A 144179-nucleotide genomic window follows, 5' to 3' on the forward strand; every position below is an offset into this window, starting at 1 on the left:
TCAGTTCACAGAGGTGGTAAAACAGCTACAGGCAAAAAAGAGAAACAAGTTTGTTATGACTGAACTACTTGTAATTCTTTGATCAAGATTCTCAATGATACTATGTGCCCTTATAAAAAAGACAGAACAACCTGCAAGCAAAGACTTTCCTTAATGGATAAGTATCAATTCACTTGAAACCATGATTTTCGTGTGTAACAAGCAGTAATAATGTGGATATGTTTTATTTAACAATTTGTAAAATTTTTGTTCATAGAGTGTTACATCAGTAACAAATTTATTGTTTACTCATAGACCATGGTTATGGTTGGGGATTTCTTCAGCACTATGATTAGAGGTGACTGAATTAGTAATATGTTTCTCATACAGTTTATGAGACCATGCAATTCTGTGCACTTTGCATACTTAATGTTTGAGCTGAAATCTTGAAGGGCAAGTAATTTGAAAAATTTCAGCACTACTGTAGGAAGTTTTTCTGTATATTCTTGTGTCTGTATCCATTTACATGGCGGAATGTATAACTACAAAAAGTCTGATAATCTTGGAACGCTGCTTCATATTTCTGGGTGTCTTGATTTAAATATTTATGATTTTGCGTGTGTGGCTTGTATTTTTGGTTTGGTTTTTTTCCCCTTGGATGTCAGAATTTCTGAGTAAGAGGTTGGAAACCAAAAGTATTGCTGCTTTTCTTTATTCCCCTAGAGACTGTAGCTTGCCTATACAGTACCTTTAATAGAAACTGCATGTTCTGGGGTAGGGCAGGTAATGACACAGAATTGCTCTGTGGAAATGGTAAATAATATTGACCAGTTAGTAGCTGGTACTTCCAGTTGTTCTTTTCCTAGTTTGCTTGGTTGATTTCTTCTTTAAACAATGGACTTCAGTGTTTAGTTTTTGCATTTATTATATTACAAACTGTGGGGAACAGCTTGTTAAGTCAGGTTAGAAAGGCAGAGGTTGTCTGGATTCTAGGCTTCTGAAGAAACTGGGGTTTTTTATGTCTGCCCAGTCTCTGTTGAGGATTTGATAGTTGCTGTAACCATGCAGTCAGGAAGATTTGTATGATAATGTCTCCTAAACAGCGCAGCTGATGGAGTATGTTGCTGCAGTACTGAAATGTGATAGTACAGCTTTTATTCCTCTTTTTACCTTTCATTTTCATTGGCATAATGCACTGTGAAATCTAACGTGAAACTTGGAAACATACCAGGAATGGATACTAGGTGCAGAAGGAATAAATGCTGTCAGATATGTGAAACTCTTCTGAGGAGGAGAAAAGAAGCAGATTCATTCCGATGAATTAGTTAAATTAGGCTTTTTACATTTTTCAGCCAGTGCTGGTGGCTGCAACTGAGCCCTTCAGGCTCTGCTGGCTATGAACAATGGAGTTGCAGATTTATTTTTCCTTTTAATCCATCTTTAAAAAAATGTTGAACCGATGCCTGGCATTTGTGATAATGTTAGCCCCTCCTACTGTGCCAGTTGAAACCACTCCCTACATAACCAAAACAAATCAAATCATTCCCTGTGATTCTGAGAATATTTTACATTTCAATACAAGCTTTTGTGCACTGAACTACATTTCATACAGACAGTACATTTGAAAAAAAGGAAAGTAATTTTTAGGAGAGATAAGAATGACTCAAACAGCACCTCATTTTCAGAGCTCAGAAACACAGCAAAATCAATCTGGAAGCACTAGCCTGCTTTAGGTTTAAATACTGAAATATATAATCTCTTAATTGTCCTAGTATTGATTTGTTTTCCATTAGAAAATCCAATAGGTAGAACATTTAAATTGTTGTTCAAACTATTTCAGATATATATTTCTGAATTTAAAGCTTATTAATCTCAAATCATACCACAGACTTCAGATCTGGTCTTTGAGTAGCTTGTCGTAGTGTTGAATAAATTTTAGCAGAGGAGTCATTGTACTTATATGTGTTCTGGTTCTTTATTTTTTATTTCAACTCTGCCTTCTGTCATGGCTTGGATGACTTATATTTCACACTGGTTTGATGAAGATGATTGGTATGGAGGACAACAAAGAGTAAGAATTGCTTAAATTAATATTTTCTCTTTTACTACTTTTTTATTTTTCTTCTTTAAGCTGCTGTTTATTATATTGATAGTATCAAAAGTCCTATTTCTATAGTGGTACTAGGAAAGGATTTTTAGTAGTTTTAATGAGGTCTTGAATCATAGATAAAGCACATTTAAAATGAGGTTTTTTGAAGATTGATGTTGCTAGCTGGATAAAAGGTGCTGGAAGTGTGATGACCACCTACTTGCATTTTTTAGGTTGCATAATTTAACAAGTAGTAATTCTTTAATATGGAATGAGATGGAAAGCAAACATTTAATTTTATAGTATTAGGAGGAATGGAGTAAAATAAAATAGTTATAAGTAGTAATAGAGTAAAAAAAAATATTTGGGAGACATTAAATTCACATAGAGTCATTTCCAAGTTGTATCTTGGATAGCTTTATATTTTTATTAACATTTTTCTGAGGAGGAGTTGTTACTATAGCAACATTTTCAGGATATCTTGGATTTTTTTTAGCATTTATTAGCTGCATGCCTTGAGCAAGCTTGGTCAACAGCTGCTTTCATAGATTTATGGTGGGAAATGAATATAAGTTACATTTCTTTCACTGTATTAAGCTCTTTTATGGTACGGTATATTTCTGTAATTTCTTTTTCTTTTTTTCGAAGTATATGGTCAGCTAATTAGAATGAGGGAGATGCTACTGAAAGCAGCTGCTTGCATTGTATTATTGTGTATTACTTGATAATGCCAGTTATATGCTCATAAGTATAAAAAACTGGCAGGTATTTATACTGTTCCACTGTTCTCATTTTACATGTCACTCATGACATAGCTGTTGTCAGGGATTCAGATGTGAGAAATGTCAAGAGGTAAATTTATCTGAAATCAGACCAGTCTTGGCAATTTACCAGCAGAAAAGCAATCTTCTGGTGATTGCTGTAACTCTGGATTGGAAGATGAGAACAAAATTTTATGCAGACTCTTAGATGCTTCATACTGTGATCAGATGTGGTTGTATATATATCTCTGTGTGTTACACACATTATCTGCAAACTATGATTAAGCAATACTCCATAAATGATGACTTTGTTATCACTGCTAGATGGCTTTGTATTGATTAGGTGTGTATTCCAACATTGCTGGTGATGTATTGTTAGAAATGTCAGCATTTCTCCATGCTTGGTTTCAAACCTAGTATGGCTCTTTAGATTATCTTGTTAAAGTTGCACAATCAAGGGTATTCTAGTTAAATGTACAAGTAGTGTACTCAAGACAGTCAAAACCACTACTTTGTAAGACTTACTATGTTATAATTTTTTTAATGTTATTACCTTTGCTTTATAAGCAGGGTATATATCTCGGATTAATATATTTGGGTTTTATTTCAAGTGTTTCTTTCTGTAAAATAGTCTCAGGCTGTGATTTCAAGTTTCAAACTTTAGTGAAAAGTCTACAACTTCTTCGCTTGTGAAGCCAGAGATCCTGTGGTTAAATCAGTTCTGGTAGTGATTTGGGTCCAAATTTATTGTGGAGGTTTAAAATGGCTGTGAACAGTAGCAGAACACTTGTTCATTTCAAATAACCTTTTAAATCAGAGTATTCTTTTCCTAGTCAGTGTCTGGATAACTGAATGCACATTTTGAACCCTTGATGGGTTGCCATAGATTAGGAAATGTCATCTGCAAATTCTGGTTGCAAGAGTCTAGCCAAAGCTTCTGGTGTTTTTGAGGAATCTTGTTGAAATTCAAGGCCTTGTCCAAGGCACCCTGTTCCTGACTATGGTTTGTGTTCGGATTATCTGGGAGCTATACATGGCCTGTGTGCCATGAATTGTATACAAAATTAGAAAACACTTTTCCAATTTTTGCAAACTACCTATACTCCTTAGTGGTAAAATAGCAACCAGCCTGGCACTTTAATACGCAGTAGACTACCTTGGTAGAATTCTCCTGGGAAGTATGAAGGGCTCCACGTGTGTGGAGAAGTACATGTATAAACCTACATAATTATTCTACATTGTTCTACATTGTGACTGTCGCTACTAATATAGTCAGATTTGGTTCATCTTTTGCCCAGAAGCAGTTGCTTCTGTAGTAGTGTGTATGTTCTCAGACTATTCTGAGACCTGCATTGGTAACTGCAGTTTAATAAGCCACCTCAAGACTGAAAATTCGTTAGCATTTTGCAGTACTCCAAAGCGGGAAGAACTTTTGTTTGTTTTGTCAAAGTTTTCATACTGTAAGTTGTCTATTGGCTTTTAAGTTGTATATATACCAGAGTATTTCCAATTACCCTTTACTTCATGGGTCTGGAAAATTAACGAGAATTTAATTTCTTAACATGGCTATAATGTGCTTGGTTTTTCCCAGCACCAGTGGAAGAATGCCAGTGCTAATAATGTTTGTGTGTTTTTGCATGAGTCTCAGTGCCATTGAGGCAGACATTGTCAGGCAGAAGTCTGTCTTGCGGACATGCCAAGATTTCTTTGTAGGTTTGAAGACCTTCATGCTTTTAGCAAGATAAAATGATTGTCCGTTATCTGGTGCTTCTAACTGGTCCCACTGGATAGGGTGATGAATTTGAAACTCTATGGTTCATGGATGACACATTCATCTCCAATGGATTTCCCCCCAAAGATGGGTAAATATACCCAATGTCTTTAAGGAGATATAATGTGATATAATGTCTTTATATCACTAAAGATCTTATTAATTTTTAATTATTACATTATCATTGATGTGCTGACAAAAATATTGGTACCTGGGGACAATAGTCTGGATGAGATATAACAGTTTTATATGTCAAACATACAGGAGTGACAGCAAGCTTTCCACATAAGAAAAGATACAAACCTGATGGGAAGATAATGGCAACAGAGTGAACAGAAGCAGAGGACACTAGCACTTTATGCTTATAGCTGTTAAGAAACTACACTTTGTATACACAGAAGCATATTGATTAACATAAGGCTACTGTTTATCCACTTTTGTATGCATGCCATATTGCATATGGACTCTTTGTACAGATCATACACCACATGGACTACAGACAAAGCACATGTGAGCATCTGTCAGAGACTGAAATATTATATTTTATTACTTAAACATTTTCTTAAAAGACTTTTAAAACTGTATTCCAAAAGCTGCAGAGAGGACTACCGAACCCTGAATGGGGCCCTGACTGAGGCCTTACACTGCTCGCTGATGAAGATAAAGTAACAATCAGGGCTGGGGACATTCACTGAGCACAGGCTTAACGCCTCCAAGATGAGCACCACAGCCCCAGGGCTATCAGCTGCCAGGCTCGAGCAGACCCTCGCACCAAGGGGTGGAGGAGGAGAGGCTTTGGGTATCTTGGAAAAGGCTCTGGTCAGAGGCGCAGTGACTGCCCATCCTCCACTGTGCAGAGGAGCCCAGCTGAGGGGTCCTCACCCGGGGGGGGGGGGGGGAGAAGCTTATCCACAGCAGGAGGGGTGACATGGCCCATCACAGGGGCTGCCCTCAAAGGGGTCCCCAGACCCTGCACCAGAGCACCAGAGATGATGCAACAGACCCTCAGTGTTGCAAGGAACAGTGTGTCAAGCTGGCCCCTGCAAGAGAGGCAAGTGGGCATTCCCACCTGGCCCAAAGTGTATATTAATCCACGGGATTCTGCACTCTTTGGCGTGTGGCGGCGTGTGGTGTGGCAGTGTGGCATGGCATGTGGCGGCATGGCATGGCGTGTGGCGGCGTGGCATGGTGTGTGGCGGCGTGGCATGGCGTGTGGCAGTGTGGCATGGCGTGTGGCGGCGTGGCATGGCGTGTGGCGGCGTGGCATGGCGTGTGGCGGCGTGGCATGGCGTGTGGCAGCGTGGCATGGCATGTGGCAGTGTGGCATGGCGTGTGGCGGTGTGGCATGGTGTGTGGCGGCGTGGCATGGCATGTGGCGGCGTGGCATGGCGTGTGGCAGCGTGGCATGGCGTGTGGCAGTGTGGCATGGCATGTGGCGGCATGGCATGGTGTGTGGCAGTGTGGCATGGCATGTGGCGGCGTGGCATGGCATGTGGCGGCGTGGCATGGCGTGTGGCGGCGTGGCATGGCGTGTGGCAGTGTGGCATGGCATGTGGCGGCGTGGCATGGCGCGTGGCGGCGTGGCATGGCGTGTGGCAGCGTGGCATGGCGTGTGGCAGTGTGGCATGGCGTGTGGCGGCATGGCATGGTGTGTGGCAGCGTGGCATGGCGTGTGGCAGTGTGGCATGGCATGTGGCGGCGTGGCATGGTGTGTGGCGGCGTGGCATGGCATGTGGCAGTGTGGCATGGCGTGTGGCAGCGTGGCATGGCGTGTCGCAGTGTGGCATGGCATGTGGCAGTGTGGCATGGTGTGTGGCGGCATGGCATGGTGTGTGGCGGCGTGGCATGGCGTGTGGCGGCGTGGCATGGCGTGTGGCGGCGTGGCATGGCGTGTGGCAGCATGCGCTACACGCGTGGCCACAGTGGCGATGGGGGACCCTCAGCATCAGCAGACCGGATGGAGGGGAGCAATGAGAGGTCGTTGGGACCCTTGGATGGGTGATTGCTTCCCTGTCACCTCTCCCTGTTCCCCCACCCCCCACGCACACTTCTTTTAGTATTTCTTTCTCTCTTTCTTTTCTCTTCCCTTCTCTTTGCCTCTCTACTATTAAATAAAATACATCAATTTTTTTGGCAACAACATCTAGCCTCGTTTGGTTTTAATCTTGTTTCCGGGGATATTTTGAACCTTCTAAGTTCTTTCCAGTTTATGCTCAGAGACTTAGCTTGCTTTGCTTTTCTGGGCCTAAACTGGATCGTAACAGCATCTGTTGTTGGTTTTGCTTGATGGTTGTACATTTACGGATACTGATAACATGCAAGCATGCATATTGATAATGAAAGTGTTGAGTGAAGGGTTTAGAGGGCTATTATTATTCTACAAGTGTCATTGTAGTGCAATTGGTAGATACAGTGAACAATGAAATACAGTGAGTAGCTGGAGCAGAGAAAAAGGAGTTAGATTAAAATTAAAATGGTCCCTGTTAAAGAGCTGCAGTTGCCAGGCTACTGACACTGCAGTTTTCTGTGTGGTGTGACACAATGCTCAGTCTTTTCTCCTGCATCCTGTAGTACCTGTATTCTGTGAACATCAAGGTTTAGTTCCTTTATCTGTCAAGTAAAGTGATTTCATTCTACAATCAGAACAATATTTTCCATTTTTGGGACCAGCAAGGTATTGGAATGAACATGGAAATTCTAAAATGGTTTGCAAAAACTGATACGTATGCTAAGGTAGGGATTATTAGGCATTTATCTTTCAGTTATTGATGTAAAGCCATGGTATGTATCTAGTCAATTCAGTTGTTATTTTTAAATATTTATGATATACCAAATTTCAGTTTTATGTGGTTGGTTGTTGGGGCTTTTTTCTATATTTAGCAACAAGGAAGGGCCTAGAATGTTGCTGCTTCTGCCAACTGAAAAGAAAGGGTTTTGTTGTCCTCCCTCTTTCCTTCATCTCCTTGGAAACTGTGGGCAAGCTGCTAGTTTTCCCAATGTGGTATATATGTTTTACATGCACCAGGTGTTTTTCATTGTATGCTTAAGAGTCCAATATAATAACTTATACATCCCTTATTTCAAAATAAAATGCTTTTTTACAAAGTATAAAAATGCACCATGTGTGAAATCATACACATTTTCAATTATGCTTCCTTTCTATGTTTTTGTCATTTTACTCAGGCTGTTCTGATGAATACTTCTTTCTCTTTTATACTCTGCTTACTCTAAGTATGCTTTACAGATATCTGTAATGTTTGAAAAGACCTACAGGAAGCTGCTTTAATGATACCTACGAGAGAGGAAGTCAGTATGCCACACAACTGCCATTTCTTCTTCTAGATACTGTCATACTGAATTTCAAATGTTTCGTCTCGTAAAATGGTACATCATTACAAAGAGCAGGAAATAATAGCAAGTTTAAAATAATAAATGTTAGTAAATGAAATGCAAATTCCTTTCTGTAATAAAGCTCAGAATATTTTATATATGTAGCTTTTTTACATATACTTAAATTGGGAAAATCTAGTCAAAGTTTAAGAATACTTATTAAGCATGAATTCTTAACTCAGTAAAATAATGATATGTTACAGAGCAACATTTTTCATGTAAAATTCAAAAATTTCATCTATTAACAGCATTTTTATAGAGATTACTGCAGAACCCTACAAGACAAATCTGTTGTTACTCTGAAAGAAAAATCTGTGGAATTCTGTTTTAGCATCTGTAAGAGATCTTAGCTTTACGATTAATTTTACCTGTAATCAAACTGCAAATTAAACAAGACTTAAGTTATATTTTCTGACAGATTAAAACTTCATCAAATCAGGAATTCTTAGCTCCCATATGAGAAGGTAAAAAAGAGTAGCTGTACAAAGTGACAAATCTTTTATTATTATGAAGTAAATACTTGTGTACTAAATAGTACTAGTTCTAGAACTAGTAAATAGTTCTAAATAGTTTTTGACTTTTTATCAATCTTACATTGATGGTTTTCACGTGGTAAACCTGCAAACTAAACCTATGATAATCTAATATTTTACATCTAATTCTCTTCTACTTCACCATGGCTTTTTTTAACATTCCTTTTCAATTTGCTGACACACCTAGAATTTTAAGCATTGTTTTCCTTGGAATCAAGAACAGAACCCAAAATTTCTAGTTCCAGGTATTCTGTGTTTTCATAAAATAGTTATCTAATCAGCTGGGGGACTTTAATTTCAGGAAAAGTGATTGTTAATGATGCCAGTTATTTTTTCATGGGAACTAGAAGAAGTCTGCTCTGAATGCCCCAAATCCAATTATTTCTCTGCATATGTGATTTATACTTTAATTGTACAGAAGGGACCTCTGGAATTTGTAATTTTACTGAACAGTAAAACAACACTAACTGGCAAAATTAGAAATTTGGAGGCTATTTTTGCCACTTATGATGTTGATTCTCTAAATAATTAGATAAACTTCTCTCTGTGGGGCTCATATCATTTCGAACATGAGATGGATTGCAAAGGAGCTGCAAGATGATGCAATTTATAGAAGTGTTCTCTCTGGAATCTCTAATTTGCTGCAGAAGTTGGAAGAATTAATATTATTGACAGACAGAAAGGAAGTCTAATAGCCAAAGCACTTGTCTGCCACAAAGCTGTATCTTGTGACTTGTTTTTCTGTATATTTCTGTTCTGCTATTGCAGTCTCTTTTACCAAAATTTTCAAAGGTTACATGTAAGCATTTCATTTCCTTCAGTCATTTAGTACTCACTCAGATGTTTAAGCACTTTTACTAGGGTCAGTGATATCTTTGAGATGATCAGTCTCAAACATTCAACTGATCCCGATCTTCTGCTAAAGACACACCCAAAATAAATTGCTCTCAATTTTTTTTTTTTTTTTGCACTTTCCAAAGAGAGAGAAACATGATGTCATGGAATTTTCTGCCTATAATTATTCATTACTGTTTGCCTACCAAGCAGATATACCAAGCAGAGGAGAAAAAAATAATCATTCAACTTTATTTTTATTCCTTGTATATATGCATTAAAATGAAATTTTAATAATATTTAGGCAGCCATTTTCTAGTCATTAGTTACCAGTAGGTTCCTTTGGGTACTGTAGATCACTACTGCAACACCCATATAAATTTTGCTCTGTATGTGCCTTAATACTAACGTTGTTCAGAAAAATATTTCCCCCTCTATACATTTGACATCAAGTAGCTCAAGAGTGATCAACAGCAACATATCTGTGCTCCACTGTTACACAGCCATGCATTGTGTAACCAACCCTTGTGCTTCATCAACAGTTGCTCCCTCAAAATACTTGATTGCTTTTGAAGTCTCATTTCTTGTTAATTTCCTTTCCTTTGTGGAGCTTGAAATGCTACCTAACACTTGGTAAATTTAACATAGCTGTCCTTGTTTTTCAGGATTATATTCTTAGCTCTTTGACCTAAAGATGTCATCCTCCATATTCCATGTAATGTGTTTCCACCTAATGCCCATCAGTCCATTAATCTATCCACAGCATAAATGGACCCTGAGATATTCTGTTACTAAGTAACAGGTTGACATTATCCAGAATGAAATGTGGGCTAGGTAAATAATTGGTCTGGTCCAGCAAAAAATTTCTTGCATTTTTATGTTGAAGTCAGTTTTCTCACTCTGAGAACAGCTGGTACTGTGAGACTTGTTTTGGATGTAGAAAGCATAGTTTGCTATTCAGTAATGTTGCCCTAAGCTTTGATTTCGATTCTTTACAGCTCACTTCAACTTTTTTGTTAAATGGTAATTATTAAGAAAATTTAGAAAGCTTCTTCAGAAAGGATGATAATAAGGAGGATAATATGATAAATAGCTATTCTATGCAAATGGTTTGAAGACCTTGTTACATGTTGGTTTTACTTAAAACTATTAGTATATGGTTTATTTTATGTGGCTGTCAGTGGGAGATGAATGGGAGAGCAGAGAAGGCATTAAACTGTAATGGAGAAAGTATTGAACCAGACTGCAGAAGAAAATGAACATGATAAACAGTTTCAGCTAGTACAAATCAAGAATTATTAAAGTTTTTATGGGCTGCCCACCCCTCCTTTTTCTTCCAAATGGATTCTTGTGAATGGTATTAGGCACCCTTTCTTGTGTGGCACTGAAACCTCTGAACATCCTGCTTGGCTTTATTTCAGACATATTCATTTGTACCTCAGGCAAGTTATATTTTTAAAGTAGACATGTATAAATTATTTATGGGAACAAAAATGTATTATTCTATTCTTTAATATTCTGTCATCTTGTAGTCTAATGAATTTCTGTTTTAAAGGCAAAAATGTCACATGTTAAACAAGTGGGACTTTTAGCTGCTGGATGTCAGCCATGGAACAAGGATATATGTGCTGCTAGTGGGGACAGATTTGCCTACTGTGCTACCCTTGCTGTTTATATTTATCAGGTAAGATAATTCTTGTTTATCAGACTAGTTACATTTTTATGTTGCTGTTGATCTCACTTTGAACCCTTTCGATAAATGTTTCTGCAATGCTTTTGAAAGTATGGTTGTTGCTGAGAAAATGTCTATGTAAAACTCAGTATTCCATTCAAGATACCCCTGAAGTTGTATGTGTCAAGAATTATTTTTAGAAGACAGGCTCACAGTGCAGCAAACACTTGAGATGAATGAAGTTCAGTGATAGAAGACTGGGTTCTGAAGGAGAAATGAAACGATTCCACAATTCCATTTGAAGCTGTACTATAAACTAGTCTTTTGCACAGTGGATTATATTGGTTCAAAGTTGTGGATTCAGTGGCCCACCTTTATTTGATTTGGAGCCTGACCTCCTCAGTACTGTGGTCTTCTGAAGTTTGCAGTTGCTGTACATCAACACCTAACTAAAAAATAGAAATGCTGTGACATAGAATTTTCAGATTGAGAAATATGTGAGGAAATATAGGATGCACTTACTATAATTTTAAGAGTTATACCGGTAGTAGGGTTAAAATAAACAAAATTTACTGTGTCACATTTGGGCATGTTTTTTTTAATACATTTTAAACTCTATTAAGTAATTAAAAATAATGAGAAGGATTTCAAACTCTTTTTTATGTTCTATCCTGTTTAACCCCTTGGAGATTAGTAAATGGTTGTTACCGTGACTATAAATAAAGCATTTTAGGATTGTTTGAGTACACTTCTCAATGAAATATAATAATTTATAAGTGACAAGAGGATAGAAGTAAAACTGGTTTTTGGATATTTGGATATTTGACAACCTTTCTGTCGAAGTCAAATGTATGAGAATTTATTTTATTGAGATATGAGGTATTGGCAATTGTTAATGCACTATAAATTCATCTGTAAGTCTAATACTGTTATATGTAATTAACCCAAAGATACTTTTAAGTAAGTTTACAAAAAATGTATCTCTAAAATGAATTTTACTATTTGTTTAGCTGGATCACCGATACAATGAATTCAAGCTCCATGCGATTATGTCTGAGCATAAGAAGACAATCACAGCCATATCTTGGTGTCCCCACAACCCTGATGTGTTTGCAAGTGCCAGTGCAGATAGTTTAGTGATCATTTGGAATGTGAATGAACAGAAAGTTGTGGCCAAGCTGGACAATACAAAAGGTATTTTAGACATGGAGAATTATTTGATCCATATAGCTTGGTCCATGGGTATGAGAAATACTTGATCTAGTACAAACTCTATAGTTGATTGACCAGAGTTTTAACAAGTGCCTAACACAATATTCTTGTCAGATTTGTTGCAGTTCATTCTAGAAAATATAGTGTGTTTGAGTAAATTGCTGTGAACTGTCTTGTATTTGGTAAAGAAAGATGTTATTCTTTTTTCTCTAAAGAAACTGACCAGTTCAAGAATTAACTTTGCTAGTGTTATTGAGCAGGGGAAAAAAAGTCCAACATTATTTTCATCACTGTACAAAAGGATAAATAATTAAATTTTAAACTAATAAATTTCATTATTACTTTAGCTAAGTGAAAATAAATAAAAGGTAGCCTTAACAGATTCAAGTACAAATCATCAGTGAATTTGAACAGCAGCTTTTGTTAAAATACCCTAATGCTTGTCTACCTGAATCTTGTCTCAGGCCTTGAAACTGCTGGAGATTGTATTAAAAGTCTAGAGGGTTAAGCATCCATGTTACAGTTATAGTTCCCTGCCCGGTTCTGATTTATTCCATTTAGTCAAAACAAGTGCCTGTATTTCTGTTCTTACAGTCAGTCTTGTCAGGTGTCCTTGACTCCAACATTTGCATTCCTGGAAAGTGGATGTAACCCAAGAACAGTCCGAGTCTCAGGATCTAAGCCATTTTGGGTCTCCCTACTCTGTTCTCTCCAGAGCATTTAGGGATACCTCTGGAAATCTTGTACATCTTGGATGTCATGCAAAAGAAAACTCCACAGTGATTTAATCTATTCTAAAAGAAATATTGTATCAATTTATGCATGAATATAAATACTGGTACTTATTTTTCAATACCTTTCTTGTTTAAAAGTCTACTTCAGCCAATGACTACACATGGACGAAGTGTTGTTATTACTGTTTTAATATTTTTAGAAACTAATTTAAGATAATGTTTAAACCTTCTATTGGTTTCTCTTTTAGTCCCTTTTACATTGCCATGTAAAAGTATCTAAATACAGTTTTAAGTTTTCAGTTTGAGGAATTTGTCTTACTGTCATTTTTTCCTTTAGGCACATATTATTAAATTATGAGGATGATGAGGATTCAAAATTCTTAAATAGGACTGCCTACAGTTTGATGTTAGGCACCTGAATTAAAACTGTCATGTATCCCAAAAGAAGCTATCAAAAGTTCCCTTTTATTACAGAGCTAGCTTTCAAATTTTGTCGCAAATATCTGCTTCTGTTATATTTATCTCTAAATTTCTTTGTATTTTGCTAAAATAGGCATTTTGAAATTCTCAGTATTTTGCTAGCTTAGTAGCAATTAACTTACAGTAAAACATAGTGGTGAATGAAATTCTGAATGAATGAAAGTATTTTTCACATCTCTTTGCAGGATCAGGTTTATTCTCTTTCAGATGTGTGATTGTCTTTGGCACCGATGAAGTATAGATATCATTAAATACAGCCCATCAAAGTAGTATAAAAGTAATTTGGGAAGTAATTTTACTTCCTGCCTGTGGAAATCTGTAGTTTACTTTCACACTGTAAGATGTTCATGCAGTTCTCTATATTTCAGTCTAGTAATTTTTGTGTAGAACAATTATTTCTACTGGTTTTCAAGACAATTGCTGATAGTAGCTCAAGGAATACTACACTGAATTTTGTATCCTGGTTCTTATGAGGTTTACCTGTATGTTTCAGGAATTCCTGCGTCACTTAGCTGGTGCTGGAATGCAGGTGATGCAGTTGCATTTGTGTCCCACAGAGGTCCACTGTATATTTGGACTATTTCAGGACCGGACAGTGGGGTAACTGTACATAGAGAAGCACACAGTTTCTTGTCAGATATCAGTCTGTTTAGATGGCATCCAAAGCAAAAAGGAAAGGTGGTATTTGGACATACTGATGGAAGCCTATCTATTTTTCAACCAGGTAAAAACTCATATGGTAAAATATTTATATTTTTATATGTATCTCTTGTTTTTCTGTATGCATGGAATTCTGCACTTTTAAAAATTAGATTCTATAATGTAGATGCATATATAAACTTGTTCTTGGTTCATAATATTCCTATTTCCTACCATATCACAAAAATATGATTTCATAGATAAAGAGTGCAGAGCAGTTCTCCTCCCTTTTGTGACCAAGATAAGACTGCAGTTTTTCACTACTACAATATACACTTTTTTTTGGAGAGTGGTAATAGCCATGATCTTCTTCTGAGCTATATTTCCCTGCAAGTTTATTTTTCTGAATGGAAAGACTTGAATCTTTTGTTTACTTTCTTACTTCTGTATTTATTGTGGAGTCCTCTGTTTCATATTCTAGAGTCCTCTGCAGTTTTATAGGTAGCTCCTCATGTCACACTTAATATGGTTCTGTTCTCTCAAAGGATAGATGGGAAAATATTTATGTCTTTTTGTCTTAAATCCACCATGCACATTTGTGCATACTTTATAAGTAGTTTAGTTGTCTGCTAAGAAGGTGTCATGATTATAAGCTCATTTGAAGGTAAAATTTCACTTGTTTTCATAATTTTCTTTAAAGACAGATGTCTGTATTAGGTTGAATATTTCAATTTTTTTCCCTGACTACTTCTTTTTCCTCAAGTAAAAACTGATTTCCAACTTAGTGAGAAAAACTGTTAAGTAATGTGTTAATTTTACATAAAGCTGTTCTCCAACAGCCATGCAAAATTAATTTTCCTTCAGTTCACTAAACTAAGTTGTCACACAGGATGTCACACAGAATAGATTCCCTTGCTTCTGTAGTGCTGACTGAATTACCACTGGCATTGGGAAAAGGATATCTATTTTATTACTACATCATCTAAGTATTTATCAGACTGAGACTTTTCATGAAGTCTGTCTAGAATTCTTTGAATGTGAGAACAGAAATAATAAGAAAAATATTTAAAATATCAAAATTGTGTTCTGCAACTGAAAATATGATACAGGCTGAAAAAATTTAGGCAGTGGCAGTTTTGTATGTACCGCAATTCAAGTTGCTGTAAAAAAATTGTTTAAGGAAAATTATCCATTACTGCTGGGGATAAAACTATTTGCATCAACGTGAAATTTAGATTAGATTATCACAGGAATTCTGCCTTTCTCTGTATTTAGGATAGTTTTCCTTATTATTGTGATATTACATATCTTTATTAAAATAATTTTAGAGTTTAAAAAAAAACCAAACATACAAGTTATTTCCTGTTCTCAACGTACATAAGAGTCTTCATTTCCAATAGAGAAATAAAATTTGAAAGTTTGTTTGCAGCTGGGTGAAAATTTTCTGCATAAATAGCAGACTGTGCAATGTTTTTTTCCACTGTTGTTACCTACTTAGTTTTCTCTCCTATGGCTGTATTTTCGACTATCCATTAATATATCGGAACATTTAGTGTTAAGAAAAAAATATGGACGAACTTAAGATTAGTACCCAATTTTTAGGGAGATTCAATGCAGTCATATAGAGCCAAATGTTTTGTACTATTTTCCCTTTCATTTGTTATCAAAATAAGCACAGCTTACTTAAAAGACCTATGACTCAGTTGCATGATTCATACTGTTCATGTCTTCTTTTAATGGAAAACAAAATTTAACAATTAGGGTTTTCATGAGGTTTGCTTTTAGACTCTTTTTTTTGAAACACAGGTAAAACTGAATAGCTCCTAGATACATACTCTCTCATACTCTCCCACCAGCTGATTGTGCTTTCTTGGGGCTGAAGTGTTTGAGTATGGCTGGTTTCAATCACTCGAGGACTTACTGCTTTTAGTTCTTGTATAGCTAACTGGAAAATGACAATTCAGCTTTGTTGTCAGTTCTTGTTTTTCATTTCAATGTTGACTTGCAGTAAAACAAAAATTTGAGCTGAAATGTAAACAGAGGACGTTTAAAAAAGTGAGAATCCTCAAGTTTTTGGCAAATTAAAGCAGTTATCATACTTTTGATGTTATTCTCAATGCTTCAGAAGAGTGAAAAAAAATGGAATGGAGAAACTGGTTTGTGCTGTTAATTGTTGTGCAGTCTTAAATTATTTTTCCCATTTCTGGTACCTGATTTTACAAAGTTGGCCTAGATGTAATGTGTATGAACCAGTACCAGCACTGAAAATTAGTACCAGCTGAATAATGGAAGATGTCAATTTGTTATTTCTAGAAAACACTATTTTTTTTTTCTAGTATAAGATCACCACTTCAAAAATACATTTATTCTATTATATACTATTTCATTTGGACTGTACACTGTCTTATAAAACTAAGATTCATCTCGCTGTAAAAATAAAAGTGCGAAATAAATAATGATGTTAAAAAAATGTGAGTTTTGATAATATGGATCATCAAGTGAAATACGTCATCTTTTTGTAGGTGTCAGAATAGATATTTAATGGTCTGTTTAATTTAATGGCTACAGAATCTATAAAGACTTTATAGTTGTACACATAGTTTTAAAGAAGAAAAAAAGGTGTTCAGAAAAACCTTTACTGCCACAGTGGTTTTCTCGTTCATACTGCCTTAATTTTGCCTGTATTTGCTGTGGTGTGCAGATTTGCTTACACTCAAATGGATTCTATTTTATGCTGTGCTGCAGCCTTTACTCATAGAAATTATTAGAACAAGGTATATGATTTACCATAATTTCCTTTCCTATAAAATTATGTTAATAAACCTGACAGCTGTTTCTGTTTTCTGCTGTATTGAACATAAAATCAAATCTGATGGAAAAAGAAATACTCTAAGTCAAGTACTGCAAAGGCAGCTTCATTAATTTCACTGGTGCAGACAAGAGAGCAGGCTAGTGAAAATTTCAATGAGAGAGAAAAAATTATGTTTGTCAATTAACTTGTAACTATTGAAAGGATATACTTGATTTAATTTTTAAATAATCTGTTTTCTCATGCACTTTAAAGGTTCAAAAAATCAGAAACATGTCTTAAGACCAGAATCTCTTGAAGGAACAGATGAAGAGGATCCGGTTACAGCTCTGGAGTGGGACCCTTTGTCAACTGATTACCTTCTTGTTGCTAATTTACATAATGGTATTCGACTAGTTGATTCTGAATCTCTGTCCTGCATCACAACTTTTAGTTTTCCCAGTGCAGCAGCATCTGTTCAGTGTTTAGCCTGGGTTTCTAGTGCACCCGGAATGTTTATAACTGGAGGTAAGGCTTTTATTTCCTGATTTATACAAAGAAAATAAATACAGAACTGAGTCTTCAAAACTGATATTCCAAGTTTGATTTTTCTGTTTTGTAACATTTTTACAAGTAGAAGCATACATGAATTTTATAAAAAAAGACCATAATACAAAACCAGAAAATAATAAAACTACACTGAGCACTTTTTACATGTTTTAAAAATTTTAGCTACCTAAATATGTGACTTTCTGCTATTTTTAATGCTAAATAATATTTTTCTCATGCACACTTTAGCAACACATATATGAATTCCTTTGGGAATAGGAATAAAAATGCATTGTACTAATTGATGTCACATCAAAGATTTAGAAAATTAAAAGAGGAAAAGAATCTATTTTCTTTTTTTCTATGCCATAGACATTATGGCTCAGGTTGAGCTAATGAATAAGGAAACTAAGACTGGCAGAATATTTTATAATGAGAGAGGTTCCATAGAATTTATCAATGTTTAAATAGCTAGTTTTAATAATGATTGTTAATAGTGATATGGTCATGGTGGTAAATGGAGGATAAATAGGATGCCATGCATGTTGCACTAGATGATCTCCAGAGGTTCTCTCCAGCACTAACTATTCTGTGATTCTATGGAGTTATCAGTACCTGCTTATAAAATTCTTCTTAAGACTTGAAGTTTAATTCATTGTTGGATTTTTGCATAAATCAGTCCTCAAACTCATACCTCTGTGTTTTGTTTTGTTTTTTTAAACCTCAGATTCTCAGGTTGGTGTGTTACGTGTTTGGAATGTTTCACGTACAACACCTATAGATAATTTTAAATTGAAGCAAACTGGTTTCCATGGCTTGCATGTGCTAAGTTCTCCTCCAAGGAAAAAGTGTAAGTGTAATTTTGATTGCTATTCATTGTACTGGCTGTAACTTAAGAAAATCTTATTTATGAGTCTTGTTATGTCCAGATCAGTCTCTGTAAGGTTGGTCAGCTCTTTAGTTCTTAATTAAAGTACCTTCTGCTGCTAGTGGACTAAACAAATGCATAAAGGATCAAGCACCTTATAAGGTCCTTCTATAGTAGGCCAGGCTTCATCCAGGAATTCTCAATTTCTTTTATTTTAAATCTTATAGGAATACAAGCATTTTACTCTTTAAAATTTTACTTATTATTGAAATAAGAAATAATATTTTCTTGCTGTCTTTTGCTTTGTATTGTTAAGCATGTTCATCAGAGTATTCTACTAAAAATCACCATACATCTTCAACAAGTGAGGCTGTTCCTCCTCCAACTTTAACCCAAAACCAAGCATTTTCTCTTCCTCCTGGTCATACCGTCTGTTGCTTCATGGATGGTGGAGTGGGGCTTTATGACATGGGAGCCAAAAAGTGGGATTTCCTTAGAGATTTGGTATGATTCATCTCTGTCTTTGAAATGAAAGTTTATTTGTCTTATGCACTTCTAACAGCAAAAAAACTGGAGAATGAAGTCTTTGCAGTACTGTAAAGCAGTTTCTGTTGTTAAAAAGAGCCTAAATTTCTAGGAAACAAAATGACAGTTCTGAAGTTTAAAGTAATCTTTTATTGCGGATGACTGAATTCTGTTGGAAGTATTCTGACAGGTTTTTTTTAAACCACAGATAAAGATTTAAGGACTTGGGTTTTGTTTGTTTATTTTTTTAACTGAAATTTTAGTTTGATGGTGTGCTCAGAAATTTTCTCTAGAGGGTTGTCTATAACTCAGAATGAAAGTTTGAGTCAAGTCAGAGAGATATATGGTGAAGGCATTCAGTTTAACATTACAAACACTGAATTATTAAATTTTCTTTGAAGCTGAAATTCAAAAATGGATTTAACACATATTAGATGACCCTCTTCTTCACCAGGTTTTTGGTGATTGAGGTTCTTGAGGATTTTTCTCTTTTCCTTTTTCATTGAAAAAATACTCCAAACAAACAACACCCAAATAATTTTCAGCTGTGCTCCCATATGTGTTTGAATAGAGGGTGCTGGTTGGTTTTCTCTTTCCATTTTTATTGGGTTTGGTTCTATAAAGCAACTGAGGCTTAAAATAAATTCTTACATAATACCTGTGTTTCATATATTTGTAGATTTTAATTCTACAAATGCATGTCTTGGAAAACACCCAATTGATACATGAAATCTCTAATGGATTGAAGTTTAAGCTGCAATAGAGCATAGACTGTATCTAGGAACACAGAATATTCAGTGGGGTACTAGACAACTTGTGGAACATGTTCAACATATAGAGCTTTATTTTTTCAGTCAGGTGCTTTTTACCAAAAGGGAAAAACTATTCCTCTTTTTAAAAATTAATATTTTTTTCTTAGTTTTTCTAATTAAATTTTTTAGCAACTTAGTTTCAACAGAAAATGCTAACATGTTCCTGGCACTGTGTAACCTGTTGTTTCAGGAAGGAATTTTTCTGGTTTTCATAATAATCTCTGAAAGAGCATGTTATAGTCCAAGTTATTTTATGCTATTTAATTTTGACTGATAAGGCATAATATAGAGGGGTTTTGGAACTCTTAATTGACCTGACAGGTAAATTAAGTACAATGTATTTTAGAGCTTGATCTAGAGTTGGACTTACGAAAAACATCAAATGTAATAAAAATGGATTAAATATTTGTTTCATTTAAGGGACATGTTGAGACCATCTTTGATTGCAAATTCAAACCTGATAACCCTGATCTTCTTGCTACAGCTTCATTTGATGGCACAATAAAAGTTTGGGACATAAATACTTTATCAGCGGTTTATACATCTCCTGGTAATGAGGGGGTTATTTATTCCATTTCTTGGGCTCCAGGTAAGAATATTTTGCTGTATGTCTAAATGTTCTTTGAATTAGCATTGACTGCAGAATTTCTCATATAAAAGTATTAGTTTTATATAGAAGGACATCATATAAGGTTTAAATAAAACTTAATTGTCTGTGAAACCAGAAGAATTCAATGCTTCAGACCTTGCTGAAGCTTACCCTTCTGAGTAATGCTCCGAGTATTTCATACTCAGAATGGAGGGAGGGAAATCTCCAGAAAATTGCTAACATGTCATTATGCAAATGACAAAATGACTTGCGTTGCATGAGAAGCAGTTACTTAAAGGAATTCAGTTTATATTTTGGGCTGAAATAGTGGAACATATGTATTTAGTTTTTCTTTCTTTTTTGGGTAGGAGTCTACTCACTGAAGAACTCTGATTTTACCCTATTAGAATAGGAAGTGTCTTTTCTGCAAAGCGTGTGCTTTTTCTTAGAGAAATCACTGGAGTCAGTAGGAAATTTTGTTTTCAAAACTGTTCTGCAACCCTCTTTGGTGTACCTGAAAAAACACTTCTGATAGTTGTCAAGAGTTGACAAGAGGTTGACTTCCTTGTTGTGTTTTAGTTCTTTGGACAGCAGATGCATTTCTTTAACATCTAAGTAATTCATCTCTCTGTTCTCACCTGCACTTTTAAACTCTTAAGAAATAGAATCACAGAATCACCAGCTGGAAGAGACCTCAATAATAACTGACAGGAGAAAAATATTGTGATGGGAAGCTTAATGTAGTCTGCATACGTGAAATAAATTTGCACTTTTTCATTTCAGAGAGTCTCTTGGACCTTGTTCCTCTTCAGAAATAATTTACCTTGCTGTATGGCAATTATGGCAATATGAAATATGGTGCTTATGTTTGGTTATTTAGCTTTGAAGTTTAAATTCAATTTGTAGTTGTATCTCACATAGAATGAATGGTTTGTCTGCTGGAGGAGGGGTGTGGGGTTGTTGCTTTTTGGTTTTGCTTTTTTAAAAAAAAACGTAAATTGGAAGCACGTGCTTCAGCTTTGTTCCTTACCATCCTGTCCAAAAGCTTCTGTCCCTCCCAGCCAGAACTTTTGCTGCTTCTTTCACCTTACTCCCAGACAGTTCCTATCTGCCTTGTACTTTGTTCCTAATATATAATCTAATGCATGCCACCATTTGTTTGGTCTCAGAAGACCTTTGAAAAAAGTGGTTACTCCTTTTTCTTTCTTCTCCCCCATCATTCTCCTACCTGAGTCTATTCCCATTTTATATATTTACCTTGTTAGACTCCTCCTGCATAGATTGTCTTTTCTGCCTCTGAAGCTTGGAATAAAATAACAGTCAAAACTTTCCTATAAATCTGCTATTTATGAAAAGCATAGCTATATTAGGATAGAGAGTCACTTTGGTGAGGAGAATTTGGTGACTTTTGGATTAGACCTGAACTGAATTTTCAGGTTCTCACTGTGGAGTTTTGTACTCAGATTTTCCACCCTGTAGAGTGTGGTTACAGATTCAGGTACATTCTTGACGGTCTTAGATGCAGTAATGGTGAAAGATTAAGAAAACAAAATGCTGTTAGATGTTCTGTCTCATTTTTATGATTTGTCTTAATACATAGGGAACTTTAAAGGAAAATGGTCTAGTTGCTACAATTTTAAGCTTGAAACATTGAGATTATCTCTCAGTTTGAGTCATATGCATCATGATCATTAATTTCTTACATGCAAGACTTTCAGCAGGCATTAAGATACTTTTACAGCAATACAGTTTTTATTTGACTATTCCTCAAATCAGGAATGTAGAAAAACAGGTCAGACTTTCATTGAAATTGGTGTTTGTGACTTAGTAGCAAATGCTGGCCTTAAACTATGGAAAACTCATGTCTATGTGCCATTGATGTCTTCTGTTCATATTACATTTCTTTAATTTAAAGTAGAACCACCATCAGACAATATTGTGATTATATAATTCTTGTAATATTTTACAAACATCTCTCTTTAAAGGAGATCTGAACTGCATAGCAGGTGGAACATCCAGAAATGGTGGCTTTATCTGGGATGTACGAAAAGGCAAAATTATAACCAGATTCAGCGAGGTAAGATGAGATTACTTCTTTTTTTGTCTATATGAAATGTAAGGTAGTCATTCCCTCTAGTGTCCATAATTAGAGATGGCCAAAGTTCATATGTTTTTAAAAGGTGCTGTAGTATAAAAAACTATAGAATTATGTGTGTGCCAGTTTACATGTGTGGCAGAAGTATTTTTACTCCCTCAGGCTGGATTTGTGATATGAGAGTGGTGAAGCACCAGATGGACTCCGTTATCTTAAAATTGGTCCTGTAGGGATGCATGGCAAAAGCATAGCTGATTCCTTCTTAACTGTGTGAACATATATGGACATACAGACTCAGCTTCAAAAGAAAAACTGTGTTCTGTATTTTCAAACATAAGGGCCAGAAGAAACTTTCAGTCCCTAAAGTCTAGATCAATAAAGCTCCATTTTTCAGCACACTAAGCAGTATGACTCATTTAGCAGCTTGCCTTGTATTAGCTGAAATCTATCCAGGCATTTTTAAGTCCTGATATAATAGCATAATTTTTATTGGCAGAAGGAGCTGTGTAATGCTATGCTGTAGTATTTTACACTATTTTGTGTATTCCTAGTATATAGCTGTGATTGTCAGATTATACAGGCATAATTATTTAACTGTAGGATCTGTATCAATGTACAAGGGATGCTCTTTAAGAAGAGAGGTGAAGGAGTGAGGAGAGGTACAAGCAGAAACCTTCAGGAGTTCTGGGATTCTGACACTGATATTTGTATTTGTGCTACTAAATATCTGATACAGGTCCCACTTAAATTTTCTCATACCACAATTTTTCATGCCCACTAACTTCATTATTCCAACAAGTAACTAACCTTTATTCAGAATCACTGAATGAATAAGGTTGGAAGGGACCACAGGGGGTCATCTGGTCCAACCTCCCTGCTCAAGCAGGGGACATCCTGGAATGCATGGCACAGGATTGTGTCCAGATGGCTCTGGAGTATCTCCAGAGAGGGAGACTCCACAACCTCTCAGAACAATCTGTTCCAGTGCTCGGCCACATACACAATAGAGTTCTTCTTCATGTTCACTTGGAACTTCCCATGCATCAGTTTCTGCCCATTGCCTCTTATTGTTCAGCACCACTGAGCAGAGCCTGGATCCGTCCTCTTGACACCCTCCCTTCAGATAATGACAGATATTGATGATCACTTCTCAGCTGTGAATTCTAAAGACTGAATAGGCCCAGCTCTCTCAGCCTTTTCTTGTAAGAGAAATCATTTTTCTTGCCCCCCATTGGACACTCTCCAGGAGCTCCATGTCTCTCTTGTACTGGGGAGCTCAGAACTGGACACAGCGGTCCAGGTGAGGCCTCACCAGGGCTGAGTAGAGGGGCAGGATCACATTCCTTGACCTGCTGGAATTCTCTTCCTAATGCACGCCAGGTCACAGTCGGCTTTCTTGGTCACAAGGTCACACTGCTGGCTCATGGACAGCTTGGTGTCCACCAGGACCCCCAGGTCCTTCTCCACAGAGCTGCTGCCCTGCAGGTTGTCCCCAGCCTGTGCTGATGTCTGGGGTTATTCCTCCCCAGGACCCTGCATTTGCCTTTGTTGAATTTCAGCTGGTTCCTCTCTACCCATCTCTCCAACCTGCCAAGGTGCCTCTGAAGGGCTGCAGAGCCCTCTGGGATATTGGACACTCCTCCTAGCTTTTGTATCATCACTGAACTTGCTGAGGAGGCATCTGCCCCTTCATCAAGTCACTGATGAACAAACTAAACAATTCTGGGCCAAGTGTGGAACCTTGGGGGCCACCACTAGTGACAGGCATCCAACTAGATCCTGTGCCACTGATTGCAACCCTCTGGGATCTGCTGTTCAGCCAGTTCTCAACCCACCTCACTGTCCACTCATCCGGTCCACACTTCCAGTGTGCGAAGATCTCTTGCCCCCTTTACCCAATTTCTTGCTCATCAGGATGCATTGCTCTTGAGCCTGGAGGAAGTGATCTGGGAATATCACTGGTTCTCTTGGACCCTTCTTCCCTGCAAGGCATGTTCCCATGGAACTGTTCAAAGAAAATCCCTGAAGAGACTAAAGATAGCTCTGCCGAAGTCCGTGATTGTATCTTACCTGCTGCCCTGCTTCCACCTTGCCTGATACTGAACTCCAGTCTCATGGTCACTACAGCCAAGGTTGCCCCCAGCCTTCACATCTCTCACAAGGCTTTCCCTGTTTGTTAGTATGAGGTTCAAGCAGCACAAGATCCTTGTGGGATCTTCCACTACCTGTGATGTCATTCACACTTTCCAGGAATCTCTTGGACTGTTTGTGCTTCTCTGTTTTGCTTTTCCAGCAGATGTCAGAGTAATTAAAGTGCCTCACAAGAAGCAGTGCCTGTGACTTTGGAGCTGCTTCTACCTGGCTATAGAAGGCTTCATCCACTTCTTTTTCCCTATCAGGCAGCCTATAGCAAACACCCACAACAGTGTCTACTATCCAAAACATAAGCTTTTGACTTGCCCATCATCCACCCCAAGACAGAGCTTGATACATCCTAAGTATTGCCTCACAGATGGGGCAATTCCACCAATGTCACTTCCTGATCTGTCTTTCCTAAACAGTGTGTAGCCTTTGTGGCAGCATTCCAGTCATGCGAGCTATCCCGCTGTGTCTCTATATTCACAGTGTGGTCAAAGGCCTGTGACTGCACATAGATCTCTAATTCATCCTGTTTGCTCCCCATACTGTGTGTGTTGGGGTACGGGCACTTTATAGAAGTATTTGACTGTTTCCACATCCCAGTGGAGGTGCAAAGGGATGTCCCATAGTCCTGTCTAGTGATTATGTCTTTGGCTGCTTGTGCTTGCTCCAGGTATTGTCTCTTAAGCCTCCTTATGCTACTAGAGTGGTTTCTGTTGTTCTCTTCTTCCCTACACCTTCTCTCTGGCAAGCCTGGCCCTGGCCTCTTTCCAATCTAGTTTAAAGGTCTCTCAGTGAGCCCTATGAACTCATGAACTAAGGTCCTTTTTCTCCTTTGAGACAGGTGGACCCCATTTCTTGCCAGCAGGCTTGGTGTTGTCTAAACTGACCCATGATCAAAACGCCCAAAACTGTGCTGGTAACACCAGTATCAAATCCGGATGTTCATCTGCATGATCTTCCTGTTTCTTGCCCCATCATTCCCTGCAACTGGCAGGACAGAAGACAACACAACTTGTGCTTCACATCGCTTTACCAGTTGTCCCAAGGCCCAAAAGTCCCCCTTGGTTGTCCACTGTGTTCTTTATTTAAGCTTTAGGTTTATATAGTTAGGGATTGCACATTCTTCAGCTTGACCCAGTTTTATCTCTTGGATCCTGGAGGTTACAGCAGTTTTACAACTGTCCCAGTTTGAGATAAATTCGGAGGAATGTCCGAAATGAACGTCCTCTCATAGAAAGTAGGTTACTGCCTCCCTCCCCCACCAGGTTCAGAAAGAATTCTCCTCAGAGGAAAGTGAAAAAAAGTTATTTATTTAACAAGCAAAAGAGCATGCATGCAGGCATGGAAAAAATAATAATGCTAAATAATAAAACCTCTTGCGATGGAGAGAACCCCTGGGTAGGTTTCAGAGTCCTTTGTGGGAGGGGCTCTCTCCTCTCCAGAGCTGGGGTTCAGCATGGGCCCCTCTGGGCCGGTGTGTAGGGCCTCCTGGATGATGTTCTGGTGTTGTTGAACAGTCCAGAAGAGAAGAAGAAGCCAAAGTCCCAGGGCTCCGTACTTTAGCTAACAAACAAGAAACTAGCTAAAAGGCAAAAGGCAAAAGGAATGTAACCCTTCCCTGCTGCAGAAGTGGAGCAGCCAGGCAGGAGAAGCCAGCAAGCTCATCTGTGTTTTGAACACAAACTGCTGAAAGAATTCCAGCAGCTCTCCCCCCTCTCCCATAATAGTTTTAAAGGCACAGAACTCATGTCTGGCATAGGGCAGATGATAGGGAATACAGTGTCTTACACTCACCCCAGGACAACTACCTATCTCCATATTCCTGATATTTTGGACTTGGATTCTCAAACATCCAATTGTATTGGGTACTCATTATAATGTGGTTTTGTACAGTATACTGTACTGGGAGAAAAGGTCTGCAGCCCATAGGGGAATAAAGTAAAAAAGATGAGTCAATAGATGAGAGAAAAAGGGGTGAATTATTTCTTATTGATAGGTATTTTGCATTTTTTGAAGCATGGAAAGAATGGAATCTTCTGCATTGCCTGGAGTCATAAAGATTCCAAAAGAATAGCAACCTGCAGCAGTGATGGATTTTGGTGAGTGTTATTGGAAGAAAAAAAAATTGCTAAATGCACTTCTCCAGTCCATAAATTTTGACAGTATTCTCAGTAATTAATTATAAAACTTTTCTCACTGGACAAGACTTGAATTATATTAGTCTTCTGTACTTGTTAGGGTATGTTTTTCATGATTTTAAGAAAAAAAAAAGCAAATGTTTTCAAAGGAATAGTGTCTAAGACACTCTAATAGTAAAACTAAGTACTGATTTTTATTTGGACCAGAATATCTTCCTATGTTTCTTATCTATAGAGGACACTTTTCAAAAGCCATCCAATTTGCTTGTCTTAATTTTTTTTTTTTTTTAGTTTTTTAGTTTTTTGTTTCAAGGACTAAAAAGTGCTATTTTAGAATGAAGTAATTACCAGTGTACTATCACAGGAGTATAATAACTCATTTCTAAAAACACATGAATATCTATTGAGACCAATTTTGCATATATTGTGTTTCAGTACATTTAAAAAACCCTTCTTCATTAGTTTCCTCTGCTACCTGTGTCATTCCAGCTCAAACATAATGAGCAGAAATTTTAGAAAACAATCAACTTCTTTTTTTTTTTTTTAATTCATAAAGATCTATTTGTACCTTAAAGCCATGACTAAAACTTTGATTTTGGGCTATGGGGATCCTTTCACAATAGAGGTACTACGGTGAATGTCTTTAAAGCCCCTCTGAAGAAACATAGATAATGAAGTATAATTAGATGTTGTCCAATCAACATCCAGTTAGATGTTGTAATTGAGGGGCTGATATTATTTGTGGCTATTTCTCCTATTCTTTTTGTATATCTTTTTGCTATCTGGCTTATTTGCACAGAATAAAACTTTATTTTGGATAGCCTACTCAGAATGTATTTTTGCTTATAATAATACATTGTAATTGGTTTCAGTATTATTCGAACCATTGATGGCAATGTTCTTCATAAGTACAAACACCCAGCTGCAGTGTTTGGCTGTGACTGGAGTCAAAACAACAAGTAAGTAAAAATTAACCCAAGGAATTGACAATATTTACTATTTAAATTGATTACCAGCAAAGTACCACAAAGTTATCTAGAATGTGATATTCACTGTGATAGTAAAACTCTGAAGTTATCTGTTCCACAGTAAGATACGCCTATAGCAGCTCTTTATTCCCAGTAGTATATTTCATTGACCACCATGAACTTCCTTAACTTTCAAAGGAAGATCATTTAATATTGATGAGAGAAAAAAAATTATCTAGCTGAATATATAATGGGTGGGAGAAAAAAACAGACATTCAAAACCAGGAACGAGGGTTTTAGATTGGTGTCCTTGGAATAGCTGCTAAGGTGAAGATGTAGCAGACAAGTAAATACATTATGATTATATGTAAATTTTGTAGATAATTCCTAAAAATGACATGAGAACTTTGTGTCAAAAAAAAAAGTTATATAGTAATTCAATCTATTAATAGTTGTGTATTTGGTGCATGGTCATACTGTAGTGCAAATACTATTCCCCATTGCAACTAATGGATCTTTATCAGGTTTTTTTCTGATTTAGTTTATTTAATTGGATTATCAATAGCTACATCTTGAAGAGATGAAGGAGAAGCAAAAATATGCTATTTTTTAAAAACATAGTTGCAAATCACACTTTTTTTTTTTTTTTTAATTTAAAAAGGCATTGGCCATCTGTGATTTTGCTGTTTTTATTTTGCAGAGATATGATAGCTACTGGTTGTGAGGATAAAAACGTTCGTGTTTACTACTTGGCAACCAGCTCTGATCAACCACTGAAGGTTTTCACTGGGCATACTGCAAAGGTGTTTCATGTACGGTGGTCTCCTCTCAGAGAAGGAATCCTCTGCAGTGGCTCTGATGACGGGTTAGTATTTCTGAGCAATTAGAAAACTTAAACCTCAAGCAGGAATATTGGAGAAACTTAAGATCTTTACTTGTAATGGTGTTGTGAATACTTAATAATCTAAATCTCTGCCTTGTTCAGATTCAGGCTTTAGCTTTACTCTTAGCTTTATGTAGTATTTGGGCAGCAGGATCATTATCTAAAATTGTCACAACTGCTGTAGTTGTGCAAGTTTCCAAATCCTTTCCCAAGAGTAGGGTCAATGCCTGATACTATTACTGCAATGAATAACACAAGAGGGATACCACATGTTTACATTACGTCTAAAGAAACAGGTGCAAGACCTGCTCTTATTTGATTTGATATTTTTCAAAAGTATACTTAAGTAGAATCTGCAGAGAATTTTAATGAGTATTAGATACTTCTATGTTGTTGGTTTGATGACGTTGCTTTTGAGGGAGAGCCCATCAGGCCATGGTAAGCAGGAGGAAGCATTTTTCTATGATTCAAAGCCACTTCCCTGCACAGTATAGAAGATATTTTTGTAAAGGATATTTTGTAAAGTTTGGAGTATTGGCTTCTATTGCTTTCCACATTAGCATTCATTAGAGGTTTATATTTGAAGCAAAATCTATTAGTTCATAGTGTAGTGATTCATGACAGGAAACAACTTGATAGCAAACTTCTTGTCAATAAAATACATTGAATGGGACTTGCCCTAGGATTGAACACTGAGGAGCATTCTGGTGACTGGTCACCAGCTAGATTTAGCTCCTTTCACTGCAATCTTTGAGCCCTGATGTGAAGCAAATAAATATTCTGATAAATTTGAAACTTAAAATATTGCTGAAGTAGAGAGATAATTATATTTCAATAGGTGATCTGATGGAGATTGATCTCTTATCATGTTTCAGTACTGTTCGAATATGGGATTATACACAAGATGCTTGTATAAATGTTCTTGGTGGACATACAGCTCCAGTACGGGGACTTATGTGGAATCCTGAAATTCCTTACCTTCTAATATCTGGCAGCTGGGACTATACAATTCGAGTCTGGGATACAAGAGATGGAACATGTTTGGACACAGTTTATGATCATGGTGCAGATGTATATGGTAATATTTTTTAAATTTTGTTTTATTTCTGTATTGAAATGCATTCTGTTTTAAAATTTATACAGTAATTTAATCAAACAGGTTATTAGATAAACTTACTTGACTACATTTTTAAATGTCCTTTCTACTAGGATTAACATGTCATCCTAGTCGTCCATTTACTATGGCATCCTGCTCTCGCGATTCCACTGTGAGACTCTGGTCATTGACGCCTCTTATAAACCCTCTACAAATAAATATTATAACAGATAGATGTTGGGATGATATCATTGGTAATCCAGGTAAGCAAACTGTATAAACCATTATTTTCATTTTCTTTATGTTACTGCTCTTATTCCTTTGGTTGTTTTTTATTTTAATTTCATGTATAACTCTTTGTGTGTGTTAGATCGTGCCGTGGAGCCTGGCGCTCCTCCTTTGCTATGTGGTAAAGTTTCCAGGGATATGAAACAAGAATTGGAAAAATTGTCAGGAAATCCTCGAGGAAAAAAACTACGGTGGTTTTCAGAATATTTTTCAGTAAGTATTCTGCAAACTTAGGGATGTTGTCAGTGTGCATTACTTTCTCTTCTGAAGTCAATCTCCAAAATTGAGATTTCTTTCTTCTCCACCATTTTTTTCTGTTTTTTGAAGGGATCTTAGAAAATAGGCAGAAGTCAGTTCTATTTCTTATAGAACTTAAGGTCTATAGGTCTGCATATAAAAATGACCATGATTTAATTGTTTGTCAGTTGTGAAAAACAAATCTCACTAATTTAACTTTGCAAAAAACAAACCATTTTTTTGCAAAGTTAAATTAGTGAAATAATATCATTTTCTATAGGAAAGGTTAATTTGACAGCAATTTGCTATTGAAGAAAATGAAAATATGTGTTTAATCAAAGTGCATTAGAGCTTTTTAATTTTTAATTAATCAAAAGAACACCGTCATTACTGATAAGATTTGAACTGCCCAAGTGTCTGCGCCCAAATTGCTCTTTATGTTCTAGGAACTGTAGATCCGGATCTGGCGTACCTCGGGATCCATCTATTGCCTTTTCTCCATTGCACAGTAATATTTTCTATAAATTGCTGCCTCTCAGTGCAAATGAGTTAAAAATATGGGTTCCTGTGAGGGCTTACCTGCATAGGAGCTGCATTTGAGGTAGAACAAGGACAAAATTACCTGGAACTACAGGTTCTACTACTACTGGAGCTCATGTCAAACGCTGTTGTAATTTAAGTCAAAACACTGATCTAAAAAGACCTAGTTCATCTAAAGTATTTATTTTGAGTTCTAGCTAAATTGAAGTATATGACTTAGAAATGCTGAAACAATCTTTCTTGATTTCAAACTTAGACATTTTCTCTTTTGTTAAAAATATATTTATGGAATTCCTTATCTTACAGAAGTTATAAATTTTGATTTCCCATGTTGATTTGAGAGTAAAACTGTTATAAGAATATTAGAATTTTCCAAGAACAAAAGCTTTTTTGATCAGGTATGCTCAGTGCTTTTTGAGTCCAGAAAATGAGGTATTGTGCTAAACTATGAGGAGTCTAATAATAATTTTAATGGGCAAAAAAAAGAGAGAGTAGTCTTTTTTTTGGGGGGGGAGGGCGGGAGTGGCCAGGGGGGCAGGGGGAGGGGGTGGGGAAAGATTTCCCTAGTAGGATTTTATACTTTTTACCAGCTCAGAAATAATTGGACTTCTAAACTTGTGAACCTGTTTTTCTTAGAAAAGCTTCTTTAGGTCAAAGGTTTAATGATTTTTTTTAAGCTTTTAAATACTCACTCTCTTCTAGACCTCATTCAGTGTTAAACTGTTGTCCTGCTTCTACAGAAGGATTGATTCAAAGGCTTGACCAATAGAAATGCTTAAAATTTATTTTTAAAAATTATTACAGTTCTACTATATGTGTCTGTTTTAAGATTTAATATTAAGATAGTAAACCAGGTTGTGGCAGTCAAGCCTTGAGGCTCTTTTCTACCTGGCCCATATCTTTGCTTTACAGAAAGTGGTAAACAAGTGCTGGGTCAGCTCCTGCTGTGTAGACACAAGATAGCTTGTATTTCTTTTGAAAGCAAAAGGGAAAACTCTAATGGCAAGCCCTCAGCTATGTCCAACCATAACCAAATAGGTTCATGGATCTCACTGTATCTTTACGGCCTGCAAGAAGACTGAAGAACTTGTAGTATCTTGAACTGATTCATGTTTTCATAATAAAAGTTCTAATATTGAAATGATCTGAAATTGTATTTCTTGGAGTTGACTGACAAATGTTTTCTAATGTCTTTGTAAGTTCAAGTTTCTCTCTTGAACATTACTGTAATAAAGTTCTTCTTCCCTAACAATTTTAGCCTCCAGGAGGCAGCAAAAATTTGTGGGATTTGGTTGCTGTAATAAAAGGACAGGATGACAGTTTGCTTCCACAAAACTACTGCAAAGGAATTATGCATATGAAACACCTCATTAGATTTAGAATGGTAAGTGAAGCACAAACAATATGTGAAAATGGTTGTTAGGCCATGTAGTATTTCACTATTTAAAAATAACATTCAATGCTTTACAAAAGGTCGCAATTTCATGTCCAAAGATATTTGTGCAATACTAGTTCTTCACTGCAATACTACTCTGTTACAATAGTATGTAGCTAAGTCTGTGTGATTTCACGCATACTCAGTGTTAAAATGCAAGGTTACAGTTATTAACTAGAAAAGCATTTTTCAAAACAATTACAAGAAATTGCAAAGCAATCATCACTACCGTTTCAGCTATGAAGCAAGTTTGTCTTGCCTGTTATATACACTGTACTTTTATGTTTGGTAAACTCAGATTATTTGATTGTATAAACATCAAGTGTGTAGCTATGTTCAGATGTACAGACAGGGGAATTCATGTCTGAAAATGAAGGAAAGTCAGCAGAAATATGTTCTGCAGGTCTCTGGAAGAAGGAATGGGTAAACAAGAACCTGTAATTTATATGAATATGCAGCTTAAGAGTGACTTGGATGAGAAGAGGAAATTTAAGTACTAGGCCATAAATTTATTAGTAGCTGCATTTATGAATATGCAACCAGATACACAGTTTGTGTAGAATATGCAGATTCATCATTCTGTCAGGAAGTTCTTAGGAATACTAAAGAATCCCGTACTTTAATGACTGGACTGTAAATAGAGGAAAGATTATCTTCTGGTATGGATCAGGGAATGCTCTTGCCAGCCCCCGGGCTAATACTTGCCAGGTATCACATGTTGTTTACTGTTAAATGCTATTTTGCAAAATCACAGGCTCTTTAAGAGTGTCCTACATTCCTTATGACTCTCAAGTGATTAAAGATGATTAGTATTGTTAACTGTAATAATAGCAGCTGTTCTGCTAATCCTATGGAGTTCTGTTTGTGTGTCCATGTGTCAAAAACAACAGTTTTCTCAGCCAGTTTGCCTGAGAAGACATTAAATTTTGACTTGTGCAGTGCAAGAAGTCTGTTTATCCCTGCAACATGATTTCATGCATTTATAACCCCATTGATCTAGAGTAACTACAGTAATTGCTGATCATTCTGTGGACCTAGATTAAGTGTTCACATTAATTAAAAGCATTTCCCCCCCCTTCTTACTGACTCAGAGTCTTGTTTGAGACCTTTAAGAGAAAGTAGGGGGTAGGGTAATGCTGATTACTTGTTAAGGACTGCTAATACTCTCTTTTCCATAGGAAACTGAATAATGGCACTGCAGCACCTAGACATTTCAGGATGATCTAAGGATGTAGACCAACTGTCTTTTTTCTGTTTTTAGGAAACAGTGAGGATGTATTGGAGCCTTCAGCAGGAAAATAATAAAAAATATAGAAGTGCTGAGGAAAAAAATTTATGTAGTTTGTTTAAAAAAACCCAGATCCTTGTGAGCTGCCATTGGTCTACATGGCAGTTTACTTTGGTGAAGAATGTTCAAAATTCATTTTCCATCTTCAATATAGGGTACTGCAAAATCATGAATAACCAAATGCCACCATTGTGCATTGATGATAGAATCCAACTGAGAATTCTTGAAAAGCTTCCTTTGCTTTTTTTTTTCTGTTAAATATAATTCTGTTGCAGCTTGTTTCTCAAACTCTGACAGATGAATAAATTTAGTCTTATCTCCCCAACTAATATAAAAATTGCAGTAGTTGGGAATATAAGTAATTTCTTGGCCATATGGTTAATGGGACATGACAGATCAGACCACAGAGCCTATTGTCTACCAGTTAAGCCTACTGTCTTTGTTATTTCTTTATGTGGACATCATTGTAATGGTAATATGTACAATTTCCAGCTCTGTATGGGTTATGTTCATAAATATTTTTTTTTCAGTTTCAAAATATCAAGACTTTTATGAGGCACATCTGGGTGAATTACTATTATATATGAGAATTGAAAAAAAAAAACCCTAAGTTAATAAAGGAAGAGAATCAAGGAAAATGTATGTGTATAAAAAACCTCAAACACAGTTACTTTAACATCAATAACATAGTTCAGTGTAATCTCATTGAAATCTCTTTCAATTCGCCTTTTCTCTAAAGAATTTTTTTCTTAAACTATAATCTTTATATTCCACTGTAATATCTGGCAATATTCCATTCTTAGGAAAACTTGTTTTCATCACAGAAAACTTCTTAATCTTTTTTTTTTTTTTTCTCAGTCCAAGGCCCAAGAACTGACAACAGTAAAGATGTCTAAGTTTGGAGGTGGTATTGGTGCACCAAGCAAAGAAGAAAGACTCAAAGAAGCTGCAGAAATACATTTAAGATTAGGACAAATTCAGCGATATTGTGAGCTAATGGTAGAACTTGGAGAGGTAAAATATCAGAACACTATTGAAGAATAATAAAATATGAAGGTTTCTGAAAACCTTCATATTTGCATATTTGCAGCTACCCTAGCAAAGATGGGGAGGCAATAAATGGGTCACTGGTCCCCAAACCAGTAATCTTGTTCCAGTTTTTTTTAACATATGCAGTCTAAAGCATAGCTCATTCCTTATTTAACTTTTGAGAAATCTATTTTTAATGGAAGAAAAATTACACTAGTTCAAAATATGGCTGTTTCTCAAATTAAAATTATCAGGTTAAATGCATTGCTTCTTTCTTCTAGTGGGACAAAGCTCTCTCAGTTGCACCTGGTGTATCAATGAAATATTGGAGGAAGTTAATGCAAAGGTAAGTTAATAAAAATATTATGGCAAATTGTAGCTTCAGTCCATAAAAGGACATAGACAAGTGGGAAGGATGGATAGTAATATCAGTTATAGTTGTCTTTTGTTACAGCGTTCTAGTGATGTTACCTTTTGTTCAGTAAGCTTTGGGATGGAGCTGGGGAGGATTTCAACAATAACTTTCTGTACAAGAAGCAAAGGGTTGAACATAAATTGCAACTTCATAAACTCTTTAGTGCAGTATTTACGTTTTGCAAGTCTGGAAAGGCAGATGGTTTTCAGTGAACTTTATACAGCTTCATCTAACACCTAAACCATATAGATAAGTTTGGTGATTGTTCATATATGTAGATATTTCTTGTTTATTTATTCATTTGTTTAATTAGGAGAGCTGATCAGTTAATTCAGGAAGAAAATGATGATGTCATCCCATACTGTATAGCTATCGGCGATGTGAAGAAACTGGTTTCTTTCTTTACTTCAAGAGGTCAGCTTAAAGAGGCTCTACTTGTTGCACAGGTATTGCTACAGATATATCAGTGTGGGAGATGTATTTAGCTCTTAGCTTGTAACTCAGAATATGACATGCATATATAAAAGGCTAGCTCTTTTCACTTTAGCAAAATAGCTGAATAATGATGCCCAAATCTTTACTTCCATGTGGTGTTGAACAATTTTTATGCAGAAATCATAAGGAGGTACCTCATGTTTACAGATTTAAAGCCTTATTCTTCTAAACTGCAAATGACCATACTGAAAACTGATGTGTTCAATTTCAATTGAAATGGAACCTGATTTTCAACAGTCAGTATTCCCCTTAACATCAAAGTCGTGTAGGATTTCATTTCTCTTGAATTTCTGCTGAGAAATCATCTGTCTGTATGTTTTAGCTAAATAGCTGAATAATGTACAGAATGTAACTTTGACACATACTTAGATTTAACAAGCTATAATGTTTGAACTTCAAAGCAAGTTAAAGCTTCAGAAGGATCTTAATTTTTCATGTAAGAGAGGTATTGCAGAGAGATACTACAATTCATAGAATAATCTTTGTCTCAAAGGTTTAATAAGATAATAATAAGCAACAAAATACCAGGACTTACTTTCCCTTTTAACTGAGCCCTGAGATTTAATGGTATTATCCTAGCTACATCTTAAAACATGTGAAAGAATTTCCAAAATTCATAGAATCAATTAGGTTGGAAAATACCCCTGAGATCATTGAGTCCAACCCTTGACCAAACACCGCCTTGTCAACTGATTTCATTTTAACCCACACTGACCTCTTTGTATTTAATGTTAGAAATAAATTATTACCAGATACGAAGGAAAGTTCACATTAAGCCACTATATGCCAAACCTTTCCAGATTTTCTGGTATACCTGCTGAGAAGTATGGAAGTCTATGGACTTCATCCTTCCCTCAGAGCTGTTTGCTCATTGGAGTGTAAAAATCAAGGTTGTAGCCTTCACCATCCATTATATACAAATGCTGAAAAATCCTGCACAGATGTGTAGGAAGGAAGAAGTCTCTTGCTTCGGTAGAATTCTTGTATGTCTGGATAAAACTAGGCTAAGATTTAGCTATGAATGAGTTCATTGGTTTAAACATTCAAACATTTTCTTTGTTATAACTGGGCTTTAGAAAGATTTTTATAAATCTTAGATTATTTTTGTTGTTACTGAAAAATTTCATTTCATCTTCAGTTTGAATTGTGCATTAATTTATCTATATTTTATTCACTTCCAGGCAGCTTGTGAAGGAAATATACAGATGTTACCACTCTCCACAACAAGCAGAACTTCAAATTCTGGTGGAAACAGCACAGATGATTATAATGAGTAAGTTGTTCTAGTTTGTATGTAAAACCTCATCTTAGTGCAGAGTGTAAAGTCATTAAGGGAGATAAAGAAAAATGGTTTAATTTGGCATCAGCAATTTAGAGTTCAACAAAATATTGCATCTTCTAGTACTTAGTTAATAGAGTTACTAACTACTTGTTGCTACATTAATTTCCCTATTCTGTCTCCTGGCACAAAATGGATTTTTCATATGTATGTATTATAATTATAAATGTCCTTTTCACTTGCTTGATATTTAAGATGCATTCCTGTGCACTTAAATATATAGCATATTACCTTAGAACCTTTGGTAAGTAGAGTAAGCTTTAGCATTAACAAGTATCTGTGATCCCCTGTTATTACACATAATCTCTTCCTGAAGCTTTGCTGTTTGTCATCAGTGAAGGTTCTGATAATGTTAAATAAAAAATCAAACTGAGAGAGTAGGTTTAGATTGGATATTAGGAAAAAATTCTTTACTGTGAGAGTGGTGAGGCACTGGCACAGGTTGCCCAGAGAAGCTGAGGATGCTCCAAACCTGGAAGTGTGCAAGGCCAGGTTAGATGGGGCTCTGTGCAACCTGGTCTAGGGGAAGGTGTCCCTGCCCATGGCAGGGGGCTTGGAACAGAATGACCTTTAAGGTCCCTTCCAACACAAGCCATTTTGTGATTCTATGACTCTCATTGTCCATGCCCATAAAAAAAACCCAAATATGCACCTCTCCTTGTCTAGAACAGCACTCCAAAACCTGAATTACATTATCAAGTTATAGGTGTAGTAAAAAAAAGGAGTTTAGAGGCAGTGTAGTTACTTCATTTACCTGAGCAGTTTTTGAGGAGTTAGAGAAATAATGGTTCAGAGTTTACAGGTACAGATTGGATATCCAAATATTTGATTTTTCTTCTGTCAGTCTGAAGAGACATTTCTGTACTGATGTAGACTTTGGGAAACTGACCCACCTCAGTATGCACCAACAAAAGTAGTGGATGAAGCTGAAACAGATTGCATTTTTCAAGCTAGTAGTGCCATCATCTGTGAGTCAAATATAGCAACTTTTAGGGTACAGAAGCAAGTGTGGTGAATTTCACAAAAATTAAGACCCAAGGCAAGACTCCAACATTAAAATGACCTTGCAGAATTAATTTTTTGTTCTTGCAGTCTCCTGCAGAGGGTCAGTAAAGAACTGGCAGATTGGTATTTCCAGGATGGCCGTGCAGTGCTTGCAGCATGTTGTCATCTGGCTGTTGAAAATATAGAGGTATTTTTTTATAAATTTAACAATGAAAAAGCCAACATTGACTTCCTTTTTAAATCTTCACACGTGTTTTAAAATTTATGTGTCACATTCTAAAATGGTATTTGGTATTTGATTTATTTATGCAGAGTTAGATCCTTATAGTATTAAAGTTAGTAGCAAAACTTGCTTGATTCTATTAAATTCAAGGTTTCTTTCATGCACAGAAGGTAGCATGGTCTTGAATTGTATTTACAGTATCTTGTTATATTAGATAATATAAGATATTTAAGTACCTTACATCTAAGTGTTACTGTTTATGGTGACTCAAAATACCCATTCCAAACTGGAAGTTATTTTGCTAAAGAAGATGCAATCTCTGCCTTAAAGAACTTACAGTCTAAATGAAGAAGTAAGTAGGAAAAAAACCCCCAACCCTCAGTACAAAAATAGAACTGACATGTAGGAAACATTTGATTACATTTTTTAAATTGTTTGTAGTTTTACAAATTGTGTCTTTTCCTCATTCTCTCTGGATTTTGTTGCTGACTTAACAAGTTTTTCCTCCTCTATCCCCCAAATAAGTATAATTCCATCTCAATGAGCTGTTCTGAGAGAAATTGAGAATCATTTAATGCCTGTATTTCTAAATAAGCATATTTCAAGTTGTTATGTAGTTCTTAGGGTCTGACATTCTGCTATGCCTGTCAGTAACTCTGGTTGCTGAGAGAGAGTAAGAACAGGACAATTCTTCTCATTTTCTTGGCATTCTGAGTCTCATTTCATTGAAAGAGAGGGGAAATATACACTCTGAATTCTAGTGTCCTTAAGATTAGATGGAATTCCTATCATGCATTTTAGGCATCGTATTTATGTGATCTCTTCAGCTGAAGAAAGGAAGATTCTGCTAAAGGAAGTCTATTTAGTTATTTAAAAAATTATTAACACGTGGTGCACAATTATTTACTCATTCAAGAGACCCTGAGTATATATAATTGAGTTTAATTATTGCATATTTTGTCCTTCTATAAAAAGTCTCATAAGTGAATGTGATATGCTTAACATGGTGAGTGCCCCAAAATGCTTATGCCCCTTAATGATATTTTTTCATTGAGCAAGCTTGCGATGGCAAATCTGATTCGTGGAAATGAACTGGAGTTGGCAATCAGTGTGGGTACTGTCTTAGGAGAAAGTGCAGCACAAGCAACACATTATGCCCTAGAACTACTAGCAAGAAAATATATGGCAGTAATGACATGGTAAGAATTTCTTAACCCAAAGATTTATTTTTTTCTCCGTGATAAAACAATCAAAATATGTTATTGTGAAACTTTTGTAGAGATCCAACCACCACGGGTAGGGAGAATAAAAATTGCTCCTTGAACAAGGATTGCTGTATTAGACCTTTGAAGTACAGGGCATGCAAATGTTCTACTTTAATCTCAAAATACATTCCATATGCATTGTAAATGAGAGAGGAGTCATTGTCAGAGTATGAAACCCACTGAAAAAAATCCTAGCTACTTGGGCAATAGGTAGCATATGAAGTCCTAGTTTATATTGAGTAACAAGAATTGCTTCAGAAAAAGTAAGGCTGGAATTGAGTTAAAATGTCAAAAGGAGCAGTAGCTTAAGTAGGATATGTGAAGTGATTTTTAAGTACTTGGTTGAAAAATATAAAACTAAGAGTCTGAGGAATTATCTTCTGTTGGTATTAGGAACACAAGACTGCTGAAAAGATTTAAGGATGAAACAGGATTACTATTTAATTCTGCAGAAGTAACTTCTCTCTTGCATATGACAGCTTTCTGTCATAAATTTTCTTTTCCTCATTGTAGTGGTTTTGCTTTGAAGAATACAACTTCTCATTTTTTATCTAACAATGAAAAAGCAGAAAACCTTCCTAATGTGTACTTGGCAGCTGTATAACTGTTTCGTAATTAACATTTCATAGAAAATGTGCACTTAAACAGTTAAGGATCCGTTTTTCTTCTACAGTTAATATTTGCTGATGTATCTAGAGGTAGCCTGAGAGAAACATAGTGGAACTCCTCTCTACAGAACATTTAGCTTGCTGTAGACAATGAAGCATTGTAGAAAATGCTAAGATAAGAAATGGTGACTTTCATTTTGCCATGGTTTAGCATGTCTGCTTTCCTACAGTCTTAATAGGGTCATTTTGGTAACTCCGTCGGCAGATTTAAAGTGTCTGAAGCTCCTTGTTTGATCTCCCTGCATTCATTGTAAAGGGTGATTTTTATGTAGCCTCCAATAGGAAGCACTGGATGTGGATTTAAGAAAAATAGTGTATATTTTTTTCAGTTCCTTAAGAAAAGCTTGTTGTGATCTCAGGGCTGTAATAAGTGCTTGTGATAGTATGGCATTTATGTTTAGGTACATAAAGCTTCTGCAAACTTATGGCATGTGTACACTGAAGTCTACATGGGTATAGATGAGAAAATGTTACAGCGGTGTAGCACATATAGCCCAGGTATACATCTGAAATTGTCAGTGGGTTTCACATGCTGTACTGAACACCCTGCAATCCTGGATTCTGATTGCCAGCCATTACAGCATATTTTTTCTATTCTGTAGGAAAAGATCAAAGATTCATGGATCTCTTTGTTTTGTAATAAAGAGATTCGCACACAGCATAATCCCCTTGGTTCACTGCATTCGTAAGATCATGTATGGGGAAGCTGGAGTTCAAGGGTCTCTGATAGTTGAAGGGCTCCCTTTTTGTTTTACTGGTGGTTATGCTTAGAGATATCCATCAGTTGGAAACATTTCACTGTAGTGAAGCACTTAATTGTAGACACCAAAAGGAATACAAGAAGGATAGATTAATATACCCTGATAGATTAATACAGAAATCAGTTACTGGTGGAATGTTTCTTGGGTTTTGGTTGGCTGTCTTTAGAAGTGCTCTAAAATATAAAATCAAGCCAAAAAATAAGTCAAAACTAAACATTCATGCACTTTCCTAAATCTACAGCCTTGAGGAAATGTGTGAGTGTTTAAGGACACATTTTTATTTGTATTTAACACCTAAATACTGACAAAAGCAGCTTTCTACTATTCAAAAGGCTAGTCATATGAGATACTGAATTCTGCATATGCAAACTCAGACACCTCATTTTGATCTTTATACTCAACAGTGTTTTCAGTTTGATTTTTAAAAATCATTCCAGGTAGCACAATTTCTATGCCATTATATGAGGGCTTCTTTGAATTACTTTTTTTTCAAATGAATGTTGGATTTCAGTTTTATGACAATTTCTAATCACTTAAAAAAATGTTTAAATTGTTTATGAAGATTAATACATATGAGTAAGTGATCTTGAAAATAGCTTAAGAACTTGTGAAATATCCTAGATTCTGAAAGAGTGCTTCTGTAACTTGGAAAAGTGGCTGTTGTACAGTAATAGTATCACAGATTTTCTAAAGACATTTTGGCATTAGTTTCTTTAGGTTGTCAAAAGGCATAAAATAGAAAGCTGGTTTTTTGTTGTTGTTGTTAAAGCCAGTTGCCCTGACCCTTAGATTTGCTGTTGTAGTTTAATTATTTTCTATCAGATATTTTCTCTGTAAAGTAATACACAATTTTGTTCAATACTGTTTCAATGTCTTCCTTTTAGCTTCCCATCACTTGGATACAGGTATTTTGCTTTTTTTAGAGAAAGTTTAAGCTTATTTTCTCCCTTAATAGAGTCACACGCTTTTCAAATCTAAGTTTCCTAATTTTTAATTGTGATTAGTACTTGAAAGTGGGATAGAAAGCAGTTGCAAGTACTGGATAATAGCTTACTTGAACATTTTTAAGCTAAGAACCACATTTTGAAAATTCAGAGGAAATCAGTAGGATTTTTTGCCTTACACAGGGGCAAGTCAGTCTTGAGGTTCACAGGAGACATGACATCTGCATGAATAGAAGAGTCACAGAATAAACAGTTCTTAAAGTTTGAATAGAACAATTTCCAAATAATTTCCTAATATTACATATGTTCTCTTCAGCTGTTTGTTGCATGAAGGATAGGGTAACAAATGGTAAAAAGTTTAGGAAAATGTCAGAAATGTCAGTTTGCTAAACCAGTTTTCCTTTGAGAAGGATGAAAATAGGTATCGCATTCTTTTCTCATATAATCTGTTTCAATATCACATGAGCACCAAGCTGTTCTGGATGACTGAGAGATGTCCTATGTTGATGTCATGAAGCTTTAGAAGCCTGGAATTTTGAGGATGGTTTCATGACACAGAACCACATTATCATCTTCTTCTCTCTCAAATTTGATGGTTCCTACTCTCCCATCCCTGCTCACATATTCTTCCATTTCACTTTGAGATGGTTCTGATGCTTAAAAATTGCACAGCTGTTTAATTCAACCAAATAAAGCAACAGAAAATAAATTAATTGCTTTCCCAAAAAGATGAAAAATCTGTTGCCTCATTTTTTGAACAAAAATATTCTTAGAGACTGAGGTTGCTTCTGCACTTCTCTGGAATTAGTATTTTTTCAGTAACTCTTCTTTATAAAAGGAATGTAAAAGAGAAAATAGTTTCCTTCTATTTCAAACCATCAAGAGTAACTACATGTCATCTTTTGTTTGTGCAGGGATTTAGCAGTTGATCTTCTTATGATGATTCCTGATAATAAACTGCAGTTAGTAAAACTATGTGCTTTTTATCCTGGATGCATAGCAGAAATAAATGACCTGCATGAAAAGGTACAATGAAAAAGAATTTACCTGAATGGTAATAAGGTTTTGTATTGATTTATTTACTAATTTCAAAAAGTATAAGGACAAATAATGGATGAATTTTTCTCTACAGTCTTATATGTAACATACCCTTTTGACTCTATTAGTCTTTGTTGACTTTATTTTCAGTATTGTACAATAAATTTAGTTCTTTATTTCTATCCTTTGTGTACTCTTTCCCTGACACGTTACTTTCTGAAGTAGCTTATGATCTCCAGAATTACCTGTCAGTATGATTTATAACCTACTAGATGTGCAGCCTAATCATGTTTTGGCAGATCGACTTTCTATACAAGTCTAAATTGTTTTGTATCTTATGCCTGTAATGTCCTTAAATGCCCCCTTTCCTCTTCAGCAGCAGAAGGGTCTGCTTTGATAACTCCCTTAGGGTGCAACTCAGACTGCACACTTATTAAACAGTAGTAAAAACTTCACAAAAACATTAGCAATAAAAACTGGTACTGCTTAAATTAAAGTTACAGAACCTTTTCCTCCAGTGCTGTTCTCTGGTCTAGATGGCTTTCTTAATGCACATTATATGCAGGTATGTCTTTCAATGACTCCTTCAGAGAGAGTTTTTTCTTATTGTTATGTGCAAACATCAGTATTTCTCTGCATCTTAGAGATGTTTTTTCTTATTGTTATGTGCAAACATCAGTATTTCTCTGCATCTTAGAGAAGTGTTTGAACATTCCAGTAATTTTCTGGCAAAATGTTTGTTTTCCAGTGTAACCTTCCTGATGTGGAAGAATGCATGCGACTGGCAGAGACAATTCACGCAGATGGGGATATATTTGAAACAATAAAATACTATCTGTTGAGCACAGAACCTGAAAAGGCTCTCCCTATTGGCATTCAATATGTGAAAGGTAGGTATTTGGATGAACAATTTTAAAGCATAAGTCATTTGTATAACTTGCCTCATGAGATATTTGTCTTTTTATTTTTCAACAGAACAACTTTGTGGCTCAGATTGGACTTTAGATTCAGTCTTTCTGTATCTTGATCTTCTAAGTTACATGCCGACTGAACAGTTAATGTTGCCTAAGTGTAGTGAGTGAGTATATTTTCCTGACTTAGAAAAGTGGAACTTTCCTTAAGGGAATCTTTTGGAATGTATTTACAGGTGCACATTGTTAGTATCATTTGTTTTTGTTACCAGAAGAGGGACACAAAAAAAAATTCAGCAAGCATGCTCGTTCCCAGTCTGGAGAATAGAAGGTGGAACTTTCCCAAATTTTGAAGGTTTAGCAAGAAAACAAAAAAGATATTTTACTGCTTCTTTCTCTGTGGAGCATTTACAATGTGTGCATCAATGTTGGTTTCACGTGAAGAGCTTCACTTTGATCAGCTTTGGTTTCAGTTCCCTGAAGTGGACTTTTATGTCAAAGTCTTAAGGAAAGTTGGGCTGCCACTCTCAGAATTAACTCTAAAATAGTTGGATAGCTCTGGTTCACCTTTATGATGGATGGTTGAAGCTAGGCCTAGATGCCTGCACAAGTATATGTGTGAAGAACGAAAAAGAAAAAAAAGTTGTGGAAACTTGGTAAAACTGAAATTCACCTAATATCTGGGGCAATTTTATTTACATTTAGAGTTCTATCACATTAAAATGTCTGAGTGATGCTGTTTTTATAACTTTACATGATTGTGCTTAAAAATTGTGTTGCACATGCCATTTAAGATTTAATGATGGAGATCAATATGAAGCAGATGGAGTCTGTTTTAACAGTTCCATGACACAGAAAGTAAGCATAATCAGCAAACATATATTCTTCACAAAAGGTGGATGGATAAATTAGGTTTTAAAATTATAATGTGAATATGAGTTTGTTTAATGTTTTTGCAAATGCTTTTTGTTTTTCATGATTGACATGTTCATTTCTAGATTTCGGAATGAGTTGCTGATTTTGTGTGGCTACGTTGGTGCTTTACTTGCTATCAGAAGACAGTACAATAGCATTGTACCTGCACTGTATGAGTACACAAGGTAATACAGTGTTTTCATTAACACTGAGTAATCTCAGTCCTTATTATGGCATATACCATACACTGACCCCACTTCTTCACAGCCCCTCACAAAACAACCGAGTTCCCAGCTCTGTTACAAAGTTGTAAGGGTATACCTATCCCTGCATGTACAAGCTTCTTCACTTTCTTTATGCATTATACATGTACGAGTTTCTGAGGTAACTCAACAAGTTGTGAAACCAGGGTGTCAGTCAAACTCTTAGTTCTGTAAGAAAAACTATTTTTAGAAGTAGCTGAGTATTCAGCATCACTGCCACGTGTGACTATATGTTGCCAGTAACACTTAATTTGTATCTACCTGTAGAACATTTGCCAAGACTTCCTCAGTACGGAAAAGGAGTAGCTTTGAGTTTGGAGCCCATGACTAGGCACTAGCTTGATTCTCACCAAGAAATCCACTTTGACCTCCTGTTATTCAGTGACCTGATATTTCCAGACACTAATGACTTATAAGCTAATATTCCCAGACACCAATGACTCCCAGCTCACTTGATGTGACCTGGCCTGGTGCTCCCTGCTTGGTCCAGCTCAACCCCAACCAGCCACCTGGCTAGACTTGACCTGACTAGGCCCACCAGACCAAACTTGACTGACTTCAATCAGCTCAGCTTGACCCAATTTACCTGACCTAACCTGACCTCAACCACTTCCCGTGACCCAACTTTCTCCACTTGGCTTGACCCAGCCCAATGAAGCTTGGCCCAACTCACTTGGCCCTACTCAACCTGGCTCACTTCATTTCTTTTGGTACGCTCAACTTCATCTGACCCCACTTGAACTTGAACCAACCAACTTGGACTAGGAAGGAGAAAGACTAAGATCAATAATCTTTATATGGTAAATAAAATAGGCTGACATAGAATACTTTAGTGTTCCTTCCTCAGAGTATAACCACAATTGTTTAGTCTTCCTGTCTGGTTTGGTAATGATATCCAGCTGACTAACTTCCACTTCTCCTTCACATTTTGGGGCTGCCAATTCCTCTTTCTGTCCCCTAACTTGCTGGATAGTAAGGCCATTTCCAGTATGTCCCTGATTTTATAGTGCAAGCTATGCTGGCATTATTCTAGCTGTTACTGCTCCACTAACTGCTCTAACCAAATACTGTAGCTTTGCTTATCATCTCAGTTTATTTATCTCCTCATCAAGAATAAATGTTATGTGTATGTCGTTCAGTCCTTTCACACCTTACTAGAATTGCAAGCTTTCCAACGCCTGCTGATATTTTATCAGAATTGCCTACCAAAGGTAATTCAACAACTTAACATGTCTTTCTTCTTAGCTATCCTCATGTCTGAAACTTGGTAAGAGGATTGGGAAAAGGATCATTTGGTTGTTGTTGGTTTGTTTTTTTTCTTTTCTGAAGCTAAAGAAATAACAAGATGAAATACAAGCTTTTACAGAAGGGCTATTCTGATATGGATATTAATAGACTAGTAACAAGCAGTTTTGTAGTTTCCAGCCCATCTTAAACTGCACACTTACCTGCTTAAGGTGGACAACTTACATGCTTAAGCAGGACATTTTTAAGGTATCCAAACACAAATGAAAGATGGCTGAATTAGGTCAGGTAATAACTGCCCCTTATATTATATTTTGATAAATAAAAAATGCATCCACTGCAAGGGCTTTGAAACTGTTTTCTCTAAGTGAAAAAAGGCTGTCTCAAAGCATGCGTTGAATCATGTTTCTCTAACTGCATTTTTACCATATGTAGTATATGTAGGCAAAATGGATCCTTAATTTTAGTAAAGTTGACAATATTAAGAAGTAAAAACACATAGGGTCTTAAAATATAGAATGGCCTCAAATTAAAAAAATAGAACAAATTAAATAAAATGTAAATAGGGATAAATAAAATAAAATTTAAATCAAAATCTATACTTTTATATCTAGTATGAATATTACTAAGTTTGAATATAGTGTATATTGTGAAGGATCAATTTATTTCCATAGTTATTCCATATCCAATCAGAAATAGTTTTACTTTACTACTGTCTATCATGTTTTGCTTCTAAGAAAACAGTCATTATTGGGATTAATTTAGACTTTTAATTACTTGCATTCCTTTTCAGTCAGCTTTTAAAAAGACGGGAAGTATCTGTACCTTTGAAAATTGAACAGCTTTCTGAGGAATTAGATGCATGGAGAGCTTGCACACAATCAAACAAGTAGGTGGAAAAACATAAAATTTCCATGAGTGAGAGAAGTAGTATTTAACTGTTTAGTTGTACCTTTATTCCCTTTGCAAAGTCTGAAGGTCCCTGCTTTGAGGGTCTTACTTTCTAACACAAATTAAGAAGCAAAACTGAAAACCAAATTTCTTTTATGTTCCTAGGCCTACGGATGAGTTGCCATGCACCCCACCGTCTGAATCGCAGAGAGCACTGTACTCAGTACTCGTGTCGCGAATTCAGGAGGAGCCTCTGAAGGGGATGGTTGGGCCAGACTGTGTCACTGGATCAAACCTTCCTAGTCATTCAGATGTTCATATCTCTTGTTTGACAGGGCTAAAGATCCAGGTATGGTTTCAGAGAGCTGAAGTGTTCTTTTTTCCTGATAGCACTGACTACTTGTGAGGTTGCCATAAATCAAAGGTCCCTCCCATCATTTGCCTGGAAAAATGTTTACCCTGTTATCACAGGAGTAGAGTTAAAGGTGACAGGTGGTGACATCTATAAGATTCTATATAAGAAAGGCTATATAAAGAATTGCTCAATCAAGTAGTTGTCATTTCCCAAATCCAAAACCTTTTAATTTCCATGTGAAAGATTTCCTTTGCTAAATGTTGTGTCTAAAGTGCATGTATCTTATTGGCTACTCCCTCACCACAGCTTGAATAAAAGCTAGGAAATTATTTGTCTTCAACCACATACTTACATTTTTCTGGTTTTGGTTTTTATCACTATAGAAATGCATACTGTAAAACTTGGAATTCATGACTAATCAAATCCAGATATTAGAAGACTAAATATTCAAATATATTCATTCATCACTCACATAGAGTTTAAAGATTAAAATGCATTAGTCCTTATAATACCTCTTTAGCATATGTTATTTTAATAAAGAGAAAATTGAAAGATCCTGAAAACACTACTCCTAACTCCAGATAATGCCTGCGTGAATTTACTTTTCTAAGTGATGCCAAGTCTGTTTCCTCTGTCCAGAGTAAGATGTCAGCCCAAAGAGTAACAGGGTGGTTTAGAGACTAAGAGGGATGGATAGTTTTGTGACAAAAATTGGAGATTACAAAATGCTAGTGGGATTTTTGAGGTAAACAAAATTCTCAACTGTTCACCATCAGTCTAAAAAAACTTGTTCTCAACACTTCCACATTAGATCAGTGGTCTCTGTCTATGGCTGTACTCTCAACATTTCCTAACAGCCATGTAAAGCTGCCACTGTTATAATCCATTCAACAAGAACAGCAAATATGGTGTCACCAGCTTGTCATCTACAGGATACTTATTTCTGGATTAGCATACGTTAGGAGTCATGGCTTTAAACATGCAGATCAGCTCAAAAATCAAAATTAGTTAATACTAAAGTAGAGCAGCCTACTTGTATGGGTTTACAAGTTTTATGTAGCAAGTTTGAGAGCATAACTCTTTCAGAAAGCACTGAAATGGAACTGCAGCTTTGAGAGCAGATTTTGTCAAATTAATAAATTAGCAAATAGCTCTTTTTCTATCAGATGAATGAGTATTTTGTCCTTTTCATAGTGAATATTTCAAATTATTCTGTAGACTCCCTGTAGACTGTTTTCAAACAATTCATGGAGGCATTATATCGGGGGGTTTTTTGTGGATAGGAAAAAGCACAGATCAGCAGAGACAATGACAGACATGATGAAATATGGACATTATTCAGAAGAAAAATGCTTTTTACTTCAGTTTCTAATTCAGGCTAAATTTAACTCTGGAATAATTGACAAGCATATATAAAATAACAATAAAATATATCAAACTAAAAATTAAAATATTTTGAAATGCTGTATTGACAGATTTGGGAACATAAGTGCCCTCAATTCATAATGTGTAGCTGTTATCAGAGTTTTAAGTCAGGAGGTAAAATTTTTGCATGAACTTAGATGATAGGTCTAAACAAGGTTTTTATGTTCTCCTCAGATGAAATGCGCTTTCTGTTGTGGTGGCCTTTATACAATACATGTGTAATTTCTTTTTCTTTCTCTTCCCAAACATTTTTGCTTTACAGGGTCCTGTGTTCTTCCTCGAAGATGGAAAATCGGCTATTTCACTGAATGATGCTTTGATGTGGGCCAAAGTGAATCCTTTTTCACCATTAGGAACAGGAATACGACTTAACCCATTTTGATGAGGTGTTTCCTCTGTACTTTATCGTGCTTAAAGTAACACTCTGGGAGTTAATGCTGATTTAACCTTGATTGTCAAAGGACAGAAAGGTGGTAGTTGATTCCTCGTGAAGGTCAATTACTTGAACTTTGAAAATTGTAACATGAGAACAAAAGGATTTCTATACAAATGTTTGTTGAGAATCCAAAGAAAAAAGTTATTTGATAATCCAAAGAAAAAGTCCTAATTTCATATATAGCCATGTCATTTTTTTAATGAGAATATTGTCGTCAGACAATTATTTTTGTCAACTCTGTGTGAATAGATGCTTTTTAAAGTAAGCAACTATCTACACATTACCAAAATATTGATAACAAACTGTGAAACCCATAAACACACTTCCAAATACATAATAATATAATTACTTTATTGATAGCAACTATAACCTGGTTTTAGAATGAGTGAAATATTGTGGCTGTTTCACACTATCCCCCTTTTTAATTTGAACTAATTTTACACACAGGGTTCTACAGCAAAAGTAAAATTTAAAGAGTAGATTTTTTTTCATCCACTTGCTATTGTGCTTTAACAGCAGTAGAAATAGAAGTTCACTTTTGTTTAGATTATCTATTTATTATCTATTTATTTAAATTATCTACATTACAAAATTATATTTTCTAATAGGATCATCTTTGGCAACATCCCCCCTTATACTTTCAGTGGAGGCTAAAACTCTTTATAAACTTTTTTTTTTTTTTTAACAAAGGCTTTGTAAGGAACAAATAGAAAATTTATTGAAATCATTTAACTATGCTGTGTACATTTAAAATGCTTGTTTTCTTTTTACATTTTGTATTAGTTATAAACATGCATATAGTATGACAGACCAGCAGTAAATACTTGTGCATATATATTTTTATTTCCTAAATCTACGCTCAAATGGAAAAATTGTTATGGCAATAGAATACTAAAAATATTTAAACTTTAAAGCTTTGTATAGTACAGAATTTAATTATTAGGCAAATATTATACTTATTATTCTTATTAATAATTCTTAGAATTGCTCACCTGTGGAAAAGATGCCTTGGTTACAATACTCTTTATTAGCTTAATTGATGGCACATAAGCAGAAATCTGCTTTATCTGTTCTTACATTTCTTGCTGCTGCTTTAAAATAAATTTTAAAATTTATTTAAATTCCTGATAGTTAACATGAAATAAGGCTGCAATTAAAAATTGGCAGAATTATTTCTATAGCAACTGTTATAAAACTGGAAATAGTAGCAGGTCTCTATTTAGCAGATCTTATCAAACAATCCTCAATATGGAGGTAAGCTATGCCCTCATTTAACTATAGAAATAACAATGCCACCATGCTGGAAAGGTGGGATGGAGATTAGAAATTAAAAATCCTGCTTGTTGTTTTTTTCCTCCCTCTTCAAAATGGTAAAATTTCATTCTGGCAATGTTCTGGAGTATTATTGCAGGGTTTCTGGTGTAAGACTATATTGGGCAGAGGGAACGCTCAGCTGTTTTGTAACCTAAAAACCCCATTTTTGTACGTACGTGGGTGCTGGAACCTAATGTTTTACTTTCTGCAGATCTTCTTTGAAAATGTTTTTCCTTTGTTTACTCCATGGACCTTGCAGAAGAAGAATTCAGTTTCAGAAGTTAAAATTCATAGTTTTTGATCAGTCAGTATCTGATCTTGCTTTTGTCAAATGAAAGACTCTCTGTCTTTTAGCACAGAAATCTTACAACCTGGTATATAAAAGTTGTTGATGCAGAGGTGGAGAGCAAAGGTAAGAAATGAACATGCAGCCCCATGACTGATGATTGGGATCTAAAGCATTGACTCAACTGCCATTCTACTATATTTAAAATCTTTTGTTGTATTGTAAGGATTTTTACTAATATTTCACAGTTAAAATATTTTACAATGTGTAGTATAACTGCATCAATGTGTTGCACATAAATTGTGCCTTAACATGAAATCTTGGGCAAATGTACTCCCTCTTTAAATTATAGAGTGAGGTTAAAGAATTCTTTCATTACAAAAATACAAAAACAAAGTCAAAGGGTGTTTTTTATATTGGGGATCCATCAGATAACAATCATTGTGAATAACATGAGGTTGCATTTTCCTTAAAGTTGTTTGTACAGTGGTGAGTGAGGGGAATATGCAGAAAAGGTTGTAATTGTATCTGCTGTTACAGCTGTGGTTGCAACTGTCAACGGGTTCAAAAATTATTTTCAAAAGTAATTTCAGATTGTTTGCTAATATGTAGCTTCATTGTCTAGTACAGCAAGTCAAATATAGATATCTCCCCCTTAATATTAAAGAATACTTTGTCTTCAAAAGACTGTTTGACTCCTCTGTAAAAGTCATATTTCCATTTGAATGAAGAAACATATCAAGCTACACAGCTAGTGCTTTCCAGTTAAATTATTAAATTAAATCCAGTTAAAAGCTTTCCAGCTTTCACTATTAAATCTCAATTAAGTTTAACATCACTTTATCCCTGCGAAACCAAATCAATTTTTCTGTGGAAATAATCTGTCCAACAGTATTGATGTGTTTATAAGCTTCAGATACAGCTTCACTGGCAGCTGCAGTCTGAGATAGGAGATCTGGCACTTTAAATCCATGTTGCTGGACTGTAATGATGCCCTGTTTGTTCCACCCTGCGCAGGGCTCCCACCAGGCTGGGCCAGTGATGCTGTGCTGCCTGTGGCCGGAGCCGAGTGGCCCCACAGCCCCAGGAGAAACACAAGGAGAACCTTGTATTCCACGTGCTTTCTCAGCCCTGTACCTCCTGTGGGTCTCTGGAACACTTCCAGCAAGCCTACAGGATTCCACTGCTGGATTTCTTTCCAGAATTGACATATTACACTACTTTTTTTTTTTTTTCCTGAAAATGCCTTAGAAGACTTTTTAACAGGTATAAAAATTCATTTAATAAGAGCTTTATTGTAACAGTCTTTAAAATTGCTCTGACCTGGGTCAATGTTTGCTTCAGATCCTGTTCCTAATATTTTAATATATTACTTAACATTTATTTCATACTAAGAATTCAACCCACCAGAGCCACATTGGAACAGGGCCCTCACAGCATGAGAACAGTAACAAACCTGTTTCCTTTCATTTCTGGATAAAAAAGGGATCCTTTTTGGAAGGGATTTTGTCAAGCACTAGCATCAGGTATTTCATTGCTCTGTGTTTTGGTATGGGGCAGTAGCGTGCTCTGACCTGCCAGAGACCTGTTCCAGTGTGTAGTCCTGCCAGGCCAGCCACATCCATTCCCTATTTTGTTTGTCCCTGTTACATAGTAACAGAAGCAATGCCCCATCCAACTTGGCTCAGCTTGCCAAAATTAACTCAATTTTCACATAATTATCTGTTAGGAAAAGACGGGAGTTTATTTTGAAGAGTGCCTCTTGCCTGAGATCAAAGTAATGGTATTACCACAACCCAGTTTCTTCTGACTAGTCTCCTATTCTGTATAATTACAGAAAAAGTAGTACCAAATACCTATAAACAAAGACAGTCTTGTTTGCTCTTTGGATTGTGGCAGGAATCAGGGGGAACGGTGGAAATAGATATTGCAAATGCCACAAGAGCATGAACACACCTATTTGCAATGAGATGGGTTGGACTCTGATGTGACTCTCAGCAAAACTTTTAGCATTATCTAGTTGTGTTCCAAACAGGTGTTTTGCAGAACCTTTGCTTCAATCTGATATAGGTGTATGTAATGTGAGAGCTTTTTTGCCACTTTGTCTGAATCAAGCTTGAAAAGCAATGTGTACATCTGAAGGTGAGGATCTAAATGAGCTCATTCTACATGGAAAAGTTCAATAGTGCCGTGGTTGGCTTGGCAGTTCAAAGTTGGCTTGTCTGTCAAAGTAATACACAGTAATGGTGTTGTACCTAAAAATACAAATTGCTACTTGCTGGATGAAAACCAAAACCAACAGACTCACTCCAGTACAGACTCAGGATATGGTGGACTCCTAAGCCTCTCCTCATATTTGCATTTGAATTTCCTTTACCAGGACTCCAGAAAAGACCCCTAACTAGAGTTTTTTCAGGGAACAGAAACAAATTAAGGTTATTTAACATGGTGTCAAGACAGCTGCATTTTTTATTAGGTGCATATAATTTAGCAACTCAGTAAGCATTCCTCTTTGTTAAAGCTTCCTCTATAGTTAGTTCCTCACTTAGCATCTTTCCAGTAGGAACATAAATAGTGAAAGGAGTCACTGAAAAGGAATGGGAGAGAGTGAATCACCAGGGGCAAATGGCAAGTTTTCAGGTGTCCCATGCTTTGGTTTGCAGAAATTGAGTATCAGTCACTGAGAAAGTACTCTGTTCTCAAAGGAACAGATGATGAATGAGAAGGAAAGGAGGAGCACTGCATTTTTATCTATTCAGATCACAATCATCAAAATTCAAGGGCATGAGCAAAGCCTTAGGGTTTTCTAATATCTCTTGGGGCTGTCACCATTCCGTCTCTGGCTAGAGTTGAGCAACATAATTTCAACCTTTTCACAGAAATGCCTGCTAGAGTATTCTGGGATTTTTCAATAGGATTTTTGGAGCTGGGTAAATGTTGACAAAACAGATAGTAAGAGAAGCAATGTCCTTTCGTGAGCTGTACCCATCCTGATAAAGAAAACTGACTTTTTTGAAAACCTTGTATTCACCTCCTAAACTTGAGCTTGAAGATTCAATATGCCTTCAGAAACCTCCCAGATACTATACATTAAAATAATTATTTAATATGCTCATTAAACGCTTATGATACAGAATTGTTATTAAAAGATAGGGGAAGTGCCCATATAATCCTGTTTTACAAGAGGAGATCAAAAGAATCTCTGCATTAAGATTTTTGAGGAATAAGTTACTAATTGTACCAATAAACAGATTTCTATAAAAAATTGAGGTTATATTCATATCAGTTTAATTACAATTCACAGCACAGGCAATGAGGAAGACTAAAGAAAGTTTCTCACTGTGATTAATGAGTTGTCTATATAAAAGAAAAAAATAATTGACATCTAATTGTTTTATTTTTATCAATGTATATAGTGCACCCATCACTAAGTATTTTTAGGTACATGAACAACAGAAATTTAAAAACACATAAAATACTGACTCCAAATGGAAAAACTTAAATAATAATAATAATGAAGAAACTCTTTGTGGTTCAGGTGTGTCAAACAGATTTTAAAAACATAAACACAATTAACAGCACTAAAGCTATTAAAGGTTAAGATAAAGTTATACAATCATGTCCCAGAGTATCAGCACACTTATTCAATTCAGCTGGATTAGCACCTTGGCACTAGTTGCTGAATGGCTCCCAATTACTATTACATTACCAACACCAGGTGTCAAAGGTACAATTTTTTTAAGCAATATGCAAAAGGCTTTTTTTTTTCTGCCCAGCAGTTCTTTAGATAAAATGTACAATAAACAGAGAGAAGAAAAAGTACTCACTATATTTAAGTTCCTAACAATTAATTACTATGTTATCTGTACTGTAAGAAATTCTTAAGTATTGTTGGCAACTGGAGTTGTGGAACAAGATGCAGTCTAGCTCTTCCTATGTAATTTCGGATACATAGTCGGCAGAGCTGACAAAGAGAGGACGGTGTGGCTGCAAACAAAAAAGAAAGGAGTTTAATTGTACAACTATAAAAGCCAGCAATTTATTTTACAACAGTCTTGAACAATAATGGGATTTCTAAAAAAATGAAAAAAAAAAGTTCACATTTTGCAAATTTGGCCTTTTTCTTCATTCCCTTTCCTTCATTGCCTTTCTGCCCTCAAAGATAAAGACTGGGCTGTTTAAACCTTAAAAATATTTAGGGAAATACTAAAGAAAGCAAGACAAGGTCAGGTTTTTTAAAATTAAAAAACAGCTCCCAGAAAATATCTGATGTCAATAACCTTAAAAACTGCAGACTTGTTTTGGATTTTTTTATTCACAGTACAGGTCACATACCTGCTACAGCACTACCAGCTGCACTACCAATGCATCACTGCAACAAGACTAAGCATGCAAAATACCCCGAAATCCTGGACCATATTTAGTGGTCTTACTAGTTAATCATAATGTCTTTATCTCTCTGCCCCCACTCCTTCAAAATGAACATTGCTATTTTCTCTGCACAATAAACCTATATCTGTTTCATGCCATGTAATTTTTTTTCTTTGCTGTAACTTTTAAAAACACTACTAGTCTTGGTAAATTTGTGAAAACATACAGTTTTTAGAGGGGTTTTGTTAATAGCACTCAAACTACAGAGTGGTTTTTTGGAGGAAAACATTAATCAGTGTTGTCAGTTCACCTCTAAAGAGATACCCATGGCTATTAAAATAGTTTCTTTCTCTTGCGGCTCATTTTTACATTATACATAGGTCAGTCTGAACAAATACAGTTCCCTTTGGAATATTCTCTCTCTCCAAAGAAGATAGACCTTTAAGAGGTTTGAGGGACTCAAGACTCTTCAGTCTCCTATTTCTCAGGTTTTTATAATTTTGTAAAGAAAATTTAGAAAATTAAACTTCTTACGCTTTTTGCCCACAATCAAAATAATTTGCTTTATATGCACATAAAATATATATTTAAAAATATTATGACAGCTGACCAAAATGAAATATATTTTAACCTGAAACTTAAATACTCTGTTTCTTTTTAACAAGGTCTGTAAAAACCAATAAAAATGTAGCTTTAATGTCTACTTCTGTAAACACCCAATAAACATATGATGATACTTTTTCAGCTTGTACAAATTCTGATGCTGCTTGGTCAATGGGCTCTGGCCTGAGGCTAAACATTGCTGAGTATGTTTATAGTTACAAAAGGAAATTACCTGAATGCTCATCTATTCATTTCATAAAGCACAGTGTTACCTTCTATAACATGGGTTGTTTGGGCTGTTAATAATATGTGGGTTTGGTTTTTTTAATAATACAAGTTGCAGTTTCAAATATAAATGTGTAAACTTACCTTCATGGAAGAGCAGCAGTCTCTCCACTAAACTGCTTGGGGCAGCTAAATCAACAGGCCTCTCAAAATCTGAATTTTTGGCATTTATATCTGCCCCAAATTCAAGGAGTAAGTTTACAATCTCTGTACTAGAATGCTGGGCAGCAGCGTGGAGTGGAGTTTGCAAATGCTTTCCTTTCTGCACATTGGCACCTGGTGGGTAGATGCACATAAAGAGATGTAAGAAGAGATTAATTAAATTTGCCATTGAGTAAGAAAGACGAGGCTACAAAACAAACAAAAACCACCACTGGCCTGGAATGCCACAGTGCATTTAGCCACTTTATTAATTTCATTGCATAGAACTGTAGTTAATCACATCAGTGTTTTGTATGTTTTGTTTTGGTTTTTTTTTATCCTAGTTTTTTTTTACCTAAGTACAACAAGATAAAAAGGTATCAGGTACCAACCAGGTAACATGAGCATCATTGTTGCCTAATCATTAAAAAGCACTTTTTGTACACATTTAAGAAAATTTTCACTACATAAAAAACATACTTTCTTTATTTAGATCTTAAAAAAAAAAAAAAATCACTAGACTGAAGTTTTTTACGCATATTTTTGTGAGTACATCAACTCAAGAAGGAATCTTGGATGCTTTATAATTTTTCCAATGTCAGAACTGGCAAAGGGTTTGAAATAGACTCCCATCCCATCCAACCTTTATTTATTAACCTATAAATTAATTTTAATTTTAATTAAGGTGAGATACGCAGTCAAGAAAGCTAATAGGCAACAAAAACCCCAAACCATTAATTCTCCCAATCCATGGGTTCTAATTATTACACTTTTACATTAATAGGGAATTGTTAACATATTTTAAATTAAAATGGACTAAATTAAATTGCAAAAATTCATTCATATTCAAGAAAAAAAAAGTCCATACAAGAGTTAAACTAAACTAGCTAGTATGGAAGAATTTCCCTTACAGGCAAGCTGTTGGTTCATCTAAAACCTAGCCTTCTTCAGACTTTTTACTGACCTTCTTTGGGACCAAAACACAGGTGATACAGTTGCCTTCTGTATCAACTTTACTCCCTGAATCAACACCTTTTGCATTTTAAATGCTCATTTGAGTAAAATAATTTAATAATGTCACAGGTCCAGCAATTAGATCTGAAATCTGAACAATTCACTGTTCTTAATATTAACAATTTGAGCATGCTTCTGCAGGACCATTCTCTTGCTTATTTCATTGTCTATCTGCTTTTCAACTTCTAATACATTCTCACAAACTGATAAAATATGAAAAAATTTAGATTTACATAAGTAGTTACTTATATTCTCAATTTACATAGCCTTTTCTACTCAGGGCAGCAACAAATGTAAAATATGCCCTTCTGTTACTGTTTTTTCTGTATGGTAGTATTTGAATTCCAAAATATGCTAATTATACTTTTGCTGTTCTTAAACACAAAAAATCACGACATAGGATAATTAATCATCCAAGGAGATGGACTCAATGAGAAACACTTTAACTGCTTGTTTAAGTTCTAAATATAACATGCAATCAAGTAGAAAAAATATTCTGGTGCAATGATAGCAAGGCTGAATTATTCATATATACATCTTAATTCCTTGTTCTGCAGGATGCAAAAGCCTGTATGTAGATGCCTGAAACACAGCAAATTGTCTTTGAGCTATGCCAGTTGTGTCCCTGGACTTGTGCTGAAACAGAGCGAGCCTTCAACATCTCTTACCCATTGATTAAATAAATAATCTGAAATTTAGGATCAGATGCCTTTTACCTCACCTCTTTCCTCTGCAACTCAGCTTCTATGTCTCATGAAAAGATCAATCAGAACTTGCTGAAAAATGAAAGCAATTAGGACTACATTGCTAAAATAGTTCAACTGAAATCTCAATGATTATTATGTAAAATTTCTCAAAACTAGTTTTTTACCCTTGTTTTTCCTACAGAAAATCAGTATCGATAAAGCTGCAGCAGTGCTGAAAATTTTGAACATTTATTCTTACTAGTCTTGCTTCCTTTTTTCCTCATTTGCTTACTATGGCACCAAAAAATAAAAGATATAGTAATTTATTATAAGAAAACAGGAATCAGCATGAAGTTTGAAGCCCTGCAAGCAAGGGTTCCAGTTCAGTTGACTGAGCACAGCTGACTTCAAAGGTGAGTACAATATGTTTATTTTACAGACCAGCCATATATTTATTTAAATCATGACATACCTGCATAAAGAAGTTTTCGAATACAATGGATCTGCTGTGAAACACAAGCTACATACAGAGGTGTTCCTAAATGAGGAAGATCTTGGTCAACATCTATACCCCAGGATAGCAGTACCTCCAGACATTCACTGTGACCTGTCAGTACAAAGCATGACAGTTTGCTCGACTTCAGTACGCTGTCTCATGGACAAAACCACACACATTGCTTAACCCTGTTACTGAGACATTGCTCAACTGCTCTATGTTTACTCAGGAAGTAATTTCTTACCTCTGCTGGCTGCTTCATGTGTTGGTGATGGCAGACAGGACTCCCACCGAGCTTTGGCACCATACTGTAACAGGAGCTCAGCACATGCTGCACTGCCCCTCGAACAGGCATTAAATAAAGGTGTCACTCCATCAATTGTTGTAGCATTTACCTAGGATATATAAAATCTATTTATGAGCAGAATTGAAAGAAAGGTAGATTTTTAAACAGGAAATAGTCAGAAATTGCATTTAAAAAAAAAAAAAAAAAAAAAAAAAGTACTAGGTAAAATAACGACTGACTAGTCCCTGTGCTACTGTCTTCCTCTTAACCATGCTGCTCAGTTGGAATTAGTTTACTGTTTTTCTAGTTAAACTATGTTGGATAAATACACCTGGAATACTAAAGAGCATATATTGATGTCTGGGCAGTAAATAATTTTCAAAAGTCATTGCACTGAGCTTGTTTCACTGATACAGAAAATCTACACTTTGCATAGTAATGTGATAAAGGGATCTTCTCTCCACAGCTCTGGCAAGAATGCAAACTCCATATTCAATGTGAGCATTATTTGCCATTTTCTTTGATAGTTTTAGTCTCCAGGTTGAAGTGATATTACATAGGATGGAGATAAAGCTAATAGCATAGGCTCACTGTTTTAATACCAACCTCATTACCTCACTCTTCAACTGAGTATTTCCAGCGCGAGAGAGTAAGGAGACAAAGTAGGCAACTTTGGGAGGGCTAATAATACTAAAGAAAGGAGCACAGGTATGAGAGGGCTCCTTCTGGGACTCTGGCCTATGTTCTTTCATGCACCCCCCAAACCTACCAAAACAATTAAAAATACTAAAAATAAATCAGGTGGGAAAATGAAACTCTTTCCTGTAGTTTTGTATCCTTAGAATCCTTGTGCTAGCTAAAGTAGGGAGAAACTGGTTTTGGAAACCTCTATGTATCTTTTCTCTTTCTCTGTAGTAACACAGACATTTTCTACATGCTTCTCAAACCTGAATTTTGAGAACAATAAATATTTCTATTACAAAGATCAGAGATCTGGGAAGCTATGGACTTCTGATGTCAACAGACATTGCAGTGAAAGTGATCTATAATGTCCCGTTTCTGTTTTGGGATAAAAGGTAAGACAGTCTATGTCAGGAGTACAGAAAAGAGACAGTACTTTACTGCTTTTTTATGCTTAGACCAAAGAATTTTAAGAGCACACAGGTGCAGTGTGACAGCAGACATTTTGAAGATTAAAAGAACAGTCTCCTGAAAGCCATTCAAAGCCAGAGGAACCAAGTCAAGTAGAGGAATGGATTTCATATTTTAGAAGAGAAATATTATAATGAATACTGCTAACAGATTCACCCAGACTCATTACTGTCTCTGTGACTGCCCATCACTTTCACTTGCCAGCATTCAGATGGCAGCTGTAATTACATGAGATGAACGCAGCCAATTGGGTAAGTAGAGACCAGTTACATTAAAATCAAGGAATATATTCTTCTCAGTTAAGCCAAGGTTAGCGTTGGACTTCATGTAAAAGAAAACAAAACCAAAGCCTTACATTTGCTCCTGCTTCAAGGAGGATTCTTGCACATCCTACATGATCTCCCAGGCAGGCTTCATGAAGTGGAGTTACTTGGTCAATTGTTAGTGTGTCTACATTGTACCCCTAAAATAGATGTGAATGGCATTTAAAGATCATACAAAACCTATTAAAAGTCGTTTCTTCACACTACTGTTTAAATTAATATTTTACAATACCCTAAATAGGCTTAAAACTCAACTTGCAATAAATAAATCCTCAGTGAGCATAGAAAGAATCTTTCATGAATCAGTGCATAACAGAATAAAAGTTCTCAGCTCTTCTTTTTTTTCTTTTTTAATCAGAAATAGGCATAAAATATAAAGGGTATAAAGAAGATGGGAACAGACTGTTTAGATGCACAGTGACAGGGCAAAAGGCAACAGACCCAAGTCAGAACATGGCTAATTCTAAGCAGCTATATGGAAAAAAATTTAACTGGGGGACAGTGAAACCCTGAAACAGATGAGGGAAAGGATGGTGCATCTCCACTCTTGGTGATGTTTAAAACCCCATGATGACCTGAGTCTAAATTCTCCTGTTATTTTATCATCCCCTAACTTAAGGTCTGAAATATCCAAAGCTATGAATTTTAGCAAAGAAACCACTTACTGGATTGATAAAATCACCAAGCCCTTGAAATTTTTTCCAGTAGATGTAGTTTGATTCTTAAGAATGAACAATTTTATTTACTGGCTTTCATAAATTGTATTCTATAGTATAATTTTTCAATATTGAAATAGCTAATGGATCAATACTGCAATATTAAAATTTAGCATTTACAGTATCTCCCTTTGCTATTAACAATTTTTTTTTTAAATGACAACAAAGCAGAACCCAGAATCTTTCAGTGATTCTTCCTGTTAACTAGTATCTTCCTGACTAGCTCTAATTACCCAAAGGCTTAAAGCAGTGAAACTATATTGATCTATACCTTGCAAGACCGGAATACTGACATAAATTTAGACACAACTTCACAACTTTGATTGTTGGGTTGTTTTGTTGTTTGGTTTTTTTTTTTTTTTTGTGGGGGGAGGAACATACAGAGAAAATATTTTAAATACTAGCTTATATAATATGAAAAATTCCTAAATATGTATTGCTCTGAAAAATTCAAGTGAAAAAAGCAAAACAAAGCATACTAAATATGTGTTAATAATCTATGCTGAGAAATTAAACAAAAATGAAAGCAATTGTAAGAACAGAGCCTTCACCTGTGACAATAAAGTCTTCAGAGAAAGAAGACGTCCTTGACTGGCTGCCTCATGCAGAGGTGAGCGATCTGCCCAAGAACCTATATAATAACAACAGTTATTGAATAAACCATATGAATTAGAAAGGGTTTAGAATGCACAGAGCAAAGCAGAAAATATGATGCACAGAATGAAGTCAATTGTCCTATGAAATTTTTCCTCTTTAGAGACTGTATTTCAAATGATCAGTTTCTAAATTAAAAGAAAGTGCTCTATAATGAACTGTAAACATCTCTAATAAATGATTATGTGTTCCACAGAACAAAATACTAAGATATTTATATCAGTAATCTGATTTAATAAATTCATTAATTACCATATTCCACTTCTATTTTTGCATTGTTCATTTTTAATACAAGTAATTAAACTTTGTAGTTGGAATATAAGCATTATTTGAACTTAAACCAGATGAAAAGCTGACTGAAGAAGTCACAAAGAAGCTGGTGTATATAAAAATCAATGTGGAAATCTTTATGTATGGTGAGATTAATTTGAAGCTACTACATAAGTGCAAGGAGAGATATACAGTGAGAATCACAGTAAAAAAAATTACTATAGTAGAAATAAGATATAAAGTTTAAGTTTTCATTCCATAAACTATTAGGCCTAAAAATAATTAGCTATGTTTACTGTAAAGGTTTGGCATTTATTTTCATTTACTTATCACCCCCAAAAGAGAAAGGTGAAAAAAAGTAGTAACCCAACAACAACTCTGCCTTCACACACATCCCCCCCCCATAACTTGCAACCCAGCTTCCAGAAACATCCTGAAGCTCTTGCTGAAGGACCTGCCCTTTCCACTAGAAGACTGGACACTGACAGGTCCCTTCTAGCCAGCCAAGGCTGCAGGCAGAGCTGATACTGATTTATTGGATGAATTTTGAAAACCCAGTTTTGAGAGGCTGTGCAAGGAAGAAACAACTTCAAAATGTATTATGAATTATCAGTATTTATTCCTCTAAGAACAAAATCACTGGAACTGTAAAATACTAATACAATCACTTGTGTGAGTTATATCAAGCTGCCCAAATTCCTGAAGAAACGTAGAGAGAATTAGCCTGGAATGATGAATTGCTAACATTGGCAGATGACTCTTCCATGAGTGCAGGTTTGACTTTGTTATGGACAGGCACTGCCTGCAGAGCCAGCCACTGCATTTACTGACAACGTGATGAATCTGAAATGAGAAGGTTGTTGCTCAATCACTGGCAATCATCAGCCTAAGCTCTAAGATAACTACACCCCAGAAATAGACCCTGTTTCTGCTTCCTGTTGGACTCCTTCTGGCCAGAACTTTCTGTTTCAGAAAGTACACTTTTGTTTACTATAAACAACCCCCTCATATCACATCAAGAATGATGAAAAGATTAAGGCTACTCAACCTGAAAAGAAATCAGGGGATAGTTAAAAACATATGAAATAGTGCACAATAGGAAAATGTAGATAAAACCTCCATTTTCCTACTGGTGGTAGTGAACGAGACTAAAACTTACACAGACATATGACTGCATCTTGGAGAACACAGTGCACTTTGTGACTCAGCATTACTGAATATTACTGAGATCAAAAACTTGGCAAAACAAAAGCAGAGATGATTATTTTAATTATCATAAGACTACATAAAGCTGATCACAGAAGTTTAAAAATATGAGAGAAAGGCTTTATAAGCCTGATCTTAAAAAAGCAGTGAGATTTTTATAAGGTCAGGGTATCCTGTATGTGTGGAGCTCCTCATACTCTTTCATCTGTGGCAGTAGATGTGCTATTGGAAAGACCTAGCTTCCAATACTCTGTCAGAATTATTTGCACTAAGCTCTGGTCATCTGTGTGTGCATGTACATACACATTATTCCCTGTACCTTTTACTTCAGGTTTATTAAATGTAATGTTTTGAAATTCTTATTGATAGTCAGAATAAAAAAAATTAAAAAAAAAGCAAAAAAACCATCAAACCAGACAAAAAACCCCCAAACAAACCAAAACAATACCACCACCAGGAACAACCAAAACCAACAACAACAACAAAAAACAAACAAAACAACAACAAAACCAAAAAACAATAACAAAAAAACCTAAAACCAAACCAACCCAAAAAAACCCCACGAAGCCCACACCCACAACCAAAAACACCCTACACACAAACTGATTGGGATTTTAAGGGTTATTTTACATAAAAAAATCCATCTTGAGCTCAGAAACCTTCAAGTGACCCAATTTTGACAAATCATCAGTATTTGTCATCCCAATAAGCTCAGATTTATTCTACTGTAATTTGGGTGTGTGTAATCATTATTTTACTTCTTCTGCAGTAGTATCTGAATGAGCACTCAAGTTGTTCTAATTCAAATTAACAAGATCCATTAAGTTCTCCTTCTAGCTGCTGCAAAAAATTCCTCAAATTTAAATCTGTATTTAGAGGTTGCTTTTGGTATTTTGTCACCCTGTCTCTAGAGATGAGAACATCTCTCTCTTGACAGTTTATCCTACTCAATGGAAAGAAAAAAAAAAAGACACTTAACTGATTATATGGAAAAACATATAAAATTGTAAGAGTTATGAAGCTTTTATGCACATTAAATACACTTACACTTCAGACATTTTTGTAGCCATGTATAAACAAAACAAAGATGCAGGTAGGATTTGAAAGCAACAATTTTTCACCTTTATTTCCTTCACCTCCTTCCATCTTGGATTGATCAGAAGAATGTCTATTAATTACTCCAGTGGCATTTGATACTCAAATGATGCCAGATCCTGTTGTAAGCTCTGGTTTGCACCTAGACCCACCTTATATCCCTATCTTCAGGCAGACATTCAGCAGCCAGCTGTTCCTGGTAAATCTATTAAATGCAAAATACTTGCATCATCTCTACTACTGACGAATCTAAAAGCAAAATGTTGCAGAACTATTTTGTGCTGACCAGGTTTGGAAAAAGAAAATTCACATTCCAACTGATTTGTTGATATACATAGTAATTCATTGTTAAATACCACAGGGACAAGAATATGCTCAACATAAATATGTATCATAAATAAACATCAAAGATGTTCTTAAATTCTTTGCCTAGATTACTGCCTTCTGCTAATCTACAAATTACAATGTCTCTCACTTAGAAGACATTAACAAAAATATAAACAAGGACGCTTTTTCACTCATTGTGTCTGTAGCAGCAGTATTAGCAAACACAGTCTATTCCAAAATTGATAATGCATTAATTCCCTACTGATGTTGTCTCTGACGATGCTGAATACGAAGTATTTCTAACTATATATAGAAGCCACATGAGTTCCAAGTTCTCTGATGTATAGTTTACCAGAAGGGCAAACTATTACAAAGCATCATTGCTTTGTAAGCATTATCAAGAAAGAATCAATAAATTCACTGCATTAACAGGTGAAGTTTAAAAAAAAATTACGAATTATTATACAGTACCTAAATCTCCATCTCCCCATGGCACTTCCAGCCAACTGCAATTATAAATCCTACTCATTTCTTTCAATCTGGAAAATAAAAAAAAGTTAAATAATAATAAAAAAACTCTGCTCTTGCTAGTTGGACCTGTTCTTAATACACTTCAGCTGTGTTTGGAAGGAGATCAGCAGCTCCCTGTAATACGAACTCTCAGCCTTCAGTAACACAGCTTTGAATATATGAGTGTGTACAAGTTGTCAGTTTCTTATGGTAAAGGACTGCTGCCCTTTTTGTCAGTTTTTAACATTTCTTTCTTTATCATAACAGCTTCTCAAAGGGCCAGTATCTGTGCACTGGCTTTTCAAGACAGATTAACTGGAAATTTCAACACAAGAGAAACTCACAGTAAAATCAAGAGAACTTTGACATGAATAAACTGCAGGACAAACTCCTCCTTTTTTAACCTCATGCAAAGAGATACAGTTTTTTATCCTCAAAAATAAGTATCAGTACATGGATTTTAAGGGGAGCACTGCCAAATATCCCTATATTATTTTACTACTTCCTCATAACACATCTAGAAAAGAAAAGCAAAGATATTCTGAATATGTTTCAAATGTTGTTTGATCTATGCCCTGAACTGTGTTTTTCTTTTAGTTCACTAATAGTTCACTATTCCTTCCATTATGTTCTAAAATATTCTTTGGTTGTTGAATTGGGGCGTTGGTAGCTATTCTCAGCAGTGAAAATGTCCAAAAATAGGGAGGTGCAATTCTGACTTTGATTCATTTCTAAGTCATTAATGTTCTTTTCCTCACATTTCCCTACAGACCTCACTCCTTTGCTTCTACCTGCAATTATCTATAAGACATTCCTGCAATTATAATCATAGTAGCAAAATGCTAAGTAAAAATATTTTCACAACAGTCTTTACCTCCAGTCATGTCATTCCTTTCATATTTATTTCTAAAAATTTGTGAAGTCTCCAAAAAAAAACCAAAAAAAACCACCAACAAAACAACAACCCCCAACCCAGTATAAAAAGTACATTAAAAGTTAGATTTTCAAAAGAAGGACTGTAATAAATGAAATTGTTCTCACTGGCTTCATTGGGAGAGTATCATACCAGAGCTCAGCACTTTAAAAAATTACTGCTCTACAGCTAGACAGATTGAGTCCCAGTCCTCAGAAGAAGCACTATCATCAAAAAAGAACTGAAAATAGAAGCCTGACACAGCTCATTATTGGGAGATGAGAAACACAGAGTATTTGGAAAGCATTGTAGCTAATATTTATTTCTGCAAAACCAACAAATGCTATGTATTAAGACCAGGACTGTTACGTTTTATTTCTTAAGATGCACTCTGAGTGCTTCAGCTCCTGGCAACTGAAGCAACAGACAGGATCAATAACTAAAGAGAAAAAACTCTGCAACATCAGAGTCCCAAGATCAACGGAATTACTTCACTCCCATTGTTGAAAGTGTCTGATATTTTGTAATATCTAATTAGGTTCTAACATATTTTTACTGTGGCACTATAAAATTACTCATTTGTCTAAATCCCTTGTAGGATAAAGAAGCATGTCAACTACCTAATTGATATTTCATGTTAAAAATATTGAAAAAAAATCTTCAATGAAGGATTTAAACATTTAGAAATACATCTATGATGCTTAACTACCATGATTAGATATGACCAGAAAAACAGAAGCCACTTTTTTTTAATAAGTGAAGTTTCAACAGTCAACACTGAAGAACTCCAAGAGAATCAGAATGTAGGCTAGAGATTATTAAAATATGTCTGAAAGACAAGATGTAGTTCAAGTAGCATTCATATATTTCATTTCAATATTTCAAACAGTCTAAAAATTCTCTAACTCTATAACCATATAACTAAATATATATATATATATATATATTGCTTGTATGCATAAATATATATATATATATATATACAATCAATGAAAACTTGATTGGTCCAAACCAATATACTTTCCAATGTTTATCATAATGTAGCCTTTCACAATTTGGGGACTTCATTCCAAATGTAAATGCCAACAATTGCCTACTCCTAAAAATCATACAAAACAAACCTACTTTCCCACACAGTTGTCTCTAATGCACTGCACTATGTGACTACACATTAGTTTTGCCATTCCAGTGTTGCATTCAGTGAATGAGTTAGTATCCAAAATTTTTTCTATCTCCATGTCTAGCAGGATCTCTTTAAGATGTCATCCAAACTATAAATTCACTGTAACTGTTAATTTTTTACTGCCTTTTTCATGGTATTGTCCCAATAACAAAAGAATACTTCAGCTCCCCTGCTGAACCCATATCAGAACATCATCCATTCATACTATTTTATAACTGAGGAACTAAAAGAAAGAGTTTTGATACTTGAATTATAAAATCATTCTAACAGCTTATCTTTTTTTTCTGAGTACTTAAACATTAGAGTGTACACTAAAAGCACAGTTTAATTATGGTTATGAGAGCTCTGAGCTTTTGAAATTTCAGCCTTAGATAATAATAACTATGATCAGCCAAGAAACTTTTATATTAAATGATTGATCTTAAAACACATAGGTGCCAAAGCAAAAACAAGAACGGAATTTACTTTTAGGAACATTAAAAAATTAACCCTTTTTCCCTACCATTCACTGCATGCCTTCTAACTTTTGCATCAAACAGAAAAACACAGGGTATGTTTTCCTGGGTATAAGCTTCATGCATTCTCAGAACATCATTCATCTTGCACAGCTAAGGGGGCTGGGGCTTTGTGGAAGAGCACAGCACGTGACTGTGCTGTCAAATACCGGGGTATAATGCACTGGATGCTCAAATCAGCATGGCACAGATAACATTTTGAGTATTTGGCATTGCACTTTAGCATACTTCTCACACAGAAATATGAGCCACTGAACTCTATAAAAAAAGCCTACAATAACACAACAGCAATTTCCAAACACAGCTTGCCTTGCTTCCCAACAGAAGCCACATTCTGCTACGTGAAGATGATGGCAATGACAATGGTAGGAGCAGCAGCGGTCACTGCTGGCTCTGCGCTGGGCCTCGCACGCGTGGGAAGGAGTGTGTCAGGCCCCTTCTCGTGTCACATGAAGCACAGCCACAGCTCCACAGCCATTGCTCATGAACAGGTTGTTTTTTCCATCTTCTCGAAGCCTCAACAACTGTCTGGATATTTTTCTAACCAAAATTAGCTTGCAAAGTCTGTGTGCCCTAGATAGAATGCCAAGGTGTAAAATGACATAAACTTCCAAATTCAGTAATCTATTACATCCACACCAGGTTTGACTTGAGTAGGAGGAGCAACTGGTAATATTCTTTGACTGTTATTATTTCCTTGGAAAAGTCACTAAAACAAAGCAAGGGTTTTTCAGTCCCCTTCCCAACTAAAAGGTGACAGAAAAGGCATATGGACATTCTGAGCTGAGCTCAGACTGTGGAGGATTTATGTCTGGAATGATTTTGCTCCTCAAACACAGTCTCAGCCTCAATCCATACTACAAGCAATTTTTCCCAAACTGTGCTAAGAATTCTCAGTATTTTCCCAGCCTGCCTGAGAGTGAATGCAGCACAGGGCCTAATCCCAAGCCTTACAAACAGTAAGCAATTGTGCAGCAAAACTGGGCCCAGTGTGTGATTTTTGTCACATCCATGAGATTTTGGAGTTGTGGCCCCTCAAGCCAATAGGCTGAAGGCCTTTTCCCACTCTGACTCTGTCCTTTCACTCTTCTATCCAATATTATGATATATTCCATTTTCTCCATCACTTTCAGTCCATTTTCCAATCTATTTAATCACAGACTGCATTGCAGTATGACTTTCTCTTCCTTTGCTCTGCTAGGGTGCCTGCAGAGTCAAGTCAGGTTTGGATACCTCCATGGATGAAATAGAGAGGAAGGAAAGAAGCATCTTTCAGACTTGATAAAAGATATACTTGTTATTCAAGTGAACTGCAACAATCAGAAGCCTTAAGTGCAACAGAAGTCTCTCAGCACTTCAGGACGTCCATCAATAAATATATATTCCCAGTGTGGCAATCACAAAGAGGCTCTAAGTAGCTAGACCCTGTTAAGATGGATTCTTCAGAAAATTTTAGTTTCCATATTTTACTTTGTTCTGAGAATTTCAAAACTAGACTAATTATGGCTATTTCTTTGTGAGAGTAGCAAGAGAGCCTAATCTTCAACCATATAATGGAGTGGCTAGTACTAACACTGATAAACTGTTGTGAAATTTCTTTTCAGCTGAGAGAGACTGTCCAAGTTTTTTTGGAAACTACTGACCTAATGAGCTACAATGGCCATTAAAAAAACTTTCTTTAGGTGAGGAAACCTTAGCCCAAACAGTGAAAAACATGAGGGCAAAAGATGCTCTGCGTATTAAAACTGATGAATAAACGCAACCATACAGTGTCATTGCATTCAAATGGTTACTTGGAAGAGAAGGAAACTGGTGCTTAAACTCTTGAATACTGCTTAGTTCTAAAACTGTCAATACCAGAAACCATCAAAGGTATTTTAAGAATAACTCTTATTTCTATAGCATATAGCTATATTTGATGTGGTAAATTCCTTTATGCACAACATATAAACTCACTCCTGTCTACTCCTTTCCTTGACTATTTTAACATCTCCAGTTTTTTATTTTATATTGTATTATCATGAATTTCAAGTTTGACTTCCTTAATGTTTGTTTCACTCTAAAACTTATGATATCATCAACATTAAATGGAATTATGATCACTCTTTAAAAAAATTTCTCTTAAGACTCTTGTAATTATTCAAAGCTCCCTTTTACACACTTAGATTATGAAAAAAAATATAGGAAAATATGGCACAGGCAATAGGAGTCCTAAACACTTCTAACAGAGTTTGCTCCTCATTGCTGAAAAAGTCAGTGTTCAGAACTTAAATACCTCCTAAGTACTTCTCTACGTAAAGCCTTGCAATTATATCTTTTTCCTTAGTATCTTAGTACAGGACAATAATTCTGTCACCTGCGTTCATCTATTACCTCCTATTTCAGCTATCTATAGACTCCTTACACATAAACTGATATGTAAAGTTTACTCCTCCCCCTCCTGTCATTCCCTGGTTCCCCATAGTAAACCATTAACCTTCAGTATCCAGTTACCTTTTGACAGGACAGCAAAAGTCAGGGTAAGTCAAGCCTTAAACACTTGCATAAAACAAATAGGGCAGATAAACAAGAAATGGTATTTTAGATCAGCTGATAAGAGAGCAGAAAGAATGAAAATAGCCTCAGTAGCCTTGTGTTAACCCATGCAAGACAATAAACTGCCACTAACAAAAGCATGCATTTACATTACATCTAGGAGAAAAAAACCCACAAAAATCAGTTTTATAGCTATACCATCATAAACTGGGTCAGCTCAGCATATTTCAGTACCCGGTTTCTGAAATGGCTGCTATACTAACCTTGGCTGGTCAGAATACCCCAGCTAGATTTCCGTTTTGCAGGACACTCCCCTATACTTTCTAGGCGTCTTTTGGGGAGATTCTGGCTCCTCTGAGCAGCAGTGTTTGTTGTCATGATCTGTTTCTCGAGGAAAGCCTGTTTGTCATTGGTGCAGGTACTCTGGTCTGACGAACATCCACAAATGGATTTCTACTACCTTTTTTCTTTTTTCCTTTCGGTTTTTCACAAAGGATCTTGCTGTACCTACTGTAGAATGGCTACAACACTGAAATCCATTCAGTTACATTTACTAGCTTGGACTAGTGACTACAGAGTGGGGGAAGGGAGGGACTGCTCCAGCATTTTCTATTTTTAAAACAGAGAAAGAATCAGCTTAGCTACAGCATGAGTCTTAACTATTTACACGATTTAAATGGAAAGAAGGTGTTAATTTTTTAATCATTTAGCACACAAAAAGAAACAGATTCTTAAAGCATAAGTATTCAAATACTTTGCTGCTTGAATACCAAGCAGCTTAAAACAGAAAACCAAATTATTCTATCAGAATGGAAATTCTTTTAAGAATAGTAACAACAATTATTACTGCATCAGGTTTTACTCATATGTAATGTGCAGTTAAGACTGATTTTAGAATTCAGGAGAATCCATGGAACTGTGAAGTACTCCTGGTTACCTGTGGTTTGTTTCTTGGTTTTTTTTTAAATAGGGGGCAAGTTATCCTATAAATGTCAACAGAAACTAAGTCCTGAAAAAAAGCATGTTTTGACTAAAAAATAATGGTTATTTTGAAAGTCTGATCCCATTATGAAAGTAAGACTGTAGTCTAGTCAGAAGAAGCACAAGTCAATATTTTTAAAAAAATAATAACAAAACCAACCAAATAGTGCCAGAATTTTTTGTTCTTTACCATGTATCAGGCTGATACTATACAAAAGATATCTGCAGAGAGAAGAAATCCAGGATAAAATTCCATCATGGTTAAAGACAGTGATTTCTCTGTAATAATAGGATGTTAAAAGGCTGCCTTTATGTCCCTGGCATTTCTTTCTAGTATTTCCTCATTATGCTCTTCTACAGATATAAAACTAGCCACTTGTAAATTTTTAACAAGCAAATCAACATTACTGAGTTTCACTAATACTACTTTTTTTAGGTACCTGACAAAATTTAATTCCTAAAATTCTGAAATAATACTCAGATATTTAATGAAACTTTCTATATCCCTCTTGGTTTTCTTTAAGAGAAAATCAGAGGCAAGATTATAGTTAGATAGGGTGAAGGGAAGAAAAAGGAGCAGCTGCAAATTTCACCTTGAAATTACTGCACATAAGAACTGCTGTACTTGGAATAGTGCTACACCCTTTACAGAACAGGAGCAGGTGGGCTACTGCTCTTCCCATGAGACAGAACAAAACAGCACTCTCACAGACATTAGGCTGCTTTCAGACAACTCTCTTCCTCAGGTTTTATCTAGCTGAATGAATCAGAATATCTCCAAGACTCAAATAAACTCTTCAACGTATCCAGCAATCAAACTCTGCATGTAAATCTGAAACAGAGCTTTCACAAAAGGGCTCATTATAAATGGGACATTATAAATGTATCACTTTAATACTAGAATTATGTGTTACTTTTTAGTGCTTTCTTCCAAGTAAATAAATACTGGAAGAGGAATTAACAGGCAAGTGTACTAGGGATATGTACACACGTGCCTGTGCCGGAAAATACCAGCATTATTCTCCTGCCAGAAATAAGCACTGACAGTTTTTGTACTTGCCATGGCTCTGAGGCTCATCTCAGTTAAAAATTTCCATTTGGAATGGAATTCCAGGACTCTCAGGAGAAGGTGGTGAGGATCAAGATCAAGCAAAGCATCTGGAACTGCAGAGCAGGAATTGACACTGGTCTGGCAAGAAAAAAACCTACATTTTTTTGTAGGAGTTTCGTGGGTGAGGTTGTCAGCTGAGAAGGAATCTGTGTCTTTCTACAGGAGTGGTACAAACCTGGAAGTACTTCATACATATGCTTTCCACATTTATTCCAGCCTCCATTCTCTAAACCAGCAGGTACACAGACAGCTGCCATGGCTCCAAGAGGCAGACCCCCACAGGAGTCAGCATCACCTGCTCTCTTGTCCAGACAACTGCACAGGAAGCAATGAGCTACCAATGCAGTTAGACCACTCCCAAAATCCTCCACCTTCAAAGCATGGCTTATAGGAAAAGTATCTTTATTCCGTAGAGATATTCCATAGATGCTTGCCACTCATTGAGTTACTTTGAATACTCCAGAGGACATTTGTAAAATACACGTTTTTGTGCTTTAAAGAAAGCAAAGCTTTGCCAGTTCAGGACTCTAGAAGGAACTTTTCACTAAATTCTGCTAGACCCAACCATTTATCCTCCAGGAAAAACCCATTAAAAAGTCCTATTAAAACAGTTCATAAATACAAATTTAAAAAAAACCAACAAAAAACCAAAAGGTAAAACATCATCAGAAGTCATCTGAAATGATGTTAAAAATATACTTGAGATGAAGGAATGAACATGATTAAAACCATAGAGTAAGGCTGAAGTTTGTGCTATTGCACTTCCACCTCTGACATGGAATTGCTTAATGAAAGTGAGATCCTTCTCATGCCAACCATCTATGCCCTGGGCTACATTAGCTACAAAATAAAAATCAGTGTCCTTCAACTTCATTAGGCAATAAAACTTCTAACCCTCGAAAGTACAGAACTACCCAGGCTTAGTCCTGAGAGTCTGCTCCTCAGATTTTTTTTCTATAGAAGACACTCAAGCACTTAGAAAATCTGCCCAAAAACCTATAACAGAAGTCTAAGTAGGTGTCCAAGCACATAAAAAATACAGTTGACCATTACTTTTCCTGACTTGGCAAACAAGCAATTAGGGGCAGCATTTAGATTATAGTTACTCATGGAAGCAATGCAGTTACCTTCAAAAAAGCAGCCAGGGGAAGGGCCAGACACTACAGTCTGAGAGCAAGGAAACTAGAGGACTTTACTGATGAGTTTGGCATTCTGACCTAATTTAGCATACAAGCTTTAAACAAAGCACTATGTTACATTTCATTAATAATTAGTTCTGTTCAAATTTATAACCCAGAGGAAGAAGTGTTAAAGAAAGCTTTCCAAATCTTTTTATTCCAGATTTTTGTCCAAAGAAATGTCAGTACAGTTTCAACACTTCCATGCCAGCACATAGCTCTGAGTTCAAAGGGGCAGCAGCCCTTAACAGGTGGGAATGAAAATAGAAGTACATTTTTGTTCCTCCCTTTCAGCAGGGAACTCATTCTGTTTTCAAGACTGTTTTTAAGGCAACAGAGATGCAACTGTGGTAGCACACAAAAAATGTGTTAATAAAAGCAACAATACCCAAAACCCCCTTGACCTTTCAACACATGATGCAGTCCAATGCAATACAGTCCAAACTACTATAACAATAATTTGTCTTAGGAAAATTTGGACAAAATTGGACCATTTTCAAATGTCATAGATGAGTATTTTGTGTGCAGCCCTCTCAAACCAGCAAACTGATGACCCACCTTGCTTCCCAAACTGTTCTGTACTTTCAGGTTACTCTGTTTTTATGACCAGGATTAGTATGGGGCCCCAGTGACTGCATGGAACCTGCCACACTAAATTCTGGAACAGGACTAGAAACTGAGTCTTCCTGCTCATGTGATCCACACCCTGCAACCATGAAGCTGAAATGACAGACAGGCTCCCTGTGGCTCAGTGCCAGTACCCCAGGAGTAGCCTGTCATTTGACATAGCCAGAAATGAACCAGAAGAGTTCTTGAACATTCCTTCCTGTAGGAGATGCCAAGATGAAGCAAATTTTAGAAGAATTGCTGAGCTGTGGTTACTGGCAAAAACAGAATCATACAAGGCCACAGTGGTGCCACTGTTACATCCTGTAGTGCCAGCTCAATGCCAAGGAACTTAAATGCATCATAAATGTACAGGGATAAAGCCCTAAGAGCAGAACAGAGAAAGGCCTGGAATAACTTTTCATTTGTTTGTTAAAAATAGTCTTGTATCAAGCCATACTTCATGGCAAGTATGGTGGTGATCTAAGTCATTAGCAGGCAACCAGAAGCTTAGGCATTATCCAGGTGTCACCAACCAGCCCTCTTGACAAATACCAGCAGATATGTAGATAATACTTTAATGGTCACTAGTTACTTAAGCATAAAATGACATTTCTTTACACCATTTTAAGCACTAAAAAAGTCTATTACATACTCTTAATACAATCTCATCACTGTTTCTTAGATGGAAATCCAAATTAGTAGTAGTAGTAGTATTTGATAATGATGGTGGTGATGATGATGTTAGCAACAGCATGGTTGGATGGCAAGTAATTTTCCTACCTCTTCCCCTGAGATTTCTACAGCTGTTACACCTTGTATCCTTGAATGCTGGGAACAATAACTTAAGGTTAAAAAATATTTAAACTTCTGTTATGACAAAGGCTTTGTCTCAGGCCTCCCAGAAGTCAAATACGGAACAATGATACATTTATCACATTTCTTGGCTTGTGGATTTGCAACGTGTAACTGCCAGACTCTTCATGCAGACAGGCAGCAGTAACATAGATTATTTGCTAATATGTAAACTAAACAAAATCACAGAAGTCATGTGGCTGAACCTACGCAAATCAGTCACCAAGCAGGCCTGAGCTTCAGATATTAACAGAAAGACACAGGCATGAAACCAGTAGTCAGCATAGGATTGGAAAAGGGCACCCCAGAGAGACTCTTCAGCCAATTACAGTGAAAGAACAGCCATAAAGAGATCGTATCTGTTGCCAGAAAGACTCCAGACATGGCAGAGAGCAAGATCCACTAGTGCAACAGATGCAGCATGCCACAAAGGATTTATGGCCAACCAGCCAGCATGGCTGCAGTCATGAGCAGAGCTCAGTACTTAGGCACGCAATGCAATTCCCCCCAAGCCATCATCATCTAACTGGCAGCAGTTCACTCGCTGTTTGCCTGCACTGCGAAAGTTTAAGAACATCCCCTACAAGAGTGGAATGTGAATAGCAAAACCCTGGCCATAAGAATCCTGTGGCTGAAGGAAGGAACATCAGCTTCAGGGAGCTATGCTATTTTGGTCTTCCCCTGTTGCCATATGCCCCACCAGGGCAAAAAAGACCAGTGCAGGTGGTACAACTGAGCTTGCCCCAAGCCAATACTGCAGTTTTCTACATACTTGCTTTAGCACCAGTTCTCTTTAAAGCCTTTTAGAGATTCTGCTCCAGGACTGCCTTTCAGTCTTATTGCTATGCACCTTTAAAACCCCAGGTTATAAGCTATATCAGAGTTCATAATATTCATTTTGTACTTGTATTACTTCATAAGCTTATTATTAATTTAACACAGAAAAATGGAGAAATCAATTGATGCAGGTTATTTCCATGTGAGTTTACAGTGTACAATCCAAGCAAGTGTATGGGACCTAGGTCAGTGACAAGTTAAGGTCCATCTTCAGGAAGAAATACATTTCAAGGAAGCACACCATTTCCAGGAGGAAACCAACCAAAATATGCAGCTGGTGGACCTCAAGGAGGTCCTGCCAAACACAGAAGAGTAAAAAACCCCCACAAACAAATCCACATGTAGGCTATATCAGATTCTTTCAGGGAGGCAAGCATGCAAACATGCTCCAGCATGTATATTCACTAGAAGTTTCTGTAGCCTCAGAAATTTTCTTTAAGATGAGGGATGTAAAAAATGTAAAATTTGAATTAAAAGTAACATGCTTGCCAACAGGTGTTCTTGCTTTTTGTTGCTGCAAATAAGTCAGAGCTCTGGCCATGGCGATTTAGCTGTATCATATATCTCTGAGCAAAACCTCTTTAAGCTAGAATACGTACTTCAGAAAAGAATGGTTCTGAGATTTGTCTGATATGTGGTGTCATTTTCTTCCTTCAAAGCAAGTATCTTATTGGCTTTATTTTGAAGTATGACTCTTCTCTGGCAGTCATTTTTCAAAACAGGCAAAGTTATTTGGCATACAAGAGAAAGTGATGAGCTCCATCAAAAAAGCCCCCCCTTCTAAACTTCCAAAAAAGAATATTCACACTACCTTAAGCATTTTTACACCATTAGCTTACGTGCTGCAAATGAAAATCAAATGCTAAATGTGGTGCCTTACACCAAGTGGTATGGTGAATAGGTATGCCATACAGTATTCCTATCATTGCTAAATGAATCTCTATTGTATCCAGGAAACTAGGAGAGGTCTTGGGTGGCTTTTATTAATAGAACTGTGATCTCTATGGAATGCAAGTTGAGAAAATGCCTCATGCCTATCTTCCCTACCTAACAACTGTTGCTGAGTGGCATTATCAATTGCAACTTGTTAGGATAAAATAAATATGAAAACTTTGTTCTAATCATTCACTACAGTTCAAAACATGATCAAGCCTTCCAAACAGTGGATCTCTGGCAGTGAACCACAGCATTATTGCCTATTTATGAGCTGTATTTTAAGGACTAGTTTCTAGGGACTACCCAAGTAGTGTACAAGAAGAAAAGGAAACAGAAAACTTCATAGTATTTACCAGTTTCTGGAAGAAGATGAAGACTCCAGTTCTGAACTACCACAATCCTGTCGATGGCTTAATTTAGCCTAACTAGGAGCAGCTAGGCTACTGAGCTTTCCTACCATGACTGACCAAGGCAGATACAGCAAAGATGGGTAGCTTAGAATTTGCTACAGTCATTCAAGAGTACACTTTTTTAAGCTTAGAAGAAACCAGGGCATATTCACCTCTCCTGCTCTGCAAAACCAGTATGTATTTTAAGAAGGATACTATAAACACAATTTCTGCTTTCAAGTAACTTTCACTCACACAGTTATTCATAAAGTGAAAGTTTATACAAATTTTTGTGAAGAGAATCGACATCATTAAAAAATAGGATATTTAAGACAAATCATTTTACATTCTCAGAACTGCTTAGCTTGCCTATCAGGCCCCAGGTATCTGTATATGTACATGAATAGCTCTTTGTTGTTTATGCTACGTTAACCTCTGCAAATTTATTTTTTTCATAAGAAAGTTCCTCTCTACCACTTCCTGCTTGCAGCTAAATATATTTTGACAATTACTGAGTAACACATTTACTTTTGATAAAACACACACTTTTTTTCCTTATAAAGAGGTTTATGAGTGGGAACTATGCTTCTTTCTATAAAGTTATCTGTAGTAACAAAGTATAGACTCTTCTATACAAACTGAGATCTTACCAGTATTTGTTGGCAGAGTTTATATCTTACAGACCCAAAACATCTGATAATGTATTAACTCTTTAGATTTGATACATAAACTTTGAAACCACCTCATACCACAGCACCACTACCTCATCCTAGAGCAACTGAATTATAGAACTCATCTGAAGCTCCATCCAACCCAGTGCTCATACACACAGAGCACTTTCATGATATGACCAGTTAGTTGGTATAGCAGGAAGAGTCTAAAAGTTGCTTTTGACCCTCCAGTGTTTATCCAGCAACAGCTGTACAAAAGGCTGAGTTATTAGCTCTTCACAGATCTGGAAATACCATGAGAAGAAATGCTACTGTGCAGATCACTGTCATTACACATAGTCTGCTAAGGAGCTAAATATACCCAAAGTTAATTTTCAAGTTAGTTTATTCTTGTATATCAGTTTGTAGGGCACAGAATTTTAAAATGGAACAAACATATACTTGCTATGACTCTATTCATTAAGAAAGCAATTAATAAAATGTTGACCTTTGCAAAATTTCAAATGCAATGAATATGTAAATGTTCACTTCACCACAATAAATAAAGAAACACTAGGCACAACAACCTATTTACAACACAGCTCTAGTCCCTGATTACAAGGCACTTGGCTCCAAACAACGAATGAGTCCCTTTCAAATCAATGGGGCAAGTGTATATGAGTAAGTGTTTACAAAATTGGCGCCAAAGTTAAAAATAACCCAGCAAATGGGACCTTTATAATAGAATGGATCCCCTTTTCATTTAATTTTTTATGGTAGTAATACCACTGACTTCATTATAAAAAAGAAAGAGTTCAACTCTAATAGCTTATTATGACACAGATCTTCAATTCACTTTAAGCAATTGTAAAACACTGCAGAATTCTGTCCTGCATTTGGTGCTATTCAGGCTTTTAACACTGTGAACAATAGAATAATGTATTTATTTTTATGCAAGCAGTAGATGATACTAATCTGTAGATGCTACAGCTGCTCAGAGGGAAACAATTCAAAACAGGCAAGTAAAATGGAGAAATTGTCTGATACCAAGACAGCATGAAGTTAGCTGAAGGCCAGTACAAAGGACTGAGAGAGGAAAAAGCAAATGCACAGGACAGTGACTTTGTTTTAACATGAGGTTTACAGGCTACAGATTCTCTCCATAATACTTTACTGCTGAGGGGGCAGCATCATTCCAGGAGGTATTACAGAGGGTACCATATACATGGCACATGACACAAGTGTTCCCCCTAATAGTTCCCCTGGTTACACTAATAAAGTCTCAGCTGGAGCATTCAGTTTAACATGGGAAATTAGACATCAGTAAAGATGTCTGTAAACTATGTATGAACTGGCACAAGTGCAAAGGAGAGCAACTGCAAGAACTCCAACTGCTAGAAAATTAAGACTTAGGAGGACAGACTAAGTTAAATCCTTTTTATATTATTCTAGAAAAGAAAAAAAAACAGTAGAAGCAGGAAATGCATGATAATAGTCTTTGAATCGATTAGTTCTCATATGGAGAGAGAAACAACCATATTTCATGTATTTAGTTTGCAGAAATAAAGATTTAGGTCAGTCTTGGGGGAAGTGGGAAGCAGTCTAGTGATGGGAACAGTAAAAACTGCAATTGGTTGCATAAGGATGCTGCAGAAATCACTATTACTAAGCATTTTAAAAACAGGTTAGCCAAACATTTGACAGATAACTCATGTATATTTGATCCTAGACCATTCAATTTACCTCTGAAGGTACCTTTCACTTATACACAAGAAAAATTTTACTCAGACATCATTTCCACAAGAAAATTAATGTGACTTATAATTAGTAGAGCTTTTATATGCACTTTTTTGCTCTTAGCTGATGCTGAACACTGGTCTAGTTCCTATATTTCAATGCCACATAAACAGTATAATAATTTGTAATTAATTATTGTGACGCTATCCAGCTGTTCACATACACTTGAGATCCAAAGGATAGATGTAGATTGCTGACTATTGAAACTGAAGAGAAAGTATTCCCAAAAAATTAAGAAACAAAGTATGACCCATTTCACTACTGACATGCAGCAACAAGACCACACAAGGCAGATGACACAGGTCTCCTTATATTTAATAAAAAGAACAAGTGACAAAGCAAGTCAGCCTTGAAATGTATGATCCCCAGGCCTCAGTTCCTGAACTGACCTCTATCCCTTCAGTTTGACAAAAGGAGTTCCACCAAAACCTACTGCTCAGTACCTGAAACACCCTCAATTATACAGACTTCATAAAAGAAAGGCTTATTTTAATTCAAGGGGTCAATTTAGCAAGTATGAAATAATGCCTGTGCCTAGTAGCCCATTATTTCCAAAGGTTCTTTTTTCTTCAAAATTATAGCACTCTGTCCTAGCCAAGCCATTATAATAGAAATAAATAATTTTTTGTTATTAAAAGCAAACCTAAAATACCAGTGCTAACAGAATTTTGAGAGTATGTAATCAGGTTAAAACTAGAAAATGAAAAGAAACATTTCCTCTAATTTGAATTACTTATTGAAACGCTATAAACTTCAGTTAGCTAATGACAGATGTTGGGCTAATTTTCTGTTTTGGTGGTTCTGTGTGTTGTTTCTTTTCTGCCAAGGTTTTCGGCTACTTGAGAAAAAAGAATGGATAACTAATTAGAAGGATACTCAGTATTTATTTTTATAATGTAATGTTTCAAGCTGTTTCATGCTTCATGTTACTTTTTGTACATCTTTTAGACCTTACTTTTAACAGGATATTTTGTTACATGGTATTATATAAACACCATGGAGGCATCCCTGTATTTCCCCAACACCAACAAACCAAATCCCACAATACCGTGTGAGTTCAGACACTAGCATGCCTCCTTCTACAGACATCAAACTAAAGTACAGAAAATATAAGATTAAATAATAATTTTGAGAAGAATTATTTGCATCCCAAAGGAAAAGCATTGCTGCAGTTATTCACAGAAAATGGATGAAAAGCAGATTATGTAACACTAGCTGAACATGAGCTTACAACTGTTTCAAATCTAGAACCAAACACTGCAAGCTGGACAGTGAAAAATGAAGACACACTGATGTTGAACTGTAAAAAGTGCAATTCAAGCACAAAATAGTTGCATGAACTATTTTCTTTTAATAAACCAAGCAGAAAACTAGAAACTCTACCATATGCTTGATTCTTTAAATCAATAAACACCTCTGCTATCTGACCAAAACAGTAACCTGCAAGAGTGATAGATTTTAATCTTTTGCATAGGCCAGCTACTAGAATGCTTAACAATACATTTATTTAGGTGTAATAGATGAGACTTTTGACAAATTACTGAATTACAGACTCCTGGGTTCAGCAACAGGTAACACTGTAGACACTATTTTACTCTCCACCCTGATGTATGTTATTCGTTTCCCTGCAGTTCTTCCCAAGTCTCTTTGCTTCTTTGCCAGGCTTGTGTGTCAGTCTTCCTAAAATGAGCTGCCTTAAAGCTGGCCAGCAGTTTCTGGCAAAAATTCCAGATTTCAAGTAAGGCCTTCCCCATTCTCTGCAAGTATTCCTGCCTGTACTCTTCCTATCCTACTGCAGTGAATATATACATACATACACACGTTCTCCCACCCGTATATATCTGCACATACACTCACACACAAACACACACATGCACAGCAGTTCATATGGTGTTATTAACACGTTCAGATGTAAAAACCCTGGGTTTCAGAGATTGTGCAGAAAACACATGATATAAACCCATCTCAAGCAAATCTTCTGCAAAGTAAGCTAATTCCTGCTTTAGGATTTAAGCCTCTCTTTCTGGTTTGCAAATTTTAACAGCCTTACACAAAATGCCTAGCTTTAGTCCCAACATATAAGACTGAAACAATCTTTTGAGTTTGAAACTGTTTCTGGCTCATTTCTATAGTTTCTCACTTTACGTTTAACTTGGGCTACTTCTTCACATTTGTGGTACTTAGGGATGAGTAGTAAAGGCAGTAAGAGGCAAGACAAGTCTTCCTGTTCCACTGCCTAACTCAATTTGATGTCATCCCAGAATACAAGGAACAACAATAAAGAAAAGTGAGGTAGCAGGAATCCCAAGCTGAGCAAAATCATGGTCCAGTCACATACCAGCACACCACAATTTAGAAGAAAGAGTGTTCTGTAATGCAAAAGGAAGAATGGAATGAAAATGGTACCTCACTACAGATGAGCTTGGGGCAACAGTTCTGCTGAAGTTCTGCTTGCATGAACAGAAAAAGTAATTTTCACAAGAGCTTTCAACCAAGTAAAATCTGAAGGGTTTCCACAGAGATGCCCAAAACCTAGCCCTGATAAAGGGTTACTAAGGTTCCTGGTATGTACCAAGAGACAATTTATTCAAAGTACAGGAGGACTATATCTTCTCAAATAAATTACTGTAAGAAAATTTTACCTTAATCAAGAAATAATTTTCAGAAATATTTGGACTAGTTTCATTAGAGTGGTGAAAAATAATATTCTGATATTTCATATTCCAAACATGGAAAATTTCAACTATGCATGGTAAGCTGGGAGTTTACCATTAGGAGCTATTGGGAAAATAGTCCCAGATTGGGAAGTATTCAGCAACCTTATTTACATACAGCCATCCCAAATATAGGCCTCTCTCCTAACAGAACACTGGCTATGATACTTCAGTTTTATTCTGAACTTAATGTTAATCTAAAAATTAAAAAATAAATTTAAAAAAACAAACAAAAAAAGCAAACCAAAAAAGTCACATAATCTAACAACACTCCCACAGATAATTTTTGTTATACAAAACACAGCAACAACTACAGAAACAAAACCCACTCACACATATAATTTGAAAAACTGAATGTAAATGAGGTTAGCAGGTAAGTAATTACCTGAACAACAAAATCCCCAAACAGTAGTGTTAACATAGTATGTACAAATATACCTTGCCCTTGAGGAACTCCATAAAATTCAGCAGCTATCCTTGCTGCTTCCTTACGGTTTCCTTTCACAATGTAGAAATGACTAAGTATAGCAAGACTGATCTTCACAAAAAGTTTAAAACAAAAAAGTGAGAGTATAGTAAAGTAGACATTGGATAACTGCTGTGCAAAAGGGCGACTTTCTTCTATGACAGTCATTGCTGCAGCAAAATCTCTGTCAGTGTTTGGGTCAGGCTCTCGAATGTGTTGATAAGATCATATGGCTCCAGCCATGCACTCTTGGGAACAACTGGTCCCGAGGAAAGAAAATATCAGCTGGTCATGATGCCTGCTGCTCAAAATATGACGATTATTTATACTGTACATAGCATTGAGTTCACTACCGCTCTTGCTATCATGTGGGACAGCAGGTTCCAAGATCCTGGATTGTACTTGTTCCACTTAAAAGGTCTGCTGCATTCCAAATTCTGCATTGCTAACTCATTTATTTACATGTTTAAAATACATATTCAAACATACTATTGTAAAACTCTGCAATTGTACTAAACCAGGTAACTCAGATAATCTGGTTTTGCTAAAATATGTTCTTCTGCTGCTTAAGTACAATTGCTCTTTTCTAATATTTCATTTTATGTCAGACTAATACTTTTTCCTTAAAAAACTAGAACCATATCAGTAAACAATTGAAGTACACATTAATATATAAACAGAGATTTTATATATAACAGCTTTGACAGTCTCTCATTATTTTGCTCAAGCTGAATGAAAGTATCTAGTATACAAAGACTTACGCATTATACAAAAAACAGTATTCAGAGCAGGTGATAAGAATCTAACATCTAGATATTTTTATGCATAAGACCTTGGAGCATCTAGAATTAAATTAATTAAAATGCAATGATAAATATACAACATGGAAAATTTCTAATAGTTATGATACACATTTCACTGTGCTGCATTATATTACTTTAAACCTATGACATGACAGGCTTTATTTGTTGACCAGCTTTAGAGAAGGGAATCTAAATTCCTCAGATATTTTAAGAAATAATTTGCTTTTATACCATAGTTATTACTCACAGTCATCAGCAGTCACTCACAAGTTGTTCCATTAGTGTGAGTAATTGCTCAGTAAACTGTGAGTTGCAACATGACACAAACTGAGGAGCTTCATGACAGAACTAGATTTCTAAGTGAACTATAATCCTAAAATAAAGAATCATGACAGCACAAGAAAGGGTCCTGCTCTAAACTTTTATATTTCCTTTTAAATTAAAAAATAGTGTCTTGAATTAGAACTTAAAATACTCTACCCAAAGTAATCCTAAACCTTTCTATTCTACCTCGGATTCTTGTTTGGTGATCAGAAAGAAACATTTTAGAATGTTGGCAACTGTCCATCAGGAAAAAAGGGTATGATCCAAATGTCACTGCATCCACAGATCACCCTGACTTCCATGAACAGTATAGCAGATGTTAGGTACTAAAATACAAAATCATATTTCGGAAAGGAAAGTGGAAACAATAAGGCACCTCTTTTCATCTGACTCTAGGAGTAATTTATTAGAGTAATTTATTAAATTTATTAGAGAAACTATAATGTTTTCTCTGGAAACTACATTCAAACAAACCTATATAAATGAAGAAAAGACAACGATAAAAGGAAATGTTCTTGGAAATAAATAACAAGATTTTTAACAGACAGGAAGTTAATTGTGCTTATCTTGAGAGAAACAGGCATTAGGTATTTTTCTTTGAAAAAGATTTAATCCACTTAAAGCCAACCATAACTAGAAAAGGCAATTAAAAAGCAGTTTACATTGTAAACTACATTTGTTGGTAAAAAAATATATGCAATTTTTTACTAAATTTAATTTATAGACATTTTCTCATCCAGACAGAATAGGAATTGCTTTCCTCATACCATTATTAGAAGCGGGAATGAGCACTTAAAATGCCAAATGAAAATCCCTTTTTATATTTGGCACATTGTTATCTGACACTGAATTGAGGTGTCATGTTTTCCACAAGTATAAAAGGCATTATGTTCTGAGCTACCACCGCCAATTTCTGTTTCAATCATTAATAGAAATAGTATTTTACTCAGTAACACACCCAATATTGGAATTTCTTACTTCTACCATATTTGTACTAGTATTATTGAGCTTAACTTGATCGGTCCACAGAATTCCCCAGCCATCTTATGGAGCTGTTTTAAAAATTTACCATGCAGAACAAGAAAAAACCATAATTACGTTATGGAAAGCTTTTTCTTTCTTACACTGTTTTACCTGACCCATTTTTCCTGATTTCATATTGTGAAATCTAGCACCTGCTTTCTCTTAGACTTCTCCCACATTTTGTTAACTTACAAAACAGTCTTTGTAGAGGCAAAACTCCGAACAGCAAATACCATAAATAACAGCTGAAGTTAGCAGTGCTCAGAGTTCCTCTTCTCCTTACAATACTGTTTCCTGCTTCTTACAACTGCAGTAGAAAAATCACAAAATAAATTTCTCAATTGTTAGATAGTTTTCTTCAAGTTGAATTTTTCTGTTAAGGTCCAAAAAAAGTAAATTTAAAACTACAATAATAAGGCTGTGCATGCAATTACTATTTTGTAAGTGTTGTTTCAAATAACCTCATGGATTTGTAAAACTGCTTTTAGGAACAACATGAAAATTGAGCAGAAAGGTTATTCCTGTATCAAAACTTGCCTTCTGTCCTTTAAAAAATTCCCCTCATCGGTAATAAGCTACACTAAGATGAAAAACTACATGAAATCATGAGTTTTGAGAATTCCAGTTCACACATACCCATCAGAAGTTGGGAAAATTACTCTCATAATATTTCCTCTTTTTTTAGAGCTCTATAACTCTTATGTGTCAGCTTAGCTGGAAACTCTCCCAGCCACACGGAACCAAGTCCATCCTAATCTAAGTCTACTAAAGTGCTACAGAAATTACCATTACAGCTTGTTGGCAAAGCCATGCTGCAAGGCACCCAGTCACGAAAACTGAGCAACTGTTTAGAAGTTAACACCCACACAGCATTTTGGGAGAACCACAATGTGAATGCTGAGACCTGAACGCAGAATAGCTGAGAGGAGGCCCATGCAGACTGGGAAAACCAGTTATCCAGACTGGGAAACAGAAAGCTACAGCTGTTGTAATGGAAATCAGAAAATAGAAGCATAGGTGAATAAATAAAGGATCTGACAGTCAATGCGATTCCATGAAGGACTGCAAAAACGTGGGATGTAAGTGTCCCAAATTTTCTATTGCATGGCAGTGTGAAGTAACTGGAGTCAGATACTGCAGCACTGCAGAAAAATGAGAGCTTCCAAATGGAAATGCACCATATGTAACAAATGTACAATATTTTAAAGATATCAAAACACTTAAAAAGAGCAGTGGCTTAATCTGGATATTTGTATTTCCCATGTAGTTTTGAGTTTTGGGAATGAAATTTCTTGGCCTCATTTCCTCACTAGTAAAATGGGAGTATTCTGAAGATAACTACATTGCTGTTAAAAAATCACTCAGATATCCTGGTGAAAAGAGTACTGAAACTTATTAGGTATCTAACAATTTTTATTTTAATACAAAATTCAGATTACAAACCTAAATAAAATGAAATCTTGACTGTTGATTCACTTAATGTCGACAAAAGAGATAGGCTGTAAAATTATTTTAGCATCTAGGGTTTTACCACAGCACACAAGTGGCAACAAGCTACATTGCAGATTAACAATATTTTGATTTTTATTTTGTTTAAGACGATAGAAATACTGTGACAGACAAGGATACCCCTACCTTGACAAGGATACCCCTACCTTGACATACTAACACATTCCCAGCAAATAAAACAAGAACAATGTAATGATTCCTCTGATATGCTTCCCCATTTCTGGAAAAAGCCTATTTTAATTTTAAAACCACTTAGGAAACTTTAAATGCTGCAATTTATGGTCTTAGAGATCCCTTTTAATGTAGCTTGGTCAGTTATCATTTCTAAAGAACATAACCTGTATAATCAACATAGCAGTACTGTTTATAATGACTATAAAGTGGTTCATTTCAAACTCCAGAGCTCAGACAAAGTAGCCTGGCCTTTAATGCTTTGCTGCGTAGAAGCCAAGTGCAGAAAGTAAGTATTTAGCAGTGGCACCTGTTTGTGCTAATTCAAACTGTCAAAAATCTAGTGTACAATTTACTCTCAACCTAACAAAGTAATTTTTAGAAAAAAGACCAACTATGCTTATCATCTATGATTAATTGCATAATCACATTCATAAACGATTTTATTCTGATAATTTTTCATCTATGTTTTAGAAGAGTGGTGTGTTTAATTTTTAGTAAGGCAAGATATGCAAGAAAATTAACACAACTGATAGAATATTTAGTCTTTGAAGGCATTTTTTTTAACACCAAAGACTACAAAACCCTTAGAAATATGATTTCTTTATAGCACATGCTGTGTTGTTGGTTTTGGAAAACATACTTCCTTCTATTTAAATTTTTTAAAGTAATATATTTAAACCAGATGATAGAAGATGTAAAAGAGTAATTATATTCACAGCACAAATTCCATTACAGTTAGTCCTAATAGTTTTCTTCAGTATTTTGGAGATGCATATAAATGTCTGAAAGTGAAACTGTTTTTTTTTAAAGATGAGGTATGCAATACAGTACAAGGAATTCTTTCATGTGCATGTCTTTCTCCACATATAAGAGTTAGCTAAATATACACAAGAAGTTGATACTCATCCTGGTTCTGAAACTTCTGTCTAATAACAAGTATAACAGAAGATTGTAAGATACCAAGCAGAGGAACAGGAACTCTTAGGTGCTTTGATGAATTTATTATTTTAAACATTATGGACAACCAAACAGGAGAAATTTCTAAAGCAATGCCTTCAGAACGAGTTTAAAATAAAATAAGTAAGAAATCGAGTTCTAGAACTGAGTTTCTGTAAGCATACAATGCTTCATGAAGGAATCAAAAGAAGAGAAGCATGAACTTCTAAAAACCAAATGTCTAACTCAGCATGAAAAATTACCTGCTTAGTGACCAGCTGACTTGTATTTTAATGAGTGTATGAGATGCTAATCCTCAAAATTTTACCTGACTTACCTAAAGCTCCCGAATGTTTATGTCATTTCCTCCTTGACCTATGTTCAGCAATTTTTTCTATTTTATATTCAAAGCATTTGAACTGAAGAAATCTAGACTCAAATGAACTATTTTAAAATTTATTTCCTCTTTATGCAAAATGTTACATCGAATTAAAGACAAAAAAAAGGCATTAATACAATAAAACAGTCTTCCAAAAGTACTATTAAATGTTCTTTTTATTAATATCAATGCATAATAATATGTCCTAAGTTACATCTATTATGCATTTATACTTAGGCACAGAAAATAAACCCAAACAAGTCACATTTACCTGAGAGCTACAAGAAATTTAGAAGCTGGAGTCACTGGAAAACATCAAGCAGCTGCTGTGTCCTTTTCCAAACAGGAACTCAAGCTCATTAGCACAACACAAATACTACTCCTTGTAAAATAGGAAGAGAAGAGGTGGCTGAAGTACAGACTTTGTGCTATGGTTTTAGAGGAATGAAAAGACAAAAAATGAGAGAACACAAACTTTTTCGTCCAGAAAAGACGAAACTTGGTTCAGATCTGAACTGCTTTTTCACTGCACCCCATTGCTATCCTTAAGAACTCTACAGAATTACTTGAGCATCATGACAAACCCATATTATCAGCACAAAAACCTGAGAGTTGTGTTGCCAACTGAAACAGACACAACACTGTAAACCAAACAAATGAAAGGCCCTCATCTTTTTACAGCTTTTCTTCCTGAGCACCAAGTCTACCCAGGATCTACACAAACCATGCAGCATGATGTTACAGCTCATAACCAAAGTTATGTTTAATTCAGATTTCTGCAGTTCTCATAATTCCTGCTAATATCCTGATAACCTAACCAAAGACTTTAACCAAAAGTCTGTTTCAAAATACAATGCAATGACATCTTTAGTGGCACAACAGGGAAAAATGAGACTGTCTTAAAACATTTCTCCTCTTGTCGTGCTCTGGCTCTTGACACCCATTCTACTAAACAGTTACACATTTAGACACCATTTGTCTTCTCCAATAATGAAACACAACAGCTCCTTTAAAAGAGCTGTAATGCACAAAAACGTTTTGTTTGATACATACTTTCTCTCTGTATTTTGGTGTAGCACATTATTTCCATGAGTTCTGGAACTGCTCTAGAAAGTTCAAACTTATGCCTTTGGGTGGTAGGGTGGTACTTTTTTCCTCCAGTGTACTAAAATCATTGGTCTGATACAGTTTAGGCTCTGTACAAATCAAGTTATTGCAGAACATGAATGATGCAAACTTTCATTTGTAACATCATTAAAAGATTGCTTATTCTACTGCTAACTCTTAATGAGTTCAAAATTATTTAATTGAGGTGTTTTGCCTTTCCTAGTAGTTGAAAATACTACTCCTATCTTAGAAAATAATTCTAGTATACAGACTTGTACGTCTGGATTTCCAGAGAATGGAATTACTAGTCAAGGATTAAATATCAATCAGTATCTCTCCACATAACAGACATTCTCCATATGACATGCATTTAAAAGCATAAAAAGTAATTCAGATATTTAAGTGATTATGAAATTCTAGTTTTCTAACTTTCTCAGTTCTTGAAAAAATAACATAGTAATCTTAAATCTGTATCCCTTTGTTATATACCACTGGATAGCTGCTTCCCGTAATGGGGGTAGATGCTCCTTCAGCTACAAGTCCAATATCAACAATCCTGCTGTCAGCCACATTATCACATGAGCATGCTTGATCTGCTTAACCAGTCCATCTAATCACTGACAGCAAAGTTCAACCCAGCAGGGAAGCAGGTATGACCAACGTGCTTACAAGTAAATTCAATCTGAGTTCTGCTAGAAACATAGTAAGTTTATTTACAGTATTTGTTGCACTCCTCTTTGGATAACTAACATAACTCAACTATTAAGAGCATTACAGAAGATTCCAAAATAAGTCATGTGTGCACTTAGAGACATTACTAAACCCAGAAACGTGTCAGACAGCAGGCACACACGGCCTGCTGACAGACAAACTCTAGCAAATCTTGCCCCCAGAAGTTTAAAAAGTTACCACCTCCAGCTGCCCATTCCATTCCTCAGCTAAAGGTTCCTGCCCCTCTCTCTCCCTTCCTGGAAACCAGCAGGAAGGAATGTGTATTGGTACACTACTCAGTTCAAAATCCGTCAGTTTAAACTGTTGATAAGTTAAAACTAACCTGTTGGACTTTACACAGAAAAAACCACTCACACCCACTCCTTACAACCCATTCTGTGACAGGGCAAATGACCCCCTGGAAAAAGTTGTAGCAAGTGAAGAGGGGAGAGCAATGTCAACATGCACATACTCGCTGCCTCTTCGTAAGGATACATCTTTGATGGCCTTATGTACTGATACAGCTGTAGCAGCGAAACTCAGGAAGAGTCTCCTCATTTTGTACCTCTTTCCCTTTGTATAGTTCCTTTCTTGCATCCAAGAGATTTCTTTCATTGCCAACCACGTCTGCAGAACATGGATTCCCTCTCTGGCAACTAACGCAACCTCTTCCGTAGGATTGGGGTACCACGGGAGCCATTCTTTTGGTATTTCAACTACCTTGACAAACTAACTTTGCTATTTCTCTAGTAGGCAGTGCAATCACCTTATTATTCTAAATTCATGTAACTAAACCTGGTATTTTTGCACTTTTTATGGTTAATCTTTTCCTTAATGAACTGCAAAAATGTCACAGGTTCTCATTAAATAGATGCCTCTAAATAAAAGCAATACCTGAGCTGTGAATCTTTTGTCATCAATTTGAATTCTTTTTAAAATTGTTAATTTTATTCTACATTATAGGCTGTCTTAAAATTTTTCTTTAACCATTTAACTTAATTTTTTGCTTCAAAAAATAGTTTTTCTTTCTAAAAACAGTGAAATCACCTGTTTACTTTTATTCCCCCTTTTTTCAAACTTTGTCAGGTTTTCTTCTTGACCAAGTAAAAGTGGTTTAATTTTTCTCCTTTCTGTGTAAAGCATATTTTGGTGCCTAAGCATGTTGTTAATAAAAGTAAATTACAGAGTCAATAGTAGGGATGAGAGTTAAAAGTTTATTCTGCAAGCTTATGTCACTATATGCTGACTCCCATGGCTAGTGCTCATAACAGAAAGGTTTTTTCCATCCACTAAAATTGGTATTGGCTAAATGATATCACCATGACAGAACTGGTAAAACATCTTTTTCTTCAAGCTGAGGCATGACAAGTCTCTGCTTGGTGCTTTTACAAGAGACATAAAAATACCTTGTGATGAAGACTTGCAACTGGCTGAGTGAATGAGATAAAACCCCAGTGAGGTGGATCAGTAGCACCCAGGCTTCCTGCCCAGAATGCAAAGCACAATGAAGTGAGAAAGGTTAAGCTGAATCAATAATGTATGAATGACTTTACCTAACATGGCTTTATAGGCCATGGAATGGACAAACCTCACAGAAGCCAAAAATTATCTGTGTTAGGCTCCAAAATATATTGACTTTGGAGCCAAGAATATTTGTTTCTCTCTGTGATGCAGCTTTTATTTTGCCATATATTATGCCACCAAATGAGACAATGTTGTAAAATATCAACTTCATTCTAAAATGAGAAATTTAAAATTGCCCAAGATTTTCTTGCTGAAGGACTTACGCTGATACTACGAAGGCAAGTGAAAATTTCTTCTTGCTTATCTTCTTATTCTGCAAACTGTGGAGATCCAAAGCTAAAAAATGGAGGTGAGAAGAACATTAGAATCCAAGCCCCTCCAATGCAGTCCAAAAAGCCTCTTCTCTTAGTCACAACCTTTCAACACCAGCTGTAAAAACAAGCCATCCAGGAGAGGTGCTAACTGAAAGGGGGCTGTTGCAAGAGACAGCTGATTGTGGCCACATTTATTTTAATCTTCATCTTCCTTCCCAGAGCTGCCTAAGAGACTGTGTGTTGCTACTGTCTCTTAAAGAATTAACATTTCAACAATTAATAAAAGACAAATTCAAGAAAGTATTTAGACATTTATGGTAAAAAATTCAGGAAGTATATATATGTCCCTAGATCAAAAAAAGCCATAATCTGCACAGTTCTTGTCTAACTATCTAGTTACCAAAGATGACACAGGCACCTAAACTTTCACTTGTAAAATTAGTTAGAAACTTAAGCTCCAAGAAGGCCAAAGGTGCTGGGCTGAAGTTAACACCTCCCTTTCACTTGAAATTCACAAACCATACCTCCCAAACTGTCAGCCACCCCAAAGCTTCCATCTGCGTGTACCATGTTAGAATCAATATGACTTCAGTGGGAAAACAAAGAACTCATAGCAATCTCTGTTGATAGTCAGTGTCAACACTTGCTATTTTGTTTACAGATGATGAAAGGAATCACTCCATAACTGGAACATCAGAGTAGAAACATGTCAACCAAAGAAAGCAAGCTACTCTCTCTCGAAAGACTACTAATCATCAGCTGCTGACAAGGATCAATCCTGTTGAAGTGCCGGCACTATAAAAAAAGAACACATGTTTAATAGATCAAAGAGTGCACAAAACCTCAATTTCAAAGTCAGATAATTTTAGGGTAAGGACTGGAGAAGGACAGCAAATTCTGCATTTCAGACCTGCTGCCAATCCTACCTCTGCAATTTGTTCAATGAGTTTATAATGAAAAATATGGTATTTCTTGAAGTAATAGCCAGCCTGAACACTGATATGCCTTGTGCTCTGCTGGCCTGGGCTTAAGGACGCTGCTTGGGCATAATCAATACCATTCCACTGCATCTTGGAAATGGTCTCCCACACTCTTCTGCCTCCCCAAGATCCTATGAATTTGTTCCCATAATTATAGTATTTGCTCAATTCACAGTAACACACCTTATTTAGCTGACAGCGACTTTTGACATTAATATTATGTCACTATTCTTCACAAAATACCAGATTTTATATCCTTCAAAGAACAATCTAGAACTTGCGAGCAAATAGGTACTGTGAATAATTATCCCCCCTGCTTTCACAACTGCCTTGTTTCAAATTTTTTTCCCATTTTGATTTTGCAAGATTTCAGTCATTAAAAAGCGATAGGTTTCTTTATTCTAAAACAGTAATAGATCAATCCTTGAATAAACTACACCATCTGTCTTCCCCTGCATACTGTGATTTTAAGTGACATTTATTTAAGGTTTCTACTAAAATAAATCCAAACCTTCACAAGCAATAGCCATATTTATGCATTGCCTTAAAAACAGATGAATTTGGCTAAGGCTTTTGATTTTGGTCTTTTGTGGGTATTTAACTACTGCTTTGGAAATTTCACTACTGTATTCCTGTAAGTTCTGCCCAAGAGCCTTTTTTTTATTAAACAGTTGTTTAATATGAAAAACTCTAAATAGCAGCTACATGAACTAAAAGCAAGAACAAAGGCAATTAAGCCTTTTGCTTGTAGATAAGAGAAAAAAATAGTGTTCACATTTGAACTATCTTTTTGAAAACAGCCAACATTTTATAACTTCCAAAATTATTAGGTTCCCCAGTTTGCAGTAAAAGCTTCCTTAATGCTTCTAAGTCTTCAAATATTTTGGGGAACAGTACCCACTTTTCAGTAAGAGTAATCCAAGGTTTCAGTAACAACAAGTTCCAGACCATAAATCATCACTATAATTAATATTTTGAATAGCATAAAATAATAACGAGGCAACAAAAACCTTTATACAAGAAACTCCCTGTGCTGCTGAAACTCTTACGAAATATCAGAAAGGTCAAGAATTACAAAATGCAAACCAGAAAAGAGTCTACCCTCTTCGGACCTGAGACTGATTTCAATGGGGCAAATGCATAGACACACAGAAACCAACTGCATAGTGGAAACAAGATCCCCAAAGAAAGGAATGTCTCCCTAGGTACCTTCATCCTACCGGCTAAACAGACATGTGCTACAGGTACTCAGTCTGGGAGGAAACAAAAAGCCTCAGTATGATCTTCTTCCTTTTCCATTTCCTACCTTTATCTGCAAAGATTTTTCTTCCCTGATTCATAGACCTGACTCTTGGCTACAGGGAGGAAAAGCAACAGCACCATCATTTCAGAGCATACGTATCTCAGAACGGCCTGACAGCCCCCACCTTGCTCTCCCTATCCCTTCAGTCACCATGACGCCTTCCAGCCTTTCAGACTCCTGCATCTGAGCTCCTGCTCCTACTCCCAGTATTTCCAGCACTGGAACCTTCGGGCTGGGAAGAGGAAATCACATATAACTGAACCACTGCTGACACCTGTTGGCAGCCCCGAGAAACCCGCGTTACTCCGGCCTGGTATAGTTAATACGGAGGAATAGAAGGGGTAGGAACACCAAAAAAATCGACCCCAAACCATTATAAAGCTCTCACCCCTTGGTTCTCACGTTCTCACATGCTGCAGGTCTGGGAAGCAGGAATGGCACCAAATAAGAGCCCCGGGAGGAATTAGGAACCACCTCACTACATAAGCTGATCTTTGCTGGGACCCATTTGAATTGAAATTTCAACCAAATTGGTGGACTAAGGCGAAAGGCTGCCTCACCCTGCAAACGGTAAGAGATCACCACGCCATCTGGCAAAGAAAATGGATTCCAGGAACAAGCCCAGCTACTAAAGGAGATTTCTAGGCAAGAAGATTGACATACTGAGCATGTATGTAGCAAACTGGAAATGAACAGGAACATCCTATACGAAACAAGGCAGGGAATGGCAAATCACAGGACCAGTGAAAGCAAGATACAGATACGAAGTGAAAATACAAGCCTTCGCCTAGCACTTATTTATGTCTTACTATACAAATGCAAAAACCCAGCAGAGCGACACCTCCCCTGCAAGAAGGAGTGCGCTGGCAGCACAGCCGCAGGCAGGCACGCAGGCAGGGCACCCACACCGCTGCAGCCGCCATGTCCCGCCGGGCCCGGCGCCGGCCCCGCCCATCCCCGGCCGGGAGCGGGCCGGGAGCGGGCCGGGGGCGTACCGGGGGCGTGGCCTCCCCGTGCCCGCCCGGCCGGGGCGAAGCCGCGCCCCCCGGCGGTCGCGCGCGCCCCCCTTCCCCGCCGCCGCCCGCTTCCTGCCGCGTCCGCGCGCCCGCCCCGCCCGAGCAGCGGCCGCAGCCCGGCCGGGCCCAGCGGGGAGATGAACACGGTGCTGTCCCGGGCCAACTCGCTCTTCGCCTTCTCGCTGAGCGTGATGGCGGCGCTCACCTTCGGCTGCTTCATCACCACCGCCTTCAAGGAGCGCAGTGTGCCCGTCCGCATCGCCGTCTCCCGGGTCACGCTGTGAGTGCGGCGGGGAGAGGGAAGGGAGTGGCGGGGGAGGGCCGGGCCGGGCCGGGCGGCAGCTGCTGCCCGCTGGGGAGCGGAAGGGCTCGGGAGCCCAGTGGAAGGGTCGGGGCGGGTGAGGGGACGCTGGCGCCCGGCAGGGGCGGCCGCCCCCCGGCTCCTCGCGCGGCCGCTCGGGCTCGGCCTCCTGCGCTCCCGGCCGGGCCAATGGGGGAGCCCCACGACGGCGCGGCCGGGCGGGAGCCGGGGCGGCGCGCTCAGGGGCCGGGCGGGAGCCGGGCGGGAGCCGGGGCGGCGCGCTCAGGGGCCGGGCGGGAGCCGGGCGGGAGCCGGGGCGGCGCGCTCAGGGGCCGGCCCGGCCGCTCGCACCCGCAGCTCCCGCGGAGGCGAGCCAGTTGCTGCCGGCCGGCAGTTTTGGGGAGGCGGGGACCTGCAGGAACGTGAGGCTTATCCTATGAGCGTTTATCCGAACGTAGTACATTTTTCTTTTAAATAATAGTTCTGTTGGGTCCCTCCATTGATAACCTAGCATCCTTTCTTTTCTGTGGCAGCAGAGTGATTGGGATGGCTTCCCCTTTGCGAAATGCGCCAGGTGTAGGACACATAATACCACGTCAGAACGTGTTGTGTACAAATAAGATGTACTGATGCAAACTTGTGGTGGGGGACCGTTTTTTCCCAGTTTTGGTGTTGGTTTGGGGTGGGGTTTTTTTCTCTGAATTGGAACATAGTCACAGAAAACTTCCATTAAGTTAAGTATGCGTGATGTGGAGGACAGTAGTTTCACAAGCATTTGAGCAGCTGTTACAGCCACCTAAGAGTAGAGGTCTCTGCTCCCGTTTTTGCCACGTGGTTCTTTACCAGAGCTCCACAGGGGAATCTGGCTCATAGGACACTTGACTGAGCTGCTCTAACTCGGTTCATGTTTTATTGTTTTGGTTGGTTTTGACCCAGATTAGTGAGCTAAAGCAGCCCATTTCTGGAAGTGTTTAGTGCCAGGTTGGATGGAGCTCTGCACAACTTGGTCAAGTGAAAGGTGTCCCCATCCATGGCCAGCGAGGTTGGAACTTAATGATCTTTAAGATTGCTTCCAACTCAGGCCATTCTGTGATTTGGTGATGATTCTGTGGAGCTTTGGAACCATCCCAAAATAAGTGGCACCAGTGGATGCCTAATAGCAGGACTTGAAAGGAGAGATGAATGCAAATAAAGGGACTGCCATCGCCTTTCAGACTGGTTTAATGCCACAGGAAAAGAAGCCCCGTATTTATGCTACACTGAGGATTGCAAAAGCATAACATTGGCATAAAAGCGTATTTTTGAGCATTACGGTGAACTCAGCATATATGAGGCAGCATACTAATGCCTAATTTGGGTTAAATGTGTACTGCCAGTCTGTTCTGTGATGCACAGATCTGGTATTACTGGGAGATGTTACACCTAAGATGCTTCTCTTGAATGTCTCAGAAGTTCTGGAGACCCCAAGCTTAAGGCCTGCTACTCCACCAGACTGACAGTGGTTAAGAGGTGTTGATAAGGTTTACCACTTAAAAAGATACTGCTTTTTGCAAAGGGATGGAAATTCATACCAAGGCTTAAATTGGGAAGATTTGGCAGTGTTTTTCTTAACTTCTGTCTCCAGAAGTGTTTTCTTCACTTGTAAACTTTATTTTTTTTATTTGAGATTACTAAACTTGGTTTTAATGAAATGATGTTTTAATTGGCTAATTTCCCAACTGGACTAAATATGACTATGAAGTTCATAATTCATAAAAGATTTGTTCCATGCAGAGTCAAGCAGATACAGAAAACAGATGAGGGAAATATTTAATAAGTATCATAATTCATGTAGTGTGTAAGAGACAAATAATGAGAAAGGATAATCTTGCGTTGTGTTTTGTTTTGTCTTAGAAAAAATGTAGAAGATTTCACTGGACCCAGAGAAAGAAGTGACCTGGGATTCGTCACATTTGACATTACTGCAGATATCCTTAATGGAAAAAATGGTTTGCAAACTTTTAGGAATAAGAACACTTTAATGTCTGTTTTTGTTACCTTGTAATCTTCAGATATTCAGGACTTGGAGAAACTAGCAATTTGTCTTAAAATTAAAATTTAAAGCAGATAAAAATAGTATTTTGCATAGCTGTGGCAGTGAAATAGAACTTAAGCCAGCTGTTTGGTCTCTAGTAGGTGAAAGTTCTCTCTTTTTAATGCCTGTTTTTAAAATCAGGCTCTGTTGTGAAGTGCACTGTATCTAATAATGGGGAATGCAGTTTAACATCTAGACATTGTTACTGTAAAGTGAAGTTTGTGTCAGTGGTTTGAGGAGTGAATTGATGGTAGGTTTTATATAGTGTACTGTTTTGAATGTCATACCCAATCTAGAAACTGCACCTTTCAAACTCATTTTGTTGTGAGGATGTCAAAGTTCTGACTGTGTAACAGGTGCATAGAAGTACCTGTCTTCTTCTAAAAATAAAAAGACATTGTAATCCCTTACTTGTTTAGGTGTTAGACACTGTAATCTTTAGTATTGAATAGCATGAAATTCATTGGGAAGCATATGATTTACTAATTTCTCAATTTACCAATTTTCTCAATTGCTGTTCCAGTTTTGCAGTTTTTCTTTTGTATTTCCTTGCTTCCCTGCTAGTCTGGATTTAGGTTCTTGGAAGAGTTCTTCTGCAGAAGTCAGTACCAAAGAACAGGTGGAGCACGTTCAGGTGTTTACACTAAACCTTGTTTTGCAGCTGGTCTGAGGATCCTGGGATTTTTCCTTGTCTGCTGGTTTTTGTCACTGTTAGACAAGACACTGATTACCCCTGTGTTTTGCTTTCACTGCTTTGAGGGACACTATGTTGTGTGAGCAGACCACACAAAATACAACTTTTGATAGAAATGCTGGATAAACAGGCTAATCAGATTTTTGCAACTCTGTCTGCACAGGAATAAGAGGATTTTTTTTTTTTATCAACTGGAAGCAGGAGAGGTAAGCTCCAAAGTCTTAAGTTTTACCTCTGAAGTGCTTATACATATTAAAATCAGAGAGTGAAGTTCTAAAGCAGATGCATAGACTTGTACACATTGTGTATAGAGGAAAGCAGAGCAAGGCAGGACAGGACCTCTAAAAGAAATGTTCTTGTACAAGGATTAGTCTGCAATATGTGGGTGTAAAGATTCCCTGTTTTAATGGCTTCTGCTAGTAACAATCTTTTTTTTTTTTGTAAAGAGTCTGACTAAATCTCTCATGCCTGGTATACATAAAGCTTGCCATATTTAGAGCTGTAAAATACAACTGTGTGGTAGGGTTTTTTGTTCAAAACTGGTAAAGAAATACAGGTACGTGTACTGTCCTAACGACCATAATTTGGATTCCCTACACTCCTCCAATTTTGTATTTATATATTGTTTAACATTATTGTATTTTGATCCACAATTGGATACGAGGGTTCTCTGATAGTATAAAAAATTGCCTTGAGGATATTTATGGAAGAATTCTGTCGTGCCTGTTATGTCTAAGGTTTTATAATAGGTTGTCTAGCAAAGGATTCTGGTTACTAGCTTGCAGTGTCGAATATAGAACTCTTAAATCATTGGAGGAGAAATAGCTGCTAGATTTCATAAATAGTAAAAAGAAAAATCCACCTGAAAACCTGTCATTCAATATGATTAAAATATGTGTTCAAACTGCTGGAAGTGAGATGAGGTATGTTGAAAGGTAAGAACTCACTGTAATGGTTATAGACTACTTAGATCTAATAAAAATAAAACAAGGTTATGTAAGTACAATATGGTATTTTTCTTAACTTGCATACATCTGCAGAGTATATTTGACTGGAATGTTAAACAATTGTTTCTATATTTGTCTGCAGAATATTCAACGAAAAACAATGTAAGTATGAAAAAGAAGTTTGAAGCGATTAGCCATTTTAGTACTGCAGCTATTTTTAAACATTATGTAGTTCTGAGAAGAGTTAAGGCCACCACCATTTCCTACTAGCCTGGGCTGTTTGTACTGGCCTTCATGATTATTTTCTTGACAGTTTAACTGTAGGTTGGGAAGTTCACTGTCATGAAACGTATCTTGAAATATGCCCAGTAGAATGGGAGAAAAAGAACATATGCCTTGTGTTGCAGTATACTTGCAATAGTATACTGTAAGTGAGTTTTTTCACCTTTTTTGTTCATTTTACCTTTTTTTCCTAACTTTCTACAGTTGACTGGTGTAAGAAACAAGAGAGAGTGGGTTCTGAGCTGGCCTGGTGTGGTGTGTGTTTTATTCATAGATCACAGAAGTGGTTGTCCTACCAGTTACTGTAGCCCCATAATTCATTTACATTACCTTGTCATACTTCTCAAAATAATTGGCTTTGCTCCTTTAAATTGGCTGTTACTGATACTTCCCTTTGGTTAGCTGAACACCCTTTTTACTGATCTGATAGAAGCTGTGTGGAACAGCCTTTAAAAAAATTATTTTAATGAAGCACCATGCTGCCATAGTACCACTGAATTCTAGTTAAAGCTGCTGTGGTCACATTGCAAAGATAGAGTGAAAGCTTGGGGGTTTTCTTAACTTTCTGTACAAAACTATCCTTTTTTTGTTTTCTTGTTTTTTTTGAAGTACCTAAGTTGTATTAAACAAGATGCTGGATATTGTGTTTCCTCTAGAATAGTTTTTAGGGTTTCTGAGATTTTAATGTATTATTTCATATATTTTTTTTCCACATAAATCACTATTTCTCACAAATACTGAGAAGTATTTTTCTAAGTTGTTCTATAAAATATGAAACAAGACTGTTCAGCATCTACTTAAAAGAACAGTATAAAGTTTTGGCGACACGAGATCTTGGGATCTTACTTTTTCAATTGTTGATAATTTTTTTGGGATTATGCTTTCAATTCAAGTAGAGATTTTCATTAAAGTTGGAAGAATGTTAAATACATAAGCAGAGTCATGATAGCTCAATTTAGGTCCTTTGTTTGAAACAAAGTCTAAATACTGCTTTAAAAGTGACTTACCTTTGGAACTCAGAAAGAAACCCCACTATGCTTTGTAATTCTTCTAAAGCATATGCCTTTTTTTAAAATGGCTTTCTTGTGTTTTAAGATGTTCCTTGTTGTTCCCATTTATTCTGTGTCACACTTCACTGTGTGGTAGTACCACATGACCCCACTGTGCAGCGTTATTTTGTTAAATTATTTATGGATTGCAAGCATGTACTTCAGGGCTTTTAGATGAATAGTGCAGTGGAAGTCCAGTGTCTGAATGTGATCTTGTACTTTACCTTGCTGATTTAATTACAATTGTGGTTTTAGGCCCTAAATCAGGTGGTCCTTTGGGACAAGATCATGTTGAGAGGAGATAACCCAAGGCTGTCCTTAAAAGACATGAAGTCAAAGTACTTTTTCTTTGATGATGGAAATGGTCTCAAGTAAGTAAATACCTGTTTCATTACTGTTATTCATGGTATCTTGATTTACTTGCATGCTTTGCATTTAATATGTATGTTCATTGGTGTGGTAAGGTACCTAAATTCTATCTGATACTCTGTTATCTCTGTTGCATCTTTGTAGTTTGATTGTTAGAAGATGGCCTTGGGATACAAGATATCCTATCTATTCTGTACTCTAGAAGATGCACTGCTGTTTTGAGTGACAGGCTTCTGGGTTTCTGCCTTCAGTCTTTAGAATTGGTTCTGTGACACACTCAACTCCAAAGGAGTTAAGTAAAAAAAAAAAGTAGGCAGTAACTACATAAAATTAAAAAGTTTACTGTTTCTGGACCAGGAAAGCAATCTGTATCCTAATGTATTTAATACTAGTAACTGTTCATTAAATTGGTTGACTTGAGTATCTCTGCTGATAGTCTTTGTTGCTTTTGCAGGGGAAACAGGAATATCACCTTGACTCTCTCCTGGAATGTTGTACCAAATGCTGGCATTCTACCTCTTGTAACAGGATCAGGACATGTGTCTGTACCTTTCCCAGATACCTATGAAACAACAAAAAGTTATTAAATTATAGTACCGAATCATAAGCAAAATATTTTTATACTTGTATATTGTGGATACATTTTATTGCAGTTTCTTCTTGCATCCCATGCAACTTTTCACTGAAAGGAACTTAATTTCCTCAGGCTAGTAGCATAGGAAAAGGAAATGAAAATTCAGGTTTTTGTTTTTTTTTTTAATAAAACATTGAAGCTGAAACTTAAGGGAAAGGAAAATTGCAGAGTAATGGTTTTGAGGGGGGAAAACTGAGGATTTTTTTTTCCTGGCCATCTGAGTATAGATCTTTTCTTTTAAATAAATATTTTTAAACCAGAAGATGGTCTTCCTGTGTTTGGGCTTTTTAAGTATTGTGATAGTTGTTTAATGTGTATAGAATATGTGTAGAACTCAAATACACCTTCTGGACTTGGTTTCTGGGAGGGCCTGAAAGAAATGGCTGTTCCATTTTAGGGCATTTTTTTAAATCCATGTGCAGTATGTTACAGTAGGGTAAGCTTAGTACTTTCCAGGACTCCCAGCTGCTACTTGGAAAACTGATAGTTCATTATCTGTCAGTCAGCCTCAGATCTTGTTTTGAGTGCCACTGATGTAGCCCACACCTGCTTTTGTATTATAAATCATTTTAATAACTGCTTACAATGCAGCAAACTGGAAGAATAGAAAGAAATCTATTCAGTTTGAGTCTTAAGATTTTAAGCATAAGACAAGGCTAAGTCAGTAAGAAAAGTAAAAGCTTAAGGTAAAGAAAGGCTTTCTAAAAAGGAATCTCTAGATTTTTATTGGGATCTGTTCATCATAAAGAATGAACGTGCTTGTTCCAGAAGGGGCTGAGACAACTAATATTAGGGGGAACCTTCCATAGCAAGGAATGGGATAGATGTTGCCCTAAACACTCTGGGTAAACCTTTCCAAAGCAGAGGATTTCCCCACGGTAAGATAGAGTAATTGAGGCAGATTTACCAACTTGACTGTCAGTGAGTCTACCTTCAAGTCTTGTTGAGTTACATCAACCAGGAAAGGTAGCAAGCAGCATGTAGCAGCTTCAGTCAACACCTCTGCCAAAAAGTGGCCTCTCTGGCTGCAAACCCCCTGTGTGTGCTCCTTCCCTCAGCTGCAGCTGTCAGTGCTGTCAGGGGTGGGAGGACAGAATGAGCAGGGTCTCAGGATGGCCTCTTGGCAATAAGGAGGGGTTATAGTGGTCAGCTGGTGCATTTGGGTCATCGTATATCCAGGGGAAGAGCACGCACGGCTATCGCCTTCCTGGCTCAGTCCTTAAGCTGCATCTGTATCTTCAAACAAAGCATGACAAGGGAATTTATTGCCAGACAGGGAATGTTCTGAATGTACTGGGAACTTGGAAAAAGAGGAAACTAAAACTCAGGTTTTAATACTGTAAATCAGAAAAAAGTAATAGGAAAAATGATGAGAACTGCAGTGTGAAAAACCTTGCAAAATAAGAGATATAAAGGATTGGAGCAGAGTGTCCCCCTTTGTTTTGAGTTCACCTAAGAGCTGATGGATTTTGAGGGAACTAACTTGCTTTTAAAAAGGGACCTTTAATATTTGTGAATTATTTCTAAGTGACTACTTAGTACATTCTTTGTGTTGGTGTATTAATCAAAAATGTCTTGAAAAAAATTCCCAAAAAGTGCACTGTCTTTACAAACAAAATTTTGTTTTAAGTGTGAAAACTAAAAAAAATATTTCATGTTAATATTTAAGGACAATTTGTCATTTGTATCATATTTGCATGAATTTCGGTTCTCTGAACTTGTGCTGTTCTCCACAGAGTAGCATAATCAGCAGACAGAAACACATAACTGTTTTTGCTGTGCTTAGATATCAAATGTATATATGGCTCTAAAAACTGTTAGAACTTAAAAACTGTCATACAGAGGGAAAACAAAATATTTTTAGAGATAATTGGGCAAAGTTGTGGATTTGTTTTGGTAATTGCCAAATAAGTGGATGGTTTATTCATAAATTATCTTCTTGAATTGTTTACGGAAGCATTTCTTGTGGCTTGGCATTCAACCACTTCCCTGCATTCCTTTGGCAGTACTCTTCCAATGAATATAGTGCCTGCCTATTAAAGAGAAGCTTTAACTACAAAGACAAGGATCCACTGTCAAAAACCATCAGGGAGAAAGCTACTTTCTTTCCTCCAAAATAGTATATTCCTCCCAGCAGACTGTAGCAGAATTTCAAGACACTGAAACTGTAGCTTTCATGTCATGTTTGATGCTTTACTAGCCTTTCCCTGTGAAGAGAAATTATGCTTGAGGTAATCATTTTACAGGGATAAAGAAGAAACCATCATGGAGTTCAAGTTCTTGGACAGAAGAACTTGTTTTTATCTTGAGGAAAAGACCAGCATAGATAATAGCTTGGGTTTTTCTCCTGAGCCACTGAGACAGGGTGTTAGTTCAGGGTTTAAGGAGGCAAATTCCTCAACTGATCTCTGAAAAAAAGTAAAAAGCCTTTCAAAAAGTAAAATGGCTACTGTATTTTGTTGTGACAATTCTCAAAACATTTGTAAAAATAATGCTTTTATGGAGACTAATGGCAAATTCCTCCTTGTCTCACATCTCATGGAGTACTAGTATTGCTGGTAGCTGATTGTTCTCTTTAGCTTTATTGCTAACTAAATACTGCTGGTTTATGTAGTGGTGTGTACAGACGAGGAATATATTCCCTGGCAAGTGATTTACTTAATGGGAAGAGGCTGAACTGAAAACACTTAAGACATTTCAGATAGTAATTTTTAAGTGAGGTTCTGGAGACAGGAGTTCTTGTGTAAGGACTGAAAAACGGAAATTGTGAAAGTAACTGTATTTCTACTATTATGGTTTCTGTTAGCCATGAAAATCATACAGCACTACACTGACAGCTCTATGTAGGAAAGGCAAAGCTTTGAAAAATCTATATTTAGAACTCTGCTCCACTGAGCATGCAGTCTTATTTATGGGTTAATGCTACAGATACTGAAAATAGAAAGACATTGAGAAAATAAATTACTTCTATTAGTTGTTTATTCTTTTAATATGTTTCTTCTGAACAATGAAATTAAAGCTAGATAATATATTGCTTACTAGCAAGATTTAAATAGAGTTCCTGCATAGTTTTTGGATTCCAACTGTTAAAAATGTTCTGAAAATTGCTTCAAGATGATGGATTTTGCAGAACAGTTCTGCAAAATGAAAGCTATTAAGGCTGAAAATTCAGATACTGGAGAAGCCATCTTACTCCAAATTTGTGTCAGAAAATACAGGCAAAATAGCTTTGTCAGACTTTAAGAAAAGAATTTCTGGTTTATTTGGCTGCTTTATTTTGGAATTTTTTTTTTTTCATTAAAACAGTTAAAAACTTTTAAAATCATTTTAAACTGTTCATTCAAACAAACAAGCCAACAGGCATATATTGTTTAGCCTGAAAAGTCTCATTCTACACATATTGGTAAAACCTCACACTGCAGTAGTTACGCATATTTTTATTAAGCAAAAAAATCCAAAGCTTATCTTGAGCAAGCCAAATGGTTCCTGGATCTTTTTCTGGTGCTCTCCACCACTTCCCTTGGACCATTTTTTCAAACTGGCACCTTATTGAAGATAATGGGCTGAAGATTTAGTAGTGAGGATTCAATAATAAGCATGGTCATAGAATAGTTTGGGTTGGAAAGGACCTTTAGAGGCCATCTAATCCAACCCCTCTCCAATGAGCAGGGACACCTCCAACCAGATCAGGCTGCTCAGAGCCTCATCCAGCCTGACCTTGAATGTTCCCAGGAATGGGGCATCTAACACCTCTAGGCAACATGTTCAGTGTTTTAACACCCTCATTGTAAAAATCTTCTTCCTTATATCCAGTAACAATTCACCCTTCTTCAGTTTAAAACCATTATCCCTTGTCCTATCTCAACAAGCTGTGCTAAAATGTTAATGCCCATTTTTCTTTAGGGCCCCTTCACATGCTGGAAGACCTCAATTAGGTCTCTCTGGAGCCTTCTCCAGGCTGAGCAGCCCAATTCTCTCAGCCATCCCTCTAATCATTTGCATGGCCAAAATTCTGCTCTCCATCTCTCTCCACTCCTCTTCCCCTTCTCTTCCCCCACTCTCCCTCTCAGTACCCCTCCCCCTGTTTACTCCAAGCTTTAACACAACTGCTTTTTTCCAATATTAATGGTCTAATAATGAAATTCTAAATCCTCTGTGAATAAACTATTTAGAAAATAAAGTGGAAAAAAAAAACCTCAGGGCTAATCATGGACAACAAAGTCACCTGGAATTTTCTTCTGCTTCCCAGCTGTATTCCCTTGTGCTCCTTAATAGTGCCTATGTAAAATCTGAAGAAATATCTGGCACTCTTTAAAATGATAAAACTGTCAGAAATGGATTAGAGAGAACACACATATTTCCAGCACTAGAGGACCATGACAGTGAGCAAGGATTTCTGTAATTTGAAGACGTTTGTATTAGACACTAACTTTGTTAACAGCAGCCATCATGTGTTTTGCAGCTGCAATGCAATGATTTTCACATGCTTTACAAGAAAAATACACATTTAGTTCCAGAAAGATCCTGGCATTCTTAAACCATACTGGAAGTGCTTTTGCAAGCAGCAATCTTCAAAATAGTACCCTGAGATAACTAGGATTGCCTGTGTGCCTGTGGCAGGGACCACAGGTTCCTCCAGCTGCCTGCACAGGTGGTTGGTAGCCAGAAGGGATAATTGAGAACCCTTAACTGGGGAGTCCTTTGGCAGAACTAGGTTTTGGATCCACATGAGCAGTGAACTTTGCCTAGTTGTCACCTCTCTATTGTCCAGTGTCTCTCCTAAAAAGGAGTATCTCCTTAGGACTTGTTTTTTCAAAGTTAATAAAACTTTTTTTGACTTAAGAGGGTATAGGAAGAGTCTTTGATTAGGTGACTATCATTTTTCCCTGTCCCCCACTTCAGTAAGTTATTAATCAGGAATTTGTAAAGCACATGCTGACATCCTCAGCATGGACAGTAGGCCACTCCTCAAAGTGAGATAACTCTGTAGGAACCCATCGATATTCATCAAAGCCAGTGGGTGTCTCAGATAAGGTGAGTCTGGGTTTGGGGTTTTTTTCTGGATACTTGGCATAATTGTAATGTCATGAGTTCACAAGTCATTTATCTTTTTTTAATGCTCTCTGGATCCCAGGATGAGAATTTTCCCACTAATGTGAAATTCTTAATTTTTAGTATTAAAGAAAAAAAATAATGGGGAACTTCTGTTTGTACTTTACATAACAAACTGTTACCCTTTCAGGGTGAGCCAATAAATATGTATGCTGTATGTGTATATCTGCTGCTCAGTGTAATCCTTCAAGAACTGGTCAGCACCAGGGAACTTCAGCAATTTTTATTTCAGTGCTGCTTATATTTCAGAGGAACCAGCATCACTGAGGTTTATCTGGACACTTCTATAGGGTGCAACACCAATTTAACACTTCCCCCTGAGGAGCTATACGAGGTGTAAATGATTGTTTTCCTGGATCCAAAGTGGTGTTTTTTAATGGTTCTGATTTTAATTCATTTTTGTCTTTTTTTGGCTCTCTCTCTCTTTTTTTTTTTTTTTTTATTTCTAGTTTACCTTCTGTCAAAGAGAATTGCAGATGTTTTGCATTCAGGAAACTGATGTACATTTGCCATTGAATTAATGGTAATTCTTTAATGCTCTCTTTTTGGTAGTATAGTAACAAAGTATAGTTTTTATGTTGCTCAACACCAGAAATGCACATTATGATATAGGGATTCAAGAGAAACAATACCAGTTTTTAATTATACTTGATTGTTCTTGTTGGCAGAGAGGAAAAATGAAAAATCAAAAATGAATGAAGGCAATAGCTTTTACTTTACAGAAGAAAACCTTGTCAAACAAAATTTTTTGTTTGGAGTGAAGGATCAGTTTCTGTGTCTGAAGAAGTTCTGCTCTTTGATATCCAAACAGACTTCGAGCAAAGGTCTGTTGTTAACTTTGGAAGTTTTTTCCCCTTCTAAATTTCATCCAAAAAAGCGTGGGGTATTTTTCCACCTCCATATTAAAGAATTCATACAATATTTTGGTTTCCCATTTTTCTGGGTATATTCTTTCCTTCCTATTTTCTACTTGTGCTCCAGCAAGATTATTTTAGTTCTGATATGCTGGCCCTTTCATGCACAAAGTTAGGTTCTGATTTGTGTTTTAGTGAGACATCGTGTTACAAAGGTACATCATAAAAATCACAGGTGCTTGGATATTATAAAATTGAGTCTTAATTATTCATACTAAAAATTCCTCAGATTTTAGAAACAACATGAGAGGGTGCAACACATGAGAAGGTGAAAAACTGAAAGCCTTCATTTGATCAATTCTGGGGCAGTGCCCTCTGCTGCTTTTTCTAGAGAAATATCCTTTAAAAAAACCCCATGTTTTGTAGCCTTTGTCACAGGCTGGACTTTTATAAGTCTGTATTTTAATGGGCATTCCTGTTGTTTCAACCAGGAATTATATTTTTTGGTAGCATGATTGAAATATTACAGAACGGTGTAAAAATAGCTTTTTGAAAAATGCTCAATCTAAACAAAATGGGAGTGCAATAGCACTAAAATTACCCCTGCTAATTTAGCATAGTAAAAATAATGTAAACAAAAATCAGGTTGGGGAAAAATTGGTTTTTTGAGGACTAGATTTTATCATTCCTGCAGGGAAATTTTTGTAGGAAATTCTAAGAACCTATCTTGAGTGTAAAAAATAAAAGCAATATTGATGCAGTTCAATTTTGAAACCCCATTATGTCATGATTGTAATAATTTTAATCTTTTATTTGAATAAATTGCATATTCGAAAGAATCTTCCTTAGCCAAAGGAAAAAAACCACAGATAGTTTAATTCAATCTTATGCAGTTTGTATATTTACCAGCAGATGTCAGCCATTCACTTTACAAAACAGTGGCACTTGAAAAGTGTCCATTTTTACACTAGGATGTATAAGATACTTGGATTTTAAATTTAGGTATATAATGCAGCTTTTTACCTATTAGACTTGAGATATTTTAATTTAAAGGACTTTTCAGAGTGTTTAGCTTTAGACAGTGGTGGGCTTAATCTTAATATGACAGTCTTATTTTTTTTTTTTTTTTAATGGTCGACATATTTATGAATGCCATATATTATATGATAAAAAAAATGAGTCAATTGTGTACAGGTGTACACAAGCGACATCCTTGCATTTGTCTTCTCTAGACAGTAAGTGTCTGGTGACATTTGAGAGAGTGCTGTTTGGTTTATCCCTGGGACTTCGCCCATCATCTGTTGCAAATGAAAAAATCTTTACAGTTAAAATCCGTGACAGACTCAGGGCTCTAGGATGTTATTCTTGGCTCCTCTATGAATCTTTCATGGGCCAAACATGAGGCTGCAGATGACAAAACTACCATGGGGATTTTTAAAATATATAGGTAATGATGGTTGGTTGTTTCACAAGCACTTTGAAACCTAATTCATTGAAAATATAAATCAAATTTTCCAACTTTGAATGGTATGAGTAGGGATTGCTGTAGGGAATGACAAGACTGGGCAACATCATCTTCTTTCTGAAGCTACACTGTTGTAGTGAATATATTTAAGGCAATTTTCAGTGCATTTATTACCTGCCTGTTACACGTTTCCTGAAAAAATAAAAATATTTTTTGTGAATATTTGGGCAGTGGAGCAGGAATAGCTGTCCTTTGAAGTGGGGTGGTATTTCTATCCAGATAACCGCAGTGACCCCGTTCTTTAAGGTAAATGTCTGTGTTCTGAGCATCTACCCCTGCTAAGTGGGAACAGCTGCTTCCCAAGGAGACAAGATACAAGTCAGTTGCTAGTGCTGCAGCAACGGGAGTCTCAAAGCAGCCATGGTTAAAAACAACAGAAAGCATGAGCATGAAATGAGAATTGCTGCCTCTGCAGTTCCCACTGTATTAGAAACAACCAGCCATTTTTATCATCTCCCTACCAACTTTAGCCACTACAAATAAAAAAGACCGAAATAACTGCTCTAAGAAAATATTCTGTATATTTGAGAAAGAAAGAAGGAGTACTACATGTATCTGGGACTTTCATACATTTTCCAGAATGTTGCAGGGTTTTCCCTCATGCACAAGCACTGGGAAAGTATTTTTGATCAAAAACAAAATGGAAAGACAAAGATGATATCTGCTATAAAGAGGAATCAGTAGTGTTTGTAAACCACTTTGAAAGTTACACAGGTTGAAAGTGCCCAGATAAGATATGAAGGAGGATGACTTAAGAGACTTAGAAGAAAATCTCACACACTTCTTCCACCTTTAAAGCCCTGAATCAAGAGTTGGTGACAAGTACCTTTGAAGAGCTTACTGATCCAACAGTTTTCTGTGAATGAATAGCGTAACTGTTCCTTCATTCAGGTGGAGAGTATCAATTACTGTCTGCTCATCACTGGACTTAGCAGCCTGGGCTGGTCAGCATTACTTTCTTGCCAGTGGTTGGGTTTCCATTCCTCTCAATTGGACCTCATTCACTCAGTTTTGACTGCAAGAAATTCAAAGAAATGGCCACCGTCAGTGTCTATGTCCAAAGCCTAAAAACAACACAGGGCATCCAAACTTGCTGACACAGGCACAGAATAACTTCTGGAGAGTGGCAATATTTCAAAGATCGTTTGGTATAATACACTAACAGGCAGGTAAAGTTAACCCTGACAACCAATTCTTTGTGTAAACTGTGCTAGGCTCTCTGGAAGTGTCTTCTTCCATATCTTTAGCTATAAACCTGTTATGAGAGTGGCCAGAGGCAGTGCATTGCACTCCCCAGGGCTGGGGTGCACACCACAGGGTTTGTAAAGCTGAAGGGAAGGACCCTGCCAAGGTTGTTGTCAGTTTGGGGTTTGACTGTGTTTCTCTAGAGCATTTATTGCTTTAGCAAGATGGTGCTGGAGCATCTTGTGCCTGTTCCAAGAGATTTGCAGTGAGGTGAGGCTGTGACACCCTGGTTCATCTGACCTTCTGGGATGAACTTCTGCTTGAGAGAAGGCTGTGACCCAACAGTGCGTGTATGTCTCTGATCATCAGCACAAGCCCATTAATGTTTGGCTTAAGTCTGGCTTAATTTAGGCTCTCAGCTCTTATACACCAGGAGGAGGCTCAATTTTAAATGTAAAAATGCGTATGATTATTCAGACCGCTAACAGCAAGGTCTGAAACCATGCAAATAGTCCTTCCACTTCCTCCTAATAGAAGGGTCTTTTCCATTAGCAATATTAAAAGGTACCAACCAGACTGCTGAAGAGCTAATCATGAAAGTGCAAATACAGTGAGAAATATTCTAAAATCAATAAAATTATAAAATTTCCTTTCCTATTAAACTACATTAATGATTTGAATAATCTTTTATTAACACTAAGCTAATACACTGAGTGAAATTTCGTTAAGGAGAAGTGATTGAGAACAGTTTATCAGCAGAAAACACCCTTACAGTGTGTCACTAGATGGCAGCGTTACACACGGCACGGGGGGACTTCTGTTAAACTGTACAAGCAAGTTTCTAACATCGAGAGAAAGCAGGTTTTTGAGGCAGTTTTCATGGCTAAAAGTGCAGCAAACAAGAAGCTAGATAATACTATTACAAGGCTGTTTCCTAAAAAAACATATATTTATAATCTTGAAAGGAGAGAAATTATAATATTTGTGGTTAACTGTGTTTGAAGGCCTCAGTAGTTATGATGAAACAGAAATTGCACCAGGTATCTGTTTAGCCAGAGTTCGTGTCATAGTGCTCCTTCATGAAAAGGCAACTGGAAAGTTCTTGGCATCTGCTGTCGTCCTTGGTAGCTGTGTATCACTAAGTCTAGGCTATGACTTGTTAAAGCTTGCACATCTTTAGTGAAACTAGACTGTTCCTCTTATTTTCATGGTTTTTTTTCTGTTTGTTTGGTGGGGGTTTGTTTGGTTTTTAGCTTTCAGTTCTAATATTAAGAGAGACCAAATAACTGGGGGAACTTGTTGCAGGAAAGCAGCACTTGGCAGAACCTGATGTGACAGCACCCCACTCATGTCATTCTCAGAAATTCCACTGGTATCAAAGGGAGTTCCAAGGGTATAACACACGGAGGGCCCCCAACGCAAAGTTTGCATGCAATGACTTATAGAGGGGAAATGAAGTCTCCTTCAGTTATCCCAGCGTGCCTGGCTATTGCACAACAGATGAGGTCGAGTGACCTCTTAGTGTATGTACAGACTGGTGCCCATTAATCTTGAAAGGAGGTAGGATTTCATGGTATGGAAGGACTTTCTATTTTTTTCCCTTGTGCTGAAATACAGAGCTGCTATGGGGAAATGAAGCTTTGATGATGCATTGCCTTTACACAAATGACATATTATTTTAAGATTAAAATCACATCCCCCCTCCTTTTTACTGTAATGGATCATAAAACAAAGTTGCACAAACAAAGTTGCATTTTATTTGCTCTTAAGGAGTTGCATGGCTCCAAAGTTGAAATAAGTTCCTATTAAAAGAGGAAACAAATGTCTTCATTTCTACCCACAACTCTAAAAGTCAGCAACTAGAATGAAATGTTAACTTTTTGTTGTCAGGACATTTAAAAATCCATCACAATAGTTTTCTCAGTCTTTCTTACCAATGGGTATGTTTCCATTACTGTTGTTCATTCATGAGAACAAGGGAAGTGATGCAGGATGAGCTGGTGAGAAAATTTAAAGGAAACAATAGTAATGACTCACAACTGAAGTCTGTGCTTTAGCAATTCCCACCTTTCAAAGAAGGTCTGCTAAAGAAAACCCAAAGTAATGTTCTAGCCAAGTCAAAATTATATTGAAGAAACACCATGGCATGCAAAGTATTGTTTTCAGAGAGACAGCCCAATCTGCTTCCACTTTTGATCTGGACTTTTTTTGGTTTAAGGGCATGCTAAAAACTGCTTGCCCAATCCATTGTCTTCAAAGACTGCCCTTTCTTTGAAGACTTACAGGAGCTGAATTCTGCCAAGAGCTGACTTCTTTATCTGGCATTCTCCCTGCTTTGGAGCTGTCTTATTGAAGTGTTTAGCAGATTATGTTTAATACTTCAAAAGTCTTTAATAATAAAAAATACTACTAAGGGTTAATACTACAAAGTCTTAGGTCCTTCAAATGTTAAATTTAGTGTAACAATATATGAAAACTATCAATAAAACAGCAACACAGTAACAAAAAGAGGACCGGGGATAGCAGTGTGATAAACTACGGAGGTTTGATGAATTTTATGGCTTAATTTTAATGCACTTTACATGTTTGCCATGAAGGAATGATGTTTTCAAACTTCACTCCCTCTGAGTTCTTCAGCAAAAGTTTTATTCCTAGCAAGTGTGCACACCCCACTGGAGTTTCCTCAGTGCTCTTCTTTGTGACTATACTTGGGATCAGATGAAGCCACATGCCATACATGCATGATTTTACCATGTGAGAAACAACAATACTGGTTCTGATGTGGTGCAAAGTTGTATCTTGGGGAAATTGAGTTCAGTACAGTAAGATTTTTATCTGCTGCTGGTATGTGTCTCTGCATATGGCTTCTGTTACACGACTGCTGAAAAGAGTTATTTTCTTGTGACTGCTTGTAGCTGTCATGTTAAAGGAGTCTTGTTTATCTGGGAGCTGAAGTTAAAATTACAGAAGTTGTATTTTTAGTGCTGATTTGATGTGTATATAGCACAGAGAACACTAATAGGCTAAAGTTGTCTGTTAATCCACTAAACAGAAAACATACATATGACTATATACTGTCATTTTCATGTTAATTTGTCAGTGCTCCTTAACTGCATCTGGCAAACTCTTTAAACTGTCACGTGGAAGAATTGTTTCTAAATGTATATGTGTTCTTTTTATTTTTACAGTAAAAAATATATTAAGCCCTTTTTTTTTGTGACTATATTAATGTTACCAAGTTACCAGAGATTTTAGTGGTTGTCCACTGAAAATCTTTTCAAGACCTTGGAATGTGTTAGGATGGGCAATATAATAAAAGCACAAACAAAAACCATGGACAGATGAAGTGAAATATGAAATGCAATGTATTTGACTTCACAGAGTAATTTTGCCTAAATATATAGACATACCATAATAATATATGAAGTCCCTAAAATGAGATAATCTTTGAAAGAGTAGCTATATGGATGACTCCTGTGATATTTCAATTCTGCATATCAGTATGCTTTTGAGTTTTTAGTTTTTGCTTTAATCATTCTGTATGCCTCTTTCTTTACAATTTTTTCCCTGCCCGCCCCAATAGCTAGTTCCTATGTGCCAAACTCTCTGGGCAAACACCAAAACTCAATTCAGTAGATCAGTGTTTTGAAAAGATGGTACAACAACCTCCAAAGAGGAACATCAATATCTTCCTATCTTTCCCTCTTTTTCATTTGAAATTCTCATTATGAGAGGGACACAAATGTGGAAAGTAAGTATGACTATAATTTTTCTTAATTCTGCATTACACAAATGAAATAGGAATGGAAATAAGTTAAATTTTATTATTTTTCACAGGGAGGAAGAAAGTTTGCTTTCCTTTTGTAAGTGAACTTCCCTCAAATGTGACCTAGTGTTTATTTTTAAAGATGATGTACTTCCATTTCCATTCCTATGTGCCGTATGTGATATTTTGTAGCTATCCTTATCAAAGAGCTTTTTTTTTTTTTGTCAAGCTTTTTTGTCTGGTCATATTTTACTGATAAATTATTTAAGTAAGCAAATTATTTTTACCTTCTGTTTGACCATAACTTGCTGCTGAGAGATGTTCTTTCTCAAAGATAAAGCTTCTCCTTTTCAAAAGCATCACTTATACCCTACCTTCTTTTCTGCTGCTCTTCCTTAACCTGTAGTACAAACCTTTCTGGTTTATCTCTACAGAAGCAGTACTATGTTTTCAGTTCTCCCACAGTAGTCTGGGGTGTAAACCCAGCCTGCTGCCACAGCAGCTTGCCTAGCAGCTCCTCTGTGCTCCTCACCATGCCTGTCTTTTCAGAGAGATTAATCCGTAGTTGATCTGAAGCCTGTGTTGAGCCTCTGATACATGTGGATGTAATTAAGTAGCATGAAAGGTGGTCTACAGCAATGTACTTTTGTAGTGTAAATAATTTGGGATGGAACTTCATTATAGAACTAGGTGTTAAGCTGCTAATGAAGCTACTTATTGCCTGTATCAGGCAGTACTGGTAAGATGATTGTGTTTCAAACCAGATGAATGATGATGCCGTGGCCTAAAAACTGACCTCTGCAGCAACAATTCCTTTTTAGTCTTCCCTCTACTCTACAATAGATTACTTCGTGCCAATGTGCTTGTCCTGCTGCTTCTTCTGGATCCAGCTCAGGGATCTCTATGCTGTATAACACTGTACAATATATACATATCATTCAACAGAATGATAAACCTTGTGAGGTTTTTCTGTGAAACTGAGCTAAATATACAGCCACAAAAGGTAATAGGTTAATCTGTAATCTGAACCAAAAAGTAAAGTGGGAAACTCTTTAAAGGGATCATATAAACATGGAAACCAGTACTCTGTTTCTGGAACTATTGCTTTTCTCTGTGGTTTCAGACCAGCTATTTATTTACTGTCTTTATTTACTCATCTGTGAAAGAAGGCTGATAATTATTTACCTCAATGGAAGTTTTAATGGTTCATTAGTTTGTTTTCAAAGAGCTCCATGACAGCTGAGGCAGACCAGCATACACACACACACAAATTTCCAGTGACCAGGACCTAGCAGCTCAGTTGTTTTGATCTCTGCCTAAACAGCTGTCTCCACTTCTTCAGCAGGAAGGCCAAGGGTGGCTTCGAGTTGTCCTATCTCTCTTCCCCATGCCTGCCTTAGATTTTTGTATTTATACACATTTCTGCTCTGTGGAACCTGTTCTAAGGTGTCCTTTATGAGAGTTCCTGGAAACCTAACTGAAAAAAACAGCTAGATAGATTTATGACCATTATAAGACAGTGGTCCTGATCCAAATGACTTTCTAAATTGTCTAAAGGAGAGTTTAGGAAGCTTATGATTCAGGTTTTGTAGGAAAAACATGGAAGTCCAATCTGCTTGCAGAGAGGAGACAACTACCAGCACGGTAGAAAGAAGGCGAAATGGGGAGGTACAGTTAACAGAATGATAATACTGGAGTTGCTTTCTAGCAAAAGGGAACAGAAATCACAAAAAGAGCTAAATAAGGCCTGTTTTTCTGACAATGTACGTGAAAATATAAACTGTGTTGTATTAGCAAACTGGGCAGTGTTTGCCTGGTGCTTGGACATGCACTTTTTGCAGGTAGGACATATAAGTTCTATCTATGCATGTTCTACAACAGCCCATTCCTTGTTTGTCAGAGATTACCAAAAAGCTTTGAGGCTACTAAATTAAAGTTGCACTTGCTTGCCAAACAATGGACATGCTTCATATCTCAAAATATACAAAGGTTTACAAGACCTGAAATGAAGTAAGGCTTTGTGAATTTTTGAGATATATTGTGTAAGAAAATAACTACTGTTGAATATTTGCCCTTCCACAAAAAAAGTTGGTAGTGTCAGAAAGATATTTTTTTAAACTAAACGTATTTTGTTTTGCCCATAAATTGACAAAACATATCTCATGGAGCTAGATATGCCTGTTGAAAAAAAATCAACTCTCACAGTAAGAAATAAATCATGAGAAATACAGTATTTATTAAAGTGTGGTAACAAAGTGAAGTTGATTTGAGATAAATAAGAGAAATTACTACTCACTGCTGATGTAATGGACCAGATACCTAGTTGTCCCTTAAAGATTATTTAATGAGATAGTTGTGGTTACAAACAATTTAAAAGCTGATGAAATGTTTGTATACAAAGGGTAATGTTTTAATTTAATTGTTTGGTTCAATTTAAGCAGCCCTTAGGTTATCCCAGACATGAAAAAGATGTGAATTCATGTTGCAAATTCTTGCAACCAAGGCTGCTTTGGCTTTTCATATAAAAGCTAAAAACAAAAGTTCTCTTGTTCTTCTGTAATCTTTAACCTAATTGCTTAGGTAATAAGAAATAAGGTCCCATCCTCCTCCATTGTTTTTTTTTTCTCCGTGGTTTTAAAGTCTTAGCATTCCAAAATGGGAGAAAAGACTTGTTCCTCAGGGTCAGCTCTGTCTCTCTAGACCTGAATCTTCCATGTATTTTTTCACCTCTGAAGTATTTTTAACCTATTTGTGTTTTCTTCATAGTGGTAGCATGAAAAATAGGTAAAAAAATACACAAACTGTGTTTTACGACAATTTGCAAAACAGTATCCCAAGCTTTCTACTGGTGATGTTTTCCTGTGGTGCCCAAATTTACATTATTTTTTAGCAACAAATCTCTGATTGATAAATCTATGGAATAGGATATTGTCTGCCACTTACTATATCTGAAAATAGAAGGGGTCTGTAGTGACAACATGCATGTTTGAAATAATAGAATGTCTTCTGGTTAAAAAGTAAATGGTTACTGTTCTTTAACTATAAGACATTCTTAATTAGTCATCTCCTCTGTAAAGCCAAATTCTAGCTTTCTTTGCGTATGCAAATGTTATTCTTTTAGCCTTCTTATAAGAAGCCTTCTTATATATTTTCCCTTGATAGTCCGACTTTTAGAAAATGACAGAAATAATTCTGTCATTGTTCTTCTTTTCCTTATGCTGATGAAATCTCTGCAAGTTCAAAGTCAATGATGTTTTAGAGGTGTTTCAACTGGAAGTTGCGTCCAGAACTATGTGCAGAACAACAGCTGTGTTCATGAATGAGATGAATAAGATTTGCTTGTGTTCAAGGGGGCCCAAGTACTTGAAAGAGAGATCTATAGGCAGCTTCTACATAAAAGCATATATTAGCCTTGGCATAAAGTTTGAGATTAAAAAAGTTAAGGGGATTTTTCCTTGCCCAATGTCATATATACTCGCCCAGTTCTTGCTTTTTCCATTGTTGGTTATCAAGGTGCCTACCTATAGGGACTCCTGTTTTCATTCAATATTGCTTTACTGGTTTGCCATTTATGTTCTCACTCATTTTTTTGCTTATGTTTCTTGGTGTAATTACTTAAGAACTTAGCACATTAATAAAAATAGAAAATACAGCAAACTATGGCAAAATACATACTTTGCACATAATTGCATATTTTACTATGTAAAATTCAACTTGGGGTCATGTTTGCTACTCATACTTCCTGCTGGATTCTCAGTGAGTGGGTACTGGGTACCCTGAAATTGTCCTTTAGGCCTCACACTGCTCTTCCACTTTGTGCCTTGGGTCCTGAACCTTCCCCAACTAGTTCAGAAAGTAGGTTTCCATCCTAAAAGTGGGGGTGAGTGGCTTTTTAACAATGCTCCTTCACTGTTGATTTCCTCACAAGATGCATTTTATTAAAAGTAGGTGTTGCTGCATCTTTAGCACACATGCAGGTATATGAGAAAGCCTGTGTTAAAGCACTTGTGTTGTCATGTTCTGTACATACAATACTATTAATGGGTCAGTTCTATATGTATATTGAACGTTGAGGTAAAACCAGTGCTTTTATACTTGGAAAATGTTTTACAGGTGTTTCAAGTTCTTTTTGAAATTTGAATTGTGATACAGTCATTTCATTAAATTTTGGAAAAGAGTTTTATTACTTTTAAATAACTCCAGTATCATATTAAGCTTTTTTTTTTACAAACAGATGTAGTCAAATATGCTTAAGATAGGAGTCAAGGCTGAGCACTCTTCAGTTGCAGGTTAAATTACTGCATGTGAAATGCAGTTTTGGGCATCATTACTTTTGGGAGTTTCTTCAGATACTTGGGCAATTAAATACTTAAGATCTCCTTTTTGTAAAAATCCAGCCTCATTCTGTTGAACAGTACATATAAAATCATCTGGATTCCAGGTTGTGTTAGGTATGTTAAATATTTACGTCTTAAAAAACACCCCCAGATATTCTTGTTTATTTGTTTTTGTAATCAAGTTAGAGTACTCGGACCTGGATTTACTTCAGATTTATTTCCTGCAAGCTCCTTATCTGGTTATGATTTGCAAGCTGAGCCCTGAAAGACACTTCAGCATAACAAAGTAACACCATTCAGTACTGGAGACCGCGGTTGTATGGGTACAGTCCTTCCTTTTTTTAATCATTGAAAGTATGCTTAAAGACTTCCATGACTTAGATATTTGTTGGCATTGGGTTTGGTGTTTGGTCAGACTTACAGGAAGTGGTTGTGGCTTATTTTTTGCTATTCATATAAGCCATGACCTTTCCTTGTGTTAGATGTCTTGGTAGTCACTTCTATACAGAATAATTACAGATAATAGTGGATCAAATGCTTGAACTTGGTTTTAATTTATATGCCTAGGCATTATATACTGGGATAAAAATCATGTAGTCACATTCTGTGTGCTTGTTATAGAAAGAATTCTCTTTGTTATAGAGGACAAATTTTAGTTTTAAAATGCAAACTTTAGTTATGGAATTAACATTAATGTCAGGAGATCTATAATATCTTCATGGCCCAAAGCATCTCTCAGAGTGGCAGAAAAGGAATTTTTTTCTGTTCTTAATTTTCTCTTTTGAACTCTTAGGCAGGTTGTGTTTCAGAGCTGAGAAGGACCCCTGAAGATCTTTTCATCCTGAAAAGATTATATCAAAGATTTGCACAAAGCAAAATTGTCTTTCTCCTGGCCCTAGAACTGTCTCTTGTAGATAGCCTTTGAATAAAAGTATTAACATTTAAAATTGACATTGATGAACAGAAAACTGGCTAAGACCTTCATGATTACTTGTTTCCTTTATGTTTCCTGTGCATTTTTTTTTTCAATTGTAGCTAGGGATATAACATTGCAGCTATTTTTTTGTTACAAACTGTGTAGCTGAATATGCTTATCTCTCTTGTAACTTCCAGCTACCAAATGGGCTGTTTTTCATAATAAATCAAATTTATCTGTTATACTTGTTTCTGAAATACTCAAAATTTTGCAGTTGAGCAGAAAATTTCATAAGCTAGAGTTTCCATATTTGTTATCCAGTATTTATATCAAAAATCAAACTGTATAACTAAAACTTTAACTGGCCTAATAATGAGGGACAAGAGGTTTCATTATTTCATTTCAGGCTTGAGACAGTATAAAACTGCTGCCAGAAACCTTTAGGGTTAAATTTCTGGTCTTTCATTAGAAAGATGTCTATTGCAGACTTTTGAAACAGCTATGAAATCCATCTGTCTGACCACTTACGCCTTTGCAAATCTTAATGTGGAAACATTTAATTCCACTTTGTTTCCTGAGGTGACCTCAGACTTTTGGTGGTAACCTGCTCAGTGACTGCCAGGAAGTGTTTAGGAGATGGTTGGGTGTACAAAGATTTCCCTTGACACAGCACTGAGCACAGACTTTTAAATCTTTTATGAAATTTGTTACACAAACATGGCATAACTATCAGTCACTTGTTTTCATCACTAAAGAAAACAGAAGTGGCCAGAGCCTGAAGCTGATATAATTTGCTGTTGCTATGTAGCTTGACAAATGAATAGATGCAAGGGGGGCAAAAAGACTACTAATTGAAGATACCTTTTTTCTCCTTTTCTTTTCCTTCATTTTTTTTCTAAAGTTAACCTTCTAGTCCTACATTTAAGATAGTCTGGGAACATGAATGAAGTTTAGGTTTGTAGAAATAGTTCTTTACATTTGTTACTGAAATTATTGTTAGATCTACAGACCTTCATATAAACTGAGATAGCTCATAAGGCATTCTAGACTCTGGGGCTGGCTCTTGTGAACATGAAAACCCAGACCACACTTTGGGATCTGAGTACTGAGAGTGCATCATCAAAAAATGGAGATTTTCAGCATTACTTTATTAGGGAGTTCTAAAGATATTTACTAACAAAATTTATCTTCTTCCCACCCAATGCAAAAATCCAGATTTTTCAGTTTTATTTCCTTCCCCAAATAAATTATAAATTTCTTATTAAAAACAGAACAACAAAACCATAAAAGGTAGAATTATTCCTTTAAAATTTCAATCTAAAAGTTCCCATTTTCAGTTCGTACCCGATTTTAATCAAAATTTCATTTAAAGTAAAAAAATATTACTAAATTGGAATACTTCTTTTCATGAATTTTTATGACTTTGAATTTTGCTGTTAATTTGTAAAAGGAAGACAATTTGAGATAAGAAGTACTTCCACAGAGAGAAAAATTTCTTGTTAGCTTCAGTCTAAATTGGGTAACAATTCTTCATGGGTAGGCCTTAAGTGTTAGAGTATTGGAATCAGGATATCCTTTTCTGTATCTTGGCACTTCACAGTACATGGGAACATATATATATGGTCACTGTCTTGCAAGATTTTTGGGCCCCAGTTAACACCTGTCCAATTTTAGAACTTCAGGATCAATGCACAAGTTTAAGGGCACCCTACAAACACTCTTGAATATGGTTGTGTGAATTGCTGAATTCTCACAGACCACAGTTTGGAAGCTGCCTCTAAATATAGTGTCCATTGTTTCTCCTTGCATAGGAGGATGTGAAATAGGCAGAGAAAAACTGAAATCTCTGAAATTTATCTACCTGTAAAATGACTTAATGACATTTCCTTCCTTTTCTTTAAAGTATTTTGAGATCCCTTGGTGAAAAATGATGTATAAGAACTGAATAGTAGTGTTTCTTGGTACTTCTGTCTTGTAAAGAAGTCTAATGTATTTTGCTCAAATTGTATTATCTTCAAACTCTCATTGCAAAGGATAATCAGGATAAAAGAAACAGAAACATCAGTTTTTTGTTACAAGTTATTGCTCAGATCTCTCTCTTTGTAATGATAATCACAAAACCATAGCTTAAACATGATTTTCTAGCAAGAGTCAAAATGATAAATACCATGATTTAGAAGGTTATTGCATTTATGGTATAGTGTGAGTTGAATTTCTTTCCAGAAGGCATGAGGTGCTTTGTAGCTAGCAGAATTTTATGAAGTCTAGTAATGCTGTAATGTGTTATTTTTTGAAGGCAAGATTTGGTGCCTGACTCTGTTCCATACTTTTTTGTGTCAGCTAGGAATGAAGCAGATAACCAGCTCAGGACTTACTGCTTTATTTAAGAAGCCCTTGGTTTTTATAATTACTCTAATATGCAAATATGTTTGCATAGTTGCCCTGACATGTATTAATAGGACTAATCTTCTGAGTGCCAACTTGAATCTCATTTACTAGTAAAATAAGCACTCCAAGGGTAGGTACCTTACAGTGACCTTGTCTATCCCACAGTCTGTCTTTATCTCTTCCCTTGTGGCACCTGCCACTTTGTCACCCTGAAGAGATGGGGGATGACTTGTCATCTGAACTTGCGTGCAAGACAAGTTGTTCTTCCACATTTTTGGCTATTTTGTAGCCTACTTCAGTCCTATACTGAAAGCCAATTCCCTCTTTGCTGCTCCTAGATGTTGTTATGATTAGAAATACTGGTGAGTCATGGAGGCTCATCATGAAGGAAGGAGGTTGATGTGGTGGTGCCAAAGCCGAACAAAAATTTAGCCAATAAAAATTCTTAAAATCCTTTATGCATGTGCCAAAGAAATAAGTTAGAAATCAGTGGTCTTAACAGTGACTTGCAGTCAGAGCAAGGTGAGATGGTTATTAGGGGCAGAACTGCCATCCTTATGCAGAGGCTCTCCCTTGAAATTGCTAATTGCATCAGCTTTTCCCCCCTGCACACCTTGTGGATATTAAAGAAAGTCAGGGAAGAATCTCGAAACTTCCAGTGGTGTCACACAGCAACTGATGAAGGAAACGATGTGGTCTGTGTTTCACTTTTAGAGACCTGAAGGTATGAAAACATATCAACATCAGGAGATTTCTGTGAAAGGACTGTAAAGTCCTCTCTGCCACATACTTTATTTCATGCAGCCATGAATCTGTGCAGGAGCAAAGATGTAGTTTTGGTTTGTAGATTCATGAAATATATTGATGACACCTGTGTCATCGGTGTCTGCAACATGATTATCAAATGCATTGTCCATGCATTTGAATTATTTTCTGGAAAACTTTCAGAAGAGACTATGATTGCAGTTGTTGTTATCTCTGATATTAAACAATTTACTTTTATAACATGTTATCTATCAGTGTAAATTTGCATTATTTTCTAATATTTTTTCCATAATTTTACCTGGAAAATTGATGATCAAGTAGCTTGGCCCTCTAAACATGGCATGCCTATGTTTTTAGGTGGGTCTTCTCTATGCACCTGTTCTTCAGTGAGTTTTTGTGCCTTGAATAAAAAACTATTTCATTACCTTTTTTCCAAAGCAAGTAAATGAAAAAGGTTTTCATTTCTCATTCAGACTGATTATATTTCCTGTTTATACTAACTCATTACATCTAGAGAAGGTTAATGCTGTCATGTATGTGCTACTAAGAGCAAGCAGAAGAAAATTAGACTGCAAAGGAAAATTTCCAGGGCTAAGTTGATCAAATACACATTAGTATTGGGAAAAGTGCATGAAAATGACAGCATTTGATCAGGGCTTTAGTTTCTAGTTGGATTTGTGGGGCTGAAGTTTAATATTCTTTGCTATATTACTTTTAAGTTACTTTTAAATGTATTTGTTATTATGATCATTCTTTTAAAAAGTCTTTGTTTTAGGATTTGCAAAATCATTTTCAGAATCTTCACCCTGGAAATCAAGCTTACTGCTTTTTAAAAAACAAATGAAAAAGCAGCAGAGGAGTGCAATTTCTCTGAATGCTTACAATACACAAAGTTAATGTTACTAACTTTTGCAGTACTGGCATATTAACTTTTTATTAATTTATTTTTTTAATTTTTTATTTTACCTGTAAAGTATATATTTGATATGGAAAGTCTTTCCTAAAAAAATAATCATAAACAACTTCAAGACATCTAGGAGAGTTCTAAAAATTTTTGTAACAAGCAAGGCTTACTGATCCTTTTTATGTCTGCAACAGAAGAATATGATTTGACCATATGCTTCCAAGTGATAAGAAAGAATATTTCAGATATATTTTTCTTTTAATATCTGTAGTTTTTCTGTTCAGAGTACTACTGCCCACAGAAAAGTACACTTTCTCATGCTTGCTTAATCACTTTAATATAGTCAAGGTGCAGCCTTAAGTGATTAGCATGGTATTTCTCGTTTCCTAGAGACCAAGTGCTAAGTCTATTAGACATTTCCTGCTATTCTTTTGAATTGTAAATACTATTCTTGCAAATTGAAAAGGCCAGTGTAGGGACATATTCATGCAATTTCCTATCTATTAAAGATGTAGGTTTGAGAATGGAGAAATAATAAAATGCCGTTTTTCATAGAAATTAAGGCATACTAAAGATGGAATTCACTCTTGAGCATTCACAGGGATTAAATATTTGGAATGCCAGCACCAATTATTTTCCTTTTCTCATCATCTGTTTGAAGAAAATATCAGCACATAACTAAAGCAAATAGTGAAATCCTGATCTCTGTGATACTGGAGGAAAGTTTGTACTAACCCTTTTTAACATTAGTGAAATTATTCAGTGGCATCAGTGAGCTCAGAATTTGGCCTCCTGCTTTATCTTTTTAGAAAGTGCTTAAGTATACAAATGCAGATGTTGTAATTCTTAAATTAAGCTATTTGGCTTGCATTTGGAATAGCAGCCAGTAGGAACACAGAGAGCTTACAATATACACTGAGCAATGTACACTGTTCGTAAGGATTCATGTTTATACGTGGATACAGCTGATTTTGGAGCAGGAGAGAATGGAGGGAAAAGGAGGAGGAGGTGGAAAAAAAGAAAAACATTCGAGGGGGGAGGTGGGAGAATGAAATCACACAATCTACTGAGTGTTAGCACGCTGTGTCAGCCTGAAGAGGAAGAGGACCACCCATGGGGAGGACAAGTGAGCCTAACCTTTTCTTAAAATTCTGGCTGCCTTTGATATGCATCATTCTATAAAGCAGCTGCAGCAAAAAGTTTTAACCAGACGCAAGAGCAGGTGTAAACTTCATGTTTCCAGACTTCAAATGCATCCTGTCAGCTGTGTTTGTATGTTGATCTAGAACACATGACATGCATTTGACTTGGTTAAACTTTGCTGGTGTAAGAGAGCTCAGACTTGCAAGATCCTCCTGCATTTCAGCTGTGTTATTTCTTTCCTTGAGGGTTCTGACAGGAAAGAATGGAATTTCATTACAGCTTTAATTGTTCAGAAATAGTTTCTGAATATAGCAATATTTTCTGAATTTACCTACTTCTTGAACATGGAGCCTCAGATACTTTGACATGAATGTTTACAACATCTGGTGTGTCTTTTTTTCTTTTTCTTTTGTCTGGCTTGACTTTATAAAGTCACTCCCTTCTCTAGGCAGAGTTTGAACCCTTTATATCATTATACCTTTGTGGCTGAGTCTCCTGCAGAGACTGCAGGAATCTAAATCAACTTCAGATGGTTTGCCAAGAAGCTTGTAGGCAAAGTACATGATCTGGCTGCATGCTGGAGGGAGTATGGCTATAGCAAAAGCACAGAGGGACATGCCTGTATTGTAGTCACCTCTTACTCTCTTGCAGAGAGAATCTTTTTTGTAATAATTTCTAAGCAACTCACTTTATTCAGGATCCTTTTCTGTTGCCTGTAGTTTTTTACCTGACTGGAACAAAAAGAAATTGGGATAGCAACAGCACCCAGGATTCTTTACATCAGTTTTGTCCTTAAAAAAAAAAAAAAAAAAAAAAAAGAAATGACAGCATTGTTCTTCCTCATGCACAAGGGCACAAGATTTCAGCTTATTTTGCACCTTCAGCTTCTTGGCAGTCCTTAGGAAAGTGTAGGGCAGTGCTTGTGCTGCAGTAAAGGAAACTTGCAGGTGCAGCTGTGTTTTTGTTTCAAGGGTTTTGACTGTGAAAGCAAGTCCTTTCTTTCTCTTACTCACAATGGGTGTGCTTTGTTCTTAGAAATAAATGTTGTCCAGTTTACAGAGTAAGAATGCTGTTTTCCTTTTCCAGAGGCTAGCTGTGAGGCCTGGTTTGATGATGTCAGTAGTTCTGTATTCAAAAGCTCTTCTGTTGCTGGAAGTGGTGGAGAGGTGTCTTCTTATAGTTCCCCTCTGCTGTGGAGAGAGAGGGGCTGGAAAGGGGAAGGCATTCAAGAGGGATCAGGTTTTTCATTGACAGAAGTGCTTTTCTGTGTGACTGATAAAAGGCATATATATATATATATGTATATATATATATACACACTCACCATTTTTTTCACTTGTGCAAGATGGCACACTTTAAAATAATATGGTCTGCACTTGTTTTTCATGCACTGAATAGTGAATATATATAAGCTCCAGTCAGTAATTTTAGAAAGTAGGCGAGGCAGACAAAAAAATAATTTTAGTGTGTTGTGTCCTGCATCAAAATTCTGATGTGTTTGCATGCATGCATGTTTTACTGCTGAATTATCTGTTTTATTACTTTATTTGAAAGTAGATGGGTTTTTATCCAAAGGTTTTGAAGGAGGGAGGGTAAAGTAAGATATAGAAGAGCTCTTGCCAAAGACATCTTGATGAACAAGAGCTGGAGGTACTGCAATTAAACCAACATCTTAATTCCACTATTTTTGTTTAAAAAAGATTATTATATATTGCAGCTGCTATACTATGTTTTTTAACAAGTCATACAACTTGTGCTAAGTAACATGAAATCTAACAATAGCAATACTTGTATCTGTACTAAGGTTTAAAAACAAAAGCAAAACTAAAAAGTGATCAGCAAAAAATTGTGATTTGTTATGCCTCACCCTTTGAGCTATGTGTAAGCTGGTTTTGTTATAAAAATGTGTGTAGTCTGAATGGTAGGCTGACTAAGTTCACTCAAGAAACACCAAAGGCAAAGATGGCTTCCTCTGGCTCAGGAAGTCACTAAGTTTCAGGTTATCTGGAGATTGGGAGAGTATTCAGGGGAAATATCACTGTATACTTGCTTTATTTACTTACTTTTCCCAGTCATTTTGTTCATTCTGAAAATAGGGGGTGTTTGAGTAGATGTTACTTTGGTCTATGCCTTTTTTTCTCATGAACTTGGATAGGAAAGTCAGGTAAACCAACAAGGAGTTCTGCTTTTTTTTGTCTACAGCCTGAAGCTGTCTGCTTTTGCAAGTTTAACAGAAAATGTTATGACTCTTGAAGTTAAACAATAGAGCACTTCTTTTATGGCATGTTGAAAAAAGTGGATGAATAAACACTTGTGTGGACTGCGTGTTCCTGTAAATGTTTGGGGCCATATTTGAAGTGGAAAATACAGTCTCAAATAGTTGCTTGCAATAAATCTAGTCCTAATAAATCAGTGCTCTGAGTGACACATAATTCAAAATTAGAGCAGCTGGAAGTCAGCTATCATGGGCTGCTCCTCGGCTTTTGCTGAGTAAAGATATCTGGTTTTTCCCCTCCTCTTTTTCCTCACAAAAACCTTTTAAATTTTTTCTTTCTTTATTTATTAACTACAACAGTGTTAATTAAGTTAACAGTGTTAAGCTTAGGGTTACTTGTTACTAACAGTGCTACAGAAAAAAGTGAAAAAATAAACAAAATTGAATCATTTCTATAGAAAAGCAGAAGAGTTTATTTCCCCACTTTTAAAATAATTCCTACCCTTTTTTTCATGCCAAGCCTTTGGAAGACTTCTCACTTTCTGGCACCAGATGTGTTCAGAGCAACTGTGTTTTGTATTACCATCCTGCACTGGAATATCCTGGTGTTAAAGAATATTTTCCTTTTCCCATAGATGCCAGGCAAGACATGCTGGCAGTAGAACTATAATTATGGGAAAATTATCAGCTACTGTGTGCTTCACAGATGTTATTCCTGTCTGATAATAACCTCTTTCAGTAAGCATGTGCCTATTGAGGAATCATTCACATATCTGATCCAGCTCAGAGAGGTCTACTAAGATTTGTGTGGCTCCAGCTCCATATAGACCCTAATAATGGCAAGAAAGTTACCATGAGTATAATTAAGAGTTTGAATGGGATGGCACTAGGTGCAAGTCTGTCTTCTGAAAGTGCGAAGGTAAAGTAGCTTTCAAGCAATTGTAGAAGATGATTCAGACAAGGACCTAAACTATTAGATCTTGACAAGCATGAAATAAAAGCCTACTACATCAGTTATGTTGCAATAATGGTATTCTAATATCCTTTCAAGAAGATATTTGTTCAGATAATGCATGTATGCTTTCTCCCCTCTATTTTTCCAAGGAATGGGTGATGCTTTTCTGTAAAAAGGCAAAAAATACAGTACAAACTGGATAGGACTGAGATGATCATATGAAGTTACATAACTGATCACCTATACAGAGAAATGCAAAACGATCTGAGCTGTTTCTGATAAGATGTTAAGTGATAATTAAGGAAACCTAGATGAGAGAGAATCACAGAAGAATGCCAGTGAGGCTGAGATGTTTCCTTTCCAGTAAGAAAGGAATAGAGAGGGAGAGTAGGTTTAGCCACCTCCAGCTGAAGATGAATGAAATGCACATTCTGCTGCCACAGTATGATTTAATTACTTGGTTTGTTTACTTGGAGTGCTCCATAAAAGCATGCCATAAGAACTGTTGAGATATAGATTTTTCTGTCCAAGTCTATTTGGGAAAAAAAGTCCCTAGGTTATACATTATACCCATCTCTGTCCCTAATATTATTATTTCTATTTGGATGTCATTTTATCATATCTATTCCTGCTCAAATTTAAAAAAAAAAAAAGGTGTCTATTTGTATGCTTTAAGCAAGCTGATACTTCTAGTGCTAAATGGAAATGGTACAGCCTAATCCCCTAAATCAGTACATACACAATTTATAGATAATGATTGAATAAAGTAAAATCTTTTCCTTTATTTGCTTGTGGGGAAAGACCTACAGAAAAGCAATGAATGACAATCTCATGCCTGATTTCTGGAACAAAAAAGGACGAAATAATGGAATTCTGGTTTTGTTTCAGCTCACTGGGGTCTTGCTACTGACCTTGTCTGAGCCTCACTCCTGTTTCCTGTGGGTTGCACTCTGTGCTAGGAGGCAAACTGAAGCTGTTAAGCAGAAAGGGTTATAACTTAAGATTTTTGGTATCTCTGAGTTATGTGAGAGGCCCTGGAGTTAGCTGCAGTAGCTTAAGGACAGAAAAGCTTAAGGACAGTTAAAGCCTTTGTGCTGACCTGAGAAAGGAGGCCTGCTTGCACTTATGGCTTGGTATTTTAATTGTTACAGCTCTATTTTTTTTAGAAGCCTGATAGCAAATATTGTAAGTTTTTTCTAGTGTGTATATAGGTAGTCATCCTTGCTGGTAAGCAAATTACCAGCTTTATTTGATATGTTTGGTTGTATCAAATTTATCTAATTCAAAATCTTCCCATGAAAGAAAAGAGCAGGTCTACATAAAAGAAGAGCATCAGCATCTAGCAATTATGCAATTCTGTATTCATTAATTAGAGTTTCAAGGCTGATACAAAGTTATTTACTTTCTAAAGATTTTCAACTCTAAGGAAAAAGAAAGCATATTGTAGTGGTCTTGTAGCTGTCATGGATTTGAAATTTCTGCATAACCATGGTCATGGTTTCTTGTTGTGATGAAAGCACTGATATGTACAGTGGTTGCATGTACATAAGTCCTTTTTGTTGGCTTGGCTAGATTATTGTGTGCTTCCTAATGCTGTCTGCCTTCTCAGTTTGATGTAGAACCTGCTCAGTTTTCTGTCAGGAGCCAGCTGTGCTTGCACATGTTCTCTGTTATATTTAGGAAACAGGAAGAAACCTGACACACTCTTGATCAGAAATGGTTGCTTGCAATGTTAAGGACAGTAGTAGCCAAAACGAGTTTACTTTCAATACGTTTTTTTCTGAAAAATATGAGTTATATTGACAAATTGCCTTTTTTTTTCAAGGAAACATAACTTAAAACTTTGACTGTGATACAGCTATGCTTTTCTTGCTTTGACAAAGCCAATGCTCTTTCCACAAACCTGTTATAAGTTGAAGAATGGGTTAGGTCTCAACAGAATGGCATTATGGCTGGTTTCAGCTGGCTCAGGGGCTTTCAGATTTCAATGCCTGGAGTACAACTACTCATTTTTTCCCTCTTTGTTCTGCATATGTATTTGGGCACTGCTTTGGGATGAAAGACCATGAAGAATAAACTCTCTTTGACATCTGCAGAAGGTAGTAGTTGTAACTCATGATAGAGGTCACTGGTGGGACAGGAGGTTTGTATTGTGTCCTCTCTTCCTGCTGCCAGTCATTTACTTTTTATGGGCTTTAAATTTTAAAATAAAAATGATTGCACATTATAAGCACTTCCTTTGATGAAGTACACAAATGTCATTTGAAACAAAGTAAACTAATCCTATGGCTGATTTAGATTAAACATTCCACTGGAGTGGCTTTATGTTAGGACTTGATTCATTTGCATCACAGCTCTTAACTGCCATTTTAACTAATTTTCCTATTAACAGGACCCAAATGATAGCTCCCAGGCCAGCCTTGAGAAAGGCCTTAGATGAGCCTACTTAAATGTGTTAACTTTAGAACAGCTGTTTTTCTTAAATGACCTTATTCTTGGAGGTATATCAATAGTGAAATAGTTTTTGAAAGAACTTGTAACTAAATTTCAAGCACTGTGGGAGGTCCCCCTCTAGCCCAATATTCTATGACTGATTCTATGAATATTCAGACAAACATACTGTCAAGTCTATTTTCTAAACTCATGCTTTTTTATTTCTTGTTGTAGTTAAACACACCTTTTGTTTATTCATAGTATTTGTGTGGGGTCTCATGGGATGGAATTAATTTCCTTCCTGCAGCCCATATGGTGCTATGTTCTAGATTAGTGACCAAAACTGTTCCAATATCACTGATATTTTTACTATCACTTATTCATGAGCAAAGCGAGAAGGCCTTGTCTGCTTCTCACTTTGTCCCCACAGGGGGTAGGTTGAGGGTGGGCAAGAAGCTGGGAGGGGATAGGTGACTTGCACTGGCCAAAGAGCTATTCCATGCCATATAACATCATGCTCAGCAATGAAATTGGTAGCAGATAGCTCTCCCAAGGTAACCTTTGCTGTAGGACTGGCTGGACATTGGGTCTGCTTGTGGGAGGTGGAGAGTGATTGCCTTTGCATCATTTGGGGTTTTTTTATATTAGGTTTTGGTTTTCCTTACTTTTTAAACTATCTTTATTTTCACCCATGAATTTTTCTCACTTTTGTTCTTCCAACTCTCTCCCCAACCCACTGGAGCGAGTAATCAAACAACTGGATGGGAGTTCAGCTGCTGGCTGGGGTCAACCCACCACTGTGTGTGTCAAATAAAAGCTCCTGCATTCTGTTTTTGTAAAGATGCTAGAATTTTGATGTTACATTGTAGCTTAAAATTTATAGATTTATGATCTTTTTACAGAGGGAGAAAGACCCCAAGTATAGAAATTAATGTAAGCCCTCTTTTCTTGTGCCAAATCTGAAATCCCTTGACATGGGAAATTTCTTTATGTGGGTAGACAGATGTAGTGTCAGCTGCAAAAACATTGAAAGCTTTTGAAGAAATTGGTGATCTCCACAGAAACTTTACAATGTTTAGGTGAAAATTGTTATTTGCCAACTGAAATATACATAGGATATACTTTATTTCTTATTTAATGAATATACATACACATAAGCCAAGATTAATTCTGTCAGTGGGTTTGGATTTAATGTAAAACAAACATGGGCACCAAAACAGTCATAGTGACTGTGCTTTCACATTATATGATGTGCATTCAAACACTTTCAAACTTTGGAACAAAGTAATCTCAAAGGAGAGGTGTTTGAAATACTAGTACAAATTTATTCTTGGTTCCTGATCTCTCTGCTGCAGAGGGAAATGTAATTTCAGAGGGAAATGTAATTTGATAAGAAAAATGGGCCATTGTAGTGGTAAGCAAATGCAGTAGCTTTGGGGGGGCCTCCCAAGAATTCAGGTTAGAGCAGAACCTTCTGAACTGCAGTATGTATATCTTTAAATGTATTGAAGTATGGCAAGTTAAGAGTATCAGCTACTAGTGCTGGTAGTTGTTCCAAAAGTAACTGCTGCTGCTACTACTACTGGAAGAGTTTTATCAACTCCTGAATGGGAATTTAAGACTACAAAATATGTTCATTAAAGACTGCTGGGGAAATTAAATGGTAAAGAGGTTTGTGAGAACAAGAGACATTAAAACCAAAGAGATAAAAGCTAACGTTCCAGAAACATAAAACTAATTAGTGGGGCTTGGGCTGTATTTCTAAATAACTTACAGGAGGGGTTCTTCATAAAGTAAACTTTTTGAAATTAAAAATTAAAAGACAAAAAAAAATCTGGTATAATTTTCACAAAAAAAAGAGTCAGAGGTGGTGCGCTTATTCTCTATCAAACTTTTACTGTTTGCAAAAGAAAATTGATTTAATCAATGGCATATTTTCACCTGTGAAAAATGTGCATCAGACAAAGCTTCACAGGTGGTGCATGGAACTGTTGCACTTCAGGTTATTCATTGTGAAATCTTGTCTGCAGGCACACTGTTCAGCTGGGATCAGACACCTGAAGTACATAAAAAATGAGCTAAAATAAAATACCTTTCCTTTCCAGTGACTGGGAGATGGTAGTTTCCAGATAGTTTTCTTCTTCTTTTTTTTTTTTTTTTAATTTACTGTTCTCCTAAAGATAAAGGAACTACAAGACATCTATTAAAGTCATATATATTTTTTTTCTTCTCTGGTATGATCTACAGCTGTAGCTCAAAATATATTTTTAGCTCTTATATAACAGAAGGAGGGTTCTGTAGTATGGCAAAACTTAGATTTTTTTAAGCAGGAGGATGCAAAGTAGTTGAATTTCACTGGCTTAGTAATGATACCAATATTCTGCTTTTGTTCTCTTTCCCTCTCTTCTTTCTCTTTCTGATGCTGGTAATTTTTATAATAACCTGAGCCATATCAACTGTTGTCTGAGACTGTGATTTGTTACTTTTTATTTCTGCCATTATTTTGGTCACTTCTTTAAGCAAAATGTTATCAATGTTTGTCTTCAATCACATTTAAGATCTTTCTTTTTCAATGCAAAAAAAAGTAAAAGATAAATATTTGAGTGCAAATGCTTATACCTTCCACCAGAAGAAAATGTGCATTGCTCTGGTTATTGTGATTATAGAAGTAAAGTTTGCAGTTTTGGTGCTTAAAAGATATTTTCTGATATAGAATCAGTTTTGTAATTCTGAGATTTAATTCAACTTTCTACCAGAAGATTCGTTTGTGCAGGTTACATCCAATCTCTTTTTTTTTTTTTCCCATCTCTTCTTGCTCTTGGCTGAGTCCTACCCCTACCTGCTTTTTGGTAGGTCCTTTTAACCAGAGCACTTAATAGTTATGTGTCAGAGATGAAATGCACTAATTATGGTGGTAAAGCTGAAGAAGCAGCAGGACAGGAGTGAATGGGTGAGAACTTGTCAAGTCTGATAACTTAGCCAGACACCTTGCCACTGAAATAACTTGTTTAACTATCAACACTAGAAAGAGAGACATTCTGAGAAAACTATTGCAAAGAAAATATATTTAACAAAATTGAAGAAAGGAAGGGAAAAATCCAAATAATTTGCGGATAGAATAGAGGTATATTCAGAAAATGTGAACGTGGAAGGTTTTTATAACTAAAAGCAATAAATATGTGTGTTGCTGTGATTTAGCTCAAGGAATTAGTAAAATCTTACTATAGTCTTTAAATCTGACACATTTGTAGGGCTGAGGTACTAGTAGAACAAGAGCTCTCTTCATATGGTGCATAGTTCACATCTATTTACACATTGTGTGTATGAAACCTTAAATGTGCTCCTGTGTGTCTCCTGACACACCTAATGCTCTTTGTTAGAAAGGCTTACTCATTCTTACTGCATAGGCCTCAGTTACTTGACCATGGGCAAAAATGTCTGGATTTATTCTATGCTGGTGTATAAATGGATATTAATATACTAAGATCAAGATTATGGTAAAATAAAGTTGATTTTTTATATATTAGAAGTGTCTTCATCTTGCCTATTTTTTTTCCAGTTTAGGGCACACATTCTGGAACACAGAGGAATTTTTAAAGTTTAGCAATTGGGACACAAAACTCACTTGACAAATATATGTAATTTTGAAAAAAATTGTCTTGAAGTTTCAGAAGCCAAACCCAGCTCACCTGATAATAAGAGAAAAGCTGGATTTTCCTGATAACAATGTCGGGTTTTCTCCCTAGACCTCCTCACACAAAAGGTTAAAAGTGTGCAAAATCCATATCATGAAGCATATGTAACATAACACCAATCACTCCCACAAGTTTCAGAACAAGATTCCCTGGCACTTGTACATGATTTAATACCATGCATCCTCTTTTTGCATTTTTTTTCTACTAGATAGATCCAGTAGAATAGGGTTTGATCTAAGTAATAAAAAAACCCGTAACTTTATAAAATCCTATTATGGTATACCAATACAACATGGTGAGCATATTTAAAAGAAAAATTATACTATTATACTTCCCAAGGTTTAGAAATATGCTTTTTGCCCACCTCACATATTTAATTGTCAGATGCAGCCTCTCATTATGTGCAAGTGTTAGGAACCATCCTCAGGTTCTACACTGCAGGTGTCATAGTGCAGGGGTGAGGACAGTAGGGCTTCATTTTCATTTGTGTTGCCTTGTTGACAGATTAGCCAGAGCTTGTCATGGGTTACGTGCCAAGTGATGTCCTTTGAATCTGATTCCAAAGAAAACAGCAGGCTGTCCAGTTGATGAAAGCTTTGAAGGGGTTCTTTCTGGTTGTTAGAAATAATAAATGACTGAAACTCAGGCATAAAAATATACACACTGTTGTGTGTAGTGTAAATTAATTTTTGTGTGGATCATATGGAATAGTTAGATATATAATATGTTGATTTCATTAAAAATTTTCTCCAACAACATTAACAATAATATTCCTAATGTGATATTGTTCTATGCAGGTACTTGAGGAGGAAGGTGTTTTTCAGAACTGTATGAAGGAGGTAGCTAAGGAAGCTGTTTTCATCAGGTTTTCTTTGTCAGCTTTTGATCTTGAATGTCCAGAGGTTTATAGCCCCTTGCCTCTACCCAAGGCTTGGCTTTTCTTTAATGGTACTACAGAAGTCAAAGCTGACCCTTCAAAGTGAAGTCCTGGCAGGAGACAGGGACAACAAAGCTTTGAAAACATTGGCTTATCTGAGTCAAATAGATATATGATCTTTTTTTTTTTTTTTTTCTTTCTTTCTTTTTCCCCCTCTGCTGGGTTATCAGACAAATGAGTTTCGCCACTTTTGGTAATACATTATATATTTATGTGTGGTGCTGCCTTGCAACCTCTTACTGGCCAAAATAGGCAGAGTAAGTAATTTACAAATGGAAGCCAAAAAGTGATTTGGCTCTGGGAATATAAAGACAGTTTTAGTGACAGTTGGTTTCCCTTCTGCAAGTGTTGGTAGACTGTTTTAGAAATGTATATGTTGAAGTAGTAAAACATCACATCTATGTGAGTTATATGAGCTTAGAGAGGCTGCTGCCTTTATGACTCCAACTGATAAAAATTACTACTTCGTTATCCCAATGTTTTGGCACAAAATTCTTTAGTCACAATCAAACATGAGTTTGCAAATTTCCATTTAAGAGCACAGAAATTGCAGGCAAGCTGAGGGAAAATAGTCTTGACTGTGTGCGAGCCTTCTTAACAGGAAGGGGTACCTGACCTCTGAAAGCAGCTGCAGGTAGGTTAATGCTTAGATTAATGAGTAAATAATAAGAGGTGATAGATGAGGAGGTTTGTAGTGGGCACTTTATTTTTTCTTAACAAGCCTGGTGTTTTTGTTTGGCAGTGAGAATACCCAGAACAGAAATAGCAATTTTTATCACTTCAATTAGAAGTGAACGTGAAAGTGCAAGTTTCAGCAACTACATGAAGACAGCACTAATGTTTCATTTTCCCCAGTACTTTTCTTTTTAGCATGATTCTATCAAATTCTTAAGTGGATGGTTATAGCTAACTGTAGTTTGCTACTGTCCTATGTCTTTAGGTTCTTTATCCTTATGAAAATTGTGAATAATACGATGAAAAGAACAGAGAACTTGAAGCTGTTTTTTGTAAGTTGAATCAATATTACATTGTAAATTGCCTTCAACCAGTGAAATATTCCAGTGCTAAGGTTTGTAACATTGACTGTGACGGGGGTTTCTCTTTAGAGTATCTAAATATAGTGTAAATTACTAAAATGGTATGTTTTCTGGATGAGCTTTTAAAACTATGTACATCATTAAAAGTTTATTTCTAAATTAATATAATTTCATGTTTTCAGATTATTTTTAATTTTTTAAAATGTTGATGTTACATTGAAGTGGAGCTTTCAATTCAATGCCACAATTAATTTTCAGCATTAATCTGCCTCTCTTGTAATTAAACTATACTCAAAAATGAAACACTTGAAACAATTTAAGAAAGGAACTTGCTTGAAATACTTGATGAATGTGAATGTGGTCCAATTTGGCAATCACAACTAAATAAAGAAACAGGCTTTTAGCCCTGCTCCCCCCTCTTCTCCATTAACTGTGACTAAGAGGGAGTGTTTTCTTCTTCACAATAAGAGGAAATCTCATTTGTTACATGGCAACTTTTAATGTTATCTCTGTAAGCACTGTTTAAAGACAAATTACAATACCAAACACTGATTTAATGGAAAAAACATGTATTGAACATGGGAAAAATGTATAGTTTGGTCCTATGAAAATCTCTCAAGGTTGGTTCTCTTTTTTAGGTAACCTGTTCTAGATTAAAAATAAAAAATTTGGAAAAATAGTTTTCTTTCATGTTCTCAAAGTGTTTTCAATAGATGTTCTATGTTTCATCTTGTAAGAGATACTTTAAAGCCATCTGTGGTGTTGTTAAGGTTGAAGATAGCGATAGAAAATTAAAGCCTTAATTTTAAATTTCGGAAGAGGATCTTGGAACTAATCCTGTTGTATATATTGGTAATCCAAGACCAGTTTGACACTGATTTTAATAAGTCTTGAATGAAACTATGAGTCTCCAGTCAGCACACCCAAAACCACAGCTTATTAACTAGGGTAGCTGAAGGAAAATTTAAAGACATAACACTTCTTAATATCAATAGTATATATATTTCATATTAATATTTCATTATGAAATATATTAATGATATTGCAAATAGGTGTCAATACAGACTCTTGCTCTTGTAGATCACATGTAATAATTGTTTTAATCTGAATTTCTGATCCCAAATAAACTTGTGGAAATACTTGGATAGTCTTTTGTAATATATAATATTTTTACTTAGATTAATGTTAACTCCATTCTTAGCTCTTTTTGAGCTTTACTGTGTTCTTCCAATGGCATTTAGCCTGTACATATGTCTGGTTCTATTTCTGTAATATGAAGAGTCTTATTCTTTCAACAACATATGGGTTTATAAAGATAAATATTACCCCCTACTATTGGATATGGTTTTCTATAGGATTCAAATGCTGTTTTCAGTTTCTTTTTGACTTTGTCTAATTGGTTTATGATATATCCTGTAAGATATATGGACACTTAGGAGTTTTCAGTAGAAGAAAGTAAAACAAAGAGCAGAAAATATTTTTAGACAATAGAAATTGAAGTAAAAGAACACTGTAATTTAAGTGCAGTTTTGAACAGCTGTGTGAACATGATCCTAGAAGTTATTTCATGCTCTACTGTATATTTTTTTCCCTTTATGTACTTAGATTTCTTTTCAGGGTAAATTTTACTTTGAATTTTCTTGCTTTATAGTATAAGACTTGGAAGTAATTTCACACCCATATAATGTTTTTTATTCCTCTTGCAATTGCATTTTGTTGATGCACACTGTTAAACTTCACATTCCTCCACAAAAGAATCTGTGTTGATTCTTTTAAATAATTATGGAGTTGCTGTATTTTTTTAGTGCTGTTTAAATTTGCAGTCAGTAATTAAGAGATGTAAAATAAATCATTTGGTTTGAATTTTTTTGTCAGTGAAATCTTGTTTCATAGAAGACATTAAAATAAATGAAAGTATACTAAAAGTAATGTCTTGAACCTTGTCTGATCAGAGGGAAAGGGAGCTCATCTATTAACAGCAGGAGTTTATATAGAGAAAAGATGCTTTGATACTTTTCTTTTTCTTGACTGTATTCTGCTTTGATACTTTTCTTTTTCTTGACTGTATTCTCCAGAAGGTAACAGAAGATATATGTAAATATTGCCAGACTTAAAGGCCCTCTCAGCAAATAGTATTGTCCTATGGAGTTTATTTTAGAAATGGTGCAAATGGACACATGATACAAATAACTAGGAAAAGAATCTGAGAAATTAACTTCCAGGACGGAACCCAAATATATTTTACAGCAGAAAAGTAGATTTATTGCTTTAGTGAGCAGTAAAACTTTTTTTCCTGCTTCTTTCAACTGAGTCAGAAGCAGTCTTTATTTTTAATTTTCAAAGGAATTTTTTCTCTAACAAAAATCATAGAAAGACGTAGAAATTAGGCCTTCAAAGCATGTCAACAGTTTGTGTTCTCTTATCCCAAAGTGTCACTCATATGTCTTCCCTGATAAATATTTAAGATCCATCTGGGAACAGAACTCCAGAGTCCCTAGACAGTTTTTTCTAGAGTTTTGTTGTTCATACTTCTGGAAACCACCTTTTTGAAACTGAAGTCTTGTTGACTTATCACTTCTGTACAATCTTATGAAAAATGACGTTGCAATTTATTTGTCTACCATAGGAGCATCCAAATTTTATAAAAAAAATCTCAAAGATATTTTCTTTGATGTATTAGAAGAACATTATGTTGACTGAACAATGCTTCTTGTTTCAGCTCGTTTCCATGAATTTTAGTTCTTTCAGTTTTGGTTTACAGTGTTTGCACTCTCATCCTTCTTGCTGCTAGTGAGAAGAGCACAGGCTAAATGATGCCAATCCATAAAACCTACAAGATTGGCTGTTCCTGTTCATTGTTCAACACAAGTGAAATATTTTAAAAGCATTAATTAATGCAGAGAGTCTAGAAGAAGACTGATTTTTTCTAAAAAAATAATCTTATTGGTGTCAGTAGCGTTGGAAGCAGAAAAGTGGTTTGCTCTTTATGGCATTAAATTTTCCACTTAGCCATGATAGCAATGCTTGGTAAAACTGGTAGGGCTTCAGATAGAATAAGACTATGGATTTGAACAATAAGGGTTATTATGAAATCAGGACCCTGGAAAACATGCTATCAGACTACTGTTCTAAAGGATGAGATCCTGTAAAGTTCTTAACATTCTTAGCTAAGAATCTGTTTTCCAAAGGGAAAAAGTAGTCAAAATTTATTGTTCGGATAGAATAGTAGAAACAAAGCATTTTTTGCCCTGTATTCTCCTTTTGCATCAACAGCCAGGTGGACAGAAAGGTATCTCATGTGTTCTTTGTAGTAAGATGTTCCATAACTTCATTTAGCAGTTTTATTAGTAAAGATTCGGAAAACCATGTCACTCACACTTGTTTTTGTAGGTTGTTATCTACTTGTCACAGTCATGTTCAGCCCTTCATCTTAAAGTATTTATTTTATTAGATCTCCTAGATTATACCTAAATTAAATGGTTTTGTACTGTTGTTTGAAATCGGTATTTTTTTAACTATTAGCTAACTATATTATAGCCCCGTAAAATGCAATTTTCCTATAACTAGCTTTATTTTTAACCTCTAAAAACAGACTGAACTAAAATCCTCTTCCTGTTTTTTATAAAATAAAATGCCTAATATATGATAAATTACAGGTTTTCAGAAACTGCGATTTCTATAATAATTGTATTTTCATTAATAAATAAATGATTAGGAAGGAAATTCACAGGGGAGGAAAAGAATCTGTGGGTTTATGAAAAGTAAAAATTATTGCCTGGATTTAATGAGTGGGAATGATGTTTTGTGCAGTAATTGCAACTTGTTTTATCAAATCACATGATACGTAAATTAAAGTCTTTTATTGAATACTATGCCAAAACAAACTAAGTTGAAGAGTATGTCTATTCCCCTCCAGATTTATTTCATCTGATATTGAGATAATACATTTTTGAATTAAGGCCAGAAAGACAGTAAAGATAATTGAACCACCAGACCTGAAACATCTACATTCCTCTATTGGACAGAAACTCTCATTTTACTGATTAAATAATTTTAATCTCTTTTAATGTTTCATTCACAGTGTCTTTGATTAGGATGTACCTGCACTATTAAATGCTTTAGCAGTATCCTGGTTAAATGATGACTTGCATAGCCATAAAGATCAAAACACAGGAAGACCTAAGTCTTATTTCTAGTTCACCACACTACTGTAGTTGTTTTCTTAAATATTCAATCCAGTGATTAGCTTTGGTTTATGCATAAGATGATTGTAATCAGCCATCTTTGCAGGTTATGAAGTAGTAGGTATATTTTGATATTCAGCTAGTTAGCTCTTTCTCAGTTAAATAACAGACCAAAAACCTTATTAGTGTAGCAGTAAAAAAACAATTTGCATGAAGCTATATTGCTCTTTGAAAATTTCACAAGCATATACAATGATACTAGAGACAATGCATGTAAAATGTAAGATTGGTTTTTATAGCATACCCAGAAAGACACTGCTTTCCTCTTCCAAAATATAATAATGGCAGGTGTTTTTTGAGATACAGAAAGATTAATCTTCTATTATTTTGTACTGTTGAAGCTGGATGGATTTCTAGTACAGTTTGTTATTTCAAATGAGGAAAAAACCTAGAATGTTCAAAGTAAAGTTTATATTAGGTGATTAAATATAAGGCTTTAATTTGATATTTTATCTTCAGAAACTGGATCAAAATTTAGCAGCTCCAGAATAGCAAGTTAAACTGCCTCCAAGTATAAAAATTGAGCTAGTATGTTACTGGATTAAGAGTGTTTGGGTTCACAAGAGATTTTTTCAGGAGTTCAAAAATTATGTAATGTAAAAATCATTGCAGCAATTACAGCTGGGTGTTTTTTGACAGTCTGAAATGGAACTGGAGCTTGTAAAGATAAAGATTTATATTTTCTGTATCTGAGAAGTAACACTTCTGTATGAAATACGCTGCTATTCAGGCTAAGAAATGCTGTTTGAAAGATGGTATTTTGTCAGGACATCAGGATACTCATGAAGTCCTTCACTGATGTCCATCTACCTAGCACTGAAATGTGCCGATGTCTTGCACTTGAATAGATGCTGAAAATCACCTTCCTTTCTTTTACATCCAAACAGTAGTTTGGAAACCATGGTACTGTATAGTCTAAACCTGATGGTGGGGAGAGTTGAATCTGTTAAATCTTCTCTACACACTGAACCTGTGTAGCAAATGACCAAAATAATTGTGAAGAGAACAGTAAAATCTCTAGACAAGGTTAAATTTTTCAATTGATTTGATTTGCTTCTGACCTTAACCTTTCCAAATAACTAATTTTTTGTAAGAGACAGGAATCTGTTTAATAAAGTGAAAATTTCATGAGTTTTCTGAGGAATTTCTTTCTCTATTATGCAAGAATAGGTGGCAACTTTATTCATCCTGGGGAGCAACTAAACGTTGTTTTACAGAGAATTTGCAACCAACTCACCATTAACAAAAAGAAGGGGTGATATTTTGGTGAATGCATATTACAAGCCCATGTTGTGTCTAGTTACCAAGAAAATAATTTTGAAGATTTTTTGAAGCATAATATCATGTTGTAAAGAACCTGGCTCTCTGGCCTGCTTCTTAAAATCTGGCTTTTGAGGCAGTTGGTAATAAAGCCAGAAACACCAATTACTGCAGGGAAACTTCCTTATCAACACTCATCCCTAAAACTTCATCTTAAAGTAATTGGTTTTCTTCTCTAGGTGGATGCCTCACAACCCAGACAGTATGGGAATCTGATCTCAAATCAGACCAATTAATAATTTTTAGACTGTCATAAGCATGTTAAGTATTGCCAAATTCACATCAATTAAAATATTATTTATTTAAGAACTGCATTTTTATAACTCTCCCTCGCACACACACTCATACAAATGTTTTTCATTGTATTTTGATTAGATGAGATGTTGCTTGTAGATATTTCAACACGGTTTATATGAAACATTGGTCTATACCCTTAAAACAATATTTGAATATTCAAAAGTCTCTGGCTGATATAGCAGTTTAAATCATTGACACATTTTCCTGCTTCCAAAGTCTACACTGTGTTGTTTCACTTTGTATCTCTAAAGAATCAAACAACAATGAACATTTAAAAACGTTTTAAAACAGTTTTTAGTGTTTGAAAGGAAACATGAAGAGAAGGCTAATTAGCATCAAGAACTGTAAATCATGCAACACTTTATTTGTTTAGGTAGGCAAGCAGAGTTACGTGATAGGGTGGAGGCAGGATATCCTAATCATCATAAATTTTTCCTCTATAATTATGAGCTCTAATCAACATTTTGTGTGCAATTTTTTTTTCCCTTGTGCAAACAACCACCTAAGCTATTGCTACTCTTTATGCTGTCTAAAATCCTTTATGCTATCCTATAGTTTGTCTGTATTGTAAAGGCCTAGCTAGATTGGAGTGTCTGAATTATTGTACGTAGACTTTTTTCTTAGATTTAGTGATTTGAATCATAATGAAATTGAAAAAGGCTTTCTCTCGTTTTTTCCAACTCTTGGTCTAATTAGTCCTAACTCCATATAGAAATCTGGGAGTCTTGGCTATCTGCTCCAAATATGCATTATAGCTATGCTAGCCTTTTTGTGATCTCAACTCAAATAGACTTCCAGAGCACTTGATGGCTGCCTGTGACATTAAACCCTTAATTATGAGATAGAGGGTCTAGAGTTCCTCCTAGGTTTCTATGCTCACAGATGAGAAAGCTGGCTGAAATTAACTGGAGCTTCCTCTCAATTGTGAAGTGCAGGGCAGAGAATGGCAAAAGTGCTCAGAAATATCTGTGGAGTTTAAGATCTCACCACTCCCCAGATTAGGATGGAGACACTCAGAATCTGTGTCCTGTTTCCTGGACACTGTAGTTGGCAGTGCCTCAGCAACAAAGCAGAGACTAGTTCCAACAGAGAGCAATGCCTGCCTGAATGAATACTTTAATTGTTTGTTGCTCTACATATCCTTCATACAGAGATTAGGAATACCTGAGCAATAGTGCAGTATTGTATTGGTATTGTCTTCTGTTCCCCATCTGCAGCTAGCACCTGCATTTGGAGAGGACAGCATAAATTGTGAATAGACCAGAGAAGAGTAGAGAATTGCTCACAGAGATGGAGATGAATGCTCTTGAATGCAGGAGCCCCAAAACTGATAAATGTGGGGTTGAAGTTTCCAAACTGGAAAAATATAATTCTATGTTAATAGCAGAATGAATTAGCAGTAATAGTACAATTTATTTTCTTATCCTAGTGGCCTTTCAAAATAAGAAGATTAATTGGCTGAGCTAGTTAGCTAATTAACTTAGCTAAACTTAGGAAATATCTGAGTAGCCCTGAAAAGATGAATGGAGATAATCATTAATATACTGCCCTCTCAGAACACAGAAAGATTTTTTTCTTTCCAAAAGCAGTGAAGTAAAAATATCGGTCCGAGACAGCTTTTAAGGCAAACTGGTGAAGACAATTTTAAACCCCAAATTTTATGCAATTTTTTCATATGTACCTGAAAAATACTTGTCATCTACAACAGCAATAAAACACCGATTCCTTGGTAGCTTAGATCTCTATTTAGATATCTAACTTTTATTTTATTTGGACTCAATACTGAGATCCTTACCAGTGCTTAAGAATAATATTATGAAACTGAACATAATTGAACTTGTCAAAGGACTTGGACTGAGAGTTATTTTCTGGAAATATTTTGTTTCAATACATTAGCTTTGGTATTCCCTCTCATTCTCCTTTGAAAACTGCAGTCTTTTTCTTCATGTAGTGTGTTGTTTTTTTTTTTTCTCCTCTTTTATTTTGGTTACATTTTTTCCATGTTGTCCCTTACCCAAGGTCATCTCTAGCATTGCTGCTGAAGTTCTGAGTAACCTGGAAATTACTAAAGAATTACTTTGCAAAAGGGCACTCAGTAACTGTCATGCCATTGGCAGCAAAGTAGTGGTGGGGGCAGCTGGAAGGCCAAGTTCATCAGTCTGTTCTAGAAAGGTTCCAGCAATGGTCTGAATAATTTTGTGGCTTATATTTTTAATAGAGAAACCTCATTTTATTTGAGAACACCACTGGTGCTTCTCAGTTGGCAGCATCAGTTACTGCACATTTTTCTTGTGGCTTTCTATAGAAGAAAGATTTTCTTGTTCAGTCACTTCTTTTAACAAAGAAGCAGAAAAAGTATAGGGTTGGTAGAAGGATAAATCATGTTTGAATGTTCAGATGTATCCTTGCAGATGTTTTTATCTATTAATCATATGAAAGTTTTTTTAACTTTGACTTTTTTTCCCACTCTGGCTTATTTCTATAGAAATTAAGTTGTTTGTTTGTTGGGTTTTTTTTTTTAATAATATTTGTGAGAAAAACTACTAATTTTCACAGAAATTTTACACATTTGTTTAAAAGAAAGACATCTTCCCACACAACCCCACCCCTAATATTTTTATAAGACATATATATATTAAACACACATTTATATATATGTGTATATATATATATATTCTGACTTGATGTTTCTGTTTAACAACCAGCTGTGGGTTGGCATTTATCAAGGCTGAATGTATTACATAAAATATGAAAGCAATAAGTTTCTATAAAGTTTCAGTATAAATCAGTTTGTTTTTTTAAGTACCCATTTAATCAAAACCAGCTGTGTCTCCTAATGCCTGATCAGACAGAGACTAATAGATGAAAGCTAAAACTTGAATATAATCAAATATGAATGTACAGAAAAATCAAACACTCTAAAAGAGTACATGCATGTTCGCAAGGATATGTCAGATTAAAATAAAAGTCTTCAAAATTTTTCTAGAGAAAATAAATATTTAATCAGTTACAGCTCCAAAATGGCATGTAATTTGTTGTTTTCCTAGGGTAACAAAGAAAAATTGTCAATTGTGTATAAATTAAAATAAAAAGATATCAATAAAACAATTATGAAATGACAGATCACAAGGAAAGCAATGAATTTTGGGGAAAAAAAAAAAAACAACCTGGAAATTGCATAGAACAGAAATACCTATATGTAATGTTGACTAAGTGTTGATTTAGACTTCACTTGTTCCACAGAAATGAAGTTGTGAGTTCAGATTGGTGCATTATAGTCTTCCTAACTTAATTTTGCTCTAAAGAAGTTGGGCTTTTTGTTATTTAGTGGATCCTTAT

At 36.2% G+C, this 144179-nt stretch overlaps 3 protein-coding genes across 11 annotated transcripts; 2 read left to right on the top strand and 1 right to left on the bottom strand.

Moving 5' to 3' along the window:
* Window positions 1-1969: 1969 nt before the first annotated feature.
* WDR17 (WD repeat domain 17) lies at window positions 1970-49030 on the top strand. Of its 5 annotated transcripts, none has more exons than XM_069013752.1 (30): window positions 1970-2050; window positions 10913-11041; window positions 12040-12223; window positions 13949-14179; window positions 17159-17410; window positions 18159-18281; window positions 18616-18803; window positions 20057-20225; window positions 22211-22302; window positions 26479-26561; window positions 27473-27559; window positions 28269-28433; window positions 29327-29529; window positions 29661-29810; window positions 29918-30048; window positions 31871-31996; window positions 34194-34349; window positions 34646-34710; window positions 35093-35225; window positions 36456-36547; window positions 37706-37805; window positions 38901-39040; window positions 41420-41440; window positions 42394-42505; window positions 43266-43407; window positions 43493-43595; window positions 44427-44528; window positions 46645-46740; window positions 46908-47091; window positions 48785-49030. In XM_069013752.1, exons 1-30 carry the CDS (start codon window positions 1985-1987, stop codon window positions 48902-48904), a joined length of 3945 nt encoding a protein of 1314 aa, XP_068869853.1. In that variant the 5' UTR covers window positions 1970-1984; the 3' UTR covers window positions 48905-49030. The 5 variants fall into 5 exon arrangements, with proteins under 5 accessions (XP_068869853.1, XP_068869854.1, XP_068869855.1 ...); XM_069013753.1 differs by having other exon boundaries at window positions 1985-2050; window positions 42373-42505; XM_069013754.1 differs by lacking the exons at window positions 1970-2050; window positions 41420-41440 and having other exon boundaries at window positions 10919-11041.
* Window positions 49031-54245: 5215 nt separating this feature from the next.
* On the bottom strand, window positions 54246-94751 carry ASB5 (ankyrin repeat and SOCS box containing 5). 5 transcript variants are annotated; one of them, XM_069013760.1, is made up of 9 exons: window positions 94668-94751; window positions 91113-91185; window positions 64655-64722; window positions 61183-61262; window positions 59948-60055; window positions 58399-58549; window positions 58131-58265; window positions 55902-56093; window positions 54246-54545 (listed from the first exon to the last, which is right to left on the bottom strand). In XM_069013760.1, exons 3-9 carry the CDS (start codon window positions 64710-64712, stop codon window positions 54418-54420), a joined length of 852 nt encoding a protein of 283 aa, XP_068869861.1. In that variant the 5' UTR covers window positions 64713-64722; window positions 91113-91185; window positions 94668-94751; the 3' UTR covers window positions 54246-54417. The 5 variants fall into 5 exon arrangements, with proteins under 5 accessions (XP_068869861.1, XP_068869862.1, XP_068869863.1 ...); XM_069013761.1 differs by lacking the exons at window positions 91113-91185; window positions 94668-94751 and adding an exon at window positions 82332-82398; XM_069013762.1 differs by lacking the exons at window positions 91113-91185; window positions 94668-94751 and adding an exon at window positions 82279-82294.
* On the top strand, window positions 94506-101074 carry SPCS3 (signal peptidase complex subunit 3). The gene is made up of 5 exons (XM_069013763.1): window positions 94506-94742; window positions 96657-96730; window positions 98564-98640; window positions 100065-100180; window positions 100633-101074. Exons 1-5 carry the CDS (start codon window positions 94600-94602, stop codon window positions 100763-100765), a joined length of 543 nt encoding a protein of 180 aa, XP_068869864.1. The 5' UTR covers window positions 94506-94599; the 3' UTR covers window positions 100766-101074.
* The last annotated feature ends 43105 nt before the right edge of the window (window positions 101075-144179 follow it).

The sequence above is a fragment of the Aphelocoma coerulescens genome, chromosome 4 (genome assembly GCF_041296385.1).
Source record: "Aphelocoma coerulescens isolate FSJ_1873_10779 chromosome 4, UR_Acoe_1.0, whole genome shotgun sequence".
In the NCBI taxonomy this organism is placed as follows: Eukaryota; Metazoa; Chordata; class Aves; order Passeriformes; family Corvidae; genus Aphelocoma; species Aphelocoma coerulescens.

Bases quoted from the DNA above. Each gene is read 5' to 3' on its own strand.
- SPCS3 (XM_069013763.1), top strand. From the start codon at position 94,600: ATGAACACGGTGCTGTCCCGGGCCAACTCGCTCTTCGCCTTCTCGCTG. The intron at 98,641-100,064 runs GTAAGTATGAAA...TTGTGGTTTTAG, and splicing joins AATATTCAACGAAAAACAAT to GCCCTAAATCAGGTGGTCCT. The intron at 100,181-100,632 runs GTAAGTAAATAC...TTGCTTTTGCAG, and splicing joins GATGATGGAAATGGTCTCAA to GGGAAACAGGAATATCACCT.
- ASB5 (XM_069013757.1), bottom strand. From the start codon at position 82,527: ATGACTGTCATAGAAGAAAGTCGCCCTTTTGCACAGCAGTTATCCAAT. The intron at 58,266-58,398 runs GTAAGAAATTAC...TTGTACTGACAG, and splicing joins ACATGAAGCAGCCAGCAGAG to GTCACAGTGAATGTCTGGAG. The intron at 56,094-58,130 runs GTATGTCATGAT...TCTACCCACCAG, and splicing joins TCGAAAACTTCTTTATGCAG to GTGCCAATGTGCAGAAAGGA.
- WDR17 (XM_069013753.1), top strand. From the start codon at position 1,985: ATGGCTTGGATGACTTATATTTCACACTGGTTTGATGAAGATGATTGG. The intron at 18,804-20,056 runs GTATGATTCATC...GTTTCATTTAAG, and splicing joins GGGATTTCCTTAGAGATTTG to GGACATGTTGAGACCATCTT. The intron at 37,806-38,900 runs GTATTTTTTTAT...TCATTGAGCAAG, and splicing joins TGGCTGTTGAAAATATAGAG to CTTGCGATGGCAAATCTGAT.